Below are 141,358 nucleotides of genomic sequence, written 5' to 3'. Positions count from 1 at the left end.
GACCGGAGGAGACTTGGACCCGGGTTATTAGAGAGAGGGGTGCTGAGGGGCGGAGGGTGCGGCTGGGCCGCCAAGATCAGGAGTCCGCACTTTGAAGTGCGTCCTAAGCCACAGTAACCCTCCCTACTCTAGTCCCTGCTCCTCACCGGTCAGCAGGCCTCAGGGCTGGGATGGCGCCGCTTCGCCCGGTCACAGGCTTCTTAGCTGCCGGGGCCAAGCGATCCCAGGCCCCAATCCCGCAACGCCCAGACGGACCCTGGCCGATGCACTTCCGGCTTCCTCCAACCCCACCCACCCCCGCCTCCTCCTTCTCCGGCCCTCCGCCCTGCCCCCCACCCGTCGCGTCACTGTGTGCGCGCGCCGCCTGTTCTAGCGCAGAGCATCAGGGGACTGGTAGTTCTGGACTGTCCCGCGAGGCTTCCAGTTACGGAGGATGAGGGGAGTGACTACAAGTCCCAGAAGGGCGCGCGGCATCAACAGCGGGCACGTCTATTCCTAGGGCGACATATTTTGCATAATCTGTACATCTGACGGTCGCTGGGTCCTATAGTGGCCAGTGTGTTCTGCGCGTTGCTTCTCTTGGCGTCTTCCTTCCTCATCCTAAAACAGTCGCCATGAAAGATTCGCTGGTACTGCAGAGCCGCGTCCCGGCGCACCCGGATTCCCGCTGCTGGTTCCTGGCCTGGAACCCCACGGGAACCTTGTTGGCCTCATGCGGAGGCGACCGTAAAATTCGCATCTGGGGCACCGAGGGTAAGGCCTGGCTTGGCTTTGTGGCCCTGGTGCGGAGAAAAACGCCACTCTGAAAAGTGTTGGGGGAAGGAGTGTGCGAACGTCGACAGACGGGCTCGGATTGTTGCAGGAACTGGGATATTTGCTGAGGTAGAAAAATGGGGAAAGTAGTCTGAAGAGTATTTTAACAGTTTTAGGGCCCCTTCCAGAGAAAGCAGTCGGTTGCATCGTTGTAATAATGGTGACTGACTTGGTCCCTGCCATAGGATCCCACGTTTAGTCCAGTTATTGAATGGCCTTGATGTTCCAAAGCCTAGTCTATTCTCTGCTTGCAGGTGACAGCTGGATTTGTAAGTCTGTCCTTTCTGAAGGCCATCAGCGCACCGTTAGGAAAGTGGCCTGGTCCCCCTGTGGAAATTACCTGGCATCTGCCAGCTTTGATGCTACTACTTGCATTTGGAAGAAGAATCAGGATGACTTTGAGGTAACCAGGCTGAATGGGAGCAGATTATTTTACCTCTTTGCACCCCAGGGCTTGGTCAACCCGAACCAGTTGGGCTTATTGGGTACAGCATTTACTTAATTTTTACACTATAGAAATGGTAGCTGGGAATGGTAGTTCACAACTGTAATCCAGCATGTAGGACACTGAAGCAAGATTGCCCATAAGTCCACCAAGGTCATCCTGAGCAATAGAATGAGAACCTTTCTCAAACAACAACAAAATTGCTATCTTAGATATTTCACTACGTCCTAGGACTCTTAGCTGCCATTAACTCACAGTCTTTTCCCTTTCCAGTGTGTGACCACTCTTGAGGGTCATGAAAATGAGGTCAAGTCAGTGGCTTGGGCCCCATCTGGCAACCTCTTGGCTACCTGCAGCAGAGATAAGAGCGTGTGGGTCTGGGAAGGTGAGTCCAGGCACCCCTGCATACAGCAGAAAACCAGCTCACGGACTTCCAGGTTTGTCCCTGAGAGGTCACCTTTGGTTCTAATTTGTTTCTCCCACAGTTGATGAAGAAGATGAGTATGAATGCGTCAGTGTCCTCAATTCTCACACACAGGATGTTAAGCATGTGGTTTGGCACCCAAGCCAGGAGGTAAGAGTGAGACAAGGTAGGAAAGAACCTGATTAGAGGTTTGTGCCTAGCCTGCCTCCCTCTTCAAAACCACCCTCGTTCTTACAGGAATCTCTGGGACTGTCCTGCTCTGACAGAGTTTGATATAGGAACCATTGTGTCTTAGTTGGGTTTTAGTGCTGTGAAGAGACACCATGACCAAGGCAACTTTCATAAAGGAAAGTATTTAACTGGGGCTGGCTTACAGATTCAGAGGTCCAGTCCATTATCATCAAGGCAGGAAGCATGGCAACAGGCAGGCAGACATAGAGCTGGAGAGGGAGCTGAGAGATCTACATCTTGATCCGAAGGCAACCAAGAGACTGGTATCCAGGCTGCTAGGAGAGGGTCTCAAAGTCTGCCTGCAAAGTGACTTTCTTGGTTAGTGTTTTATTGCTGTGAACAGACACCATGGCCAATGCAAGTTTTATAAAGGACAACATTTAATTGGGGCTGGCTTACAGGTTCAGAGGTTCAGTTCATTACCATCATGGCAGGAAGCATGGCAGCATGCAGGCAGACATGGTGCTGAAGAAGAGTTCTGAAGGAAGCCAGGAACAGACTGGGCATCCTCAGGCAGCTAGGAGGAGGGTCTCCAAGCCCACCCCACAGAGACACACTTCCTCCAACAAGGCCACACCTTCTAATAGTGCCACTCCCTGAGCTAAGCATATGCAAACCATCACATTTCACTCTCTGGACCCCATAAGCTTGTTCAAACATGAGTCTGTGGGGGCCATACCTAAACATAGCATAATGGAAAATGTGACCCACTTCTTCCAATAAGGCCACACCTCCTAATAGTGCCACTCCCTGAGCCAAGCATATTCAAACCATGGGCACCTCCTGGACCATACAGGCAAATGCTGGATCTCCTTTCTCACTCTTTCAGCTTTTAGCTTCTGCTAGCTATGATGACACAGTGAAGCTATACCAGGAAGAAGGGGATGACTGGGTCTGCTGTGCTACCCTTGAAGGTCACGAGTCTACTGTATGGAGCATAGCCTTTGATCCCAGCGGCCAGCGTCTGGCATCTTGCAGTGATGACCGAACTGTGCGCATCTGGCGCCAGTATCTACCTGGCAATGAACAAGGTGAGGGTCTGGGAGTCTCCTTTCCATAGAGTTTTTTTGTTTGCCAGATATATAATCTAAAAGATACAGTCTGCCACGAATCCCAAATTGGATTCAGTTTGTCACAGGTCCCCAGAGAAGCCCTGAAAGAACTAGGGATAGCTTTGTGGAAAAGAGGCAGGTGGGTGGTCTACATAGTGAGTTCTAGGACAGGGTGGGCTACACAGAGAAACTCTGTCTAAAAAAAAAAAAAAAAACCTGTCCTCGGTGGTGCATGCCTTTAATTTCAGTACTTAGAGACTAAGGCAGCTGAATCTCTGTGAGTTTAAGGCCAACCTGAGCTCCAGAACTGCATAGTGAGACCCTGATTCAAAAAAGAAACACCCAGCAGCATGAGTTGATGAGCTGGCTGATGGTGGAAATATGTAAACTGAATGTGAGGGGTGGGATTTCTGCAGCAAGACAGGATTGGAAGGGAGGAGTACGTTGGTGGGGTTGGGTCGGGTAATGGGTGGCCTTAAAAGGCAGCTTCAATGGTAAGATCTAACCTGTAGTGGAAACAGATGCTTTCTTCTCAGAACCGTGGGCGGCTCCAGTGTGTAAGGCAGATAAGCAGGGTGAGGCACAGTTGGTACAAGGACTCATTGATTGATTGGCAAGGGGATAAGGAAGGGCATGTCAGGGTCTCCTTTGTAATAGTAGAGGAACTCGAGATATAGCATGCCTTGGGTTTAAGAAAAGTCTGTCACACAGGGGTGGCATGCAGTGGCTCCGACCCCAGCTGGAAATGTGTTTGCACTTTGTCGGGCTTCCATACCAGGACCATCTACGACGTTGCTTGGTAAGACTTGATCCCATCCCCACAGCGGGGATTTCAGAGATGGCATGGCCTCTCCTGCTCTGCATTTCTTCATATTAAGCCTCCCATGCTGGCTTGTAACTGTCTGGCCTGGGGCTCTAGCAGGAAGCTGACTATATCAAAGACTGTTGTGGGCTTTGGCAGCACCAGCCCTTAGGATTCACAGACCTTTGGACCATCCTGAGATGATCGTTGAATGTGTGCTTTTGAGACTAGGGAGTTTGTGGTTTGGTAACTGACTCTTACTGAAACTAGAAAAGCTGACCCAAACTCTGGACCTGAGTCTTGGATCTTAGAAATAATTCCAAACCATGAAAAAAAAATCTGTTGCATATTCAAGCTTTATTTATAGCAAATATTTGGGAATGTCTATCTCATGAAGATGGACTCAGCGGGAGGCAGTGGCCGGCTGATCTCTGTGAGTTTGAGGCGAGCCTGGCCTACAGATGGAGTTCCAGGACAGCCAGGGCTACCCAGATAAACTGCCTCAAACAAACAAAAACAACAAAACAAAGAAAATGGATTCAAGTATTTTGACTTCATAGACAATTACTACACATGCACACACACACACACACCTATTAAGTAAAAGTTAAGTTTATGACATTTTCTGTGCTAAAACTGAAATTCACCTTTAGCTAAGGAGGTTGGTTTTGGTTTTCAGTTGGTACTTAACTTATTTGAAGCTGGAGATATAAGCCTTAGCAGGTAATAACACTGGCTGCTCCTCCAGAGGACCTGGGTTCAATTCCCAGCACCCACATGGCACCCAACAGTCATCTGTAACTCCAGTTCCTGGGGATATGACAACCTTTCAGCCTCAGGGCACTACATACACATGGTACACAGACATACATATAGGCAAACACCTATACATACAAAATACAAACGAATCTTGTAACAAAAAAAATTCTTAAAAACAGACTCAAACATTCACTACTAGACAATTGGAATTTTTGCTGCTTTTATAATTTACTAAAATGAATAGGCAGTTGAACATTTCAGTTTTATACAGTGATTGTTAATGGAGGAATCTTAAGTGCTTAAAGTTCTTGACTTTAAAAAGAGAACTGAGTTATGATAAAACGTGTTAATATCAGTGTTAAAGGGAGGTTGGAGAGATGGCTCAGTGGTTAAGAGCACTGGCTGTTCTTCCAGAGATCCTGAGTTCAATTCCCAGCAACCACATGGTGGCTCACAAATCTGTAATGCCCTCTTCTGACATGCAGGTGTACATGCAGATAGATGGAGCACTCAGACATTAAATAAGTCTTTCTAAAAAAAAAAAAAAATGTCACAGCATATGCCCCGCGGGAACTGTGACTCAGTCTCATCTGTAGCTGGAGTAAACAGGTGGGAACACCTGAGGAGTAGGAGGGAAGGCCTTGGATGTGGTGAATCTTAGTTCGGAAAGCTTTTCTGAGACCTGAGGTTTAGGAAGAACCTTGGCCAGGGACTGTTGAACACTAATTTGCCAGGTTGGAGAGGCAGGTCATCTGCTAACCCTGACACATATGCTCTTCTCTCAGGTGTCAGCTGACAGGGGCCCTGGCTACAGCTTGTGGAGATGATGCCATCCGAGTGTTTGAGGAAGATCCAGGCTCAGACCCACAGCAGCCCACCTTCTCTTTGACAGCCCATCTTCGTCAGGCCCATTCCCAGGATGTCAACTGTGTGGCTTGGAACCCCAAGGAGGCAGGGCTCCTGGCCTCTTGTAGTGATGATGGGGAGGTAGCCTTCTGGGAGTATCACCAGCCTGCAGGTCTCTGAGCTGCAGCTTGACTTGGGGATCTTGATTCCCACAGAAAATGTCCTAAGACTTTTCCTAGTCACTAAGAAGACCTGAAGCATCCTTGACTTTCATTTAGCTCAGGACCATTCACTGTTTCCCTTGATGTGAGAAAGCCATTGGACAGAGCCACGGAACAGCAGAATATTGTATTAAAGTTTTGCTTGATTTAGGGCAGGTGTTACATTTCGGGGGTAAATATATTTATAATATATAATCAGTATATATGTATGAATGAATGTTTGACAACTTTTGAAATTGTGAGCTTTATAGAAATAATCCATCTGTGCCTGTTTTATATGTAAGGTCATTTATCATTTCTTATAATTTAACTGTTTGGAATGGGTTCCACCTTCTCGGTTCTAGAGCAGTCCTTGCATCTAAGACATGCAAGCTAGCTGTAGTGTTTTCCTAGCACTCAATCAGCAGAGATTGGGTTATCCTTGGCTACACAGTTAAGTTTGAAGCCAGCCTGGGATATGAGATCCTTTCTCAAAAAACAAAGACATTCAAAACCAGAGGAGTTGTTTTCCCCCAAAATGTAAGTTTGTTCAGAGTAAAACGACACTTCTGCTTTTCCTTAGAAACCCTCACATGCCTCTTGAGACATTATGCTGTGGGGAACCAAGATATGAAAAGAAATGAACCCCTATAAAGAAAGAATTGGTTTTCCGTGAAGGACAGAAAATACTAATAGCTTGAGGTCCTCTAAAAGACAACAGCAGGCCGGTGTGGTGGTGCACGCCTTCTAATCCAGCACTCAGGAGGCAGAGGTCAGCCTGTTCTACAAAGCGAGTTTCAGGACAACTAGGGAGACAGTGACCATAAAAAACAACAAAAGAAGTTAGATAATAGCATGTGTGTGCTGCCAAATCTGAGGTGTTTTTCAGGGCAGAGAGCAAGATGTCTAACTAGCTTTCTAGAACACTGATTAGGCAAACATTGAGAAATGCTTATGGGTTTGGGTGTGAGGTGTCCCCAAAACTGGAGCCTTTACTTACTGTTTACACTGTACAGTTGTGACCTAGGTTTGCAGACAGTGGAGGCTGTACCCAGAGCAGTGGTGACCTCTGATCAATTCCTGGGGATCTTAGGACCCTTTCAGGGTCAACACTGTAACATGATCAAGGAATAGCACAAGCAGCTATCTGTCATCTTGTGCCCACAGTGGGAATGGAGCCAGCTTCACTCAGACAACAAAGATGACTAAACGTTGACCATTGAGAACACTTGTGATACTGACAAATGAGAAAATTCCATCCAGGCCCTATGTAATGAAGGTGGTCTTGAGGAAAAACAGTTGGACAGTTGCTACAAGCCAAGTTAGCTATTAATGGCATGCCTTTTTAATATCAGAACTAGAAAACTAACATCTAGGCTTGGATATTTAGTTGTGTTCCTGAAAAATGAACATTCTGAACCTTTCACTGATAAGTGTTCACTGATGATGGTAAATGTTTAAAAGACAAAATAGAATTTCTGAAAACTTGTGTTGCAACAAACTTTAATGGTAATGAAATTAGCAAATGCATGGATATTTTGAGATATGTGGAATTTTGGGTCATTCTTTTTTTTTTTTTTTTTCGAGCTGGGGACCCCTAACCCAGGGCCTTGCGCTGCTAGGCAAGCCGCCTACCACTGAGCTAAACTAACCCCTTTGTGGGGTCATTCTTAAAATGACCAATATACTAGCATTACAGTATCATTTAGATCGTGACTGTTAAGATGGGGCAGTGGGATTAATAGTACAAGATGCATGGGTACAGCTGTAGAGCCTACATTACCTTTGGGAAACGTCCACATATAGTAAGTACCACAGTATGATCAAACAACAGCCACAGTTACTTGAAAACTCTTCTTTCCCAACCCCGAAGTTGACATGCTCGGCTCAGCCACACAACAGACTGAGCTAAAAGGTCCTAACTGGCTTCTATTAAGCTAGATGTAAAGTGACTGTAACACTGTACCGTGCTACTCTTCCCCCAGAATCTATTTTTCTTAAAATATGTTAGGAAGTTTTTTTTTTTTTTTTTAAACTGCCTTAATTTTTAATGTAACAAGTATCAATGAATATAATCTAGGTAATAAAAGCTTTTGGGGCTGTGCTTTTAGTTTTCTGAAGGGGCATGGGGCTAGCCTATGGGAAAGTAAATCACCTTTCAGCATTGTTCATGCTGTCCCAAAGAACAGAAAGCGGACACTTGAAGTAGCATGTCAGAGACTGTGATAGGCCACTTTAGGGAGACTACAGTCTAATGCCTGGTGTATCTTAACCACCCCAATGCTGCCTCTTTGAAAGAAGGCTACAGAATTTCACAGATCAAGAGGAGCCCTGTTGATCTCTGGCCAAGGTGGACTCAGCTCCTGCCACAACTCTAACTTTGCCACCACTCAGCAACATCTAGCAAGAGGCTGAGGTCATTAGCATGACTGAAGAGTAGCTATTTACCTTGGTTTTGTCCTGCAGTCTAAACCCAAGTAGAGGGCAAGTTTGTTCTTCTTGTACTCCATAGGAAGGTTCAGTGCCAAAAATGGCTTTGATTGAAGAAATTTTAGTTTCATTGTTAAGGACATAGTTTTTTTTTTTTTTTTTCAAATTATTTATTAGAATGTCTGACTCAAGGAACTAAAAAACATGCCTCCAAATATTGTACAGTTCGTGTTTGACGAGACACTTGAAAATACTGGATGCAGACCTTGAACTGTAAGGTCAACGTGGGAGAGCAACTGGATGTGGACTGGGAACAGCAGCAGCCTGATGGCCAGACCTCAGGCTGACAGACCTGGTCTCCAAAACCAGACCCCCCGGGACTGTCCAGATCCATGTTCTCAGGTTTGATGCCTCAGACTCAATCTGAGTCACTGTCTGTCTCAGCTTCTTTCACGTCCACACTGAATTTATACTCCTGGTCACATCCCATGTAAGCGTCACTCATGAAGTACAGGGTATAGTTGTGGCCGCCTGTGGCTGGGGCCACAAAGTCCAGCTTCACCTAGAGAGAACAGGCAGAAATCAAGTTAGTAGGGACCAGGGAAGAGGCAACCCCTATGCAACCCCAGGGACAGATGCGGGTTCAACTGCACACACTCACCTTGGCTTTCTGCTGCAAGGTCAGCCTCTTGATGGAGATGAGGCTGTTGGACTTGGCGTCTCCAATCACAACCCACCAGCCCTCTTCACGTTTCTATAAGGATCAAAAACCAACAACTTGAGCTTGTAAAACCTGATGGCCATAAGCAAGTGTGAGTGATTACGAAATAAGAGTAACAGAACTCAGATTAAAACTCCAAAGTTGCTGAAACAACTTGAAGAGGGTTTTTTTAAATGTAGGAGTGCTCTGTCCGCATGTATACCTACATGCCAGAAGATGACTATGAGCTACCATGAGGGTGCTGGGAACTGAACTCGGAATCCCTGGAAGAACAGCCAGTGTTTCTAAACACTGAACTGTCTCACCAAACCCACCTTAAGAGTTTTTAAGCAGCCTAAAGATGTCCCCAAAGCGCTTAGTCTTCAAATACATAGACTAATTTTCCAGTTCTATCTCATTTCCATAACCGAGGGCACCCTTTCTGTTTAATGCTTGTCGATGAATCTAAGATGCATTATCAGAGATTCAGCCTTGGAGCACATACGCTTCAAGCTCTTAAGAAACTTATCTACAAGGCAACCTGGCTGAAATCTTAACGTGGAGATGAACCTGCAGCCCTGAGAATACAAAGCTAGCCTGTGGGGCCTCTTCTGATGTCTTGTCTCTGGAGAAGCCCTCTTTGATGGCCATGTAGAGCCCATGGGCCCCAGGGCACTTTCCTTAGGAACTTGAATAGCTTGTCTATAGAAGTACATGAAGTTTATCTAGCATTTGCATCCAACTTTCAATTCTCCCGCATAAAGATGAGATTTCTTTATGTTCATTTAAAAAACAAACTGCAATTAGAACCAGAGTGAAATATTGTTGTGAAAAGACCAACTAGACAAGTCTAAGAATCCTGGAGCTATTTGTAGAAAAATGTATCTTAAAAGTCAGAGAGAGGGGTTGGGGATTTAGCTCAGCGGTAGAGCGCTTGCCTAGCAAGCGCAAGGCCCTGGGTTCGGTCCCCAGCTCCAAAAAAAAAGAAAAGAAAAAGTCAGAGAGAGAACGTTGCCTGATGTTAACAACCAGCTATCTAAAGTGTTTCAAAACAACAAAGAAATATAATCCATGGTTCCAAGATTAATACTCAGCCTTGTGAGTTCACTACCCCAGACTACCCTCTCCTGGTATGAAAGGTATCCTGTGCCCAAGACCTAGCCAGTTAGCAGGGCCTCAAATGGACTCATGGCAAAGGCAGTTACCAGGACATACCTGTGGGAAGAGAGGTGCAATAACAGGGCCGGTGACTTCCTCCTCTCGCTCTAGTTGCACTAGCACCACGACTGGCCCGCCACTGAAAACAAAGCAGTATGTGAGCACTGTGGCTGTGGGCAGAGACCCCAGGGCAGGACTCTAGCACTTGCTGCTCACCTGCGGATGCTGTCTTTATCTACCACTTCATAGGACAGTTCGATATTCGGGTAGCGGTTACAGAAGCGGGCCACATCTGCAATCTGGCTGTCAGTCAACTGAAGCAATGCATTCCGTTCTTCATCCTCCATCTCCATGATGTCAAAAACACTCTCCACTCCCTACCGTGGGAATGCAGAGGTTAGGGGAGCAGAGAATACAGGCCACAAGCAAGCAACACTAGCTCCAGAGAACTGCTCATCTCACGCCCCACACTGCCAGTGTTAGCTTCAGAAAGAATGCAGACCACGTCTGGCACCTCCCAGCATTTCGATTCAGATGGAACTCCTTCAAAGGAACCAGTTTCCCCTGCTAACATTTGCTCCCACAATCCACCTGCAGATCAGGACCAATGTTCTCAAGCTCATCACCCAGCACCCCAGGTCTCAGCTCACCTTATCTGTGCAACGTTTGATATGCTCTGAGGTGAAATGTGGCAGCTGCTTCAGGTAAGAGTCCTTAGACCACATGGCTTGGGTGACCATCTGAGCCAGTTCCATGGCTGCCAGAGCAGGGCTAAGCCACCCATTGCTGGAGAGTACATCCACACAGGCCTGAATGAGCCGGATTGCCTGCATGAAGAAGGAATATAAGAGCAGGTGGGCTGTAAACCCAACCTTCCGAGCACCCACTGGCCAGTGGACCTCCAAGCCCCAGCACAGTACCTTACTTAGGATCTCCTCTGTGTCTGACTGTAGTTCAGCACTTAGCTGCATGCGGGACAGGTGAGCCTGCAGCAACAGATTGGTCTTCACATGGGGATCATTGAACTTGGGGTTATTCAGCTTGTGGGGAACCTTCTGAGCCAACTAGAATGTAAAAGAAAAAAGCTTGTGATAAACAGAACCCTACCTGAGATCCATTCAGGCCAAACACACCATGTGCCTGGGCCAGACTGAGGGAGGCTGGAGAATGGTAGGTAAGTGTGCAAAGGATGGACGAGGGTATGGTGACAGGAAGTCACGTGCAAATGAGACAAATGTTCACTCCTGAAAGGTCTACAAGAGCTGATGCCCTCACCTGGCGCAGGAGGTTGTCTTCGTGATGCCTGATGGGAATGTTCTCATACTCTGCTGCATTGGAAATAATCTCTATAAGCCCTCGAACCTTGGTTTTGGCATTCAGAGACATGCTGAAGAGCTCTGAAAGAAAATAAGGGAATGTGAGCAGAGCCACTGTGGGTAGGGCTGTGAGGAGCAGAGTAACAGGAACCAACTGCCTGGGCTGTACTGCTTTGCTGCACTGTTATCTTTGGCAAATGCTGCCTAGCACCTCGCATCCCAAGACTCCAGAAGCCGTGGGCCACCGTCCTCACCGATGGTGGTGTAGTTTATGTAATAGTAGGCAGCAATCATGCCCAGGTTCAGAGGGGCCACATCCATCTCGTCCTCAATACTGATGCACTTGGACTGCTCCAGGTCACTGAGCGTCTGCTCCACCAGCTCTGACAAATGGTCAGACAAATGACGATGAGATATCCCTGTGGAGATGCAAGAGGGAAGTCTCAGGACACTGCCTCGCTAGGGATATGAAAACCTTGAGGGCAGTGTGTGCTCTTCAGTTCACTGACCCTGCAGGTTGTAGTAATTGGGGTTCTGTGTCATTCGGCGATACAGAAAGGTCCAGGTGAGGTAGTCCACGGCATCCTGCTTGTTCTCGATGGTCTTGGTGACGATCTCAGCATTGAAGTGGTCATGCATACAGTGGTCCAGGTGAGACTCTACCGGCAATGGCTCATATAAAAACTTTTTGAAAAAATCCTGTGGGTTGGGAGAAGGGAAGCATTAAAAAGAATAAACCACAACATGGTAATAAAGGGTCAAGGGCAATCCAGCAGGGAATGTGTGATACACAGAACAGCCAAACAGAAGAAACATTTAGAAAACAGTGTCGGGGTTGGGGATTTAGCTCAGTGATAGAGCGCTTGCTAGGCAAGGCCCTGGGTTCGGTCCCCAGCTGCAAAAAAAAAAGAAAAAAAAAAAAAGAAAGAAAGAAAGAAAACAGTGTCATATAATACAAAGCAGGAATGGGCCATGAGAATCTATTCAAGGGCTGGAGAGATGGCTCAGTGGTTAAGAGCACCGACTGCTCTTCCAGAGGTCCTGAGTTCAATTCCCAGCACCCACATGGTGGTTCACAATCATCTGTAATGGGATCTGATGCCCTCTTCTGGTGTGTCTGAAGACAGCTACAGTGTACTCACATAGATAAAACAAATAATCTTTAAAAAAAAAATCTGTTCAAAAGATCGAAGTTTCCTATAACTGACCTTTTTAGAGCCCTGACACATGATGACACAGCGCCCCTCGTCATCCTGCAGGGGGCGGTTGGCATGGCCCACCATCTGAAGCACATCATAGATTGGGTAATCCACATAGCTGGTGGCAGAAGAGAAAAATGAGGAACCAAGTCAGGAGGCCTGCCTGCCTTCAGTCACAGGGACGGAAGATGCAAAGGCAGGGAGACAGGGTCAAACTACAGCAGAACTGGGCAGGACCCGGGTGCTTAGCATTCATGTCACTTGCTTGCCCACACAGTATTTTAGTTTCAGAGTGAGATTCATGAATGTGTAACTCAAAGAATTGGAACCAAAGTCACAAACCCATCTAAGGCCTGAAGCAAAATAACATCGTATTAAAGGACTAAACTTAAAGTCAAACTTAAGGTCTGTGTGCTTCTCAGGTTAAAAAGCAATCTAAAATCTAAAGCAAGAACCAGATTCAGACATTTTAAACTCACAAACTAATTTCAAAATAATCTATATTTTGAGAAAAACAATAAAGCTAAATTATGCAGGCTCTGAGAAACCCTGAACCTTGTACTTGTCATGATGAAGATGAGAACCTGACGACCCACTTTCCTAAGATGGGAGCAGGTTAGCAGCCACCTCCTTTCCTCCCAGCTATAGGTCTCATCTCTCCAAACTGCCGAGACAGAGGGACAATGACTGTAACGCAAACGTAGGAGCAGGTCCTGGGACCTGACTAACTCTGCTCTAGTGGAGCTCTGGCCTACGTGTGGTTCTCTGTACCTGCACCTGTAGATCCAAATTCAGTTTAGGAGGGAGATCATTAATGCCCATAGCAACTATACTCACGCATGTTAATGCCCATAGCAACTATACTCACGCATGGATCTTGCCATTGTAGTATTGAGTATCCATGATGATCACAAGATGAGCAGCAACATTCATGCCCCAGCAGAGACTTCGAGAAGCCACCACTACCTGGATAGCCCCTGAGTAGGGTAAGGGAGAGGAAGACTGAGGGCAGGGTCCCCAGAAAGTATCTGCGTCATCGGCAGGCAGTGGCCAACCTTGTGCTACATTTCAAATATCAGACTGAGGCTGTCTAGGAACAAGGTGTGACCCTGATGAAGCGCTGTGAAAGGCAGCACTGCACTATTGATGCCTTTTGCTCTGAGACTCTCCTAGAAGAAACAAAGCAATTCAAGAGAAAGCCCAGGGAAAGCAAAACCTGCACTGCATGGTGGATTGGCCGTCCGTGGGGAAAGCTAACATCAAACCCAATTCGGCTAGTTCAGGCCATGGCAGCAAAATCAAAACCAGGCCGGTTCAGTCAAGAGTGACAGTGACTCTGGCAGAGTTGGCTACACCAAGGCTTTGCCACAGTGCCAGAATAGTGAAAAATGCATAAAATGCCACAGGTCAACAAAAGGCAGCAGGCAAGACCAACCAGCCAGGAGAGCATCACAAATCCACAGCCATCTCTTGAGTTCTAACCCCATCAGTCTGGTATCCACACAGAACTTTGGTCTACTGGCCAGTGATCCTGACTCCAGAAAACCAGGTTCTGAAATGAGACCAGTTTTTGTGCCTGTTCTAATCGAGCCAGGAGGATTATCTGTCTCAGTGACATCGTAAGTATTTTAGAGGAACCTAATGAACTAAGACATACACTAGTCTGCTGGCATTGTGAAATGAGCTCTACTGCTTAGAGAAATGCCAACTACATGCTCAAGTTTAATGCACCCAACCGTGACAGCTTTGGGTATCATGAGGTTTTCTTACCTGAGCTGAAGAGCTGCTCTACCAGGCGCCTTTCCATGGGACTCAGCCCTTCGTGTAGGTAGCCCACCCCATTTAACAATGTTTCTTTGAGTGTGCTGTCACTCAGCTTCTCCAGGTAAGGGATTAGATCCTTCTCGGTGCAGTGCAGGAACCTGGGCAGAACAAGAACAAGCACAAGTCAGAGGCGTTTCAGTCTGTGGTAGACTCCAGCCTTAGTCCTGCCCTCACCTAAGACATCCAGGATAGAGGGCAGCTTCACGCACCCACTCACCCCAGAAACTAGACCATCCCTACCTCTGCCGCTGGATGTCTGCTGCACAGGTAGTGAGGATGTCTATGGCAGTGAGGCGGGTCTGCTTGCGAGATGGGACAAAAACGATGACAGGCTTCTTGGGTGAGTGTTTGGTGATAGCATGGTACACAGGCTTGGCCATAGAGAGCAGGCGAGTCTGTGTGTGACTGATGTTGAAGCCCTGGAGACAAAGAGAGAAGACACTGAGGTTACTAGACCTGGGTAACTAGGGATCCCTGAGGCCATGGAGGAATGAAGACCATCCTACCTGGATGTGCAGTTCCAAAGGTACAGGCCGCACATTAGGGTGGAAGTTGAAGGTGGAGGTGGCACTACAGCCCAGCCAGTGAGCCACATCCTTGGCATTGGAGAGTGAGGAGCTAAGTGCCACAATGCGAATGGGCCGCTCGATCTGGGAGGAGATGTAGCGCATCCGGGAACAGATCACTTCCAAGACAGGCTGGGAAGAAGAGAAAAAGTCACTTCAGGCCCAGGCTCACCGCCCTCTGCCTGAGCTCCCTTTGTGAACCACCTCTGCCAGTCCCAATTATGGTTCCCCTGACTCAAAAAGACAACCTTCACTAAGCAACATTATATATTAACTCAGGTCACCCTTTTGAAATAAGGCAATAGGCTGAAATCTTTGTGAAGACCCTAGTCCTAGTTTCAGGCCCAACATAAACTAGGTGGGGCCCAGTCTTTCTCTGTGCTATAAAGCCAAGCATACCCCATTCTCGCCCCCAATAAGGTGGACCTCATCCACCACAAAGAGGTTAATGTTCTGGACATTCTTGCGCTGCTTCCACCTCCGAGAGAGGATGTCCCACTTCTCAGGAGTACTGATGATGATGTTGCCTTTGCCCAGGAGCTTCAGGTCTGTGCTGGTCTCCCCCGTCAGCAGCACCACCTTCTTATTGAGCCTGTCCTGAAACTTCTCATACCAGTCCATGTACACCTGACGGGTGGGCAGGGGAGGGAGACATAAGAACAGTAGTAAGCCACATGTTCATCTTGCATTTGCTAGGAGGAAAAGGAGACACCACAGACAACTGCCACTCCGATACCTTATGCTCCATTTTTTTGTTTTGAGATGGGAGCCCAGACTGACCTCAAACTTTTTGTGGGTTCAAGTAAGTCTGTTGCATCAGCATCCTATCTTAATGATATTGTATGATCTACAATAGCTTTTAAATGACAAGGAAGCTTTTCTTCAAGAAATTATAATGTGCTAGGTGGTGGTGGTAGTGCAGGCTTTTAATCCTAGCACTCAGAAGGCAGAGGCAGGAGGATTTCCCGAGTTAGAGGCTTCCTGGTCTACAGAACAAGTTTCAGGACAGCCGGGGCTACACAGAGAAACCCTGACTTGAAAAAAACAAAACAAACAAAAAAGAAATGATAATGCAGTTGAGGAGATGAGAAAACCTTCACCTGGAGTCACCTATGGAGTGGCTTCTGGGAAATTCGCAGCCCCACAGCACATTACACACCTGCTCTGCCAGAGCCTCCATAGGGGTAATGTAGACACAGCGCCCCTCAGAATTCTGCAGCAGCATCCGTAGGATGGCAAACTCTGCACAAATTGTCTTCCCGCTGCCCGTGGGGGCCCCCACAAACACGTTATCATCACTGTTGTACACGGTATTAAACACTGGAAACCAAAAGGTGTAGAGTAAACATTGGTGTAGGGTAGGAGAGTAAAACAGATCATTCGTCAAGATTATGAACACCATGAGCCACAGAGTCAATCAGCTATGCAGTACACAAAGGAGCTGGAAACACTGGTCCAGCTGCAGTGTCTCACGGTGCTTGCTCTGTGAACACAGTCATTATTTATAATGAAGGGCCCAACTCAAAGCCACACTCTGGTTGAACACTGAAGATCAGGAACATGCATTAGCACCTGAGCATAGTAATGACAAGGAAACATGGAAAGGCCTTACTCTTCTGACCCTCCTCAGGGAGATATGAAGAGCAGCAAAGTGCCAGCTGCACAACACACTTAGCATTAGGTAACCTTAAAAAGGCAGGCATGAATGGCGGGGAGGGGTGCAGAAAGGGCACAATTTTACTCCCAGCACTTGGGAGACAGAGGCATGTAGCTCTCTGTTGAGTTGAAGGCCAGCCTGGTCTGTGGAGTGAGTTCCAAGATAGCAGGGTTGTTATATAAAGAAACCCTGTCTCAGGAAGAAAAGAAAAGGCAAGCATGGGACCCAAATATATGAGACTCAGACAGCTACCTTGAGTCTGGATGGGGTTGAAGAAAGGAAATTTATCTTGGTAAAGGCTCTCAAAAGCACTGTTTCTCAGAGCAGACACAGGCAATGGCTGCAGGTCCAACAGTTCAGTTGGAGGTGGGTACTTCTCTGGTAGGATCAGGTGCCGGAAAGAGACAGGCAGCTGGGTCTCACAAGCTGTCAGGAAAGAAATGGAAGGCTAGGAAGCGACCCTCCAGCAACCCCACAACTCACCCAAGCCCAGTGGAGACCTTAGGTTGTGTCTGTATCACTCTCTTAACAGAGACGAGGGTACAACAAAGCAAGCAGCGCCCCCCCCCCCATCTTGGGAAGGCAGGAGAGGCAGAGAGGAGATACTCACAGAGCCAGCGATCAGACACCACTCGAATGAAGTACTGAGGAGGTAGTGGTTCAAAGACCGGAACAAAGAACGTGATGAGGTGCTCATCCTGGGCATATTTGGCCTTCAGGAGGAAATATTCGTGGTGCAGAATCACCTCGCTGTCCACATCCTCTACCAGAATCCAAAATGCCTCTGACGAACCATGGACCTGCCAACCCAAGCATGGATGAAATAACAAGGAGCCAGTGAGGGGGCTCAGTAACTCCACTCCACCCTCTGACCAACAAGCCTTGCCTTTTCATCCCACTGGAAATCCGGTGTGATAGTCAGCTCTACTTTCAGCGTAGAGCGTGTAATAGGCTGCAGGTGCACCGACAACTCCAACTTGGGGAAAAGATGGACATACTTGTGGATGGTCTTCCCCATCTTCGGCATTCGAATAAGCTCACCTGTGAGGAGTAAGAACATTGTCACGGCTGCCCAGCCAGCCTAGCAAATCTGTAAACAGGACCCAAGGGCAACTGTGGGAACAAGCATTCTATGCCAGTAGACAGGTTCCCCGCGTTAGCCTCAGTGCAGTACTAACCTTTCAAAGTCATGAGTGTGAGAGTGAGTTTATACAACAGTAGGATGTAAATACGAGTACCAGTGCCCAGGGCCTATGAACTGGGAAGTAGGAGGCTGAGAAAGAGGCCTGGGCTACAGGCCAGGACAAGACCTTCACACACCTATCTCATTATGATTCAAGTCATACAGCCGCTCAAAGGGGAAGTTCTTCTTCTCAATCTTCTTCACTACTTCCTCAGGAAGTTTTCGGAACTGGCGAAGAGGACACATGGACTGCCACCTATTCAGAAAGGAGACAGAGGTGGCTCACCTTTTCTGTAGCACTGTAAATAAACTGCCTTCCCCACATTTTTCTTCACTGCTTCCAGCAGTTTGGAATAACCATACAGGCCCTACCATTAGAGGAAGATGTCTGAAACTGACAGCTGAAAGATTAAAAGCCAATACCAGATGTTGCTCCCCCAGGCCCACATTCCACAGGGGACTTCCATTTCTCAACTTTCACCTAGGTTCACGCCCACTGAGGCCCAAACTCACAGCAACCAGCCTCTAACCCTTACATGCGTTTGTCAATCATCTTGCAGAGATTCAGGGTCTTATCTGTAAGCTGTGCCCAACCTCGATTCAGGACAATTTCGAAGATTGCACGCATCAACCGGCCAGCCGACTGGGGAAAGACAAGAATTCCTGTTGTGAATCTCCATGTCTTGTCTATCATGATTTGATGAGCTCAAGATCTGATGAGATCACTCATACCAATTCAGAAACAAGAGTTTTTCTGCCTCCTTTTAAAAAAAAATTTATTTATTTATTTATTTAATATATGTGAGTACACTGTAGCTATCTTCAGACACACCAGAAGAGGGCATTGGATCCAATTACAGATAGCTATGAGCCAACATATTGCTGGGAATTGAACTCAGGACCTCTGGAAGAGCAATCAGTGCTCTTAACCACTGAGCCATCTCTCCAGCCTGCCTCCTACCTTTTTAGATTAAGACAGAGAAATTATTAAAATATTTTGTCATATTTTAATGAACACAAAGCTATGGTGCGAAGTCACTTTACTTGAAGAAGGTGACATGCCCTGTGGATCTCTCTCTACAAGGACCTACAGAGCCTCTTAGCACTTTGTAAAGCCTGACCTTCCTGCATGCTCAAGATCAGCACAGCAAAGTGGTGAATTGAAGTGGCAGCAGGCAGCTGGCCCGCCAGCCTGTCAGGCCACCTTTTTTTTTGAGAAACACAGCACAGAGGGCACAGGAATTGTTTGGACTCTGCTCATTACTCCGTGCAATTCCTCACCTGTGTCACGTACACCATGTCAGCCATCAGTGCAAAGCCTTCAAGTTTCAGCTGTGAGATGAAGGCTTGGAGAAGCACATTGATCTGCAAAGAAGCATGGGAGAGCTAGCTAAGGCCAGTCACTGACTACTCAAATTATCTGCATTTCTGCTCTGGGCACATGTTCCAGACAGGATCTTCCATAGTTCCTGACTTACACATTAAACAATTAGTATTCCATGTAAAACATATGTGAGAAAGCAGAGTAGGAAAACTGGGAAGTAGGGGTACAACCAGCAGTACAGCACACAACGGGTCAACCCGACACTCCCAAAGAGTAGAAAGAGTTGCCATGTGTGAATCCAAGTTCACGATTCTTCTGAAAGTGAAGGCGTGCTTACCTTAGCACTGGGTTCTTCAATGCTCTCCTTTACAGGGATGGGCACTCTCTCAAGCAACTTCTGCAGTTCTAGCTTCTCCTCCTGCCTCAAGGAAAGACAGGTCATGGAAAATCCACAAGGCAAGAATGAAGGAAAGAAGAGTCCAGCAGCCTGGCAAGGATCCCAACTGCTGGCCTGCCAGGTTCATAGGCTCACCTCTCTTACTGTGATGTTCTTGAATTCTGAGGACAAGGAGAACACTCGGAAAAGCTCAATCTCACTCAGAGTAGGCTTCAGCAGCTGGTTGTATGTCTGCACAGTATCATTGGTGATATAGTAATGACTTGCTATCCGACCAAGTTCTGTCACCTAGAAAGAAAGAAGACTCAGTTCAAGGCTGACCAGGGATCAGCCCCCCACTTCTAACATCAAACGACTGTCCTATGAGGTCATGTGGATAAACTTGTGCTACAACTGCTGCTCAATTCAAGTGACTCAGCACAATAAGAAAGATGGTCCAACAAGCTGACCTATGGAGAACCGATGCCCATGTAAATCAAATGGCCGAATGACCTAACTCAACTTGAACTCTGAAAACTATCATTTTTAAAACCTAAGGATTGGAGAGATGGTTTAGTGAGAGGGAGCTGCTCATCCAGTTGACCTGTGGTTCAATTCCCAACACCCACATGGTGGCTCACAAGCATCTCCAGTCCCAAGCAGCCACTACCCTCTTCTGGGCTCTGTAGGAACCAGGCATTCTGGCCTCCATGGGGACATGTGTTACATAGACAAACATACAGACAAAACACTCACACACATAAGTAATAAAATTTAAAAGAAAATATTTGAAAGTTAAATTCATAGCTCAAAGGGCACAGTTTAATCCCCAACTAGGCAACAGGTAATTAAACAGGCAATACATAAATCAAGGATAAACTTTTGCTAAAACTTTCTTTAAAATCACATGCTAATCACCTGGAAGTTGCCTGTCTTCTTGTCGTACTTGACTAGATTGTTCTTGTCAAGCATCAAGGCAGCAGTGTGAACAAGATCGAGTCGGCGCTGGTCCAGCAAGGGATCTCCCTTGAGGTCATCGTGAGAGATGCCATAGAGGGTAGGGGACCGGAGCATTCGGATGTATAGGTATGCATAGCCCAGCCAGTTCACTGCATCCTGCAAGACAGCTCATGGTGTTTAGCATGATGACCTGCTCATGTCCAAACAAAAGCAACATAGATAGCTTGGACACTAATTCTTAAGCACATGGACAAACATGTCTTCTTGATGTTTCCAGTATTTCAATTTAAAAAACCCTTTCAGATACCTTAAACATAAAAGGAACTAAGACAAAACTAAGAAGCTTGCCCTGCAGGGGATGTGATCCAAAGCTTGAGACACTGCGTGATGCAGACATCCTCACACGAGTTATGTCACTCCAAGTCTCTTCAGTTCCTGAGGAAAAGTGCAAAGCTCCAAAGACAGAGCCTTCCCTACCTTTGCATTCTGGACGTTCCCCAGCACAATTTCTGCATTGAGCATGTCAGGCAGCTTTGAAACCATCTGGCTCTCAATTGGAAGCTGCTGGTTGAGGAGGGAGAGGTAGTACTGGAGCTCGCCATGAGACGTGATGAGTATACCTTCACCCTTAGTGTCATACTGCGGCCGTCCAGCACGGCCCAGCATCTAAGGCAGAAGCAAGAAGGAAAAGGTTGTAGCAGAGGTTTTGACTCAACACGTCTACACACTTTAGAACCTGGCCTTGATCTGCCACCTCTCCAACATCCCTGCATCCCAGGCACAGGATGCTCAGCCCATTGAGAATCATCTCAGAGGTTCTGTACCTGCAGAATATCCAGTGCTCCCAGCTCTGTCCAACGCCCTTTCTCTGGACTGTATACTTGGGTACCTTTAATGATGACTGTGTGTGCAGGAAGATTTACACCCCAGGCCAGAGTTGCAGTAGAAACTAAAACCTGCAGAGGTAAAGGAAGGTAATAAGGACAACAGATCCCACCAGAGCAGAGTCATATCCTTGGCTTGTCTGGCTCCTGGCTTAACTAGGCAGGAGTGGATACATGTTTCAGCACTCAAATGTGACACTGGAGCAAAAAGGAAAGAGTCTCTTTGGTCTCTTACATATTGGAGAATTAACATACCAAAGTTCCAGAGACATCATAGGTCAGAAGCTTAAACTTGTATTAATCAACTCAGTTATAAAACATTCCCTGGAAGAGGGAAATGTGGTCCTGACCCTGTGAATTATGGGGTAAAGTTTTATGAAGCATCCATCTTCTCTTATGCAGGGTATAAAGTGCCGGGAGAGGGAATATAACTATCACAACCTTCCAGCCTGGGCTAACTGGTCCAGACCACAAATCCTCTAGTGGCTCAGTGGTTGGAGCATGAGGTACTCTTACAGAGGACTGGGCTTCAGGTCCCAGAATCCACATACACTCACAAGATTATGTAACTGCAGTTCCAAGGGTTCTAGTGCCCTCTTCTGGCCTGAGAGCATTTGCATGCATGTAGTGCACATAAACTTAAGCAAGCCACACACATACATATGAAGATACACATAAATAACTCTTTTTTTAAAAAAAGGTTAGAGATCCCACTCAGGGCAGAGCTACTGACATTTCAGATGTTCTAAAGCCTACATCACCTGCTCCTACTAGGTTTGCCCCTTCTCACCTGAATATGTTTGTCAGCAAAAAGATCTTCTACAAGTGTTCGGTCAACTCTAGTCATGCCTGCATGATGAATAGCAAAGCCATAGGGCAAAAGATCCTTCAGTTCCAAGTTCTGTGAATGGAAACAGAGTGAGGCCAGCCTCTCATTGGGACTCCTTCCAGGCCATAACCACACAGTCACTTTTAACAGAAACTTATACTCTTATGTTTGTACATACACCTGTATGCAGCATATATATGGAAGTCAGTTCTCTTCTTCTACTATGTGGGTCCCAGAGACTGAACTCAGGCCATTAGGATTGGTGACAGGCACCTTTATCTGCCGAGTCATCTCAGAGCCCCAAGAAAACTACTTATAACCTGCCTGAAACAGAAGCACTCAGTATGTATGGCCCCAAAGGAATCTCCCCAATAGCAGGGAACCAGTCACCAGAGAAGCAGGTGGCCCCTTCTTACCTTGCACTGTTCTGCTTCTGTACGAAGGACTTCAGTGGAGGCAGAACCCTCCCGAAGAAACAGACCCAAGGTGTCCTTCTCCAGACACATGTCACGGATTGCCCTTGCTGTCTTCCCAGTTTCTTTTCGAGAGTGGACAAACACCAGCACCTAAGGAGAATCAGGCTAAGGCTAAAAGTTGCACCCTCAGCAGCTGCTCTCATAGCACTAGGGCACCAGCTACAAGGAAGCAGAGGCTGCTCCACTATAACCAGAAGCCACAGTTTAGAAAAAGTGTCAATGGCAAAAGTGCATGCTAGTTTGGAAAGAAGTCTAATAGGGCTGATAGTACCCACAGGGAAGCTGGGCATGGTAGCTCCAGCTGAATTCCAGGCTAGTCTGGCTACAGAGTTTAAGTCCAGCCCCGGATACACAGGGGAAGGAATGTAGCAAGGATAGCGGCACAGTCTCACAGATAAGGAACTAAACTAACCCTAGAATTCTACCTTGACCAATAAATCTAAATATACAGTGTATCAAGATTCAGAGACCTCGATTAAGAATAGTTCAGAGCCTTGGCAAGTCTAAGCTAAATAAAGACGTATTTGCAAGATAATACCAAAACTATTACACTATTTATAAAAATATTTAGGAAGTTTGAAACTAGTTCCACATTAAAAGAAGCACAGTCCTCCTAAGATCTAGTATCCTGAAGTCCTACCTTGTCATATATATTCCTGTGCTTTTTATTAGAAAAAGGAAATGCATAGCTTCTTACTTCTTGCCTTATTTAATACTGCTAACCTCTATTCAACTAAAAATTTTTATCAAACATCCAAAATAAAACAAAAAAACAAATGAACAAATGAATGAAAGAAAGAACTTAAGTATTTATCAGGCAGTAATGGCATACACCTTTAACCCCAACACTCGGGATGCAGTCTGCTCTACAGAGCAAGCAGTTCAAGAACAGCCAAGGCTACAGAGATGCCCAGTCAACAACAACAAATAAAATAAAATATGCTATAACACTAGTGTTGAGATAGGGTTTTACTCTGTATACCTGCTGGCCTGGAACTCACTATGCAGAGCATGCTGGCCTTGAACTCACTCAAATAGCTGGGATTAAAGGCGTGCACCATCATGCCCCACAATTTGGGTTTTGTTTAATAATTTATCAAGTTTGTTTGTGTGAGAGTAGTGGTCAACTCTCTCCTTCTGCCAACTATGTTCTGAGATTCAAATTCAAGTCACCAGTCTTGGAGGCAAGCGCTGTTACCTGCAGAGCCCTCTCACTGGCCTGATGTCACTAGGTTCTAATAATTTTCAGCTTATAGTTTTGCTATCTTATAGACAAACTGATTTTTCTAGCCCCACCAACTTGGGGAAGGGGAGTATTAACTACAAAGTTATCATTTACGATCACAGACTATTGAGACTATCTTTCATCTAGGCTACAGTAGTAGTTGTTTCCAGGAAATGATCCAATTCTTCTAGTTACAGGTTTATTTATTGTTAATTTTTATTTTATGAATGTTTTGTATGCATGAATGTCTGTTCAACATATATATGACTGATGTCCACAGAAGCCAAGAGAGGTCAGATCCCCTGGAACTGGAGTTAACAGACTGTTCTGAGCTTCCATGTGGGAACTAAGAATGGAACCTGGGTCCTTTTTGAGTCTCCAGTGGTCTTAACCACTGAGGCATCTCTCCACCCCATAAACGGGCCAGTCTGAGTGACTGTTCACAGTATTCCATCTCCTACTTATGCAGTGATGGAAACAACCCAGGGTTTACACATGCTAGGTGTATGCTCTACCACTGAGTTCCATCCCAGGTCCCCAATCATTTGTTTTGTTTTTGGGGGGTGGGTGGGATATCACTGTAAACCCAAACTCACCTCCACTTGGCTTGAGGTCCTCCTGCCTCAGCACCCTAAGCTATGGTCTTAGAGGCATGTACTGACTCTCCTAGCTCCTGACCATCTTTTAAATCAAGTTTTGTAGTAATAACTCATGTCATTTCTGATCATTAGTGATTCATGCTGTTATCTTGTTAATCTGCTTAAGTCAAAAATGGAAAAGGTTCAAGAACCATCAACAGACCTGGTTTTTTCCAGCATGCTCCATGATTTTCTCATAGACTATTTCATTCATGATCTGGAAACGTTTGATAGCTTTTTTCTCTGTGATGCCCACATATGTTTGTTCCAGAGGCACTGGGCGGAAGCTAGAAGTTCAACAGTTATACAAATGAGATTTCTGCAGAGAACACTGTGGAGAAAGTTACTTTCCATTGAAACAATAATACTTTCTAAAATACACACAAGAACCGTAAAACTCATTAGTGTGCTCCTTAGAGAAGGGTAATGGACAGGAAGACTGCCTTGGTAACAAGTTTCCAGTTTCTTTTTATACCTGTTGTCAAAGTAGAAGAGGCCCTTAGCAGGGTCGACGCGCAGAAAGGTGGCCACATCTTCATAGTTGGGAAGGGTAGCGCTGAGACCAATGAGTCGGACATCTTCTTGGGTCATCTCAATGTTTCGGATGGCCCTGGCCACCAAAGCTTCTAAGACAGGACCTCTGTCATCATGTAGAAGATGGATCTCATCCTAAGGAACAGAAAGATGCAAACTGTACCTCCTCCCCCCCTGAGACTAGTCCACGGTACACGTATACATCTTAAGATGCCTAATGAGGACAAGAGAGGGAGTCTTAAGCCAGAGACCTAAAGAACAAAGCAGCTTTTAGGAGGAATTTACACTGAGTGCAGACTGCTTAGCACTTGTGCATGAATCCTCCACTCTACCACAAATCTCCTTCCAAATACATGACGGCTCTGACTGGTTCTCCCAGGTTCATGACACCAGCTACAGTGCCAAACCGTCCGTCCCTTTGGGCAGGTTTCTTCATCAAGATCAAAAACTACCAGGCTTTACTGACAATAAGTTCACAGTGCCCTCAGCAGTGCCTCTGAGATACAGTAAGCACTGAAGATCTGGAGACACTGTAGAAGTGAAGATGGAATTCAAAGGTATAGGCAGGCCAGGGACTCAGCACCCCTAGGAGCAGCTGTGGGAGAGGCATGAAGTACCATAGAAAGGAGGTTGGCAAACTTTCCTTAAAGTTCTGAACATCTGGTGTTGCACATGCAATACTGTAGGCTCATGAGTCATGTAACTCCTGCCACAAATACTCAATTCTGCCACAGCCACAGCAAGACAAAAATAGCTATAAAAGCACACAAACCAATGTACATAACTGTGTTCAATAAAACAAAACTTAAGGCCACAGTCTTCCCAACTTCCACTTTGAACACAGACCATGAACTCCTTTCTTAGACACCTTAACGCATCAACCCTCAGAGGCCAGTGACGGCTCAAAGGGTAAAGCACTTTTTATTACCAACCCTGATGGCTTGAGCTTGACTCACAGAACATGCATGGTGGAAGGGGAATTGACTTTCACAAGTTTTCCTCTGCCCTCCACATACACACACACTATGCAAATCACAGAAAATAAACAAATGCAATTAATGAAAAACAACAACAACAAAACAGGCTCAACCCTCAGCTCAAAGACCAATCCCTGTGGATACTTCCACATAACCAAATGCAAAGTCCCACTCCCTTACCTGTCCTTTGTGACAATGGATTATTTATAAAGAAACATTTCAATGTTCTTGGAGGACAGAATTATTTTTGTGTTCCCATTTGATTCAAAATATTTCATATTCTATAGAACAAGTTCTAAGATAGCCAGGAAATACATAAGTCTTTCCCAAAAAGCCAAATTAAAAAAAAAAAAAAAAAGCTATAAAGAGGATGAGGCACATGGCAAACACCAGGCATGACTGGGCAGCCTTTGTTATATGCAGATTCAGGTTTTAATGGCAACAGTGAAGCTCACAATGACTCTTGCAAAGAAAGTACATATAGAAGGGCCTTAAGGAAAGCTGGGCATGGGAGCCTCATCTAGTGCTTTAATCCAGCACTTGGGAGGCAGAGGCATGTGGCTCTCTGTGAGTTCGAGGCCAGCCTGGTCTACAAAGACAATTCCAGGACGGCCATGGCCACAGAGAAACCCTGTCTCAAACAAGAAAACTAAAAACCAAAACACCCCCCTACCCCCCACCTCCCTTGTTATAACACAGTCCAAGAATAGTTGTGTGACAGTTCTGAGTGTGCCAGAGTGTTATAATCATTGTTCCTGGAACATGTTTCCATGCTCCTCCCAGGTATAGTGGATAGAAATGAGTTTATATTACTATTATATGCTTCTATGGTAAAACATGGTTTTGCCATGTGTGGCCTTGTCCTTATAACTGAACACCTTACTCATGTGATTCTTCTTAATCCTCACAGTATAAATTGCCCGATGCTCTGGAATACAGCTGGCTACTTTAGTCTGTCTCATGTTTAGGCCCCGCTCCCCCAGGTTCACACCACCAACTAGAGCGACCACCAAGCACTCCTAACCACATTGTCCTCTCCTTCCCACGTCTCTCCCCACTCACCAAGACAATGAGCCGCACCAGCTGGGTGTAGGTGCGCTCCCCGCCCTTGCGTGTGATGATGTCCCACTTCTCAGGGGTGCAGACAATGATCTGTGTGGCACTGATTTCTTCCTTGCATAGCTGATGATCCCCAGTCAGCTCAGCAACAGTAATGCCATATGTGGCGAGGCGCTGGAGAAAGAAAGGATCACCAGCAATAATGAGTGACAGGGCTGGAGGTGTGGCTCAGTAGAGGGAGCTTGCCTAAGGTCTAAGAATGGGGGACGGTGCCTGAAGGGCCTGGTGGCCGTTACTGTGCTGTGGACAAGGAGACGTTACATATCTGGTGAGTCAGAAAAGATGAACAAACGTTACTTAAGTTCCACTGGGCTAGATGAGGCAAAGACTATGAGAGCCCTACATACAGCAGGAAAGTGGACACACATAGGAAAGTGGAACTAGAGCAACAACCTACAAGCTATCAACCACATTCATTTGACAGAAATACCGTAAGATGCAGTGACACCATTTTTGTTTCAGAAATTACTTGGGTCAAATTCTACCTTGGAAATGGCAAAAAATATCTTGACATTCCCTCACAAAAGCAGTGGTAATGCATAGGCCCCTCCCTACCACACGGAAGCTGCAGCAGGATCCTCTGGAGAAGACTCACCTTTCCAAAGCTGCCTACCATCTCCTGTACCAGGGACCGCATAGGAGCTATGTAGATGATCTTGAAGTCATCCACGTTGATAGTGCCATCCATGTTGATGTGTTTTCCTATCTCTCGGAGCATACACATCAGAGCCACATTGGTCTTGCCGGCACCCTAGAGAGGGGTCAGTGACAAAGCCTGTTTCTCTGCTAGGGATATCACCAAAACAGAACTGACCCCAGGACTGCCCATGTAACACTGACCCAGTGGGTTGTTACAGAACAGAGAATCCCAGCATCTGGGAGGCAGAGGCAGGCAGATCTCTTGAGTTTAAGGGTTATTGTGATTTCCAGGACAGCCAAGGCTACATAGAGACTCTGACTCAACCAAAAAGAGTAAGGCCTAGTATAAAGATTAGGATTCAACTTGCCACCAAATCACTGCAGTAAAAAAGGAGACAGGCCAGTACTCACAGTAGGAGCACACAGCAGCAGATTCTCATCTGTCTCCAGGGCAGCACGGTAGAGTTTACTCTGGATCCGGTTCAGCGTTTTGAAGCCCTCAAATCCTGCCTGGGCATACTTTGGCAGCTTCTCCACTGGGAGCAGTTGCTAAGGGAAGAAACATCCCATACTTTATGCGACTGGATTCTTCAGCAGGTTGCCCATCCCTACAAGATTACTATGATTTCACTTTGATTTCCCCATGACTTCATTCCCTGACAATCACCATTCATAATTCTCCATTATAAACCTGTCCAGAGAGATCATTATTGCTTCCTGGTCTTAGAATGGGAAAACTTTGAAACAGTTACCACTACTAGAATAAATTATCTGAGACATGGTGACATTTTAGCTAATGACTAAAAGCCAAACTGAAAGAGAGAAGCAGAGAAAGGAAAAGGTGATTCACTCACTTCTTCTGAGCCAAAGGGTTTGGGCTTCAAAGCAGGCACATGCACCTCTTCATAGCCCTTACGCTGGCGTCGGAAAGACCCGTCGGGAAGCTGGCAGCGCTTATTGGCCATGAAGTGGCTTCCTTGGGTAAAAACAAGGTCCTCCAAATCCAGAACCTGCCTCGGAGCCAGAGCCTGGAAACAGGTAAAACAGAAACAGGCTGAGCAGTTGAGCTTCACAGTCACCACGGCCTGGGAACAGCCCGGCACTCACCTCTCCACCCTGGTCCAAATCCATGGTTTCCAGATCTGTGTCCATTCGGGACTGACGGACTCTCTCTCTCCGGGACCTTTCTTCCTGCAGCAGGGAAAAAGAAAAAGCACAATCATCTATATCAATCTCCTGGGCTCTTGTCCTTTCCAGTCCCTTCTGGGTTGGGCTTCATTCATGGATGCTATATCATGTATTCCCAAACCAAAAGACATCACTTTGTATTTTGAGACCTGCCAGAGATTATAAAAATAAATAAATAAATCAGTCAGAGATAGCAAATACAGTGACGATGCAGTGTTCTAAAGAGGGATGTCAGAAGTAGACAGTCTTTAATTAACTACCAAAGGCAGGGAGAAAAGGTGTTCTACATTAAACAAACACGCCCTTTTCCCTGGTTGTAGTAAACAGATCCCATGGTACTAGATGAAAACAATGCCTCAACCACAGCAACGAGTGTGCTGATTCTAATCTGCACCCTGACAAATTCCAAAGAACACAGAGATATGATTTATTACCTCAAACACTGAAAGAGAAACGAGACAGACAGACTAAACCATGATCAGGTCTTCCTTACCCTGATCAGGTCTTCCTTCTCAGTCTCATGGAGCTGATAGAGGAATTTGGAAAGCTCTGGATCAGCTTCCATCTTTCCCATGATCCTCTCCTTTTCAGCTTCACTCTGAGCACTGGCCAATAAGGTACAGTATAAAACTGCCAAACACAATAGGGAGAGAGAGAAAGTGGCAGAGAGTGAAATAAAACCAACTTTTATTCCTGAGCAAATAGAAGGTAATTAGATACTGAAGCCAGAGAAGCAACGCAATTCAGCAGACATGCTAGCAAACATGCTAGCAGACATGCTCCCACGCACGCACGCACACACGCGCACACACACACACATATGCACACGGAGTGAACCAGTGCATAGTCTACTCACTCATCATCCTGTGCTGCCGCAACACTTTGATGAAGTCAAAAGTGTTGAAGCCAAGGAGCAGAACCAGCTGGTTCTCACACTCTCGGTCATCACTTGCTGTCTGGAGAGAGAAAATAAGGCCACCAGTAAGGATACAGCCACCTGCTACCTCAGACACTGCCCCTGCAGTGGCAGCTCTGCACTAAGCACAGCCGCCTCCCAAACACTGACCTTTTCTGAGACACATGGAACACAAGTACTACTTGGCCATACCTTCAAAATCTCCAACACCTCATCTGCCTTCTTCTGTGACACAATGGCATCATCATAGAAACGACTGAGCTGTCGCTGCAGCCAGAACGCGTCAATATCCCGAGGGTGCAAATCCTTCTTCTTAGAACTCATCAGTTCGCCTGAGGCTACAAGCTAAGAAGGAAATCAGGCATGTGGCTCACTAGGTTTCTTTATCATGCTCCACCCAAGGTACCCGTCAACCCATAGGCTACCTTCTGAGGTCTTTCCAGAAAGCAGCAGCTCTAGTACACTGAACTCAGGAGCACACCAGACTAAGATTTCATTAACACGTGTCTTTGGGAAGAGTAACAACTGACTAACGTCCTAAGAAAATCAAATGCTCACTGTTTAATAAGGCTCGACTGGGCTTGGTGGAACACCTGCAATTCCAGCCCTGAGGAGGCTGAAGCAGCAGATTCCAAATCCGAGGCCAGTCTGAGCTGCCCATCAAGCTACTGGCACAGGTCTGTACATTTACCCACTACTCAGAAGGCAGAGTTGACAGAGCTGCACAACCTGCATGAGCTAGAGGGTAAGTCCAGCCCTGGCAACTCCGTGAGACCCTTTTTCAAAATAAAATTTTTTTTAGTCTCTTTAAATCCTGGTGCTATAACTCAGTGCTAGAGCATTCGTTTTGTACAAGACAGTAAATTCAACCCCAGGACAACAAAAAACAAAATACTCAGCAAGGCAGCGGTGGTGCATGCCTTAATCCCACCACTCGGGAGGCAGAGGCAGGTGGATCTCTGAATTCAAGGCCAGCCTGGTCTACAGAACAAGTTCCAGGTCAGCCAGGGCTACACAGGGAAACCCTACCTTAAAAAACAAATAAACAAACCACTCTAATATTGTCATTACAACGTTATCTATACATCAAATTTTAAAAACAACCCAAATACCCATGGAAAGGAAATCTGGCAGGTACAGTGGTCCACGCTGGTAATTCTAACACTTGAGAAGAAGGATGAGGAAGACGTCAAAGTTTGATGCCTGCCGGGCAACAACAACAAAACTCCAAACAAGCCCAAAGCTGAGAACGACGAGACAAGTGCAATGGTGGAGCACTGGCCCAGCATGCCTGAAGCTGGGTTCAATCTGCAGTGACCCCCACCCAGAAAACCCAACCACAGCTCAGTGAGTGTCTTAGTAGGAGGAAGTGCTTCATTCAGAAGTAAGCTGGCCTACACCAAGAAGGGACTGTACTTACATTAGCGGAGAGGGTACAGCGCACAACGGCTTCATCCCCTTCCATGTCATCATCAGAAGCTTCTTCTCTGACTTCCCCATACACATCTTCATCACCTTCCTATGGAGACAACCCCAACCTCAATACAGATGTGGAACTGGTCCTGTGTCACTCAGACCTTGTCTTTCAATCACTCTAAGTATGCACCATGCTTAGAACAATGGCTTTGGGGTAAAGCCAATAATCAACCATATTCCAGGAACATCAATGGAATGATGTATCTGTCCTCTTTTCTGCTTCTCACCTTAGCTGCCAAATATCAAACACCAGGATCCTTCTGAGACACAGATAATCTCAAACTAAGACCATTGGCTAACAGAGGACCTATGAAGATGCACTCACGGAAAGCAGATTGTGAGCCAGAAATGTAGACACCATGCTTAGTTTGCATAATCTCAGTTGTGGACTGTTCTTAAAGAGCATCATGTTCAATAATTAGCACTTGCTAAATAAATTGCTATGAGCAAGGAAATTTGTGTCAGGTTGTCCTAATTAAAACTACTAATTAACAGCTAGGCTGTGGTGGCACATGCCTTTAATCCCAGCACTCAGGAGGCAGAGGCCAGGTAGAGGTGGATCTCAGTGAGTTTGAGGCCAGCCTCTGGTCTAATGAGTTGGTCCCAGCTATACATACACATACACATACACATACACATACACATACACACACATACACACACATACACACACACATACACACACACACACACACACACCTCTGCTGTCTGGAAGGAAAAAAAGGAGGGAGGGAGGGAGGAGGGGTAGGGAAAGGAGAGGGAGGGGTAGGGAAAGGAGAGGGTGGGAGGGAAGGAGAGGGAGGAGAGGGTGGGAGAGAGAGAGAGAGAGAGAGAGAGAGAGAGAGAGAGAGAGAGAGAAGAGAAAATAAAAACTCTCTACCAGGTTGGGGATTTAGCCCAGTGGTAGAGCACTTGCCTAGCAAGCGCAAGGCCCTGGGTTCGGTCCCCAGCTCCGAAAGAAAAAAAGAAAAAAAAAAACAACTCTCTACCAATTAACTATTCTGTAGGAAGTAGCATTTTGTCTTACTAAAACAGAAACTGAGGCAAAATGGTCTGCCCAAGATACAGGCTAAAACTCAAGACTCCTTGGCTCTCAGTTCAGTGCGCACCCTGACTCCAGTCAGGATACATCTTCTCTTCCTGTCACAGGAAAACATTTCAGGACTGGTACTTTCTTTTTCAGAAAACAAACTCACTCTAAAGTAACTACTTTAAAAAAAAATTATTTAGAAACATTTAGAGAATTTCATTATGTAGCCCAGCTGGCCTTAACCTCCTGATTGTTGGGATTGTGGGCACTGTGTTACCATTCCTGGTTCAACTTTTCTTTTTCAATTGTCCTACTAGTCCTATTTACTTATAATCTAAAAGTGGAGAGCTTTAACCCCAGGAGCTGCTACAACTGCTAGACAGCCAAGTACAACTACATCCATACTCCTAGAATATGCTTTCTTTTGAAACTAGCTATTAGCACACAGTACTAAAACCATGGTAAATTACTATAACATGGTTAAAACACTCACTATAGCAGGACACATCCTCACTAAAGACATGATTTATCTTTTTTCCTTTGATTAAATATGTTCTGACAATTTCATACATGTACACAATGCATACCGTTTTCTTACTGCCACTCTCGTCGTCATCGCCCCCCACCCCCACCCCATGGAGCCTCCTCTTCCCTACACGTCTATTTCTCACATTCCTGCCCACTTGTGTCATTTGTGACCCACTGAATTTAACCATCAGAAACCAGAAGGTTCAGAAGTGGTTACAGGACTGAAGATAATGACTTCCTTTTCATAATCTATCAATAACCAATAGTTAGGCAGCAAGGAGAAGGGACTCCTCCCCAATCCCTGACAGGGTCAGACTTGAACAGGACAACAGTAAGTAACTGTAGCTGCTTGAGTCCATGATTGCAATAACTGTGCCTACAGGATAGCATTTCTCAGTCCTTCTTCCTAGTTTCCCAGGTCTGTCTGGTTTATTATAAACTGTCATTTACACCTACTAGTTTAAATTAGCTTCTAAAAGAACCTAACCAGAACCATAACTTTTTAAGCAGAATAATACCAAATTTGTAAGTCTACCACAAAACACTGTAAACTGTATTTAGCTAGGAATTTCAGTTTATGAGAAGAGCTCCCACTACCTTGGTAATATCACAAAACAAAACAGAAGGGATCCATTTAAAGCCACTCACCTCCTCATCAGACTCAAACTGCACATTCACGCCATAAGTCTCATCAATGTTGTCATCTGAGGTGATGTGGAATTACAAAAAGAGGGCAGTGGTTAGTATGGAGGAGACACTCAAGACCATTTCCTCAGCAGCCTGGCTTGCTTATTGATTCTCAAGCCAGAACACAGACTTAATCAACATGAAAAACAGCACCAAGGCCTCTCGAACCTGCCAACCTGGATTCTACTCTGCTCTGCTTCTTTAGCTCCTAAACCCTCCCTGCTCTCTCTCACTGTCTGTGTAGTAAGTCTCAATTTAAAAATGGCTGCCAGGGCTGGAGAGGTAAGTCAGCTACTAAAGGATAAGGCTCACAACCGAATGTCAAGAGATGACTATCCTCTTTATTGTTCTTAGATGGGTTTTGCTAAGGAACCCTGGCAGCTGGAACTTGCTATGCAGACTAGGCTGACTTGTTGGGATAAGCCTGTCTGAAAGGCCTGCAGATTAGCCATTTTCTTTAAGCAACACAACATAAGTTATGGAAACAATGCTATTCTAAAAGTTTAACAATGACGCTGAGTACTCAACAGAAAGGCCAACAACCACAAAACATGATTAGGACACAAGGAGCTCAGGTACCCATATTCTGGATCTCCTTGTCGCCACCATAGTCTGTGATCTTCTTGCCCAAGTTTACTAACACATGGTATCTCGTATCATCTGTCTGACCCAGCAGCAGGTCAATCTCCCTTCTTCTCTCCTTGTCTCGAAGCTTTTCATTCTTCAGAACAGCCAGAACTTCATCGGCTGCCCCACAAAGAATATCTCGAGGCTGAAGAAAAAACACAGACAACATGTTCAACAATAATATGCAGAAGGACACTGACCGCCTTTGTGACAATAGAAAGTAAAGCAGTATATATCTTCAAAAGTACAGGAGCTGGAGATGTGGCTCAAAAGGGTACTTGCTGCTCTTGCAGAGGACCTGGGTTCAATTCCCAGAACCCACATGATGGCTCGAAGAAAAAAAAAAAAAAATCAAATCACAACTCAACTTCCAGGAGATCTGAAGCCTTCTTCTGATCACCAAGAGACCAGGGATATGTAGTGTACATACATACATGTAGGCAAAACAGTCATACACATAAGAGGCAAGCAAGCGAATCTGCAGCATCCTACGCTTTGGACATTCATGAACAGGACACAGTGGCACATGCCTGTAATCCTAGCACATGGGAAGCAGCAACAAGACCAAAGTTCAAGGTCATTCTTAAATACGCAGAGTGATGTCAGCTTGAGCTATGGGAAACCTTGTCTCACACGAACAAACAAAATAAAACTCCAAGACTAGAGGGAGCTGCTGAGGATTTAACACAGTGTTGCCACATGTGCTTAAAATTCATGAGATCCTGGAGTCAGTCTGAGCACTTGGGGGTGGGGGTGATAGGTAGGTGTATTCAGAGGCAGAATATAACTTTCACAATAGCTTGCCACACATCTCCAGGTGAAAGAGGCACTCAGCAGCCTTCTTATGTCCTGTCACACTTTCACTATTCTTTGTTCACACATTCCCTATTCCTCAGCTCGCTAGAGAACTCATAAAGGCTCTCAGTCTAATCAGAAATATGCAGAGGTTCAGAGCACATTTGGGGTATGGACCACTTGGATTCACATTCTGACAAATACTATCTCCTTGACTGTAGTATCTCACATCTCTCTTTTATTACATTGAAAATGAGTGCTAATGGCACCCATTTATAGTTAACGTGCTGACCTATGTATACTATGCTAAGTGCTAGTTTCTGCAAAATGGTATTGCCCTTCCCATCCTGCTGGGAAAATCCAAAGATTCTTCTGATTGGACTAGCAAGATAGCTCCTCAGGTAAGGGTACTTCCACCAAGCCCAACTGTTTGATTCCTGAGTCCCCCACAAAGACAGGAACAACAATGAAAGTTGTCCTGACTTCCGTATGCACATATGCACGCACACACACACACACACACACACACACACACACACACACACACACACACACGAGTAATAAAGATATGTAACTAATATTCAGTCAAAACTCCTTGGGGTTGGGGATTTAGCTCAGTGGTAGAGCGCTTGCCTAGTAAGCGCAAAAAGCCCTGGTTCGGTCCCCAGCTCGAAAAAAAAAAAAAGAAAAGAAAAAAAAAAAAAAAAAAGCTCCTCTATGCCCTTCCTCTTTCCTCCTTGGTGGCCTCACCTGATCCCCGAGAGCAGCCTGGATGAAACTGAGCAGCACCTCATAGGTCTCCCGGGTCTCCTTTGTCTTGGGCTTATAGATAATGCCCACCATCTCATCAATGCCCTCTGACAGCAGAGTATAGCCTTTCATCTTGTTGATGTCGTGTCGGTCCTCATCACGTTTTCTCCTCCTAAAGGACAGACAACATGAGGCTGAATGGGAGGACTTTCCATTCCCGAGCAAAGCTTACCCTTTCTATACATCTACTCTGTGAAGGCAGGAAAATGAGTGAAAAAAAAATAGCTCCTACCAGACCTTAATTATTTGAAGAAGCACTTCTTTATGTCCCACATTTATGGGATACTTCATATGGGACATTCTTATAGAAAGAAAATATAACATCATCTGATAAGCTGTTACAATGAAACACAGTCTCCATTACCTTTAAATGTACACCTTTTTATAACCACATGAGGAGACTATGTAATATTATTTGCTTTTATAACCACATGAGGAGACTATGTAATATTATTTACTTTTATAACCACATGAGGAGACTATGTAATATTATTTACTTTTATAACCACATGAGGAGACTATGTAATATTATTTACTTTTTTTTAGCCTTAGATACACCCATCACATTTTAGTAGTGAGAGAAACTAGGCTCCAGTGGAATCTACTTCTAATGACACCCAATAAATAACTAGAAAAGATGTCAGGCTCTGGAAACTGAAAGACCAATATTTGAGCTCTTCTAAAACATAACCACTCAAACCAAACAGGGCCAAGAAGAGATGGCTCAAGGGTTAAGAGCACCAACTTCTTTTCCAGAGGTCCTTAGTTCAATTCCTAGCAATATATGGTGGCTTATAACCCTCTGTAATGGAATCTGATGCTCTCTTCTGGTGTGTCTGGAGACAGCTACAGTCTTAAGATAGCTACAGTATACTCATATACATAAAATAAATCTTTAAAAAAAGAGATAGAGAAAAAGAAAGAAAACACATTTTTTTGGAAGGTGGAGGCACATGACTTTAATCCCAGTGCTCGGGAAACAGATGCTGATGGATCTGAGTTTAAGGCCAGCCTGGTCTATAGATGGAGATACCCTGTCTTGAAGGAAGGAAGGAAGGAAGGAAGGAAGGAAGGCAGGCAGGCAGGCAGGCAGGCAGGCAAAACAAAGTAGTATTTAACTTTTGAAATGAATCCACCAACATGAAAAGCTGACAGAAATCATCAGGAAGTGATAGGCAACAAAAGAAGAAAGGTTGGGGAGAAAAGTTTCTAACAATGTGGTGGAGCTGAATTACTGAGAGATTAACTAGAGGCCTGAAATAGTAGGAGCTGAATTACTCAGAGGAGATTAACTAGAGTCCTGAAATAGTCAGATATCCAACTGGAGAGAAGGCTCAAGTAGTCTGACGCCAATACTGCTTTCTAAGAGGACCCAAGTTCAGTTTTCAGACTCATATTGGGTAGCTCAGAACCTCCCGTAATTCAAGTTCCAAGGGATCTCAAACCATCTTCTGGCCTTCACATAGGCATTTGCATGCATGTGCACAACACCCCCACCCCCCACCCCCCCACACACACACTGAAGAAAATTAACATCTATGAATAGGAAATATGTCAGTTTTGTTCCACTTCATTACACCTAAGTTCAAAGAAGTTTTAAACCTTGAAGAGATTTCTGCTATGTTGCACACACATCACTGATCTTCCATACAAACTTCAGCAAAACTACTGCTCTATTGCTAAAGATGGGCTTTACATTAGCTGGGAAGAAAAAAAAAAAGCGTCCCCTTGGTACTTACTTGGCCCGTCTTTCCTCCTGCATCTGTGGTTTGGTCCTTTGAGCCTTATCTCCCATTCGAGTTCCCTCCAATTTCCCAACCAGGGACAGAACCTCTCCTGTCGGTTCATCCCGGCGGGTCCGGTCAATGAGAGAGCGGTCAGCTTGGAGCACAAGATTTGAGTTCTGAAAAGATCACACTTTATCAAAACTTTGACATATGGTTTTGAATCCTGTTATTACAGTGACACCAGAAAATGGAAAAACATTGGAATAAAAGAATAATGCTCTTAAGAAGAAATAGTATAGCATTACACTATGCATGAGCACTGTACTATCTGATAAGGTGAACGACCAGCGTTCCTAACAACATCCACAATAGCCCACATTTGGGAAAAATGTTGGGCAGATCAGGGGTAATGAGAAGGAGACAGTTTAGCGGTGGGGGGGGAGGGCAACTCCTAAATTCTCACGTCCCTCAATCTCCACTAAGGATATTCCGTCGTGTTTTAATACATCCTTCACCAGCTCTCATTTCCCCCTCAGTGTTCGTGACTATCCACGACTTCCCTTGCCCGCAATCCTACTCCGAGACCACACGTACCGCTTTGTACTCGTACTGCAAACTGCGGGCAGTCACATCCGCCATGGCTGCCGATGCTCCGGGAACTCAGGGTTCCACTCTTCCACACGGTGCGAACCGCCTGTGCAAACCGCTCTGGCCCAACAGGTACCACGCAGGACAAACGTACGGGACGCAGAAACGAAACGGACTTCCTTCCGCTTCCGGGACGCACGATAAAAGTGAGACTTTCCGGCTACTACGCAAGACTTCTGGGCGGAGTTTGTGGACGATAGTACATCCGGGTCACGAATTCCATTGACCGACTAGGCAAACGCGCGTGCGAACTATGGTTCCACACATCTATACGTACTACAGAGCCAAGGCCGAACCCCCGAAAAGTATGATGTTAAAAGTCCCTTTCTGTAGTACTTTTGGTTTCTCATACCAGCCGTTCTGTGAGGCAGGCAGCAGGCTTGCAAGGAACGGAAACTAAAGAGCTCCATTTCTGGACAAGGAAGCTGAAGGTTCAAGCAAGTTGGCATGTGTCTAGTAACTAACTGGATTTCTCTTCTGTACTGAGAAATTGGGGTAACGCTCGCTGTCCTATTGAACTCATCTTAGACTCGTTTCCATAAGACTCTCCCCTGTGTCAGCTAACTGACAGTAGAGGAAAAAATATTTGTGCTCAATCATCTGACACAGCCTGTGTCAGGATTTTAGGTGTGCACAATCGTGCAGATTACAGCATATAATTTTGTCCTCAATGTGGCACGAACGTTTTACTAAAGAAATATATGAAAAATAAGTTATGTGTATAGAAATACTATTCAGATTTATTAAGCAATAGTGGTACCTTTTATGTAAAGGTAGTATTTAGTCTTTTAATAATTCTCTACACAACACTGAAAGCAAAACAGCGAGTTCTAGTTTTCTTTTATGTTTAATAAGCACGAGTGAACCTTAAGCCTGTGTCTTTGGTTTTTTTGTTTTTTTTTTTGTTTTGTTTTTTTTTTTGTTTTTTTTTTTTCAGAGCTGGGGACCGAACCCAGGGCCTTGCGCTTGCTAGGCAAGCACTCTACCACTGAGCTAAATCCCCAACCCCTTAAGCCTGTTTCTTAATCCATCGAGCCATTTTGCTGACTTTTTTTTATTATTTGGTTTATCATTTACATTTTATTCTTTGCATCTGGGTGTTTTGGCTACATGTATGTTTGTGTCTCATGTACACGCAGACCTCCAAGATGCCCAGAAGAGGGTGATAGATTCCCTTAGACTGGAGCTACAGATAGGTTATGAGTTGCCATGTGCGTGGTGGGATTGGAACCCAGGTCTTCTCAAAGAGCAGCCAGTGTTCATACCCATTAAGCCATCTCTTTAGCTCTTGTCTGGTTTTTGAGAGAAGATCTCCTGTAGTCCAGGAGGCTTCAAACTTGCTATCCAGAGACTTCTTTTGCCCTCTCGATCCTCCTGCCTCCAACTCATAGACACTATGGCTGCAGCCCTGGGTTGCTGTGACCAGCTGTATCTTATCATATTTAATAGCAGCATTGTAACCCTAGTTTGGACCCATTTACTTTTCTCTTCTTTATTAGTAGAAAGAAGTTTTATCATTTAGGGATCTAAGAATTTGCATTTCAAATATAGTTACCTTCCCAAATGGAATTCCACTGAGAAGATATAAAATAAGTCCTTGTCAATTTAAAAACTGAATGTTATACTGAAAATAAGAGATTTTATAAAAGTATTGACAGTTTTGAATAATTTTTAAAATTATGAGTTTTTTCTACTTTACTTATTTAATGTATGTGATTACACTGCCGCTCTCTTCAGACACACCAGAAAAGGGCATCAGATCACATTACAGATGGTTGTGAGCCACCATGTACTTGCTGGGAATTGAACTCAGGACCTCCGGAAGAACAGGTGGTGCTCTTAACCACTGAGCCATCCCTTTATTCCCTTTGAATAGTACTTTTAAAATATTTACTTGTATTTTCTGTTGTATGGGTGTTTTTCCTGCCATGTATGACACCACCACCCTAGTGTCTGGTGTCCATAGAGGTCACAAAAGGGCACCAGAGTCCCTGTGACTTAAGTTATAGTTGTCAACTGCCATGTGGATGCTGGGAATTGAGCCTAGGTATTCTGCAGGAGCAGCAAATGCTCTTAACAGTAGAGCCATCTCTCCAGTCCATTGTTGTTGTTGCTGTTGTTGTCGTTGTTGTTGTTGTAAAGTTGGTTTAAGGAAAGGATATCTAAATAAGCAAGTAACTATAACAAAAGCATGGTGAGAGACAATATTTTCATATGTAGCTTCACTAAAATACAGATTAGTATTATTTAAATGTAATGGGCATGTAGATGTATGATGTGTGCAAGGCAGAGGATGACATGTGTATTGGGGAACAAATGCCACAGTGTATGTGTAGCAATCAGCAGACAACTCTATGAAGTCAGTTCTCCCAGTTCACTTGTATGTGACCTCTGGTAATTGAACTAAGATTTGTGCAGCAAGCACCTTTAGCCGCTGAGTCAGTCCACCAGCCCTGTATTATTTCTTATCATTTAGGGAACATACCAAGGAAAACTCCAGGTAACTTAGACAATTTTTTGAAATATATAATTCTAAAAGGGTTTGAGAGGTATGAGAGGAGAGAAGTATAAATATTGTGAGGGTGGTTTGAGTTCTGTTTGTGTGGTGCTCAATCACCACTGTGATTGAAGATGAGAATCACTAAGCTCTCCTGGGGTCCATTTGTGTGTGTGTCCTCAGAGGTGGGTACAAGCTTGAACTGGGAAATATGAATCTAAGATGTAGCTCTTGAAGTTTTGCAGAACAAGTGGTTAGAAGTACCTGAAGGTCTCCTTTCCATCCAGGCTGAAGGGACTCTTGGATGTGGTGTCATTTGTAAGTGGATGAGTTCATCAGTGTTCACTCTTGCCCATTAGTCTCTTAGGAAGCCACTGGGGGGAGGGGGGCGGATTCTAAAATGAAGTTTGAATTCTTTTACATATAAGTTTTTTGTCTTTCAAAGTTACATTTTCAGCTGGGTGGTGGTGGCATATGCCTTTAATTCCAGCACTTGAGAGGCAGGGGCAAGTGGATCTCCATAAGTTCGAGGCTAGCATGGTATACAGAACAAGTTCCAGGACAACCAAGGGTACACAGAGAAACCCTGTCTCAAAACCAAACCAAACAAAACAAAACAGTTACATTATTGCAGGGAATTGGTAATGCAAGCCTTTAATCCCAGCTCTAGGGAGGCAGAGGCAGGTGGATTGCTGTGAGTGCCAGGCCAGCCTGGTCTACAGAATGTGCTCCAGAACAGCCAGGGCTATACAGAGAAAACCTGTCTCCAAAAACAAAGTTCCATTTTAATTTTAATTAATGTGTGTGTGTGTGTGTGTGTGTGTGTGTGTGTGTGTGTGTGTGTGTACCCACAGGCCACAGTACCTGTGTAGAGGTCAGAAGAATGTATGTTTCCTCCTTTTGTTTTGTGGGTTGTAGGGATTGAACTCAGGTCATCAGGCTGGGCAGTAAACACCTTACCATCTTGCTGGCCCTAGTTATGAACTTTTAAAACCTCCTTATATAAGAATATAAGGTCTCCTTTTAGCATAATCTGCTGCAGAATACAAAAAAAATCTTCTGAACTTTTTTTTTATGACACTTGGTTATTATTTTACAAGGAGATGTTTCCCAAATAGTTGAGTTCTTACATTTAGAACACACGAAAATGAGATCTCAGAGTTTGTACTGCCTGTCTTCGTAAGTGCCACTGAGCAAAGACAAGGACTGAGTCTTTAAAAGTGGGCTTTATGGGACTGGAGAGACAGCTCGGGGACGAAGAGCATTTTCTGCTCTTCCAAAGGACTCTGGGTTTGATTCCCAGTACCTCGTTGGTGGCTCACAACCATTTGAAACTTCAATCCCCTGGGATCTGATGCCTTTTCTGGCCCCTGGGAGCAGCAGGCATTTGTGAGGGTACACAGACAAACATGCAGGTAAACTGCCCATACAAGTAGAATAACATTTAAATAAAAAATAGGGCTTTATTCAGAGTGCCAGATATCTGGGGAGGCAATGGAATAACATCCCCCAAATTGGCCTTATCTCTCATCTGCAGCCAGCAAACTTTACAGAGGCAGTCAGTCGTTCCAAAGTTTATTCTTATCCCTCTGGCCAGGCAGTCAGCCTTGGCACTGAGATTCATCATGTTGTGTTTCTTTCCTTATGGTCTCCCACTCCTTCCCCTGTTCCTTTATTTATCCATGCAGCATGGACATGGAGCACACGCTCTGAAGGTCCTGGTGACTTGCGTTCCTCCTGGTATGCCATCTGGGATCCTGGTTAACTCAGAACAAACATGGTGTGTAGTGTGTACATAGTGACTTACTTAAATTTGTAAATGCAAGGTTCTTCTCTACAGTATGAAATGTAAAAGTACTTTTATGGGGTTGGGGATTTAGCTTAGCGGTAGAGCGCTTGCCTAGCAAGCACAAGGCCCTGTTCGGTCCCCAGCTCCGAAAAAAAAAAAAAAAAAAAAAATGTACTTTTATAATGTAGACTCTGATAGCACCCTGAACATCACCAATATCACCCATCATTCTCCACAGTAAGTAGTAACTTGTGTGTCTAAGGTCTCTATCATGTGTGGATGGCATCCTGTCAGCACGTGTTGATATAATGATATTTTACCAGATAGAGAATTTTCTGGCATAAAGGTGTAAACTAAGGAAAACCATAAGCAATGCCAAGCAGTTGTGATGATTTAAAATTTTTAAAGGGGCTGGAGAGATGGCCCAATGGTTAAGAGCATTTGTTGCTCTTGCAGACTGAGTTTAATTCCCAGCACCCACATAGTGGCTCAAAACCCTCTGTAATTCTAATTCTGTCAAATCCATGGGCTTCTTGAGCACTGCACAAACATGGTACATGGGCACGCATGCAGTCAAAACACTCATACACATGAAATAAAAATAAATCTAAAAAAAAGGAAGAAAGAAAGAAAAGAAAGAAAGAAAGAAAGAAAGAAAGAAAGAAAGAAAGAAAGAAAGAAAGAAGAATCTACAGTCGGGTGGTGGTGCATGCCCTTAATTCCATGAGTTCAAGGTCAACCTGCTCTACAGAGTGAGTTCCAGGACAGCCAGGACTGATAGATACACAGAGAAACCACAAAACAACATAAAAAAAATCTAAGATAGGTATTTGTATTTCAGCAGAGAATGTTTGAGGCTAAGAAGCGGGCTTGTAATAGACCCATGATGAAAAGGCCAGCAGAATTCTCAGCACCCAAGGGAGCTAACTTCACAGACAGCATCTCGAGCAATAAAGTAGGTAGAGCTAGAAGGATTGTTTCTAAATTAAACTGGAAGGGACTGGAGCATATCAGGCACTAAAGTGGATACTCCATGTCTGTATCCAGAAAGTACAGCTTTAAAAGGTTTTCTCTCCCATGTGTCACCAGAAAGTTGTTTGACCTTAAAAGGATGTGGGACAGCAACCATAGAGGCAAAAGAGTAGCTCAAGAAGTTAATGGATTGTTTTTTATGATGACATTCTGCCATGGGAAAGGACAAAAGCATTTACACTTAAGCATGGTTCATTGCTGTTTTAACATCCTTGTTTGAAACATCTCTATAAGAAAGGACCGCTACGTGGTGGAAGGGAGAGAATAAACTCCCATATTTTGTCCCCTGATCTCTATGCAAGTTCTGTGGCACATGCATGTCCACATACATATACACAATACAAATACAAGTACAACAAAATTGTTTAAAATGAATGTTATGCCTGTAGACAACAATCACGGCAAATGTTCCCAGTTGTACTGAACGGAATTCTTCACTCTCAGCCAGTCGGAGCCTTCAAGACTTCAGGATAAGAGGTTCCTTCCTTTTCCCTCCCACGGTCTGTTAATGGTCTTTCTCTCCTCATGGGATTGGTATAGTAGGGGAATGTCTTCTCCCTCTGGGCTATAAAATAAAATAGACCATAACAATCTTCCTCCCTGGTCTATAGTTTTGTTGTGCTTGGAGGTAAAGAAAGAAGGGAAAGTCACACCAAAGACGCACCAACTGGGGGTGAGACTAATTAGAGGCGTCACAATTTTTTTTCTGATCCAATTGATAAGATATACTTGCCCATACTTAGACATACACAGCCCTGTACACATCCATCCCTTATGAACATTCATAGCAACCTGTAAAGGTGCAGTGTGGAATCTTTACGTCAGCCTCCACGTTCTCTCGGTGACTTCCTCTTGAGGCTTCACAATTTATTTTTACTCCTGATACAACCTCTAAGGCCTTTTTTGGTTAATTTCTTATTTTTAATATCTTTAATTTTTATAGCTTCCAAAAAGTTTGTTATTTAATTAATACTTAATGTTGTTGGGGAGTGCCTAGTGCCAACAAGGGTCAGAGGACAACTTTGGATCCCCTGGAAGTGGAGAGAAAGACAATTGTGAGCCGCCCTGTGGGTGCTGGGGACCCAATCCAGGTGAAGAGGAGATGTGCCCTTAATCACTGAACTACCTCTCCAACCTCAATTTTTATTCGTAAATTAGAAATTTCATCATTTCTACTCTTTAACATTTTAAAATTCAAATTAGGCTCCTAAAATCTTTAGATCTATTCTGGGTACTTCTAGCTTATAACATGCAAAAAATTTAACCAGCTTATTGCACAGGGTCTGCCAGTATGAAGTCGAACAGTCCTCTGAGGGGCGAGTGAGGATGATTACAGAAAAGATGGAAAGAAGACGCAGAGACAAAAGTTAGAATTGGGAGGGCTGCAGGTCAATACCATGTCAGCCTTGAGTTTACTTTTCTTAGCCCTTTTATACTTTATAGTGGCAAAGTCACAAGCTAGCAGAGAAAATGGCTGATGTACACAGAGGATATTTGTTCCTGTCTGGAGACCTCCCTGTTCCTTCCTCCAGAATTAATAAATGTTCAGCCCCTTGCCTTGCGCCTCAAGCATGCGCGCATATATATATCCTCTGTGTAGTCCATACATCAGCAGGCCAGGAAATCTGTCAGCAGACCCTGACCTGCCTTACTCTGCCTGGCAGGCAGGCTTTCACAGAAGCAGGCAAAATGGCTCCCAACAAGGTATGGGTTTGGAGAGATAGATTGGTGATCAAAATCACTTGCTACTCTTGCAGAGGCCCCAGGTTTGCTTCCTAGCACACATTATAAGGAGGCTCACAACTGTTTCTAAACTCCAGCTCAAGGGGACCCAATGTCCTCGTCTAGGCTCCACAGGCACCTGCACACATATGGTGCACATGCATGCACTTGGGCATGCACACATACACATAAAATAGAATAAATAAACCATTAAAGAAACAGTCTGTAAAAGTAACTTTCATTCTCCTAGAAGTAACTGTGTCTCGGAGGCTTACTGCCTCCATATGCTAGCTTAGGCCTGGCCCTAGAATCCAAGCCTCTGAGACTTGCTGCTGAATAAGCTCACCCTTTCTAATCCGTTCTGAACTCAGGCTCTCTCCGGCCCAGCTGTGCTGGCTCAATCCCCTCTCCTAACTGACTGATTCAATTTGGCTTCTCTTTTGGCCTCTGGCTTTTTGCTCTGCTTGGCCTCAAACCAACTCTAGTAATCTGTTCTGATCCTCTAGCTCCTCATTCTCTGGTTCATTCTGTCTTCACCTGTGTCTCTGCACTGCTCTCTCTTAAGTAGCTTTTTTCCCCTCTCTCCTCTTGTGAGAGTAGGGCATATTCTATTCTGTCAAATCTGATTCGTCACTTTGTCTGCCACTCAATTAGACATCACTTTCAAGAATGGGTGCTTCCTTTAACTTTATCTTTATGGTTGGGATTCGAGGTGTGTGCTAAGACTAAGCCACACCACAGCTAAAAACAGCTTTTTTTCCAGTAAATAACAGAGTCTCAGGGTTCACAGTGTGATTAAATATGCTGCAGTGCAAATCAGATACATCAAATGCTCTCCACTGGGAAAACTGTAAAGGCAAGTTACTTCTAGTTACATTTCCCCAAATACTTGAGTTTATTAACCATAATCATCAAACAGCTGGAATATACCAAAAAGGAAGTTTTTCTCCAAACAGTTCCTCCTCCATTTTCCCCATGAAAAAAACTTCCCTATCCTAATAATGGAATCAGATTTCTGGGCTGCTCATGGGGACAGTTCCTCAGCTCGCATCTGGAGGTCACATCCTCCTATCGTGTCCCTGCCTGGTCTTACATTTGCACCTGGGAAGGCTGAGTGATCAACCTTTATTAGTGTCTTCTGAATGGCTGAGTTCATAATGTGTCTTCCAACCAAGACATAGTACATATTTTGGGGTTTCCTATAAGGGTATTACACTTTCTGTAACAGCTCTGTCCTATAAGGTCTTTCATGTCTTTATGATCATTTGCTCATCGAATTCCTAAACTAAAAGTGGCAAGGTTGCAACAATCAAGAGGGTTCATGAAAAACTCAAATTAGATATTGGAGGAGTGGCAGGGAAAAAGAAGCTGAATGTTGATAAATAATTTACTTATTTAGAAAAAAAGCAAACAGACTGAAAACAAATTACCTGAAAACAAGACAGGTTCCAAATAGCAGAATCTGGTTTTAAATAATCCATATAAAATAGGAGATTGTCTGAAAACAAACCAGGCTTTTCAAACAACCAGCTCAGAATAAATCAGTAGACTTCTAGCTAAACTAAGTCCCAAGCCCCAGAAAGAACTCACCAACACCCGAGAGTAGGGCCCCAGGAATGAATGGCCACAGAGCATCCCGTGCTGGTTCCTAGTGCTATCTGGATAACTTATCTGGTAAAAGTGCATCTCCCGTGGGGCCTGATGTTCACCTGGGTGCCCAAACTGTCACAATGCTCTTACCTCAAGAGGAATAAGAGATATTTTTGTTTCTTTAGTTTTTTTTTTTCCCCGAGGCAGGGTTTCTCTGTGTAGCCTTGGATGTCTTGTAATGCTCTCTGTAGTCCATGTTGGTTTTTTTTTTTTTTTTTTTTTTCTTCTTTTTTTTCGGAGCTGGGGACCGAACCCAGGGCCTTGCTCTTGCTAGGCAAGCGCTCTACCACTGAGCTAAATCCCCAACCCCCCATGTTGGTTTCAAACTCAGAGATCCACCTGCCTTTACCTGTTGAGTGCTGGGATTAAAGGTGTGTACCATGGGGCCTGGTTGAGATGTTTAATTTTTTTTTAATTATTTGATTCTGTTTTATATGTGTATGTACATGCAGTGAGAGGCCAAACCTATTCCATCTTGGGACTGGCCTCCATCCTAAAGAGAAAAAAAGCCTGAGAACTTGGCCTGCAGCTGAACCCAAGCTGCACCCAGGTACCAGGCAGGACCCCATAGCTTGTCTTAGCCAGAGTCACTCCCTAGCTACTCCCTAGCAACAGTGAATCAAAGATGAGTCTGATTCTTTCAGATGTACTTTCGGACCCTTTGTGATTGTATACCATCTTGCTTCAGAACACCCACCTTTCGGCTTACAGTAGACGTTCAGTTAGATGCTTGCCATGCTGGGTTCCCCCTGCCCCCCACCACTTACTTCCATTTCCTTTAAAACCTTGTCCCTACAAGAGTTTGGGCTGCTTCACTAAACCACCCTGTGGACCATTGGTGAGTAAGCCCAGACTTGAATTCGTAATGAAGAAACCCTAATGTGATTACATCCGACACTGTGCCTTGGTGGTCTCTCGGGGCTCACCAATGCTTTATGGCACAACAGTGGCTCCTGGGGAAGACGCCCAGGCACCCAGGGGGAAGACAGCAAAAGAGTAACAGAATCCCTGGAAGCTGTTACATATGGTGTGAGCAGCCATATGAGTGCTGGGACCCCAACCTGGGTCCTTTGTAAGAGCGACCAGTGCTCTTAACTGCTGAGCCATCTCTCCAATCCCTGAGCAAAAGTGTTTTGTTTTGTTTTTTAAATTGGGTGAAAAACGAATATGACCTGGGAATATACACTCAAGTTGTCCCCAAAGCCATGTCTACTCTCTAACTGGCTATGTGAGATTTTTATTAGCTACAGAATGAAGAAATTCATGCGTCCTACCAAGGTATTACCTTGATGGGAACCACAGGCAGATGAACTGGGAAAACTGCTACATGTCTCATGCTGTGTGATGAGTCTTCGCTTCTTCCATTGGTAGAAACTCATGGTCTGCTAAGAATACATTTTAAAGGTTTTGATGATCAAAAGGATGTTGGGTCAGATACAGGGGTGGGAAATGAGCATCATTCAAGGGGACTAAAAATAGCCTGAAGTGATTAGGCTCTGGCTCTCTGACATTTAATTCTCCACAATCAGTACGTTCGTTCAATCCAGTCATTTATCCTTTTAGGATCTTCAGCACAGGTGTGGTTTATGTTGTGGGGGATTTCATTCCTATCATCTAAATTGATTGCAGACTTTGATGCTAATGAGATTTTATTTATTTCTTCTTCGAGGAGTGTCTCCACAAGCATAAGTACTGCCAAAGCTGATATCAATCCTCAAGCTCCTGATTTTCATTGAAAATTATTTATATAATTACATTTATTATTTATTTATTTTTTTCCAGGCAAGGTTTCTCTGCATAGCTCTGACTGTTCTGGAACTCACTCTGTAGACCAGGCTGGCCTTCAACTCAGAGATCCACCTGCCTCTGCCTCCTGAACACTGGGATTCAAGGTGTGCACCCCCACTCCCCAGCTCTATAGTGGGGTTTTAATATGTTTTTACTTTGTAGACATTAGTTGAAGGTCAGATGGAATCCTCACGACTGCCAAGCGACATTTAGAATGCAGGGTGGTTCTTCTTGCTGTCCTGATGTCTGAAGCATCCTGCTGGGGCTCAGAAACGCATCTGCTGCAAACTGGCCTTGCTCGTTTACTTTCCACTTTGTGCCCAGTGGGTTCAGCAGCTTCATATTATACACCGGAGTTAGTGTTGAAAATGGCCTCACTGTGGTATAGTTTCACCTACACGCAGTGTTTTGTTTTGTGTTTTATTTTTATGTAAAAAGTACTGAGTCTGGCAAGACATGGTGTTGCATGCCTGAAATTATAGACAGGATAATTTTATGTATTGTATAGATGCATCATCGATGACTTAAAAAAATCTATGGCCTATAGGAGAGGGTAGAATTTCTGGGAGCATGGGGATGGGAGGAAGAACCAGGCTCAACTTCTGCGAATGGCTCTTCCTAACTTAGGGCAATTAGAACCCAAGCTTACAGCCTAAAAAGGCCTTGGGGGAAAGATAGGAAGGCTGACAAGAGACTTGGTCTATTTAAAAAGGAATGAAAGCAGACCAAAGCCCGAGGGCACAAGAGCTGTGACGTCACCCAAGTGTAGCACAGTTAAAAGCGTGCCAGAGATAGTTCAGTTTAAAGCCACAGCCTGAAGCAGCAGCCTGGGTTCAAAAGGTCTGGCCAAGACCAGCATAAGGCAGAACCAGGAGCGCTGAGCTCTCTGAACTGCTGGGTCTGGGCTAGCAACAGTACAAGGTACAAAATAAAAAGCCCTAGCTATCTGCACTGATAAGGAATTAAACTTAAGATTGGAAAATTAAAGTCCTTAGGGAGAAGTTTTGAGATTAAAAAACAAAAATGTCTTCAGTCTTTGGGATGGAGAGAAGCACATTGACCCATAGCTTCTGGATTCCAGAAGATCCTGCTTCAATTATCAATATACAAATGGCCACTTTTTCAATGATTATGGTTTTGTATGTCTTCTTTGGGAGAGATCAGAATCATATAAACTTGGAGAAAGAAGAGACTAAGAAATTACATACTAGATTAGAGATCATAAAACAGAGGATAAAAGAATCTTTAAATCAAAATAGGAAATCCTCAGAGAAATCCAATCTGAACCTTACAATAGCATCAAAAACATAGTTCCAGGTGGGGAAGTCCCACAGGGGCTTGAGAAATTAGGACAGCAGCCTCTAGAGATACGAAACGGTGAGTTAGGAATCCAATTCTGCGGGCTGGTGTTATCTCAAAGCAACGGCACACAGTGGAGTGTGTGTTTTATTTTATAGAGCTTACAGAGTTGAGATATTTACACATGTTGATACATCATATAGTTGATACATGTTTGGAGTTCCAATGACCTTCTGCCTGAATTCTGAGGGGGATGATTCTGAGATTTATTAGACAATGGCTATCTTGAAGATGCCTTTACAGATGAAAACTGATGATGCTCAGACATATAATCCCATTAAAATACAACAGTTGTGCAGACGTTATGTCACGAAGCCTATTCCAGTCCTACGTGTCAAGCAATTACAGAAAGACCTAACAGGACTTTGAAGGAATTGCTCATAGAACAGGAGGATGATGTGGTATCCCCCAAGGATGGCATAAATATGCTTTGTTGACTTTAAATTTTTCTAAAGTCAATGAGACAGATTGCACAACTGCTAAGATACACTGGATTTTAGAAAGGACTGATGAATTAGATCAGCCTATAGAAGTCCCAATTCCAAAATGGAAGAAAGGAAGTATGTTACGTTGGGGAGGAGATTCTGCATTTCTTTCAACAGAAAAGAAAAGGCCATGGGTTCCTTCCAAATTGATAAAAATCAGACATGACAGAGGGAGACCTCCTGAAGATCTTGACTGCAGAAAGAAAGAAGAAAATGTAAAAAAAAAAAAAACCAAAAAACCAAAAAACCAACCAAATGAACTCATAATGTATAATGCTAAACCCTCTATTGAAACAACTCTGGAACTGACTGGGACATATATATGTCTCCAGCCAGAACTTCAGCTTCCAAGACCAATAAATATTGTTGCCTACAGAATTCTCATGACTTATTATTACATTATCATCCTTTCAGACGGCATGAATGGGGACTTATATTACAGTTTGATTTCATAATCAAACTAACTCAGAAAGAAAGATGCCTTCCGCCTGCTCAGGTGGAGATGACAGTCCTCTTCGGCTAAACTGTGCACCTTGCACAGTCCATACATTGTTGGTACAAAAGTGTGGTAAGAAATAATGTTCTTAAAAAATGACAACCAGGGAAGCAGCCATGCCTCAGCCTGCTTCAGCCTGCTTCCTCAGGAAACCTGCTTCCAGAACAGCTTCAGAAATCCACTGACCCCAGTCCAGCCCTTACAGGCTGATCCAGTCAGGACTTCATTTAAGCCTGAATTTTCTCTGCATACAGAGACTAGACAACAAATGATACCAGCTTGCCCAATTTCCTTTGGGCCCCCCAAAAAGAATTCTTCATCCCAATTCAGCAAGAAGCAATTATAAGACGACCATCATCCCAGTCCCTGCAGTTGGGGTGGGTGCTTTGGTCATTTTATGAATTATAGATATGTTGTCATTTTAGGGTATGGTTACAAATAATTATGGTCATGGACAGGGAGGAAATGAAATAAGGAGCTTAGATTCAGGGATTTCTGTCTTCCTTTTCTCTATTCTCTCTTAGATAAAGGGAAGGGGATTGGGAAAAATGGGGGGAATATAGAATTATCATGTAGAAATAATAGAATAAAAGAGTAGCTTATTGAATTTACTCTTCAACTTAGAGTGATTGCTATTCTCAAATAAGGTTATTTTTGTTTACATTGATATGGGTTATAGTATATTGATATAGATTTAAGATTTTCATTGATGGGGTTGGGGATTTAGCTCAGTGGTAGAGCACTTGCCTAGGAAGCACAAGGCCCTGGGTTCGGTCCCCAGCTCCGAAAAAAAGAACCAAAAAAAAAAAAAAGATTTTCATTGATATAAATCTTTGTATAGTGATACAAAATTTTAAGGCTAGTTTTGTTACAACATACTATATATTATGTTTCAACTCTTAGATAGGCATTGTGCCTATACAAATTTTTCAAAAAATACAAGGTTTAGTTCCTTTAGTTCTAGTCCTTTGAATAGCTGCTATTACAAACTGTTTAAGATAATTAATGAAAGTTAATAATCAATCAAACTCATAGATATTAGTCCAAATTATCACAAAAATACATATCCTCAGTTGAACAGATAATAACTAAAACCAAGCAAAGTTTGCTTGCTCAATTATGCTAAAAATAAATGGCCTTCAGAACCTCAGAGACTCACAGAATATGGCGTTTAAACACGTTTTTTATTAATTTAAGATCTCTTTTGATTATGTGACAGATCTGCTCCTGACAGCACTTCAAAGAAGGTGACGAGCATTAGTAGCTTCCATATGGAGTTGCTTCGATCATGGCAAGCTAGCCACTGGCAAAGGAAATGCCCATGCTTCAACTGTAGACAAATCTGTCCAGAAAGGACAAATGGACACAGGGAAGTCGACCGCCAAGTTCTATCAAGACAGGGTAAGGGGTTGGGGATTTAGCTCAGTGGTAGAGCCGCTTGCCTAGGAAGCAAGGCCCTTCTCCCCAGCTCTGAAAAAAAAAAAAAAAAAGAACCAAAAAAAAAAAAAAAAAGACAGGGTAAGCAAGTTCTTCATAATTCCTGTGTCACAAAAAGCCTGTCAGATCTACTGGGCCGGAAACAGAAGATGGATGCTCCAACATTATAGAGATAATTCTGGGAAGCTGTCCAAGCAGCCAACTGTCTGTCGTTTGTATAGTTTTTAGAAATGCGTCCCTGTATTTCCTCCGCTTTTTTTTTTTTTTTCAGAGCTGAGGACCGAACCCAGGGCCTTGAGCTTGCTAGGCAAGCTACCACTGAGCTAAATCCCCAACCCCGTCCCTGTATTTCCTGCATACTCAGTTAATATTTATTCTTTATCAGGTCTCTGATAGGATTGAAGACTAGAAAATCATAGTCTTACTATAAACTCAAGTTGTTTAGGATTTAGGAAGATGTTCTAGGTCTAAGAAGATGTATTTAGGTTGATAATACAAGTTAGGATAGAGATTGGTTTACATACAGAACTTTTAGGATACGTAATAGAATCCTTTCTTCAGACTTGCCAAATACAAACAGACTGGACTTTTGCGTGCAACTCTTACTTTATAGTTTCATAATCGCTATAATTGTATTTAATTCATATTTGAAAGAAAAAGAAAAAGAGCCTTCTATTAAACTAAAAGGAGGGATTATAGAGAGAATATCTTATATGTTGTATGGATGCATCACCTGTCAATTAAAAAATCTAGTCTATAGGAAAGGGTAAAATAGAAGGTGGGGCACATCTGGGAAACAGAAAAAATTCTGGGATAGTGCCAGGCATGGAAGAGTCACCTGGGAAGATATGATGAGATGGACACACAGTACCTGAGCACAGGTAGCCAGGCACATGGCAGAATGAAGTCAAAATAAATGGGTTATTTTAGTTATTATTCTAGTCAGAGAAGAGCCTAACTATATGGTCAAGGTATTTGTAAATATATTTTGAGTCTTATTCTTATTTCTGGGAGCATGGGAATAGGAGAGAAAACCAATGCAAACTTCTACATGAAATCCCAGCCTTTGAGAAGTCGAGGCAGGAGGATGACCTCAAGTTTAAGAGGAGCTTGCTGTATACCAAGACTCAGAGACAGTTAAAGATACACAGTTTCAAACAAAAAAGAAAAAGTATCAAATCTACAAGTGTTTTCCAAAAGTGTTTGCTTATTGAAAATGTTTGGATAGACCATCAACCAGTGCATAAACACAATTGGAAAAAAGACAGTTAAAACAAGAGACATTGAGACATTCATTATCAGAGCCAATAACAAAGGTAACATTCCCTATTAATAAAAGACTAGGTGGGGTAACACAGGATGCTACATTTACCTTAACCCCAGAACTCTTCCATTTGTATCTACAGCAAACATAACATCATATAAAGCAGCTATCAGTTTCTAAATATGTCTCTGAAAATGTCCAGAACCAGCCCTCCAAATGCCCACTGCCATTGTCCAGTATTGGATTGATTTCCAGACCAGTCCATGATTGAGTTGGAATAACCAGTCACATTAAAAGAAAGAGGAGGGCCATTATAATAGCTTCTCCATTTGATTAATTTTTCGAAAGCATGTTTCACAGTCTCTGTGTTCTCTGTCCAACAAGGTCTAAAAGCTCGAGGCAAAGCAGCCTGTCCAGTCTGAGATATAGGCTTTCCCATCTTAATGCTTTGCACTGGAGTCTTAGAGATAGTCTTCCTGAAAGTCTGAGAGTCCACAGAAACACATCCAGGATTGGTACTATTTCTAGTAAAACAAATAGGCAGCCCCTGACTCACAGTAGTGTAATTCACTAATTTGGAATACTTTTCACTTTGACCAAGGAAGTCCTAACAGCTGAGTATTATTAGAGGTCACAAGTACTCCTGGCCTTGACCACACAGATGGATGTAGCAAAGGTGTGTCAGGAACATATGCCCAGTACAGCTTCCCCATTGTCATCGTCAGGGCACTCAGCAAGATCACAGTCAGCATAGTTCGTTCTCCCAGCGTCAGCATGTCTCACCTATTGCTCTGGGAGCCACTGCACCTCTGCAGCATCCTGCGAACAAAACCACAGACACACCCTCTTCCCCATATTAATACCAGATCAGGACCGCGCTGTATGCTTCCATTTCACCTGGGCAAAAGCACGCCGAGGTGTAGGGTGCCATAGACACTCAGCAGCAGAGAATCCCTTGAAATCCAAGGTCAAATTTTTCAAAATAAAATTCTGTGGTGAAGGAGTATACAACTCCCCTTTTTTTATTTTATGTAATTGATTTTTTGAGAGCTCCATGGGCTCTTTCCATAATTCCCTGTCCTTGAGGAAATGCAAAATTATGTATTTTATGTAAATTATACCTTATATTTTATAGATTTAATTCATATTTAATTCACATTTTAATGTATAATTAATATTTAATATATACTTTTCATTTAAAGTGTTTAATGCATATGATTTATATTTATTGTACATAATATATTAACATAAAATATTCAGTGTATATAATTTAGATTTAACTTGTATAGTTTATATTTAATGTATACTTTATATTTAATGTGGATAATTTACATATACACCTGCATTGTGAACATGTATGTGCTTATTATACACATGTTTCAATATATATAATTTCTAACTTGTGTGATATGTTAGTTTATATAAAGTATATTTAGGGTCACCTGTGGATTGGATCAGAACAGGCAGGTGCACTTATCTGAAGCCCATTTGATCTCTAATTCTGCTAGACTATACGTAACATCTAATTTCCCATTAATTATAAAATCTGCATTGGTCTCATGGATGAAAAGCAACAGCTGAAGAGTACCAATCATCTTTTGATTGAGAACTGAGGAAAATGAAATAAATTGCCTTTAAAGCAATCATTCTTGATATTTTCTCAATGTTGAGTCTCTAAGCAACTGTTCTCGCCAAAGGGCAAAAGGTTTTAAAAAGAAAGCAAGGCTGGGGTTGGGGATTTAGCTCAGTGGTAGAGCGCTTGCCTAGGAAGCACAAGGCCCTGGGTTCGGTCCCCAGCTCCGGAAAAAAAAAAAAAAAAAGGAAGAATCAAGGCTATTATGTTGGGAGCTACTTCTTGTCTTTTTCCTTTTTTCTTTTTCTTGTGCGCCATCATGCCTGGCCAGTTTATATCTTTCATTTAGTATGGCGGTGTGCATGTGTATTTGTGTGTGTGTAGGGGCCACTGCAAGGGTGTAGAGGTCAGAGGGCAATCTAGAGTGTTAACAAATGTCACCCTCCACCTTCCTTTGAGACAGGGTCTCTGTTATTTCTAGGCTGTGCTCACCAGGCTAGCTTGCCCCTGAGCACCCAGATATTCCTCTGTCTCTATTTTCCATCTCCCTGAATGAGCAATGAATTATACAGCCCCTCCTAGATGTCTGTCTTTTCAGGAAAGTCCTGGGATTTAAACTTAGGTCATCGTGTTTGCACAACATGAACTTTTACCAACTGTACCATCTTCCCAGACTTCCTTCCTCTTCCCCACCACTTCGTGTGTGTGGGGGCGGGGTGGGGCGGGGAGCAGTCTTTGCAAACTCACCACCAGCAAAGTAAGGGTCCACATGAGGCAAAAAGGAAATCTGGTCCAACACAACTCAGTAGCTGGTGTTAGTTCAAAACTTCTAGGGGTTGGGGATTTGGCTTAGTGGGGTTGGGGATTTGGCTCAGTGGTAGAGCGCTTGCCTAGCAAGCGCAAGGCCCTGGGTTCGGTCCCCAGCTCCGAAAAAAAAGAAAAAAGAAAAAAAAAAAAAACTTCTAGGGTCTGACACAGGGAGTTTATTTCAGAGATATTTACGTACAACACAATTTGGAAAACAAGTTTCCAGTGTAACACAATCCCATGTGCATAAGGAGGCATAATTACATTGAAACTCTTCTCAGAAAACATGTCACTTCTTCCATGAAGATGGGTTCTGGAGATAGGCTGCATGTGTTATCTTAGGGGCCTCGGGGAGGATCTGCTGTGGTCTCAGTCATACAGATAGCACAGAGGTCATCGAGACTATTAGTCACCTCTATTACCGGCCTTCTGGGCAGAGAACAATTGTACATCCATGGAGGTGACAGCCCTGAACGGCAGTTAACACTCCTGGTTCCCCTAATGCTAGTCTGTGAGTGCAGGAACCTCGTGCTCTCAACACCTGTGCAACTTTTGCAGGGACTCGAGTAGCCCAGGCTGGCTTGGAACTTATCCTCTGCCTCTGATCCCCCCAAATTCAGGTTATAGTCCTGTGCTATAATATCTGGTTTACAATAGAAGTTTTTAAAGGCCACAGCTGAGTTTACTTCACAGACGGTCTTCCATACTTCCTTGCTTAACAAGGGTAAACGCCCAATGTTAGAGTTCACTTGTTAAAGTGAGTCGTGTCACAGCTCTCTTTCACTTGTCAACTGTAAAATAATCACCAATTAGCATGAACTACAGAGGGTTTCCTATTTATCCTACTACTAAGTTAACAAAATACCAGCTGGAGCAAGCTAGGAGAATGGCTGTTAATACACCTGCTGCTCTAGCAGAGGACTGAGTTCAGGTCCCAGCACCAGTTTCAGGGGGTCTGGTGCCTCTTCTGATCTTCGTGGGCACTGGGCACCATATGTAGTGCACATACATACATACATACATACATACATACATACATACATACAGGCACACATTCTTACATGTAAAAAGTAAAAACAGAAGTATAGCTTGGAGCTGGGCATGGTGGCACATACCTATAATCCCGGCACTTGTGAGCAGAGGCTGTGGATCTCTGTGTTCTAGGCCAGCCAGGGCTACCGTGTAGTGAGGCCCTGTCTCCAAAATGAAACAAGTTGGGGAAAAAGGCAAGGGGGAGGGGAAACAAAAGATGTTCACTGATGATGTGCTTTTTGTTAATTCAAATGTGATCTTTAAGTGAGATAGTAGCTTGGTGGAATTTCCTTTTTTTATTTTTTTTTTAAGATTGATTCACTTTAAAAAAGTTGTTTACTCGTGTTTTGCCCACATGAGTGTATGGTCATTCTGTACCTAGAGTCCATAGAAACAGAGCAGGGTGTCAGGTTGTCAGATTCTCTAGAACTGGAGCTACAGATAGTTGTGAACCAAATTACAGGTAGGCGCTGGAAACAAAATGAGTGCTCTCCAGAAGGGTAAGTGCCCTTAACATCTGAGCCATCTGTACAGCCCTGGTTGGCATGTATGTATGTATGTATGTATGTGTGTGTGTGTATGTATGTATGTATTTATTTATTTAATGTGTGTTGGTGTGTTTGCCTGCATATATGTATGTTCACCACATGCATGAGTCACAGACAGTTGTGAACCACCATGTAGGTGGCTGGGAATCAAACCTGGGTCCTCTCAGAAGAGTAGTCAGTGCTCTCAACCGTTAGGCCATCTCTCCAGGCCTTTGTTGGTGTTTCTTAACATGTCCTAAGCCTTGTCACGCCTTCATACTTTATGAAGTTCTCTTTGCTATGGATGTAGGATCAGCAGGGCTGCCTGAAGGCTTGGGAGTTTCTGTTTGGTTTGGTTTTGATGACCAGGTTGCTCTGTGGAGCTCTGGGGCTGCCCTGGTACTATCTCTTTAGCCCATGTTGGTCTTGAACTCAGAGAGGTGCCTGCCTCTGCCTCCTGAGTGATGGGATTAAAGGTGTGCACCACTGCCTGACTAGGTTTAGGATTCTTACTTCTATGTGACTAGCGAGTGACAAACAAGGCTCCACGGCAGGTCTTTGAGTGACAGATGTCCTTTTCTAAGAGTCACTTTGATTAGGGAAAGATACCTGATGTTGGGAAGTGATGTCTATAGTGATGTATTCATATATCTGTGTATGTGCGTGTGTGGGTGTATTGCATGTGTACCTGTGTGCAACATCATCCTCGTTATGGATTACTTTGAGACAAGGTCTCTTAATAAAACCTTATAGTAGCCACTTAAGCTCAGTGGATCTGCCTAGGGGTTAGAGGTGTGTGCCCGAGGCCCCAAACTCACATCAACATGCTTGGGCAGCAGACACTATACCCAAATGAGTCATCTTCCTAAAAGCGAGGCTTTTTAGGGGTGCCTAAAAAATCTCATTTCCGTTTTCACATTACATAGAGCCAGAGGGAAGTGAGAATGGCTTTTCCCAGTCAGTTCTTAGTTTCGTCTTTCTCATCTTCCCACCCAATTCTCAGTAAGCATACACTGTCCTGGTAGGAGGAACTTGGTGGGGGTGGCGAAGCAGAGCAGCTGTGAGCTGGTGACCACAGATGCTCTACTGTCCCCTCAAACCCAAGGGAGGACGACTAGAAACAAAAGGTGTGAACCCTTAGGGAGGGCCCCAGCTCTGGAAGAGTCTCTGCCAGGGGCCCGCCTCTTGGCTTTAAGCAAGGGGTGGGGCTTGCCGGGGCGGAACCCCTGAGGCGGGAACCGCTGTGGATCGCTGGAGTCCGGCAGTGAGCAGCACCGCGTGGTAATCGCAGCAGTCCGCTGCTCACAGACTTTGGACCATCGGAGACATGGTCTGTACCCAGAAAGAGCGCGTCGAGACGCCTCCTGTAGTTTGTGCGAAGTATGAACTGGAAGCATCGTGTATGCCCGGAAGAAGGCAAGGGCGGCCCGGTCGCGCTGTCTCTTTAAGAACGCTCTCCTGCTAACTGAGACCGTGAGTAAAGTGGTCCCTAGTCCCAGGAGAAACCCTTAAGTTTGGGTATTTAATTGGGTCAGGAGAGATGGGTGAGAAAACGTGGAGTTTGGGGGAAGTTACTAGGTAGAGGGGGCCTTCACTTTGAAGCAGTGCCTGTGGCCCCAGGTATTTTGAACAGGGCTCATAGAGAGGGCGGTTGGGCTCAATACCAAAGCGAGGAGAGCCCCTCACCTGAACTCGATGGCCATGGTGCACTGCCCTTCATGACTCAAGAAGCCCCATAGCTGATGAATTACTGGGGCGAAGGCCGGAAGCTTCAGGTCTCAGTGGTTAGGCTGTGGGGCCAGGGAATCTCTGCTACTGTCTGTCAGTTGGGTCTTGGCCTCAGAATTCTGCAGGCACTTCCCTGGATTGAGAAGTGCAGGTAGACTGACGGCCATGTGCTAGCCTGCCTCAGAACCTCATCATTGGAGTACCAAGGAGCTGGCAGTGCAGTTGCCTGTCCGGTGCCTGCAGGGCAGAGTGGTGAGGTTAAGTGGTCTAATGACACAAGGTAGGGTTGTGAAGTCACAGAGGAAGTGGGATGCTGCAGCTAAGGGCTGAGGCTGTCTACCCAAGGATGGAGGAGACGTTGCCCAAACAAGATTCTGTGTTTTCTGCCTGTGGAAGGGAGCCTCTGGGACTGGCAGGGCATATCTGGGGCCCGAGGTGGACTGATGAGTCGGGTGAGGCCGCCCCACTGTAAGGGTCCCCCTCCCCATCTTATACTGGAATAAAAACAGTCTCATGTCCACCCTCTGGCAACCTAGACACCACCCACAGTATGTGGAAGGAAGGCGGTTGGCTCAGGGTTCATTCTATGGTGGTCCCCTCTTCCTGTCCCCAAGCCTCGTCCAAGGCAGACCTCTCTGGCTAACTCCGATCCTAGCTCTATGCACTTTCTGTTCCTCTTAAGTAGATGGCATTCAGGATTTGAGGTACCAGGGCTCTGGGGACTATGCGCTGGAGAACAGATGTGCCCCCAAAATCACCACTGATCCCCACCCTCCTACTCCTCCAGATGCAGAGGCCTCCATGGCTGTGATAAGCCTCCTATTCTTGGCAGTGATGTATGTTGTTCACCACCCCCTGATGGTCAGTGACCGGATGGACCTGGACACGCTAGCCAGGAGTCGGCAGCTGGAGAAACGAATGAGCGAGGAGATGCGGCAGTTAGAGATAGAGTTTGAAGAGAGAAGTCGAGCCGCTGAGGAGAAACAGAAAGCTGAGAACTTCTGGAGAGGGGACACATCCAGTGACCAGCTAGTGCTGGGGAAGAAAGACATGAGATGGCCGTTCCAGGCCAGTGGCCAAGATGGGGGCCCTCTGGGCTGGATGCTGGGAAACCTGTGGAATGCAGGCCTCTTTTGCCTTTTTCTCATCTTTGAGCTTCTTCGACAGAACATGCAGCATGAGCCAGCCTTTGAGTCCAGCAGCGAGGAGGAAGAGGAAGAAATCCGTGTTGTGCCCATCTCCTCTTACAGCTGGCTCTCTGGCTTTCCCTCCCAGGAAGCCCTGGAGTCCTTTTACAAACATTATATCCAAAACTCCATTCGTGATCTGCCCTGCACCTGTGAGTTTGTGGAGAGCTTTGTGGATGACCTCATTGAGGCCTGTCGGGTGCTCAGCCGCCGGGAGGCTCACCCACAGTTAGAGGACTGCCTGGGCATTGGAGCTGCTTTTGAGAAGTGGGGGACCCTCCACGAGACACAGAAATTTGATGTCCTCGTGCCCCTTGTCCCCCCGCAGGGCACTATGTTTATCTTGGAGATGAGAGATCCGGCTCTGGGCCGCCGGTGTGGGTGTGTGAAGGTGGACTCTGAATGTGTGTGCAAAAATGAGAAGCTCTTGGGGGACGTGCTGTGTCTGGTGCACCACAGGGACCATTCGGCCATGTTGAGCAAGTGTACTAGCTCCATCAAGGCGGCTCTCTGCACCAGCTCGCACCTGGACGTGTATAAGACTGTGCAGTGGTTCCGAAACATGGTGAGCAATGCCTGGGCACTAGTGGCCCACAAATATGACTTTAAGCTCACTCTCCCACCGTCCACCACCACCTGCAAGCTCAGGTTGGATTACCGCTCAGGGCGCTCTCTGTCAATCAGTTTGGTTCTAGGGGTGCAACGGGAAGATACCTTGGTCTACCTGGTGAGTCAGGCCCCTGAGCGAGAACAGTTCACCAGTGTGGATTGGCCTGAGTCCTTTGCAGCTTGTGAACACTTGTTTCTGAAGCTGGTGGGGCGCTTTGCCCCTGATAACACCTGCCACCTCAAGTGCCTGCAGATCATTTTGAGTCTTCAGGACCACCAGACCTTACCCCCGGGAGCATCCCGCCCCATTCTCACCTCCTACCACTTCAAAACAGCCCTCATGCACTTGTTGTTACGACTGCCTCTGACAGACTGGCAGCACAGCATGCTTTCCCAGCGGCTCCAGGACCTTCTCTGGTTCTTAGGCCGAGGCCTCCAGCAAAGGTCTCTCCACCATTTCCTCATTGGTAACACCCACCTTCCCCTGACCATACCAATTCCTAAGGCATTTCGGAATGCTGAGCCTGTCAATCTTTTCCAGCACCTGGTACTAAACCCAGTGGCACACTCGCAGGCCGTGGAAGAATTCCACAACCTTTTGGCCCAGGTGAAAACTCTGCCTTGCTCCCCACTGGCTGGAGGACTTTAATGGAAAGACCATTAAAAAGTATATAGATATATAGATATATATAGATATTTCTGATTCCTCAGGTTCCAAATGTGACCGACCTTCACCTTGCCAGTGGGACTATGGTAGAGTAAATCACTGTTAGAAGCATGTGAAGAAGGCTGCAGTCAATGGAGTCTGATCTGGAAGGGCCAGGGGTGGCTGAGGGTTTATCTCCTGACGTAATTTTAGTCATGACCTAAAGAAAGTAAAAGTATGTGGAAACAAATGTTATGGGAGGGGCTTGCTGCTTTGGCATTGAGATCCTGTTAAGCTGCGTTTCGGTATCAACACTGGAAGCCAGAGCTCCAGAGATCCCTCTGTTCTAGCTCAGTTCTTTTTGAGACTGGCTCTATGTTCCCTGTGAAACAGCTTGTTGCACTGTTCGCCTAATTCCCACCCAAACTGGTGCATTCCACCTTTCTCCCTTGAAGGGACAGCCACAATTTATGCTTCAAGATGTAAGTTTTCATGACTAGTTTGAAAGTATAACCAAGATGTTTCTTTTCTTTCTTTCCTTTTTTTTTTTTTTTTTTTTGAGATAGGATTTTTCTGTGTAGCTCTGTCTGTCCTAGAACTCACTCCATAGACCAGGCTAGCTTCAAACTTATGGAGAGCCATTTGCCTCTGCCTCCCAAGTGCCGGGAGTATGTAGGCCTGACAAAGACGTATTTGTATTTCTTGTGTATGAGTGTTTTGTCTGCCTTCAAGTCTGTGCATCATCTATGTGTAATACCTGCAGAGGACAGAAGAGGGCAATGTTCCCCTGGATCTGGAGGTAAAGATGATTGTGAGCTGCTGTGTGGGTGCTAGGAATTTAACTCTGGTCCTCTGGAAGAGCAGCCAGTGCTCTTAACCCCGAGCCAACTTTCCAGCCCTGTTCTTTTCTTTTTCTTAATTGGCATACAAATTTATAGCCGTTTTTGTGTGTTTGAGTACCCAAATATTTGTTAGTTTTGATTCATTGTAAGTTAGTGGTGACCCATCCCATATTGAGAACGTGTTTCCCATATTTAATGAAATAAGCAACATCTGATGGCCTTCCTTGTTCCTGGAAGCAGTATTAGAAAGTGCTTCCTGGTGATGATTTTCTGGGAGCTTTAGGATGGACAATTTGTTTCCTAGAAAGTGGCCTATTTATTAACTGGAAAGGCCGAGCTGCCCTGTGTGCGTCCTTCTGGTGATGACTTTCCATTCTCTCTTCAAAGATGACAAAGAGGTTACTTGAACTTCGTGGTTTTGAAATGAGGAGTCATCACAATCCGGGCCCATTGCCAGGGCTGGGCAGGAAGGCCTGTGAAACAAATCAGCTCTAAGAACCCTGATTGTAGTCAGTGATTGTCATGTTTCCCTCTTGTTCCAAAACCTTCTGCATCTTGAGGAGTATTAAAAAGTAGTTATGGGTGTGGTTGTTTTGAAATATCAAGGCTGTTCTGTACCCAACACTGCCAGGAAGTCTGCTGGGAAGGAGACCCTGGCCCTTCGTTTACTTCCCTCTGCAGGGTGAGGAAGGAGGTGTCAAACGCTAGCCTTTGGGGTTTCTGTCAAGGAATCCACACCATAGCAAAAATAAAAGAATTCTAGAAACTGATGTCACTATTTGAAATTCTTGCTACCTAGAGGTACTAATATACTTCCACATTCCCTGCTTTTCAGGTAAGAGGATGAGGTGATTGCTCTATGCTGGTGGGATTTCTGTTTTTAAGGTGTCTGTAGACTTTTTAGAAAACCGTCTGCTTCTATATTAACTCCAATAAAAAAAAAAAAAAAAAGGAGGCTGTTGTCTGTGTGAACTGGAGTCTGTTCACTAACCACACTGGTGCATACCTTTCCCAAGAGGTTCTTGTGGCTCTGACGGCTCTAGCTGGTGTATCCTGATGTTTCTCAATGCACCTTGAACCAGTCTGCCCTGCGGTTTCCAGTGGCATGGCCACTGGCCAGGAAAAAAAAAAAGTCATAAGTTAAGGAACGTCTAAGTTATTAATTTCCACGGTGCCTAAACCCAGATTTCAACTAAATTAAAAGCTCTTAGTAACAGCAAACGCTGCGCTGTAGGAATCTGCTAGGGCAGGACGGAGGTGCCGTGATTGCAGGGTTGTTTCTCCTCTGACAGACAAGAAAGGAAACTCGAAATTATGAGGTGGGGGGAAGGCTACAAAGGGAATAGTCAGCAAAGTTTGGGTGGGGCAGAGGGTGTGTGTGTGGGTGGGGGGTGAGTAATGGAGAGAACAGAACTGTAGTGCACTGGGGATATTCTTAACAAGTAAGTTAAGCTCTCCAGATAAGCTAAACTTGATTCTGATACGGAACCTGGCAAGCCCTCAGGAGGCAGCAGCAGTTCCAGCAATGGGAGTAGAGTTCTCTGAGCAGTGCAGGCACTGCTCTTCTCCGTAGGAGCTGACTGTCCGTCTGTGATAGCCCGTCCCATCACACAGGCTCTGTATTGTGCACATGAGAGACTGAGGTGCAGCCTTCCTGTGGTCGCATACCTTGTAAGTGGCTGCACCTGGAATAAGGTTCCCGCCTAGCAACCTTTCGCTGTGGGCTTTGGAATGAAACAAGATTAACCGGTCCAATAGCTCTGAAAAGCAAGTGTGTTGTATTGATTTAGATCAGGGTGGTATGTTATTGTTTGAAAGTTCTAAAATTGCTAGTCCACAGCCCAGGATTTAGGAGATGGCCGATTTCTACTGCATACAGAAATAAAGAGAAAAGAATATAAAGCAATTTCCTTTTTTCGTTTTCTCTTTTTCTTTTCAGTTTTTCGATACAGGGTTTCTCTGTGCAGTTCTGGCTGTCCTGGAACTCACACTGTACACCAGGTTGGGCTTGAACCCAAAGATCCACCTGCCTCTGCCTCAGGAATGCTGGGATTATCTATATCTATATATCTATATTTAAAGGGATTTATTTATTTTTATTTTATGTGCATTGGCATTTTGATTCCTCACACGGGTGAGGAGCGCTTGAACTAAAGGCATGCACCACCACAGGGCCAGGAAATTGAAAAGTCACTTTAACAGCAATTCCTTTTGGTGTCAGTAACTTGATTTAAATCAGAGGCTGTTATGGCAAAAGCTGGGAAATCTATAGTCAACGGTTGCTTGTTTGGCCAATTGGTAACTGTTGTTCCTCACCCAAACTAAGGTTGTTCTCTTGGATTTTAGGGAAGTAGAATCTGGTGTACTGTCGTCTGGCAGCCTATAAGTGGGGGAGGGGCCGGGTACTTCACTTCTGTACCAACAGAGGAACTGAGTTTCACATGCCTCTGATGCTAGTGATAAATCACTTAATCTTTTGGCATCCTTCGAAGCCATAACTCCAAAACAAAGGAGGCATTCAGAGTAGGAAGTGAAAGGCCTGCCTGGGCACGATCGGCCTATAGACACTGGGCATGGAGCTGGCCCAGAGCCAAGCAGTCAGCTTAGGAGGCTCATTATTGTCCCAGCATAGCCTCCAGCTTCAGCCCGTGGGTCACTTAGCATCTTTCCTTGGTCAGAGGTTCCAACCCAGTTCTTCAGGGCCTCTTATTCAGAGCCACCCACAACTCCTCCAATGCTGGTTGCTCTGAGTTTGAGCATCAAAATCTCCAATAAGAAGCCTTCAGTCATTCCAGGAATGCTTTCCTGGGGAACTGGTAGGAGCCAAAGCCTGACTGGAGCTAACTGGAGGAAGATAAAGATGGAGAGATTTCTAAGTGTAAGCGGGCGTGCATACAGAAAACTGTGCTAGGAGCAGGCAGGACGAAGACAAGTCTGAAGAGAGGCGCGATGGGTGGAGGAAGGAGGTGACAAGCTCAAAACAAGGCTGAAGAGCCCCCCCGCTCCCCTCTGTGTGTGTGTGTGTGTGGGTGTGTGTGTGTGTGAGAGAGAGAGAGAGGGAGGGAGGAGGAGGGAGGGAGGAGAGAGAGAGAGAGACAGAGAGAGAGAGAGAGAGAGAGAGACAGAGAGAGAGAGAGAGAGAGAGAGAGAGAGAGAGAGAGAGAGAGAGAGAGAGAGAATGAGAAAGTCACTGTAGGTCCCTTTGGAAGTTCCCAGAACAATGGAATCTTTGAAGGGGTTTTAGACTTCTGGATGTGGTAAGCAGACAAGTGGGAGTGAGGTCAGATTTACACTTGGCAAATGCCACTCTGGGCTCACTGGGAAGGGGATCATAGTCTAGCAGGTAATGTGGATGAAAAAGGTGAGGGACCAGCAGAGATTTTTTTTCCCAGAGGCAAAAAGCTCAGTAAGGGATAAGTCCAGTCCTTGGTGGCTGACAGGAGCATTCAGGAAGGTGAGGAACACCAATCTTTTCTCCCATAATCCACTGCTGTGGGGTGTCCGCCAGAGAGGGCTGCTTGGAGGTGGGTCTTTGTTAGCTGGCTGATGCCCTATACTGTGCGTTCAGGATCCAGTGTAGCCCTGAGCCTTTCTCATGGTGAACTTTTAAGAACAAAACCATGTTCTGGGTTGACACACTTCAATTAACGAGAACTGTTAGCCAGAAGTGGAACTACAGAGGCTAAAAAGCAAGGTTAGAACATTTAGCGACTTTGATAGATTCTGTCTTTGTTTCCCTTTGGCAGGTGCTCCTCCTACCTCCACGATGAGTTTAACAGTCCAAATTGTCATGGAGTCAGTGCTGCTAAGGTCTGGGGCCTGGTATACCAGGCTGCCTCATTCCAAAGTAGTTTTGCAAATCCATGCAAAAAACTAAATAGCTTTCAAGAGAAGCTTTTGGGAGTTAGAGAAGTAGCTTGTTGGTCCAGAGTACTTGTTGCTCTTGCAGGAGACCTGGGTTTCATTCCCAGCACCCACGTGGTGGCTCACAAACATCTGTCACTCCAATCCCAGGGGATCTGACAGCCTTTTCCGGTCTTCTTGGGTACCAGCCATGCATGTAGTAAATGCACACATACACAGGTAAAACACTCATTCACATCAAATGAAATTTTTTTTTTTAATTAGCTTTCAACAAAGGGCAGAGCTTTGGTTTCCCAAATGAGGGGCACCGATGACAGTAAGCAGGCAGGCAAATGGTGTAAAGGATGTTAAACAGCTACACCCCAGGCCTCCGTTTAAAAAAGGGTGGTAGGCAGCTGGCCTCCAAAAAGCCTTTTACAAGAATCTGGACAAAAGCTTCGTTTTCAAATGTATGTACATGCATGTGTGTAGATGTATGCTTTGGTGCAGATACACATGCTCACACAATGCTCTGATATGTGTGTGTATGGACGTGTACACATACATGCAGATAGAAAGCTCTCTGGAAGTGTATATACGTATATGAACTGTACTGGGTGCGCACACATGTCAACACAAGGCTCTGGGGTGTGTGTACACACATGCACACACAATGCTCTTGGTGATGTATACATACACAATACTCTGGGTGGAGTGTACACATGCATACACAATGCTTTACGTTCCTTCTTGCTTGCCTGGAACTTCAAAAAGGATACCGTTTTCTACCCACAAAGAACATGTCTTTTAAGACAATGAACCTCCATCCCTCAGAAACCTGCCTCCCCATTACAATCCAGATTCTAGGAAAGTACAGCCTTTGCCTGCCCAGATCTACACATCCTACTCCGCGCCCAGCGCTCGGCCGCCTGCGTTTCCGAACGTCATCAGCTAGGTCACGGCTGCACCAAGCTCACTTGCTTAGACTTCAATGAAGGACTTCCCGCCGGCACAGTTTAATTTAATCAGCCGCCTAGGCGGTCTGCGCAGGCGCACCAAAGGCCACTCCCCCAGGGGCGTCACGCGGCAGTTACCGCGCTTGGCGCTCACGATTTAAAACTTAACTACGGAGACCTGGAGAGCAAGATGAAAATTCCACGCTCAGGTGAGCTCGAGTGGGTCGAGGCGCGGCTGTCAGGATCAGGACCGAAGGGTGCTCGCGTGGGCAGGTCCAGAAGGGACGAATGTGTTCGGCGGGGTTCAGCCGGGGGCTGTGGAGGGGGAAGGGAAGACAAGCCGAGGGAAAGCGGGGCGCTGGGCCAATCAGGGTGCAGCTGCCAGCGGCGGCCGGGCTCTAATGCTCCCCGCGCCCCGGTTCCAACGGAGGAAAAGGTGGGGGGTGTGGTTCTGGACTGGACGTTGTGTGGGGAGCTGTGGAAGCATAGGGTCGACCGCTCTGTGTTGAGCACTCGTGCCTGTGTTTTGGAACTGATTCAAAAGTCTTGAGGGCTCCCTTTGGGACAGACCTTGGTCAGATGCAGAAATTCGCAACCGAAGGAGCCTGGGCACTTGAGTTGGAGACTGGAGGATCAGAAATTCAAGGTTATCCTCAGCTATAGTGACTTTGAGCTAGCTCGGAGCATCGTGTCCAAGGGACGAGCCAGGAAGGAATCTGAACTGGTCTAGGAATTACTACACTGTATGTTCTCAACCTTTGGGTGACAGTCCCCATGGGGAGGTGTTAAATGACCTTTCTACAGGGTTCACCTAAGATCATCAGAAAACAGATGTTTACATTAAGATTCATAACAGTAGCAAATTTACAATTATGAAGTAGCAATGAAAATAATTTTATGGTGGGGGGGTCACCACAATATGAGGAACTGTGTCAAAGGGTCACAACATTAGGAAGGTTGAGAACCACTGAGATAGATCATTATAACTAAACTTAGTGAGACTGACAACAGGCAGGACCTGGTAGGCCTAAGTTAGAGTTTTCTAATAATAGTTTAATTTTGAATTTGTTGCTTGTGACTTCCTGGAGAGGTGAGGTGCTCAGGTGAGAGGGTTTCTACTGGATGAGTTTGACAGAGGTCCATAGGCTGAGAGGTAGATTTGTTTTTCTCTATCTGGGGGATCATAAAGCCATGGGTCCAGGTGGGAACACCAGACAGACATTGTATTGAGTACATTCAGGACCAGCAATAGGTGGCCGGGTGGGAGGAGGGCACTGGGAAAAACCCAAGTTACAGGTATCACAGGAGCCCAGAGCAGCTCAAGAAGAAAAGAGACAAGTCCTGAAGTGCCCGCTTGAGGCTGAGAACTGAAGCAGAGCAGAGGGGCTGAGTGAGTGGGAGGAAAAAGTCAGGCACAGGAAGTGCTCTTGACTTCAGTAACAATCTATTGAGTTAGATGTATACCGCCCCCTGCAGAGAACAGTGGGGTGGTGGTGGATTTAAAGAGCTATCCCTCAGTGCTTCCAGTTTCTCAATTCCTTTCCTTATCCACATTTACAGTCACAAATGTCTTGATTTTTGCCCACAAAACATCACATCTGCTCTCTTGACCTTTTTGTTTTGTCTTGGTGTTGGATGAGAGCTGTGTAAACCCTTGTAAAGTTCTTGGACTGCCTTTGCCTTCCGCTGTCTGTGGACAAGCATTTGTTTGTTGGGTCTCTTTGCTTACTTTTGTGGTATAAGTCTTGTGCCATGGCGTGTGCATGCCAGGCAAGAATTCTATATGGCTCTATATTCCCAGTCTCCTTTTATTTTTTCTGTGTGCCTATAAAATGTTATTGTGCATATTGAAATCGCATTGTATCGCCTGTTGGGAAACAGCAAAGTCAGTTCACTCTCTGGGCATTCTCTCCTTCCCTCCTCCCATTTTTCTCCCTCTCTCCTTTTCTCCCCTTTTCCTTCCCTCCCTCCCTTTCCTTTTCTCTCAGCACGTGCCCACCCAAGGAGAAGAGCTAGGCAAGGATTCTTCCACCAGCCATAGCCAGAGTCAGGTGACGTTCCTCCATTTGGGGCGGTGTTGAAGCAGATACAGCATAGAGACAGATAGCTTGTTTGCTTGCCTAAAGTCTTCTTCTTTTTTTTTTTTTTTTTTTTTTTTTTTTTTTGGAGCTGGGGACCCAACCCAGGGCCTTGTGCTTGCTAGGCAAGCGCTCTACCACTGAGCTAAATCCCCAACCCTAAAGTCTTCTTAATATGCTGGTGACCACGTTTAAAACAACACTCTTTGTTTGTTAAATCGGGGTAGGGATTAGGATGAGTTAGGGTTCCTTTAACTCCTCCCAGGAATCTTGTGTCTTACTCTAAAACAGTAGGGCCAACCATGCCTCAGTCACACCTTGAACATGTCAGTCACACCTTAACATGTCATAACCTGGCATAACCTGTCATCCATGTGTTTGCATCCCCCGTGTGTCCAGCTCATTGTCTCTTATTCACATCCTGAGGTCAGCTTTTGTTTCTGCCGACATATTCTACGACTGCTTGTCACCTATGGCCACCTTGTGTCCCTTTCCTTCCTTATTTATATTACCTTCCTGGTCAGTCAGTATGCTCACGTGTCTCCCTGTGTCCTCTTCCTTTCTTACAGGTTCTTGGCAAGATCCACAACCCCGGTTAATTTAAACACCCCTGTTCTGCACACTTGACAGTGGCCAGAGAGAAATACTTAGGGCTGCTGGGTGGTTGGTTTGGGGCCTTCAAAGCTGCTGTCAACTATGCCACACCCCCACGTCATTCATTTCCTAATTCTAGGTGGCTGGCCATGTCCTCCTTTCCTTAGCTTTCCAGTGCCTTCTCCTGCACTGTCCCTTAGCTGCTGAGTTCACCTGCATTCCAGTCATAAAGACAGTAAAAACCACAGAGAACATGCGGCTTAGTTGGTAGAACCATGTTGGCTTCCCCTAGCCCTTTTCCTGTTGCGTAGTTTTGTAAGTGTGCTGGGACCCATCTCAGCCGTCAGCTCCTCTCCACTCACTTATTTTGTGAGCTCATCCGGTGCTAAATGGATACCAGTCGGTGACTCCCAAACTCACCTCGATGGAAATTGCCCCCCAAAATCTACCATGACACCTCCACTCTGTCGCAGTTGGATGGCTAGGAAATGTGCCAAGCGTAAAGCTGCGGCCTTGCCTCCTGCCCTGCAGCATCCTTCAGTAGCTTCCTCAGGCCCGGGTAGCCCAGTCAGCTGTTGATGATAACTGGGAGTAAGCCTTCAGCCTTCACAATCTACATTAAACCATCAGGAAGTCATGCTGACATCACGGAGACCTATGAAGTGTCTATACACCTCTCCTTCAGTCCTGCCCCTTTTCTTGTCATCTTCCTGTTAAGATGGTTGGTTACTGTTAAATCCCTTCTAATCGGTTCTTCCTTGGTTCTCACTATGACAACCAGAGGGGTTCTCTGTCGTCCAGAAGAAGCTCAGGTTAACTCATTTTGTCCTCCCTCTCATCCTTACCCGATCATGTCGTTTCTCACTGCGTTTAAGATGCAGAGGTAGGCCGGGGGTGTCACTCAGTTAGTAGAGTGCTTGTCTAGCGTTGAGTGAACCCTGGGTTAGATCCCAGCACCACATAAACCAGGAGTGGTGGCAAATGCCTGTAATGCCAGAGAGAAGAGGAAGAGGCAAGAAGACAAGAAGTTGAAGGTCATCCTCTCAGCTATTGTGAGTTTGAGGCTAGCTTAGGCTACATGAGACCCTGTCTAAATATTTTTGGGGGTGGGAGGTGGGATGTAAAGTCAGTACAGTGGTTGTGCGCTCTTGCTAGTCCACCTCCCATTGCTCTGACTAGCGCTTTTCCTCCTTGCCCTGGAGAGCCCGAGGCTTTGTTCGTCCCTGGAGAGGCCTTGCTGTGTCTATGGACTACTGTATTCAGCCACAGTAGGCCCTGACATGTGCTAGCATGCTCCCACTTTTGGCCTGTGCCCCCTGTTTCCACTTGGTTTTTCCAGACGACCTTCATGGCTTTGGTACTTTCTGGTATAACCTTTTTGGAAAAGCCTGCCCGGTCCACTGTATTTAAAGTGACCTCACTCAGAGCTCCTGTCTTCCTTATTCCTTTCCCGTCTTTTACCCCCTCCGCAAAACACGTATACCCATCACACACACCATGATTCCCAACTTTTAATTGAAGTGCCAAGACAGGAAATGCGCTCCACCCCACGACCCGAGTCCTACAATTGCTCACTCACCTTTTCCTGTGAACGCAGGTTACACTCTTCAGATCACTCCACACCTAAGCTGTTCCTCACACATCTCCGAAAAGCAGTGACCTTCTACATCAAATGTCACCGAAGATGATAAAAATCAATTTTCTAGACTAAGGTCTAGACTTTATTCTAGATTTCCAAAATCACCCCCAAATGTTGCTCTTAGCTACCTTTTTGAGCAGGGATCTGCTGGAAACTAGTTCACACCTGTAATCCCAGCGTCTAGGAGGCTGAGGCAGGAGAACTGCAGATAGTTCAAGCCCAGCCTGGCCTGCATAACGAGCTGGGTCTCAGTGAAAATTTAGTTTAAAGATAGGAACTGTGGCAGAAGCAAGACCTTCCTGATTAACCCGTGCCTAAACCCACCTGTCAAGGCTGGCAAGCCTGAGACTTCACGTGACCGGGTTGGTTTCTATTCATCCAAAAGAGCTCCCCTGGCTTAGCTTGTTACTTTTTACTTGTTTTGAGACTGAAACACTGTGTACCACCCTCCACCCCCATCCCTGCCGGTCTAGAACTTGGTACACAGACTAGGCTGGCTTCAAACTTGCCGTGTCCCACTAAGCCCAGCGTTATAAGTATGGAGCACTCAGCCCAGCCTTCTTTCCTGTGCTCCCTGGCACTGGCTTGTGCCTCAGCACTGCTTATCTGAATCAGCACCCCTAAAGGAGCTGAGCTTTCTTTTCTCTAAATAGCCAGTCCTTGGGCACAAGCAGAGGAGGCTGTGATGTAATGAGGTGCCCCACGAGCCTTGAAGTCAGAAGCCTGGTATTTCAGTCAGTATTTCTCCTGCCTTAGCCTCCTAGATGCTGGGATTACAGGTGTGAACTAGTTTTCATATACAATATCCCCATTCTTGCGTTAAGTAAATCGTATTTGTATCCTTTGCCTCATCCCTATGTTCTTCTATTTCTTACAGGGCGGCAGTAAAATCTAAAATGTTAGTAACATTTAGATTAAATATTTCTGGCAAAACCATTTCCTAGGTGATTCCAAGAATTTCCTGCAGTTGGAGCTGGAGAGATAGCCCAGTGGGTAACAGCACTGGCTGCTTTTCCAGAAGACCCAGGTTTAATTCCCAACATGCACACGCGCACACACGCACACGCACATGCACACATGGCAGCTCACAACTGCCTGTAACTCCAGCTCCAGGGAATCTAGCACCTTCACACAGACATTTATGCAGGCAAAACACCAGTACGCCTAAAATTAAAATAAATTATAAATTTGGTGTTGAGTCGATTCATATCAGAGGTGAGTAAACCTCAGTTTCTCATTTTTGTCTGCTTGGTTAATGTGGTTACTGTTGAAGGCTTTTGCCTTTGCATGCTGTGGGCAGTTCTTAGGAATGGGGTGTGTGTGTGTGTGTGTGTTTGTGTGTGTGTGTTTTACATATTTCCAATGTTTTTCCCCCATCTTCCTGCCAAGACATGGCACCAGGATTAGAGCCCAGCCTGTGTGACTCTAGACCAGGTTCATCGTTGCTTAACAACCGTGTCTCCCCGGTCTGGGATTATGAGTGACAGATGTCTGTTCTGCAGTGTTTGTGAGTTTATCAAGGGCAACGGCTTTGTCTTATCCATCTCTCTGTCCTTGGACATATTAGGGATGGGCTATCCCTGAGCAAGCTAGGCAAATGCTCCACCAATCAACTTGACCCCCAGTCCTGCCTTGTCAGTCATATGTCCTGTGGTTTGCTTGAGTATACATACAGTAGCCGTGAAGTGGATATATGTCCTATCATCCTTCTCTTTACCCCTCAACCCCAACTCTACCAAGAAACCCAAATTGCAGTGTCTAGCATCATGCATTGCAGGACTTCAAAGAGAACGCAGGGAGCCTCATATGGCTGGGTCCCCTTTCCATATAGGAAATTATTCTGTTGAAGCTTTCTTGAGCAAGTATTTTGTTCTGTCACCAGAAAAAATGAATAACTCTTCTCTGAAGACCCGTGGACAACAGGACATTGTTTCCTCACCTTTGGAACGGGTGCTTTCAGTGTCCCGGCCTGCGAAGGCCCCTCTCGGCACTCCTAAAACCCCAGTCCTTGAAGACTTTCCTCAGAATGACGATGAAAAGGAGCGTATGCAGCGGAGACGCTCCAGGGTCATTGACCTGCAGTTCAGCACAGACTCGATTCACCTGGCCTCCCCTAACAGGTGCGTGCAATTCTGCATTGGTTTTGTCGGGGTGGCACGGGTTGTAAGGGTCCTGGTGCCTCCAGAGGACTTTGAGTATAGGCATTTGTTTCTCGTTTTAGTGTGTGTGTGTGTGTGTGTGTGTGTGTGTGTGTGTGTGTGTGTGTGTGTGCGCGCGCGCGCCTGCCTGCGCTTGCACCTGCCTTCTTGATTTATGTTTTGAAGTAAGTGTATTGTAGATCTTGCTAGAATTTTTGTCTTTTGTTTAGGAATATTGATGTTTCAGCTCCCATACCTAAGTTTACAAACACACAGATTACAGAACATTACTCCACCTGTATCAAGCTTTCTACTGAAAACGTGAGTATTTGTTGGCTTCGGGTTTTTTTGTTTGTTTGTTTGTTTGTTTTTTGGGTGGTGGTGTTGTTGTCTTGGGGTTTGTTTTTTTTTTTTTGTTTATTTGCTTTTTGGTTTTTCTTGTTAACTTTTTTGGGTTTTTTTGAGACAGGATTTTTCTGTGTTGCCCTACTGACCTGGAACTCACTTTGTAGACCAGGCTGACCCTGAACTCTTAGAGATCCATCTGCCTCTGCCTCCCAAGCCCTGGGATCAAAGGTGTGCTCCACCGTGCCCAGCTTTTTTTTTTTTTTTTTTTTGGTTCTTTTTTTTCGGAGCTGGGGACCGAACCCAGGGCCTTGCGCTTCCTAGGCAAGCGCTCTACCACTGAGCTAAATCCCCAACCCCCCAGCTTTTTTTTTTATTATATTTATTTAGGCAGGATCTTGCTATATAGCTCAGGCTGGCCTTAAACTTGTAAGCCTCTTGCCTCACTTCCAGAGATTTCAGGAGTACACCGACATGTGCAATTATGATCTTGGGCTTTCTTGATTTAGGTAGGAGATGTGATGACTTGTTTATTCTCTAGTGTGGCTGTACTGTTTCTGTCAGAACTTTAATGTTCTTAGAAGAGCCTTCTACTCACAGTACATCTCACACAACAACATGGCTTACAGGCAAATGGTGTGAGTGTGGAAGCTAATAGTGAGTTGTCAGAACCCTCTCTTTTCCACGTATAAACCGGGTGACTGTGACAAATCACTGACCTCCCTGCTCCAGCTCCATCCTGTAAAGGGGAGTGAGGGTGGTTAGTTCCTGCCTCATAGTTCCCAACTTGACTGAGTCCTCTGTGCAGAGTTCTTAGAGCAAAGCTTAGAGCTCTCAGGAGGAGGGATCCGTATAAGCTTGGCTCTGTTGTTATAGGAACTGAGATCAGTGAGGGTATTTGTCTGTAAACTTTAGTGGGCTTGTTTACATGATACAGGTTTTGTATGTAAACTTTATTTACACGCACTTAAAAGCCAAGCCTATGAGTAATAAATCTTTAACTTTTTCTCCCCTAGAAAATCACTACTAAGAATGCTTTCGGCCTGCATTTGATTGATTTCATGTCAGAGATTCTGAAGCAGAAAGACACAGAACCAACAAACTTTAAAGTAAGGAGAATGCATACTTCCCGTACAGCTTGCCCAGTGCTTGTCTCCGGTGCTGATTGTAACACACATGGATTCTGCACACCCGAAGCCACGCCCGCCCCCTGTGATACAGTACCATTCCCACACTTGGATTCTGCACACACAGGAGCCCCTTGAGACAGCACCATTCCCACACTTGGATTCTGCACACACAGGCGCCCCCCTTGAGACAGTACCAGACTCCTATATATCCTTTCCTCAAAGGGTGAAATGCAGAGAAAAAAGGCATGTTTTTATTTTCCATCGATCGTTGAGCACCTTTCTGTCCTTTTTCTTTTTAAGTATTTTATAAATCTAGCTGGGTTTCACTTGTTCAAAGTGCTGTCCTGAGCCTCTTCATGAATGTAGCTGTGCTTTTGAACTAGGTGGCTGCTGGCACCTTGGATGCCAGCACTAAGATCTATGCCGTCCGTGTGGATGCGGTCCATGCTGATGTATACAGAGTCCTTGGGGGGCTGGGCAAAGACACACCACCTCAAGAAGGAGAAGAGAGCCACAGTGGAGGTACACAGGCTGGGATCGATTTAAGGGGCTGCTTCTGGTATGTGCTGGACAATATTTGAGACATATCAGGGTGAAAACACAAAAATCTGGAAGGCTTTTGTTTTTTTCTTTTGAAGGCATGTCTGTTTCCAGAATGTGGTTTTCCATGAGAAAATACAGGAAAATCTAGTGTACTTGCTTCTGTAGAGATTCATGATGGATGGTTAATTATTTTATATATCTACTTGTCTCTTGGGACATTGAACTGAGCCTCATCTGACTGACAGCCCTTACACTTGTGTTTTGTGCTAGGGTTTCTCAGGGTGGTTTTACTGGTTGTTAAAGGCCTTTTATTCCCCTTGTAGGAGCTTGCTTTTGGCAACACTAGTTCCAAGCACTGTATAAAAGCCTTTAGGAATTACTTAGACAAAATTGAGTAAACACTAACTAGGGCGCTTCTGCATGGTTTTTATTAGAAGTAAAATAAATGATTGTCTAGTAATCCAGTTGGGCTGGAACAGCAGATTAGGTCAGCCTGCTGACTCGAGGGGACTTCCTGTTTAAGCTATGACTGCTGGAGAGGGTTTTAAGACCTGGTGTTACCCCTTCAGATGGAAGTGCTGTGGAAACAGAGAGGACTAAGAAGGCTGCAAAGCCAAAGAAGAAGCAGTCCTGCAAAACCATCGAGCAGAATCTGAGCAGCATCAACGTCTCTGAAGCAGACGGAAAGTGTGCGGTGAGGACGTGTGCGTGCGCTTTGTGAGGTCCCTGGCAAACTGAGCAGGACAGTCGGCAGGGCCGGTGCTTATGGCTTGGCCGAGCTTTGAAGGAAGGCTGGATAGATCTGGGTCATTAACTGCAGACTCAGCACCCGTAGGTCTGGGCTGCACACAGGAGCACTGGTTACCATTTGAGAAAGGAACCAGCAGCGACCACACTGGTTCTGGGGAGGTGCGTGCATGAGTGGCCCTGGGGAGGAAGGGTGAGCAGCTCATGGCGGGCACTGTGGAGCTGCCTGGATGGGAACAGCTGAGAGGCTGGGGGTATAGAGCGTGTCCCTTTCTGGGACCCAGGATGCTGCCCTGGGGCTGTGAGGACAGCAAGATCACACCCTCCCAGGAGGGCCAGGGAGCCACTTCTGTCTTATCAGATCCAAGTCATGCTTCTCCTTGGAAGCCACTTCTTAAAGCACCTGTTCCTGGAGATCCCAGGTGGTGTCTTTTTTCTTTTCTTTTTTTTTTTTGCCTCACATGCATTTTGTCTTGCCCTGTCCTCATGCATGGGATGTGATTTACCTTTGGGTTGGTATCATGTGACTGTGTCCCTCTTCTCCCTGACCCAACCTCAGAGCCTCCTTGCAATCTTTGCCAGCCATGCTCTGCCATTAGCCCTTCTGATTCTGCCTGTCCTTCACCTAGCCATTCTGGTTGGGTTCTCCCAAATCTTAAAAATATTGTTTAGAGGAACAGTAGTGAGACAGTTGTGGTTTCCCACACCTGTAACCCAGCACTCAGGAGGCTGGAGCAGAGGGCTTCTGAGTGAGATGCCAGTCTGGGGGTAGAGTAAGACCCCACCTTAAATAGAAGTCCCCAGAACAAATAGGGGGGCTGGAACCTCTGATTGGCTCCATCTCACTGGTCTGTTAAGTAAGGCAACAGAATTTGTTGTGATGTCATTTACTGTGCTGGGACTGTTAGATGGAACCATTTAGGACCTGCCTCTAGCAGGGTGTCTGTCCTTGTGTGTTGTACACCGTCCATCTGAATCGAGTCTTGTGGACGGAGCTGGGTGAGCTTGTGTTTCCTGCGCTACCTGCTGTCATTCTATGGTTCCTTCTCCTCCCATGCAGGTGGATCCTATGTTTCAGAAGACGGCAGCCTCCTTCGATGAGTGCAGCACGGCCGGGGTATTTCTCTCCACCCTCCACTGCCAGGACTATAGAAGTGAGCTGCTTTTTCCTTCCAACATGCAGGCTCTCTCCTCGGGAGAACCTCTCGAGTTGCCAGATTTGGGTTTCGTAGACATGACAGACTTAAAAGGTGAGTAAGGTCATCCTTCATCAGGGCATCTTAGCCACTTCAAGTGGCTTCTGATTATACGGGTGGCTCTTCTAGAAAGCCACATTGGGTGTTCTTTGACAGTGCCTAGCAGTCCACTCTCTTCTTCCTTCTTCTGTGGTAAGGAGTCTAAACAGTAAGCCACCATTGTGTCCATGTGCCGTGGACCTCATCTGCTCATCGTTTACCACACCCAACTCTGGCACTCACAGGCTCACCCTGGAGGGTCGGTGTCAGCTGTTATTTGCTCCCAGTTCACAGGTCATTTTAGGACCTGTGGGGGGTTGTGACTTATTCTTGTGGCAGTTAAGAACTGACCTATTCTGTTAGTAGTGTCCTGATAGGCAGGGTTTCAACATCTTCCCTTACCCCCAGTTCTCCCTCTTTCCTCCTGGCCCAGGAATGTCAGGGGACAGTGTGAAGGACATGTGCTGGAGTGTAGTGACTGCATGCTTGCGATCCCTTCTGTGAGCCGAGTGACAGCGGTCTTCTCCCTCGGATCCCATTACAGATGGTTGTGAGCCACCATGTGGTTGCTGGGAATTGAACTCAGGACCTCTGGAAGAGCAGTCAGTGCTCTCAGCATCAGAGCCATATTCTTTCTATTGCAGACGTTTTGCCCAGATAACTGCCTAGCAATTTGTTTTCTGTGTCTATGGCCTTGGCTAGGGCTCTGATTCCCTGAGATATATCATCTGTAGTTACTTCGGTTTCAGACCAAAAGGAGTACCATTATGTGATTTCTAAGGAACTTTAAGCTTTAAAAGTTTTAAAAACTTTTGCTTTTAAGGAAAGGCTTATGCATTTTCAAGCTACACTTCAGAATGAAATGTCTGTGCTTCTGGTTTCTCCTATACATTTAAATCTGGAATAGCATGTAGCCTGACTCCACTGTGAGTGCACTTGTGTCTGGGTCAGGAGGTGGGCAGCCAGCCAACATTGAGGTGAGTGAGGTGACTGCCTCTCTCTCTTTCTCTGTGTTATTCTAAAGGGGAGGCCTTGGCCCGCCTGTAATTTCTCCCGCCATCTTGCTGTCCCCACAGCTCCTTTGCAGCAGTGTGCAGAAGACCAGCAGCTCTGCCCTTCCCTGGCCGGGTTCCAGTTTACTAAATGGGACAGTGAAACGCATAATGAGGTGTGGTCAGCTCTGGGGTTTGTAAGGGCCCAGGGCGTTTCCCAGTGGCTGGTGGTTTCAGTCAGCCCAAGATCAGTTCTGCCCAGTGGGAACCAAAGCTGAGACGCGGATGTTATGTATTCGAGAGCACAGAGAGTATTTCCCTTGGCACTTGGTCGGATTCTCAGCCGGGCTGGGAGGGTGAGGCTGTGAACCCCCGCTGGACCATCATGCAGCTGTGGGTTCTGGGGTCAGTTCCCTGTCCTTCATTTGCTTCCCTAGGGTCAGATTTGCTCTTGAGTGTGCTTGCTACAGTAGCCTTTGGTTGCCGGCTACAGTCAGGCTAGAGGCATTTCCTTCTTTTGGGGGTTAAGTCCCTTGGCACACTGTTTCCTGAGAAACTGTCATGTTTAAAGCCTTCCTTTGTTTATTTTTAGCTGGGCCCCCTTTAGCCTACTTACTCCAACATAAGTGGTCTCCATGGAAAGCTCTGTTCTCCACATGCTGTTAATGAATGCAGAGTCCTGCTTAATGTTTGCAAAGTATGCCTGACACAATGCAGCTTCAACCTGCGCTGCACACTGTAAACTTCCTCCTGAGGGCGCTGCTTCTAGCACGTGGGGTGTGGGGGCAGGGCAGGAAGAGGAGAGGCTGAAAATTAGGGTGGCTGCTTTCCAGGGATGAGCTGGGGTGATCCCAAGAACAGGACAGCTGGAGAGCCGTGTCTTCTCCTTGTAGTCTGTGTCGGCCCTGGTGGACAAGTTTAAGAAGAATGATCAAGTCTTTGACATCAACGCTGAGGTCGAAGACGATGACGAGGATGTCCCCGATGGGCCCCTGGTGGAAGATTTTGTTGACAACGATGAACCAGACCCTTGTGCAGCTGGGGATCAGGAAGAGTTCCGGAGCTGGAAAGAGATCTGTCAGGTCCCAGACAGCCAGTAAGGCCTTTAGGGTCGCAGACGGTTTCTAAATAGACCTCTAGCTCCAGGTAGCTGGGCCGGTCCTGTACACCATGCTTTGCGTGTTGGTGATCCACTTCATTATAGAACTGACATTGCGCAGGCATTGTGCTCACTGCAGTATTCTGCTGGCTGGCAGGAGTCATTAGCTCAGTGGCATTAGGACAGCTGACTGAAGGGGCGGGGCCCTGCGATGTCAGGAAGATGTGACAGAGACAGCCCCTAAGGAGTGAGGTTGGAGAGGAGCAGCCTCACAGTGCAGCTGTAATATAGCTTCTGTTAGTTACGTGGAGTTGGGCAAGGGTATGGGTCACCCAGAGTGTGCTGAAGGATATTTTGGGTGATTGGGGAGTTCTGTAAGTCTGCATGGCATCAGGCCAGGCTGTCGGGAATGGAGTCTCCTCACACCTTTCCCTGTCTAAGTGCTTAACTACTAAGAGCTGACCACAGAGGGCAGGACATGGGGACCCAGGAGGGAGGCTCTGAAGCAGTCTATCTGTGGTTCTCGTGGAGCTTCGGACATTAGTCCATGACATGGTCTAGATCCTCGACAGCATTCATCCAACAGGCTGGAAATGGGGGCCTTTAAAGATTTGTTTATTTTATGGATATAAGTACACTGTAGCTGTCTTCAACTGTAGCTGTCTTCAGACACACCAGAAGAGGGCATCAGATCTCATTACAGATGGTTGTGAGCCACCATGTGGTTGCTGGGAATTGAACTCAGGACCTCTGGAAAGAGCAGTCAGTGCTCTTAACCACTGAGCCATCTCTCCAGCCCTTGTGTTTTAATTTTAAAAACTGAATTTGAAATAGTAGTCTCTTGGGCTCTCGGTTTGTTTGTTTGGTTTGGTTTGGTTTGTTTGCTTACCCTGTAGAGTGAGCTGTAAGGATTCATTCTCAGCTCAATACCAGGACAGAGGCACTCAGACAAGACTAAGATTTCACGCATCACCTCTATCCTCTCAGACCAGCAGAGGTGCCTAAGGAGAGGGTTTCCCCACACCAAAGCTGCCAAGCTGAATAGGGCCCTGTGTATTGCAGATACCAAATGAAGTTGGATGACGTAACAGATTTTTTTTTTAAAGGGTCCCAAAATGTTTGGAGATCTAAATATGTAAAGTGGAGCATCCTTTTCACTTTTAGGAGGAACTAAGGCAGTCTAGGAGTCGTAATCAGTGAGCATATGGAAACAAAGATTGTCATGTTGTGTAAGAAAATCCACACGTGTGAGAAGGCCCGGATCTGGGATTCAGGCAGTTGCCTTCCACTCTCAGCTCAGGTGTCCTCTGCTTGTTTTCTGAGATTAAATATTGTGTAGCTTAGGCTGACCTCAAACTCACGATCCTCTCGCCTTATCCTCCCCATGTGTGCCACCACATCCAGCCCAGCACTGCTGTTTCCCTGGACTGTGTTTCAGGCACTCCAGAGCTATTTAGGGACCTGCCTTTTCTTTTTAAATCCCTGATTTTTCTTTTTCTACCTGTTTTCTTGTCCATCGGATGGGTACAGTTGTAACCGCTCAAAAAGTAGAAACTTGGTGGATTCCTTCCTTCCTTCCTTCCTTCCTTCCTTCCTTCCTTCCTTCCTTCGTCTAGACAGGTTCTCACTGTGTAGCCCTGGCTGTTCACTCTATAGAATCATCTGACCTCAAACTCACAGAGATCTGCCTGCCTCAGCGTCCCGAGTGCTGGGATCAAAGGTGTGTGCCCACCACTCAGCTAACTCTCTGGTTTCTTAATGAAGCGTTTGCTTGGACTTATTCTTAGAAAGGCTGCTTCTGGGACTGTCAGACACAATCACCTGTAAGTCCATCCAATTCCATGCCTTTTTCTGACCTCAAGAGGTACCAGGCATGTAATGTAATTCATATAGGCAAACCCCCATACATATAAAATAAAATATTTTTAAAAAATGAAAAAGAAAGAAGTGCTCCTTTGTGGTAGAAGAGGTGGCTGGCGTCTCTGGCGACATCAGCTTCTTTACGTAAGTGTCTGGTTTATATTCTATGCAGTATACACAAACAAACGATTTTATATATGTTACAGGGAAGAAATTGTTTCCCTTGGGGACAGAGACATCCAAACCATGTGCTCCTTTTTATCCACGAAACCTGGGGAATACTCCTATTTCAGTCCTCGGACCATGAAGATGTGGGCTGGCCCAGATCACTGGCGCTTTAGGCCTCGACCCAAGCGTAAGTCCTTGTGGGTGGGACTTGAACAGAGTGCAGCACATGCTGCCTGCGGTCTGCAGCGAGCAGAGAAAAGCGATGCTCTCCTGAGGAGGGGCCGAAGCAGCGGAGCTGAGCCGGCCTCTGGCTGGTACCCTGGAGAGTCGGTCAGCATGAAGGGCAAGAGGAAGATTGAGAGAACAGGGCTCATGGCCTTGCTCTGCTTCCACATACCAGCACAACTTACACTGTAGGAGTGACACTAGGGAAGTCCCCTCCAGCCCCAGGCTCTGTAATGAAGCCTGTCCCATACTTGATGTGTGTGGCCACAACACAAACATTGTTTAGGTGGCTGAGGGGCGTGTGACTGTACCACCCTAGTGATGTGTAGCTACTACAAGTGCTGCCTTAAGCTTGACAAGGCCCTTGATAGCCATTGGAGATGAAAATAATGTTGGCACCAAGGTGAAAAGTATCATAAACTGTGTTTATTTCTGCAGAAAATACTACCTCCTGCACAGAGAACAAAAAGAAGAATACAAAGAAAGACTTTGAAATTAATTTTGATGATGATATTGATTTTGATGCTTATTTTCAGAAAACTAAGGTTTGTACCAGATCTTCCTGCCCTTAGATGACTGCATTCCTCCTGCCCTTTCCGTCAGAAATCACGGTACAAGCCAGGCGGTTAGGGCGCACACCTTTTTCCCAGCGCTCAGGAGGCAGTAAAGACTGGCCTTAAATTTCTGATCCTCCTGACTGGAATCCCCAAATGTGTCACCATGCCTAGCTATAACTTTAATTGGTAAACAAGTAGTCTGTCCTCTCCCTTAGTCCTGAGGGACCATTAAGAAACAAAGTCAGTGGCTGGGTCAGGAAAGTTTAGAATTTTAGACCGGATATCACCATGTAGCCCAGTCTCCTGCCCTCTACAACCCAGGCTGCCTTTGAACTTGTGGCCTGACTCAGCCCTCTGAATACTTAGATTAAATGCCTGTACTCTTATGCCCGGTACAGTTACTTCACTCCATCATACAGACCCCCGAGAGTTGCTAGTAGTAGAGCAATGCCCAAACCCTTCCTAACTGCCTTAAAGTGATATTTATCATTGTTATTAAGAATTTTTTTAAACAAATAGGTTGCTACCATTCTGACCAAGTCCACTTTGGAGAACCAAAACTGGAAAGCCACCACTCTTCCTGCAGATTTCCTCTATGAAACTGATAATCTGGTCCAGCTTCACCTGAAACCGGACATAAGGGTAAGATAGTGCCTCCCTTCTTTAAGCTGTGTGGTTGCCAGGCTTGTGGATGGTCTGTGGATCTGGTGGCCTGCCCTGTGGCTGCTGGGCAGTACCTCGGAGGAAAGGAGGGATCACAGGAGAGCAGGTGGTGAGGCAGACTGAGGACGGAGATGCAGAGCCCTCACTCGGGGAGCTGCTCCTGGTTACAGCCCATCGCAGGGAGCGCTCAGCTCTCGTGGTTCCACACTGGACTGGTTTGTAGTTTCTTCCTTATTTTGTCTGTTCCTCTACACGAGCTTGAGTTCTTTTCCTCTCTTTGTGGTACTAGGGATTGAACTTTACTAAGGAGCATGTTCTAGCTTTTGTTTTCTTTTGTAGCTCAGGCCAGCCTTGAGCTCAGTGCGTATTCCCCACTTGCCCCAGTCCTGGGCTCTTCCTGCTTCAGCACATTGAAGGACCAGGATTCCAGTTGTGCACCACTATGTTTAGTCACCATGCAGTTTTAATGATATGCATGTATTTTCCTGAATTCACTGATACGTACATTAATAGACTACTTAAACATTCTACTTAAGCAGACTGGCATGTTTTCTTTCTGATCAGTGTTGTTCACTTAACAGAAATGCTGTGGTAAGCACAAAGTGCACAGCACTGGGAGTTGCAACTGTGGCCCGGGAGGGATGGACAGTCTGATGCAGGATGGCAGAGCAAGGCGAGGTCCAGCCGCACAGACAGCCTCCTGGATGGCTACCCTCCCTGTAGCTGTGATTATGAACCTTTTATTAGGATAGCCAAGATAGCACTTTGCATATTTAGAGGTGAAGGTGATGGACAATTGTAGGGCCTGGCTTTTATTGTTTGATTTCCTTAACCCCAGCCAGTAGCAGATTTTCTACAAATTGCTTTTGTTTCTTGCTCCTGACCCCTGCCCCACCTAGGATCTTACCCTGTAGCTCATGCTAGCCTGAAACTCACTGTGTAGCCCAGCTTCCTGTCTCCACCTCCCAAACGCTAGGATGAGCCACCACGCCTTGCTTGTTATTGTTTCTGTGGAGGAAAGAGCTTGAGGTCATTGTTGTACTCAGAACCACGTGAGAGGCAGTCAGGCCGCAGGAGCTGGAGGTCCTTTGTTCTTCCTTGGAGCCACACTAGAAGCTTGGCTAGGGGTGAGCTTGAACATACACAGAGAAGGATTTTCAATGGAGAAGAGCTTCATGTGTCAAACAGTGGAAGGGCTCTTTGTTGTTCTCTTCCCTGTTCTTGCCCTCTTCCCTGACCCTTCTTTCCCCCTCCCCCGACTCCCTTCCCTCCATGTACCCATGGCTGGCCTCCCTTACTTATCCCCCCCTTCTACTCTTTTCTCATTAAACCTCTCCACGTGGGAGAAAAAAATAAACAGTGGAAGGAAGTTGGGTGTTTCTTTTTCCTTTTTTGTTTTTGAGACAGTGTTTCTCTGCACAGTAGCCCTGGCTGTCCTAGAATTGGCTCTGTAAGCCAGGCTGGCAGTCACAGAGGTCTGCCTGCCTCTGCCTTACGAGTGCTGAGATAGAAGGCATGAGCCACCACTGCCTGGCTAGTGGGCCATTTCTTAGCTCACTAAATGTTTGATATTATCTTTGAATTTGTATTATAAAAATATTGTTCTAAGGGGTTGATTTTAGAGTTAGAATAGTCAAGATAATGTTTCAAGCTAACTCCATCTCCAGCCACATTCTCCTCAACTCAAAGACATATTCCAAGAATAACTGACAGGGAGGGAAGAGCTACAGGTGTTTGAGGGCTGTGGTCACTGAGTGCTCCCAGAGGGAGGGAGGGAGGCCTGGCTCTGTTAGCTGAGGGAGGCCGAGGGAGGCTGAGGGAGGGAGGACACAGGGAGAAGCAGGGAAGAGCTAGATGCTTCTTTCTTTGCTGGGTAGTGAGCAGCGCTGCCCCAGCAAGGGGCGGCTGCCTTTATTTATTCTTTTTTATTTGTGTGTGCGTGCTGCATGCATTCATGCATGTGTACATGCTGGGACAGATATAGGTGTTGGGTGTCTTCCTTGTGTGTCCCGTGTGGGAACTTGGAGGAGTCAGTTTTCTTCTACCATATTGAACCTGGGGATTGACCTTAAGTTGTCAGGCTTATTGGCAAGCAGCTAAACCCACTGAGCCATCCTCCTAGCTCCTTTCTGAGACCGTCTCTCCCTTCACCCTGTAATTACCAATAAGCTAAACTGATTGGCCAGCAGAGTTCTAGGGATCCATCTGTCAGCTCTCCTCGCCTAGGGTTAGATGGGGACAACCACACCTGCTTTTTTACATGGCTGTTGGAGATCCTGATGTGAGCCTCGTGCTTGCAAGGCCGGCACTGTACAGAGTCCTCTCGGCAGCCCCAGTAGACTGCCTTTAAGAGAAGGAGTTCTTAGCAGGCTGTTCAAGTATGAGTAGGGTTTCCTTCAGAAAGCTGTAGACGGTAGCCAGCCTTTGTTTCTAAATAAACTGCAGAAGATGCAGTTGCAGGTCAGAGGAGGAAGGGTTTTGGTTTGGGGGGTGAATGGAAGCTCTGTGTCCTGTACCCTGTGTTGTTCTGTGCAGTAGAGACTTGGTTAGACTATGTAGCCCTTTAGACCCCCCGCCCCCACTCTAGGGTCATGTCATTCTGAAATGAGACTGAAATGGGAAACAGCTTGATATTCCCAGCTTGTCCAGTAGCTGCTTTTTTAGAATTTCTTTTTGCACACCCCCTCCTTTATTCTAGTCGCTTAAGATGAGCCAGAACCAGAAGGCCAAGACCGAGCACTATGAGGAGATTGAAGACTATGATTACAACAACCCGAACGACACCTCCAACTACTGCCCTGGACTTCAGGTAAGGGGCGAAGAGCTCTTGCCTCTTCCAAATGGAGGGTGGTCTCTTCCCTGGTTTCTGTTGCCAGTGAACAGTGCTGAGGAAAGAGCTCAGTGTGGCTGCTTTACTTATACTCCGGGGGCAGGAAGCAGTGGGCAGCCTCTGAATGGTGGTTTGTTTATGCTTGGCCCAGGGAGTGACACTATTAGGCCTTGTTGGAGTGGGTGTGGCCCTGTTAGAATAGGTGTGTCACTGTGGGTGTGGGCTTTAAGACCCTCCTCCTAGCTGCTTGGAAACCAGTGTTCTCCTAGCAGCCTTCAGATGAAGATGTAGAACTCTCAGCTTCTCCTGCACCATGCCTGCCTGGATGCTGCCATGTTCCCACTTTGATGATAATGGACTGAACCTCTGAACCTGTAAGCCAGCCCCAATGGAATGTTGTCCTTATAAGAATTGCCTTGGTCATGGTGTCTGTTCACAGCAGTAAAACCCTAACTAAGACTCTGCTAGTGACTAGGTAAGTGGATCGTCTCTGGCCTGCGTGACACGGCACTAATCTTGGCTCCTGTGGGTTTTCAAAGGACCAGAACCACACTTCCTGTTCACAGGCAGGAGCTAATATTTTGGCTATGAGATAAAACACAGAGGCATGTGAAAGTGGTGTGGTCTAGTAGGGCCAAGAAGTGTCTAGAGGTGCCTACCTATCAGGAGGACTTGTACAAGCCATTCCTCATCTTCAGACCTTGGTGGGTGCTGGTAATTTGATTTTCATTGTGAGTCTCCTGAAGAAACAGCAAATGGAAGCAAAGGGGAGGAGACAGAGCCTCTGTGACCCTGCGTGCAGGGAGGACAGAAGCGGGCAGTCAGTTTTTCTGTTTCTTTCCTTACTGTGGGGAGAGACAGACTGTTGTTTTTATGAAAATCTAGTCTGACTTTTTGGCTGATGTTTCTCCAACTTCAGAGCCTAAGGACCAGCCAGGGGACCTGTTCAGAGTTCTGTCCTATCTCACAGCTCTGATCTGTTTACGCTGGGCTTGGTTCTGAGAATGACTTTCTGTGGACTGAGACTGTAGACCAGCATGAGTGAACCCAGGTGTTCGTTCCCAGCACTTTATAACCAGCTGTCTTAGGGTTTTATTGCTGCGAAGACCATGGCAGCTCTTATAAAGGCAAACATTTAATTTTGGCCTGCTTACAGTTCAGAGGTTTAGTCCATTATTAACATCACGGAAAAGCATGGTGACCACAGGCAGATGTGATGCTAGAAAGGTGACTGTGAGTTCTGTGTCTAGATGGCAGGTAGCAGGGAGAGAGAGTCGGGGAGGGGGAGACCTACACTGGGCCTGGCTTAAGCTTCTGAAAACTTGAAAGCCCACCCCCAGGGACTCATTCCTCCAGGCCACACCTCCTAATAGTGCCACTTTCCATGAGGCTGTGTGGGGCGTTTTTAGTCTAATGGGCACACTGGGTGTGGTGGGCCCCTCCCAGTCAGGAGTAGAGGAAGGAGGATCAGCTCTGGCCATCCTTAGCGACAAGGCAAGCTTAAGGTCGTCTTGGGGTTCATGGATCTGTGTCCAAAGCATGTAAGGGCTCCTGCTACCCAATTAGATAGTACCTGGGATTTCCGGTCCTGTTTTAGGGTGGTAAGGATGGAACCTAGTACTTCACGTGTGTGTGTGTGTGTGTGTGTGTGTGTGTGTGTGTGTGTGTGTGTGTGTGTGTGTGTGGTGTGTGTGTGTGTGTGTGTGTGTGTGTGTGTGTGTGTGTGTGTGTGTGTGCTCTCTGCTGAGAAGCTACATGCCCAGCCCCTGCTCTGTGCTCTTGTTGGGCGAGGTATGCAGGCTGTGCTTCCGTGTTTTGGGAATGCTTTCTGTACGATGAAATATTCATCTAGCTACTAAGCAAAGGGGACACTGGTCTCTGTGGTCACTACGCTCTTTAAACTCATGCTTCAGAGGTCTCAGCCGATGAGAGACCCCTCTCTCTGTAGTAGAGTTTATGTGAAGCAGGAAGAAGGGAAGCGAGCAGGCCAGGTTGGTGGGACTCTGCTTTGTGTCCATGGAGTCACTCTGGTGGTCTCTGAGCTCCATTGACAGCATCTGCCAAACTTGAAGAGTTATTTCCTTGCCCAGGATGCTGACAGTGATTACGAAGAGTCAGACGGTTTATTTGCGGGACCAGTTGGGACCCTTGACCTTGAATCTGATCCAAAGACAGCACAAGAGAATGGTCACATTTCCCCTGAAAGCCAAGGAGTAGATATCACAACTTATGGAGAGTCGAACTTGGTGGCTGAACCTCAGAAGGTAGGGAAGAGACAGCAAGAAATGGTGTGGCTTCCTGGCCGTTTAATGTCTCAGGTGTGACTCCCATCAGCCTGCGCTCCACCTGTTTTCCGTTTACCTCCTAATCTGTTGTCTGAGTTTTCACACACGTTTGCACTGTCTAAGCTGCTCACTGGTTAGTTACTTGGCACCGACTACGTAGGTTATATGGAAGTGACCTCTTTCCAAAGACCTTATTTTATCTTAACTTTTAATTACTTTTGCAGTGTTGAGAATCAAACCCAAGCCATAAGTGGGAATGGATTGGTCATACCGATAAAGTGCATGAATGAAGGCTGCAGCAAAGAGCATTGCTGTGGGCTTCTGAGGCACCTTGGCCAGATTCAGCTCATGTCATATGTTAAACGCCTGATCCCCTATCCCAAGAGCCAGGCTGGGTGCTACCCATTTCCTCTGTTTTTCTCTTACTGCAATTCTTGGTCTTGATCTAAATTTCCTCCAATTTAAAGAAGTTAGGCTTTCTGGTGGAGGAGTCTGGAGATGACGTTCAGAAATGGCACCTCGCAAGGGGAAGGAAAAGAAGGAGGAACAGGTCATCAGCCTCGGACCTCAGGTGGCTGAAGGAGAGAATGTATTTGGTGTCTGCCACATCTTTGCATCCTTCAGTGATACCTGTGTCCATGTTACCGATCTTTCTGGCAAGGAAACCATCTGCCAAGTAACTGGTGGAATGAAGGTGAAGGCTGACCGAGAGGAGTCCTCTCCATATGCAGCCATGTTGGCTGCCCAGGATGTGGCCCAGAGGTGCAAGGAGCTGGGCATCACTGCCCTGCATATCAAACTCTGGGCCACAGGAGGAAACAGGACCAAGACCCCTGGACCTGGAGCCCAGTCAGCCCTCAGAGCTCTTGCTCGCTCTGGGATGAAGATTGGGTGGATTGAGGATGTCACCCCCATCCCCTCTGACAGCACTCGAAGGAAGGGTGGTCGTCATGGCCGCCGTCTGTGAACAGGACTTTTCAAGTTATTTTCTGTTAAAAAATTGCTTTGTAAGCTTTAAAAAAAAAAAAAGAAGTTAGGGTCTGGGAATACAGCTTTGTTGGTGGAGTGTTTACCCCTGCACTGGCTCCTTAAATTCTGGCTCATTAAAACTGAGCATGGTGGGGTTGGGGATTTAGCTCAGTGGTAGAGCGCTTGCCTAGCAAACGCAAGGCCCTGGGTTCGGTCCCCAGCCCCGAAGAAAAAAAAAAACTGAGCATGGTGGTACATACTTATAATGCCAGCTCTACCGCTCGAAGGCAAGAGGTTGACAAGTTTAGGATCTAACTAGTAAGATCCAGTGTAGCCAGGCCACACTTGGCTACATGTCTTAAAAAGCAAAACAACAAAATCCAAACGGTAAAAACAGAAAGAAATAAGATCTTTTTTCAGGAATTCCTAGTGTTCCCAAAGGGACCTCTGTGTATGAGATTGAGACTGGCTTGCTTTCTTGCTTTTGTTTCTGTTTTTGTAGCCCTGGCTGTCCTGGAACTCGCTCTGTAGGCCAGGCTGACAGATTCAGTGCCTCTGCTTCGCTAGCACCAAAGGTGTGCGCCACTGTGCCCGGCCGGGATTCCTCTTTGATTTCCAACTTTTTCCTCTCAGACTTCTGGTGAATGTTTTTCTTCTGCCTAATTTTGCTTTGCTACACCTATTTCAGGTGAATAAAATAGAAATTCATTATGCCAAGACTGCCAAAAAGATGGACATGAAGAAGCTGAAGCAGACTATGTGGAGTCTGTTGACAGAGTTTTCTAGAAAGGAGACTGACATAGAGGTAACAGCACGCACGCTCCTTAGGTCCCCAGTGTGTGGGAGGGGAAAGCTGATATCTCAGTTCACGATCCCTCGGTGTGGTCCTGCCCCAAAGCAGAGAGATGCGGTCAAAGTTTAAAACAGACTCCTGTCCCAGCAGAGGAGCAGGCCATGGAAGCTGGTCACAGGCGAGCTGGCGCCTTGGCCACTACCTATCACCTTACTTCTTCATGCCACCTTAGCAACGGAACGCTTTACAGTCCTGATGAGCATCTGGAGTGACTGACTGCCTTACAAGTGTCAGAAAGTGCTTGTGCTTTGGGTCATCACTTCTCAGCGGGAGCACTGGAGAACTAATCACACAGCCAGATTGCTTCTCCTGAGAGTAAAGCCAGCCCTAAGTGTTCAGACCTAGAACCCTGATGAGCTGTTCAGATCTACAGGGCTCTACAGACTCCATTCTTGCTTACACATTTTGCTGGCTGTGCAATGAAATTCATGACTGTTGAGGACCCTAAGCTGTGTGGTCTCGGATTTATCAGAGAAAGCCTCAGTCACAGTGTTAGTGTGCACTGTAACGAAGAGTGGAGACCCTCAGCTCAAAGAAAAGGCTGAGTCCGAGAGGTTTCAGTCTGCAGGGGACTGCCACCATTGCTTTGGTCTAGTAGTCTTCCTTTACAGAAGCACCAAGTAGGGTCTAATCACGCGTATCATGGCTAGAATATGAAAGATGAACAAGGACTTACGGTCCACTATCCACAGTCACACCACGGTGAATTCAGCCAGGCGTGCTGGCTCATGCCAGAGGCAGGTGGATGGACTTCTGTAAGTTCAAGGCCAGCCTGGTCCACATAGTGAGTTTCAGGACTGCTAGGAGGACAGAAACTCAAAAGCACAAACAAAACAAAAATTCTAGCACCTCTTAAGAGTGCTAGTGTGGGGAAGAAGCTAAGACCCTCCTTAAGGTCTTCAGAGACACCCAAGACTTTGTCTTTGTGTCATTCAGTACACTTTTCTTTATGCTTCTTTGGCTAGGCAAACCACACTGACAATGGGAAGGAAGAGGCCCCTGAGGAAGTGGCTGATGAGAAGAAACTCAGTGGGCTCACAAAGGACCTGCAGACAAGGTGGGTGCTGACAGACACAGGGCTGTCCCCTCTGAGCCCTGGCCAACTTCTTGGTGGACTTTTATCATGACGGGCCCATTGCCAACTCTTAACTTGAGATAAACACTTGAAGGAGCTGCGCTCTGCCCTGTGCATGGATAAGCTGTAAACAGCCCTTCCCTGTTGGAGTGGCTGCAGCAGTCTAGGAAACATTTTATTTCCAAATACAGACTGGGACAACCTGCTTAACCTGCTTAGGAATGCATCTGCTTCCAAAGCCTTGGGGATCCACTGTTCCTCAGACGTTTTTAGTAGTTTTATGTGTGTGATTTGTACTTGAGGGAGGAGCTCTGTTCTCTGGGATGCATGACCTACTCAGTGCTTGCCCCTTTTTTTCCAGGCTGCCCCCACTCATGGCTCAGAACCTCTCCATACCCCTTGCATTTGCCTGTCTCCTGCATTTAGCAAATGAAAAGGTAGGTCATCCAAGGAAGTATAGGGGTGTTTGAATCTGCCCTCTGCCAGTTCACTAGAGCTTTTATAGCAGATCTTCCAAGGGTTGCCACACTAGTGGGTGAGAGCACAGACTCCTTTTCAGCTCCTAGCACCCATATTGGGCAACACACAACTCTTATAATGCCAGTTCAGGGAGATCTGACACCCTCTTTTGGCCTTACACACACACACACACACACACACACACACACACACACACACACACATACACACACACACGCACGCATGGAGAAACATAGACACACACATGAATAAAATAAAATAATTTCTTTTCCTAGACAAGTTTTCTCTGTGTAGCCCTGGCTGTCTGGGAATTTGCTCTGTAGACCAGTGTCTTAGTTAGGGTTTCTATTCCTGCACAAACATCATGACCAAGAAGCAAGTTGGGGAAGAAAGGGTTTATTCAGCTTATTTCCATGTTGCTGTTCCATCACCAAAGGAAGTCAGGACTGGAAGCAGGAGCTGATGCAGTGGCCATGGAGGGATGTTACTTACTGGCTTGCTTCCCCTGCCTTGCTCAGCCTGCTTTCTTATAGAACCCAAGACCACCAGCCCAGGGACAGCACCACCCACAGTGGGCTGGGTCCTCCCTCCTTGATCACTAATTGAGAAAATGCCTTACAGCTGAGTCTCATGGAGACATTTCCTCAAGGGAGGCTCCTTTCTCTGTGATAACTCCAGCTTGTGTCAAGTTGACACACAAAACCAGCCAGTACAACCAGGCTGGCCTCATATTCAGAGATCCGCCTGCCTCTGCCTCCTGAGTGCTGGGATTAAGGTGTGTGCCACCACCATCACCCAGATCAGTTATTAAAAAACAAAAAAACCCCATGGGGGCTAGAGTGTCAGGCACACAGCACCCGTCTGTGGTTACGACAGTAGAAGTCTCTGTGGTTCCTAATAGAAGCTCTGAGGTGTCTGACATGCCAGCAACCTGAAGAAAGGCTAAGAAAAGCCCAGTAACTGACGAGGGTTCTGTTACCACCTTGACAAGAAAGAGCGTACATAGTGGCCATCGAGACCCTTTTGGAGTAGGAGTGTGGCTCGCTGAGGTCCCTGCTCTGCAGCTCTGCCCCATTCCCTAGTGATGGTGAAGGTTTTAGCAGCTTGACTCCCTCTTGCTACAATCAGGTCTCCCCTGTAGAGGCCTGGATATCTGAAGAATGCAAGATGGCCACAGCCTGTGTGCTGTCAGGCTGATACAGGATTGGACTTGGAGCATTTTGACATTTCCTAAGCCCCCCACCCCAGGAGAACATCCCCGAACACTTCGCCCCAGACCTTGATCTGTTCTTTTCTCCTTCAGTCACTCCCATGTCTTCCATCGCTGTGGTGGGGCTTAGGGTTGGGCTGTGCTTCTCTTCCCTCTGCGCCCGTAGCCAGCAGCCTACAACTGACCGTCCAAACTGGAACCGCCGCTTCCTCACCACGACCCGTGCGCTAGACAAACTTAGGCCTTACGTGTTACAAGTGCTCAACTGCTGAGCCCAGCCTCCGTCCTCTCAACAGCTTCCAGAACTTGAGCTGCATCATACCAGCAAGACACGTTAGGGAAGAGGGTGGGGTGGATGCTGAGTGCCAACGGGTCTCACCGCTGCAGCCTCTGAGGGAAAAAGATAATCTCTTGGCAGTCAGCTAGCCCGAGGGGAAACGCTGCCTGAAGTTAAGATGAGAGAGAGTTGTGAGATGGGTGCTGAGCAGAGGGCAGCTGTCGGGTGTGACAGCTCGGGGATGGGGTTATGGCGCTGTGGGCCTACGTGGACAGGCTAATCTTTCTGGAGTTCTGTCAACTGAAGCAGAGGCAGAGAAGGATCCTTGTGTTTCTCCTGCACCTCACAAGGCCTGAAAGGCAGCTTTGTGCACACTGTACTTGCCATGAGGTGATTTTCCTTAAGATGATGAAACAACCCATTCTCTGTAGTCACCTTGTCTCTGCCACTAAAATTTGTCTCAGGATTCAGGTCAAAGCCTGTGTTTCTTTTTTCTCTTCCCTCAGAATCTGAAGCTGGAAGGCACAGAGGATCTCTCTGAGGTTCGGGTAATGCAAGGGGACTGAGTCCACTTTAAGACATCTGCAGCGGGAGGCCCATTGCTTCCTGGTGGCAGTGGCGAGGTACTGGACCTGTCGTGTGGCTATAGGCGACCACCCTAATGCTGGTTTCCGGCCCCTCTTGCCACTTCAGTCTGGATGCCACGCTCTGAAGCACCATGATGTTGGAAGGTCTCACATATCACCTAGGAAGAGGGGAGCCTTTTAGTCTGGAGTGTAAAGACAGTCTGATCTTTATATCCATGTGCTTCTGGTCACTTTCTGTGACCTTTCTACTTTCCATTCTGAGAATAGTTTAGAATAGTCGAGAATAGTTTCTCTGTAGCCTCTTACTGTCTGATCTTTGTACATAAAATTTATCATTTTTAAACTTGTAAGTATATATAATACCCTAAAATAAAACTATTCTGGCACAGCATCTGAGTGCCCAGTAAACACTCACCCCTGGTTATTCCCCTCAGCTTTTCAGGAGGCCATGCGCATCAAGGCCAGGGTACATAAGGGTAAGAAGAAACAGAATGCCTGTTTGGAGATGAGATCTGTATATAGGCACCTATGGATTCTGTGGGAGGGGTGGCAGCAGCAAAAATGATAGAAGTGTTCTCTTGCCCTCCTATGACTTAACTTAGCCTCAGCCCCACTGTGAGGAGTACACCAAATTAACGGGGAACACAGAAGGGACATGTTTCAGAGACAGGCCTTGAGCTGATGCATCCCGAATCTCTTGCAGCTACCTTGCTGCTGTATTGCGGTAGTCACAGGCTGGACAGTGACTCCCCAGCATCCCTCCTTACACACACTTTGATCTCTCCATTTCCAGTCACCAGCAAGTTCAGAATACTATTGCCTGCCCTGGAAGACTGCAGAAGCCCTCCTGTCTTCTAGATCCACACTGCAGGGCTGGGACCACTCATCCGGCTCCACAGAATTCACACTCCCAGATAGCTCGTCTTCTCATACCGTGGGGAAATGAGCATAAGGGTTGCAAGTTGCTCTGGATGAACAAACAGTTCATCCAGATTAGGCACCAGTGCTAGGCCAAAGAAATAATGTCCAGCTTGACGAAGCAGTGAAAATCAGCCTATGGGAGCATGAGTGACAAACCTCATGAGCCTGCCCAAGCATGAGTGACCGCCTACAGGCTGCATCCCTGGTGCCCCTGCTCCCCTGCAGGCAGCTGTCCTCGTGTGGCAGGGCCTTAAGAGTCAAGCAATGGCACCATGAGCCTCCCTTCTCTCACTACAAGGGAATGATTCAACATGGAGGAAAGAGCCTCACATCCCAAACATGCTTTCTAAATCGTGTTCAGAATAGTGCGTGCTTTGCTCTATCTGCAGGTTTCAGAGACTATGAATATGACTTGGTGGGAGCAGTCTGGCCCTGCGCTGTGGGCAAAAGTGTTTTCCACACCAGGAGGAACCAGTCTCTCACTGGGACTGGCCAAGCCTTCTTCACAGCCATCATTTCTCTATAGCAGAACATCTTTTATGTTTCTTCCATTTATGGTACCTTTTCACCCAAGACATTTTTACACATTTTTATAATTGGGTATATGGGATAATACTCAAGTCAAACATTTACTTACAATACATTTAAAACAACTCAATAAGACAAGGACGCTGTTTAAATCTAAGTGTGCAGGTATGAATGAATGAATGAATGAATGAATATGAAATGTCTATGTTGGGAGGATCCCAGCCACTCCTGTATCCCTCGCTCGGGGAGCTGCCTTGGGATGGTTCTAGCATTCACTTGGGACCTAAATTACTTCCCAGCATCACTCCTGAATACTACACTTGTCACTGTCCACACACTTTGATCTCTCCATTCATACAGTCACCACCAAGTTCACACTTGTCACCTGTGTGTCTTCTGATGACAGCAGATTATCCTTCCTGACTTGTGTATTTACACTCCAGTCACAGTCACCATCTTAAAACACGTCTGTTGGAAGTATCTGTGTCCTCAGTTTGAAGAAGAAAAGCCTACACTATCTGGGTTGAGAAGGTCCTATGAGACTATGTGTCCCCATGTGTCCAACCCCAGCTTCTTGTGGTTGCAGAACAAGTCCCAGCCACAGAGATAGGCTCCTGTCTCTGGGTTATAACACCTTGGAACCTCTGCACTGTCTGTCAGGATGCCCTCCCAGCACCAGTTCTGCATGGTCACTGTCTTAGTTACTATTCTATTGCTGTGAAGACACTATGACCAAGGCATGTTGTGGTTTTTGGGTCTCTACCCTGGCTGTTTTAGAGTTCTCTATGTAGATCAGGCTGGCCTTGAACTCTTAGAGATGAACTTGCTTCTGCCATCCTAGCACTGGGTCTAAAGGTATGCATCACTATGCCTGGTTTAAACTGAGAACTTATATCTTCCATCTTGATCTGTGCACTGGGAGACTGAGACTGGATCTGGGCGGATCCATTCCTTGTCCCCAATGCTTGCAGCCATATCATAATGCAAAACGCATTCAGTCTAACTTTAACAGTCTCCATAGTCTATCAAACCTCAAAACCCACACCTGGTGACAATGTGGGGATGTGGCAGCCAGCCCTAACCTGATGGCACTGTGTTACTGCTTACCTAAAAATAAAGTGCTCTGTCCCAGACATTAGCATGCTCAGACCTGGGTAATAATTTACAGAGGTCCCCTGTGGTGGCTTAAGAAATTTAATACGAAGCCAGGAATCCTTTAAGGGCTATTGACCTTTCATTCTGGAAGGGCTGGGAGATCCTAGTGGCCCTTATCTTAAATAGGGTAATGGGCTGAGAGGTACTAAGAGCTGCCTTCACATCTGTAAAACTTGCTTATCATCACTGTGGGAAGAGTGAAATAGTTTTTTTATTACTAATATTGGAAAAGAAAGCAACACCTGAGGAAGCTGAGCGATTTTCCTGTCCGGCTGTGGATTCTATGGATAGTTGTAATACACACCTTTCTGATGTTCCATCAGAACCTTTTAAAACCCATCCTAACCCTTTTCTGCTGTTTGGGTCTGAGACTGCTGCCCTACAGGCTGGAGAGACGGCTCAATGGTTAAGAGCACTGATTGCCCTTCCAGAGGTCCTGAGTTCAAATCCCAGCAACTACATGGTGGCTCAAAACCATCTATAATGGGATCTGATGTGTCTGAAGACAGCTACAGTGTACTCATATAAATAAAATAAATAAATCTTTAAAAAAAAAAAAAAGGACTGCTGTCCTGCTCCTAGCAGCAAGAATAGATTCATTACTCTACATTTGAATTGAGTATAAGTTTTTGGTCTTTCTCAGTGGATTTGAATGCCACAATAAAACGTTTTGGGATTTAGCTCAGTGGTAGGCCAACCATGGTCCAAGTCCAAGTTCAAGACACATGGGCCTCTAGGGGATCACTTTTTTTTTCTTTTTTTTTTTTTTTGGAGCTGGGGACCGAACCAGGGCCTTGCGCTTGCTAGGCAAACGCTCTACCACTGAGCTAAATCCCCAACCCCAGTCATTTTCATTTAAACCATCACATTCCATTCCTTGGGCCCCATGGGCTGGAGCCATATAATGCAAAATAGATTCAGTCCAACTTCAAAAGTCCCCATAGTCTATCACAGGTCTCGACATTGTTTAAAAATCTGAAAGTCTTTTCTGAGACTCAAGGTAATCTCTTAATTGTAACCCCCTGTAAAATTAAAAAGCAAATCACACACTTCCGACGTACAATGGCACAGAGCACACATCACCATTCCAAACGGTAGGGAAGGGGAGAGAGTGGGGAAACACTGGACCAGAGCGAGACAGACCAGCAGGACAAACTCCAAATTCTGCTTCTCCACATCTGATGGCGAGATGCCCTCCAGTGCTTCCGCCCCACACTTCTCTACTGCTCTGCTTCCACTTGGGCTGAAGCATCCCTTGGCAGGTACTGTGAGATACAAAGTTACGTTTTAATTACTGTGCCCAAAAGGATTCTTAAACAAAAATGCCTCGAACCTGGAAGTCCCTTGCGCAGGGACAGGTGCTGTCCATATGATAAGCCATACATTTTCACTTCCCTAACAGGTTGGGTTGACCCAACCGCACTGGATATACTTGATCACACTTAGGCTGGACGTTCATCAGGATGTACGCTTGACCCCTACCAGATGAAGCCAGTGGGGGATGTACATAGCCTTAGAGGTTGCCTTTATAAACACGTGGCCAGCATAACTAACCAGAGTCCATCAGCCAGTATTAAAGCTTACTTCAAATTTGCCTCAAAGTTGTAGTGGTCTTATTCTCGCCCAGCAGAAATAACAGTATCCCATGGCTCTGGCATCTCTGAGATCTTGGGGTCTCCAACTCAATCCAGGCTTCAGTTTCAGTTTCATGTGATGGCCTCTCCAGTCCTCCATGCAGGAACTCCCTGGTCACGGTTTGGCTTCACCAGCTTTCCTTTACCATGAGGAAGACTCCACAAGCCCTTTGCTCACCCCTGCATCCTTGGCTGAAGGTGACCCATGTTACTGAAGCTGCCAAGGCTTGCTTCCTGCTTGAGATGGAGCCTGCCAGTGTCCTTACATTTGTGTAAGCTCTGATTCCTTGATGTGTTTGATTCCTTTGTTGAATAAACTTCCCTTTGCTTTACTTTTTTCTTTTCTTTTTTTTTTTTTTTTTTTTTCCGGAGCTGGGGACCCAACCCAGGGCCTTTGCCTTTCTGGCAAGCGCTCTACCCCTGAGCTAAATCCCCAACCCCTTCCCTTTGCTTTTAGGAGGTCCCTCAGGCCTTTTTACTGATTGCAAGTTTACTGGGGTAGGGTCTCCACAGAGGACACCACTCTCTATTCCATTTCTCATCAGGCCTTTCTTTAAACTTGTCATCTCTCTGAGAATGTCAACTCCAACATTCTATTTCCTGGTGTTCTTTATTTCTTCAAATTGTACATTTTGCTTCATATACATATATGGCATGAAGGTAAGAGGACCAGCTTGGGGACAGAAGAGGGCTAATAGGAAAGGGTAGAGCAGTGGGTCCCAACCTTCCTAATCTGCGATCCTTTATACAGTTCTTCCTGTTGTGGTGGCCCCAACCTTAAGTTATTTCATTGCTACTTCATAATTTTGCTACTATTGTGAATCATAATACAAATATCTGATATGCAATCTCCAAGAGGGTCAAGACCTGCAGGTTGAAAACCACTTGGGTAGTGGCCAATGACAGATTATTTTGGTAAATAATTATTTTGATTAAGATAAGCAGAGTCTATGATCCACATGTATGAAAGCGTTATGATGAAACCTGTTCATTTTAAAAAGCAGGCGGCAGCTGGGAAGATGACTCAGTGGTTAAGAATACTAGCCGCTCTCTTAGAGCTCCTGAGTTCAATTCCCAGCAACCAAGTCATACTTCTCTCTCCAGGACTCTCTCCTGTAGGCCGAGCACCATTACTGCCAGGGCTTGTTCTAGGCTACTTCATTGTCTGTCTCTTTACCCCAGACTTACTTGCCACAAACTCACATGGATTTCTACCAGCGGTGCACAGGGGCAGCCATCTTCTTCACATTCTTGTCATTAGTTATTGTTAGCGGCCTTCCACTAAAACTCCTTACCATGACTAACATACATGTTACCCACTGGTTAGTAAGACAGGGTTGCCAGCAACTAGTAGTGACTATGAGGGACAGACACATTTCCCACAGGATGGATTGCAGCTCAGGGTAAGTGGTTTGGAACATGGATGACTTCAAGCTGTTCCACAGGAGTGAATAGAGCTTGGCTATACCCTCCTCACAGGGCTGCTACTAGCAAGACAAAATGAAACTAAGCTATGACCTGTGACCTCGGAAGGTTCTTTCCTTATTCCCACAGGATGGTCCAGACACAAATATCACCCCAACACAGTCATTAACACTATTCTCATTGTGTTTATCCGACATGTTTAATTGTAAGAGCTAAAGGTGAGTGGTTGATAGGACCAAACCCTGGCCCCCTTCAGAAGTCTCTGAAGCTTCCTCCTCACTTCTTCTGGTGGCAAAGCTTCTGGATGTCGCTGGCCAGCCCCAGGCAATGCATGATGCGCTTCTTCTCAGCGGCCAGGTCCTCTGCAGAGACCTGGCCTAAGAGCTTCTGAACAAATATATCCTGATCTTTCAGGAAAATGTTCTTATTGACTCCTACACTTGGCACTTCCTCCAGGGACCCAGAAGTAAACTGGAAGTTTACATATCTGTTTCTTTTTAAGCCGGGCCCTTTCTCTTCAATCCATGACAGCAGACTGCAAAGAAAAAAAAAATTCCTCATGTTAAGAATCACATTGGTGGGCTGGAAGATGGCTCAGTGGTTAAGAACATTGACTGCTCTTCCAGTGGTCCTGAGTGGTGGCTCATGACCATCTGTAACGGGATGTGATGCCCTCTTCTGGTGCGTCTGAAGACAGTGACAGTGTACTCATATATAAAATAAATCTTAAAAAGAAGGAAAGGTCACACTGCGCGGAGCTGGAGAGATGTAGGGATGCAGGCCCATGCTTGCTGTACAAGCGTGAGGGCCAGAGTTGAGCTCCCACACGAAGCTGTACCTGCCTGGTGGCCCCCTTGTGATCCAGAGTTCAAAAGGCAGAGACAGGACTCCAGGGAAGCTGGCTGTCCAGACGCATGGGATTTGCAAGGTCTGGATTCAGGGAAAGACCCTGTCTCAGTTAATAGAGTAGAATGGTCAAGGAAGAAGATAACAGCCTCAACCTCCAGCTTCCACATGTATGTTCACACATGTAGGTACACCTGATTTCATGTGACTTCACCTTCCCTGACAGGCTGCCTCTCTGTGGTGGCTCAGCACCACCAGAGCACCTAAAGGCTACAGTGACTTTTCCAGTCTTACTACAGCCGAGCATTTATTTCCTCGTGTCACCTGTTCGCCATTTGGATAGCAATGCCCTCCTGTTGACAGCAAGGCACCTCTGTATCTACTTCAGTTCCCTGACACGACTCACAACTGTCTCCAAGATACTCCTTTACCTATGTTTCCTCTTCCTATCACCTATCTATCTATCTATCTATCTATCTATCTATCTATCTATCTATCTATCAGAGCTATGATATCTGGCCATAGAAAATACAAAACTCTGCCTAGTTGATTGTGACTTCAAGCAAACATGTCGCTGAATATTGGAAGGTAACAAAAAGCTGATCAAACTTTATCCATAAAGTAGCCCCCATGCATATTTTGCAAAGTTCAAGCTGGGGTACGGGCAAGGCTCGCTGGAGTGTGAGATTCTTGACTGTGAGGTGTGCTACATCGTCTACAGTAAATTAAAGGCTAGCCTGGGCTACATATTCACTATTTCTACTTTAATTCTAGATAAAATAAATTCGATTTATTCCAGTTTTATCTACTTAAGACAACTTCATATATCCTTCCAAATAGCAGGGTGTTGCAGTTTGAGGCCACACAGAATACCAATGTGTTTCTCATGTCTCAGTTTCCTCATAACTGAAAATATCCAATGGTGGTAAAGGCAGAAGCTTCTGTGTGCTACTACTTAAGGGGCTGAGACAGAGGGACTGCCTGAGCCTAGAGTTTGGGATTAGCCTGGACAACACAGTCACATCCTATCTCTATGATAGATGAAAAGATAAGTAAACTAAAGCTTAAATTAATAACTTACATAGCTTAATTACTTGCAACTTGCTTTATTTCTTTTTTTTTTTTTCTTTTTTTCGGAGCTAGGCAAGTGCTCTACCGCTGAGCTAAATCCCCAACCCCTTGCTTTATTTCTATAAGCCATTATCTATGCAATGGCAGCTGGACTTACTTGTTCCTTCGCACCTCAGAGGGTACACAGGGTGAAAGACAACATGAACAGCGTTCTCTCCCCACAGAGCAGGCACCCGTCTGCGGTCGGAATGCACGGCAATGGTCTTTCAGGCCCTCTTCAGAGCAGCCCTCACCAATGCCTGAGGATGTTAAGAAATCTCTCTCTCGGGGTTGGGGATTTAGCTCAGTGGTAGGCTTGCCTAAAGGAAGCTGCAAGGCCCTGGATCCCCAGCTTCCGAAAAAAAAAAAAAAAAAAAAAAAAAAAAGACTCAGTAAAGAAATCTCTCTCTCACTGCTCCTCACGACTCACCCCTTGTTCTGGGTCTCCAGCTGCACGGTCATTTTCATATACTGATCCTCTTTTCGCTCTTCCAAGGTGGCAGAAATAAGAGAAAGCTCCCCGAAGAGGGAGACCAGCCAGGTCAGGCGAGAAATGCCGCTGAACGCAGGGAAGCCAAATCTCTCTTCTTCCAGTGGGCTAGCTGGAAGAAACCACAAACGCTGAGAGAGTCGGGGAAGGAACTGTCTCACAAACATCATACCAGGGAAGCTGCGGAAGGGGCCCAGCTGAGAGATACAAGGAAAGGAGGACCTCCTGCTTCATGGCGCATGTGTGTACGGGGGTCGATGAAAGGATGGAAAGCAAGGTGAGTAAATGGAAGATGTTTCTTTTGTTTAAAAAAAAGTATTTTAATTAAATTTTTGAAAATTTTCTTTTTTTAAATTCAATATTGTTAGTAAAGTAAGGCAAACAAACAACAGGCGTCAATGTAGCCAGAGAATTGTTCTGTTTTAGAAAGGGAGAGGGAGGGAGGGAAGAGAGGTGGGGACACACACACACACACACACACACACACACACACACATGGGTAGGTAGATATGGTGGGAGGAGCTGAGAGAAGTTAGGGGAAGCGCAAATTTTTTCTAAGAAAAAAAAGTTTAATGTAGGAGTGCTCTCTGCATGTACATCTGAAGGCCAGAAGAGGGCGCCAGATCTCTTTATAGATGGTCATAAGCCGCCTCGTGGTTGCTGAGAATCAACTCAGGCCTTCTGAAGAGCAGCCAGTGTTCTTAACCACTGAGCATCCCTCCAGCTCAGAAAAAGAAATGTTTTAAAAATATTTTGGGGGGTTGGGGATTTAGCTCAGTGGTAGAGCGCTTGCCTAGGAAGCGCAAGGCCCTGGGTTCGGTCCCCAGCTCCGAAAAAAAAGAACCAAAAAAAAAAAAAAATTTTTTTAGATTTCTCTTTTAATATACTGAATCCAATATCCATACATGTGAAAATAAATATTGATATATATATAAATAATTATATTTTCAATAAATGATTTAAAGACATTTGATAAATGGAAGAACTAAGACGTTTTAGCCTTTGGGACTCTGATTCTTGTTAATTAGTCTTGCCTGTGCAGATGGCAGGAGGAGGATGTTGCCATGACAACCAGAAGTATAAAGAAAACATTTAGTCTAATTCCATACCAAGAATGTTGGTCTCGGGAAATGTTTTTATAGAAAGCACACTCCACATGGGAATCTGCACGACAATCCTGTGTGGTTATCACAGCGCTTACCTCTTACCCTCCCAATCTTGAACATACCCTAAGTTTGAGGGACTTCTACCTGTGACATTGTAACCAAATCTACTCTCTGCCTTTGGCGTCACACTGAAAATGCTGAGCATGTTCTAAAGCAGCAGCAGGTGAGGAGTAAAAGCAAACAGTTCAGTAGACGGGAACTAAGTGTCCCAGGCTCCTTCTGCGTTCGCCTTTATCTGCTGCAGCCGCCAAAAGCCTGAGCCACACAGTGAAATCCCAGCCGGCTCTGTCCCACCTGGGCCACCTTTGTCTTACTACTTGCCTTTCTGGGGTGGTGTTTTACCCATATCACAAGGACAGTGGTAATGATAACAGTGTCAAAGGCATGTTCTCACGTTTCTTGCCCAAGTTAATAGTTATACCATTATATAAAACTCTCACGAGATTTTCAAGCCAGAAGACATTCTTACCACTTAGTAATGCCCTTCCACACAGAAGGATCTCCTGTAATAAAAGCCCTGGGGTAAGGAAGTACGCTTGAGTGGGGACCAGAGAGAAGTCAATTGAACGTGACTCCCCTAAGATCTAGATAACTACCTACAGTTAATACTTAACGAGTGACCGACATAAAAACCCGGATTACTCAAGAGGAATCACTGGTATAGCCAATGTCCTTGTAATTTGGTGAAGGGAGAGACAGTAAATGCTCCCTTTGTTCTGTATGGAAATGGTCCCCTCTCCAAACAGCCACTTCTAGTCCTTTCTGGAAAGTTTTCACCTACAGCATTCTACAGGAAAATAATCTCCGGCTAAGTTGCTTCATCTCATTTCTGCAATGGTGAGGACTGAGCCCAGAGCCTGTCTCTCTCTACCCTAAACCCCTTTCCAGCCCTGGTTCAAATATCACCAAGAAAAACTGCCTGAAAGATCAGGACAGAATCATCCTTGAGATTTATGACTCACCCTTTTTTTATTTTAGCTTGGATTTTTTTTAATTAGAATTTTTATTTATTTACATTCCAAATGGTACCCCCATTCCTGGTCCCCCTCTCTGAGTCCTTCACCCCCACCTCCTCCTCTCTGCTCCTGAAAGGGTCACCTTTTAAGTCAGGTTGTAATTGAATCTCATTAAGGAAAGATAAAAACAGAGTGATGGGTAATCAATCTCCCCGGTCAGCCTGGTTAGAGGTGGAATTACCTAGAGTCACACTTTTGGGTGTGTCTTTAAGGGAGTTAAGAGCTTTAACCTGAGGAAGAACCATCAGGAAAGTGGCTGAGCCAACAATGGGCTGAAGTCCTGGGCTGAATAAAAAGTGGAAAAGAGAAATCGGAGCTAAGAACCAGCACTCTGCTCACTCTGCTTCTTGACCAATCAAACATCCCGCCACAGGGCTTCTCCATCAATGGTGGACTGTACTATCCCCTCCACAGCACTAAATGAACACTTCCTCAAGCTGCTGTGACAGGCGTTTTGTCCTAACTAGAAAAGTTACAAATATAGATGTTTTTATTGTCCTTGCATGAAATTCTCTAAAGATAATTTAAAAATACTTATTAAAATGGTCAGTGAACCAAGCCTTAGGTCTAATCCCTTCTTGAAAATTTCCCTTCTTTTTTTATGCACATGGGTATTGTGCCTGTAGGTATGTCTGTGCACCACATAAAGACCCTGTCAGATGACCTGGGACTGGAGCTCTACACAGTTGTAATCCGATGCTGGGAATCACACCTGAGCAGACCCTTTAATCTCGTCTCTTTGTGGACAGACTGTGTGTACAGCTATGCTGAGGCACTGCGGTCTATATGGTTCCTGGTCTGCACAAGGCTCTCTTCAGCGGCTTCTTGTTTTTCCCCTTCAATAGCTTACTGACTTTCCCAGTTTGATGACGTGAAAGGATACTACAGAAGCAGTGTGAGGAAGACTGCCCAGGTAACAACTCTAATCTGGATGGTTTCTGTGCCAGCGATCTTAGTACAGAAGATGCCCGGTCCTGGGGCCTCCCCTGTGGCCACCGTGCCTCACTGACCTGTGAAGCGAAGAGACCCTTTCAGCAGCTCTTTCCCCAACACTTCTCTTCTCAGGAATGCGAATTCCTCCATCAAGAGTTCCACGTGCTCCTCATGCAGGACTCTCCCTATTGGGACAAGCAGAATAAAAGGTGGCCATTACCTGGTATAGAGCCAACTCTGTGCTTGGAGGCTATGCCATTCTCCCTCCAGAACAAGATACAGGATGCCACAAACAGTACCCGGAGCACGTGCGCGGTCCATGCCACTCTACCCTCACACACCACGCCCGACAGTAATGTGCACAGCTTCCGAACATCTCCAAATCCATGAGAAAACTCATCTTTCTGGTTAATACTAGCTATCTGTGGGACACATGGAGGTTCTTGTGCTCACAGATAAGGGGAACCAGGAATGTTATCTGCCCAGGATGCTGGGAACAGACATGGACATGCCTGGTGACCTCGTGCCCAGACCCTTATCATGAGTTTGTCAATCTACAGCACCTATCTTTGTGGAAAGTGTCACATGTAGTCAATCTTTAGAGCCTATCTTTGTGGTTTGGTATAGTCCCATTTTAAGCTTTATTGTACACATGGGATTTTGAGTTAATTATCACTAGGAATTTTTTCACCAAATTGTACAGTGTTTAAATGTGCCAAAAATAAACTACTCGCTCAGGGTCAGCCTCTGAAGTCTGAACCAAACCATCTGCTCAGTTACGCTGGGCTGAGCTACCTTTTCACCTTCCGTGAATGACTGCGCTGCTGGCCCTGGTGGTCACGGAGACCCCTGCAGTGTCACAGTGACTGTGGGATCTTTGGAGTTTTTATTAGCATTTCTTTAGGGACTGGCGACGTTTTATTTGTTTGCCACTTTGGAAAATGAGAATTTCCACAGAGTGCCCTTTTTCAGTCAAGTCGTCTGGTTTGTTCTTCAGTGGTGAAATCCTGTAGATCCGAATGTCAGACTTCTCAGTGATGTCATTTGCAGCCTTCCTTCACAAAGGCTGCCCCTTTGAACATTACTCAGTCCTTCCTCTGACGCATCAAAGTCCTTCACACTTGTCAGTTCTTTTACTTTCCCTGTGCTTTTAGTATCACGTGAAGAACTGCTGCCATTGAAATTAAGGGGTCGCCTCTTCACTAACTGATGCTGTGACAGTGGATGACCACATGCGAAATACCGTGCTACCTACTGATCAAATCCCACTCACAGTGAATCAGCAAACACTCACTACCCGCTCGGAAACTAGGACACAGTACATGGAAACATGGTAAATGCTTGCGAACACTGGTTCTCTCGCTGTGAAAAACCACAAATGATAACTGAGCGAGAGTTAGGATTCCATCCCAGCAGCAGGCGTGGCAGCAAAGCAGGAAGTGAGCAAGCACATTTTTAATCAAAAACATGAAGTGGAAAGAAGGGTCGGGGAGAACGGGAAAAGGATTAGGAGAAGGCTATACAATCACCAACTTCCAGACTTCTCTCTTAAATCTCTCCAGAAACAGCCACTATCTGGAAACCAAGTACTCATTGGAGCCTATTTCTTATTCAAATCGCTGTAACTGAACTAGGCGAGATTCCTTAGGTAAGACACAAAAGTACAGACGACAAAAGCCAAACAACACACCGGACATGACAGCAAAGTAACATGTATAACGACTGACAGAATAAAACACCGCATACAAAAGGAATTAAAATTATAAAATACAGATTCAGTATGGGGTACTATCATATGTATATACCCCTACACACACATCCCTACACACACGCATGCACACACATACACACATACACCAGGAAAAGTGGTAATAGTAATAAAAATTTAAAATTAGGCAATATGCATAGAAATGTCTCCAAAGAAGCCATGCAAGCAGCCAGGAACTACAGGGAAAAATGTTCAGCATTTATCATTAAAGAAATGGAAAATATAACCACAAATGAAACATCACCGCATTCCATTTGGGATGGCTATTACAAATATAAGGCCAAAGCGATGCTGGCGAGGACGGGAGCTGAAGGAATGGGGACCCCTACAGTAGCACGGCTAGCATGGCTCCTAACTTACTGTCCTTACGGAAAATACCGTGGAAGTTCCTCACAGGGTTCAAAATAGACCTGGCATGACCTGCGAATTCTGTTACTACTTGTGTAGTCCACAGAAAATGGATTGTCAAAGAGACATCTGCCCGCCCTTGCTCATCTCAGCACTATTTCAAAGCGTCAAAATACAGACTCAGGACAAATCAACTGTGGTGCTTGCCCACAGTTCTTCCGCAGTGAGGCTGAGGTCCTGCAATTCCCACCAGTGGGAGTGAGCCTGGCAAGTATTATGTTAAACAAAACTGAAATGAGCTGGTACAGACGAGAAAATGGTGATGCCATCCACCATGTGGAATGTGAGAAGCCAGTCTTACAGGAGGTGGGGAAGGAAGAAAGGAGAAGCCCGTCACTGAATACGATTTTAAAAGAAGGGACATCCAGTGCACTAGTCCAATCTGATGAGTCCCTTGAACTGAGCCATTCCCAGCCTTAGGCTGCGTCCCACGTCCTGTCACCAATCCAGTCTGGTTAGTCCAATAGACTCTTTCCTATCCATGCCATATCCAGCCTGGTCTAGTCTAGGTCGCATAGCCCATGCCCTGGACCCTAGCCTGCCGGTCTGCTCTCTCCCTAACCCCAGTTCTAAACCAGGTCACACACAACTGTGCACAACTCAGCCTAGTGCGTCCTGGAACCCAACCTGCAGGCCTCGCTTTGGTGGCACAGACGATCTGCCAGTCTGGATACCCTGTTTAGGGACCAAGATCCCATCCACGCCATCCTCACTCCCAGGCATAGCTTGGGAGCACATCTTGCCTACCAGGCCAAACAGATCCAGCCAATATATTCCATTTGACTGCTTTCTTATCACTTGCTTTTTTACCAATGCTGTCTTGCTTACCACTGAATTGGAATTATCCCATTCCTCCCGTTCAAAACCAACCCTGAATCTGAAGTATTAACCAAATCCTCATACTTGATATAAAATCACCTGAACTTTGACACTAACAAAAAAACAAAAACAGTTTCATTCAACAGAGGCAGCCTTGAATCTCATACTAGACACACAGTCAAGGGAAGTCCACATGCCCAGGTCTCACTGGAAAAAAAAGAATATGAAAGGCTAAGACAGGGGTTGGGGATTTAGCTCAGCGGTAGAGCACTTGCCTAGCAAGCGCAAGGCACTGGGTTCGGTCCCCAGCTCCGAAAAAAAGAAAAAAGAAAAAAAAAAAGAAAAGAAAAGAAAAGAAAGGCTAAGACAGTATGTCCTCCCTGAAAAGCCGGCAGCTCTACAGAAGTTTTCTCTGGTGACAATTACTTAAATGGATCCCAGGGGTTAACATTTTTTTACCTTTATTTTTATTTTCTGGGGACTGGAGCTTTGAGCGCATGTATGTTGTGTGTGTACCGCATGTGTGGAGTTCAGAAGAGGATATCAAAAGCCCTGCAACTGGATGGTTATGAGCTGCCACACGGGCTGGGAGCAAACCTAAGTCCTACGGAAGGGCAACCATTTCTCTTGACAGCTGAGCCTCTCTCCAATCACAGGACACAGATGAAAAAGAACAATCAAATGTATACCAGTGATAGAGTTTAAGGAAGACACAAGCAGGGGTTGGAGAGATGGCTCAGTGGTTCAGAGTACTGGCTGCTCTTCCAGAGGATCTGGGTTCAATTCCCACCCACATGGCAGCTTGCAACTGTCTAGACATAATTTTAATTCTGGGGAATCTGACATCCTCACACAGACATACAGGCAGGAAAACACCAATGCAAATAAAGTAAAAATAAATAAAAAAGCAGCTATCGGCAAACAGTTCAATGAACTTGAAGAGCCTAGCAACAAACACCCGAGTGACAGACAAGGACACAGACGTAAGTCCGAACAAAAGGACAAGAATTGGGGACTTGAAAATGGGATTCAGTAGAGAATCAGAAATACTGAAGAGAACTCAGTCTAAAATAAAGATAGAATTGAAAAACTTAAAAACCCAATTAGAAAACTCAGGAGAGGGGTTGGGGATTTAGCTCAGTGGTAGAGCAATTGCCTAGGAAGCGCAAGGCCCTGGGTTCGGTCCCCAGCTCCGAAAAAAAAACCAAAAAAAAAAAAAAAAAAAAAAAAAAAAAGGAGAAAGCCTTACAGTAGGATGGGTAAATAGAAGATAGACCATCAGGACCTTGGATCTCGCTAATCTGCTACACAGAGAACAAGAAAGTCTCAGATAACAAATGGATATAGCTGCTCGACTTTGGACTTCCACCAGTCTGAGGACGTAAATCCCCCCCACCTTTTTTTTTCATAAATCACCAACCTCAGCAAACAAAGATCTCTAATCTCCAAACTTTATGAGAACTAAACACAACAGTGTGTTTAAGAGTTTCCTAGCATTTAGTGAATCTTTAATAAATACTTACTAAATTAGTGTAACAAGGAAACTATATAGTATATCTACCTATAAGACAACCAAATACTCTGATGTGGGAACTTTTCCATTAGTAAGCTGTTGCAGGATGTTTGATCACACTGTGAACCCTGAGATTGTTTTACTTACTGGAAAAACCTATTTCTAGTTGTGGTGTGGCTCAGCCTTAACACATACCTAATCTAAGAGCATTCTGCTCGAATATTGTCAACAGGATTAAAAAAAGTCAACCTTGGTCAAGAGGAGGAACAAGCCTGTACAGTTGACAGGAAGTGAACATAGGGTTATTATAGAAAAACCATAGAGAGTAAGAGGAAGTCAGGAGGATGGATAGAGAGACACACAGGAAGTAGAAGGGAGGGACATTCAGTTTGTAGGAGATTTTTAGAGAGGATTCATTCTAGGATATCAGCTGAAGAGAATGTCATCTAGGTGCTTTCTCTATGTCTCTGAGCTAGTAGGCTTTTAACCTAATACCTGGCTTCCAAGTCTTCATTGGTAAAATCCAATGATTGAGATTTTGTTAAAAAACAAACAAACAAACAAACAAAAACAACAGTAAGTATGTGAGGTACAACTAAAATATCAACATCATGCCACTATGACATGTGGAAACCAGTCCACTGTTTTCATTAGAACAAAGTCAAGAGTCCACAAAGTCCTCTGCACTCTTCTCATCCTCACACCTCCCTGTGCATCCACAGCCTGGGGCCGGGGGAAGCTGGGGAACTCAGGACCAAGCAGATGCACATAGGGCGGCTTACTGGAAAAGCCTAGAAACTCAGGAGGCAGAGGTGTGGCAAGGCCACACCAGAGTCAGAGAACACTCACCTTTCTGTGCGGCCAGCTCCCACAGCTCCTGGGCCGCCTCAAATGACAGTGTCATGGGGTATTCCACGAGGACATGCTTGCCAGCCTGCAGAAACTGCCTTTGAAAACAAAAGCCCGGGGAAAGGACACTTCAGATAAACACGCAGATGCCCTGTAGAGACACGAGTCTGCAAATGCACAAGAGCCCGTGGCAGAGTGTAGCAAACAGCCGAGAGCCTTGCAAAACAAATCCACACCAAGCTTGTCCAGTTATAAGATCATTTCACTATTCATCAATATTTAAACTCTGGGTTTCTTTCTATCACTGGCATAAACGTTATGATCAAAAGCAACTTTGGGATAAAAGGGTTTATTTCACAGGGTCTCACTATATACACCATGCTGTCCTGGAACTCACAGCTCTGCTTGCCTCTGCCTTCTGAGTGCTGGGATTAAAGGCATGCATTACCACATCCAGCCCCTGACAGAATTTTTTTTGTTAGTACACTGCAGTTGTCTTCAGACACACCACAAGAGGGCACCGGATCCCATTACAGATGGTTGTGAGCCACCATGTGGTTGCTGGGAATAGAACTCAGGACCTCTGGAGAAGAAGTCAGTGCTCTTAACAGCTAAGCCATCTCTCAGGAAACCTACCGTATATAGTCTTCGTGGCTGGAACTCTCACTGCAAACATAGGCGACATCAATCTCTTGGCTGCGGAGAGCATCTTCCAAAGAAATCTGCCGCACTTCATCAAGGCTCCCAAGCTCTCGTCTGTTTCAGAATAACAAGCAGTCTTAAAAGTAGACAGATCTTATATTAAATGAACTGTACTCTTCTCCTCCCCTCCCAACAATGCCCAAGGATGAGCTTTTAGAAAGTAAGAAATTAGTTTTCTCCTTTCTATTTCCTGGGTATTTTCCATTGTAGAGGAAGGAAAGCAAGAGGCATTAGGGTTGAATTCAGGAGACCTGGAATAGAAGCCAACATGGCCACTAATACTCTGTAGAAACCAGAACTCTCCCAAGTTACTTCTCTAAAATAAAAAGAACCAGATCCTCGTACTTCACACAAAAGGGTTTTTGCGGTCATTTCCTACTAAGCTCCTGATGAAATACTGTGACCACCACATGAGGCCAACCTCACACTCACGCCACCCTGGTATAAACTACCATATACTCAAGGCTTGGCGACCATCAGGAGAAAAACAAGCATCCCTCCTCTATTACAGCCAGCCCAGAGAGGCCACAATTGCCACAGCTGAGCAGTGGGACTATCTCTATGACAGAGAACAGGGTAGTGAAAAAGCGAGAGCCAGGCCATCCTGTACCAAGCCCCAGTGCAAAAGCTCTGAGGAGTGAGTGGTCCTGGAAGGATGCTACCACAGAGCAACACGGGACCAACAACAGCAACTTCAGCCAAGCCGGAATCTGCAAGCTACCCACTGCACACTGCTAGATTTGACCAACACTTCTTGTTTGCCTACTGTGTGCTGCACTGTGGGAGGAAACACGAACGAAGGATGAGCTCACATTCTGACAGAGAATGGAGACACATACATAGGCAGCAGCACATACCAACAAAAAGACTAAGTGGGAGAGAATGGATACAGAAAATGTGGTACATCTACACAATGGAATACTACTCAGCTATCAAAACAATGACTTTTCTGAAATTCATAGGCAAATGGATGGAACTGGAAAATATCATCCTGAGTAAGGTAACCCAATCACAGAAAAACACACATGGTATGCACTCATTGATAAGTGGATATTAGCCCAAATGCTCGAATTACCCTAGATGCATAGAATACATGAAACTCAAGAAGGATGACCAAAATGTGAATGTTTCACTCCTTCTTTAAAAGGGGAACAAGAAGGGCTGGAGAGATGGCTCGGCGGTTAAGAGCACCCGACTGCTCTTCCAGAGGTCATGAGTTCAATTCCCAGCAACCACATGGTGGCTCATAGCCATCTGTAAAGAGATCTGGTGCCCTCTTCTGGTGTATCTGAAGACAGCTACAGTGTACTTATATATAATAAATGAATAAATCTAAAACAATAAAAAAAAAAGGGGGGGAGACAAGAATACCCTTGGGAGGGAATAGGGAAGCAAAGTTTAAAACAGAAGGAACACCCATTTAAAACAGAGATAAGATGGATGAAGAAAGAAGTGCACCCATTCAGAGCCTTCTGAGAGACACAGCATGTGGCCCATACATAGGCTGAATGCCAGCAGCAAACCAAACTGAGAAGGGAGATAAGATGGATGAAACAATGCAAGCAACCAGAAGGGACTAAGCCACTACCTAAAGCTTATACAGGGAGTGACCCTGGACTCTGACCTAATAGGTAGGAATAAATATCCTAGTAAGAGCACCAGGGGATGTCCTGCCAGACTGAACCCCCACTCTTCTGAGAGACACATGGCCAGAATACAGTTAGGGGGATGTTGGCAAATAACAATTGAAATGTAAATAAGAAATACCAATTTAATAAAGATGGAGAAAAAAAAGACAAGTTAGGAATTTATGCAAACATGGATGGCAGACTGAACTGAGGTTTCAAGATAGACTTTCTAGGGACCCCTAGCAGGATGCAGTAAAGGAATCTTCCGATCTAAAGTCCTCAAAGAACTAGAAAAAAAGATACCCCTTCAGAAGGCAGACCTGACCATTCCTACCCTGAATCTGACAAGAAAAGAGTCTAAATGCCAGGAAACTGGGAGAGGCCTCCTGATTACTTTGAACCATTGAGGGAGGAAGAGGCAGGTTCTCTGTGAGTTCAAGGCCACACTGGCCTACATAGTGAGTTCCAGGAAAATCCAGGACTTATAGAGAAACACTGTCTCAAAAAAAAAAAAAAAAATTATCACAGAAAAATAGAGATGCCATAAAAGCCCAAAGGGATTTACCATGAAGCAAGGGATGCAGGTTAGATGGAAAAAAATCCACACAGAAAAGTTAAAAAGGGATTTAGAGCAAGGGATGCAGGAGATGGAAAGTTAAAGGGGGGGGCAAAAAACAAATTTTGCTTAAAAAATCATAGTGAGACCTAATAATTTGCATATTACCTTCATTTAATTTTTAAATAAAAAAAAGAAAAAAAAAATACTTGTCTTTACATGTAATTTTGGGTTTTCCGTTGTTAAGATTGCTGAATCTTTCTATGTCTCTGAGGTTTTCTCATCTGGAACTGGGGTTGGCATAGTGCTGAGAATGGTATAAGGAATATAAGGTATGACGCCCGATGACTGTTCTGAATGACAGAATGACTGAATGACGCGCCTAGACTTCCTTCAGGCCAGACATACCACCCACTCACTGTGCACATTCTGTAGTAACCACCACGCTCATTCATGCTCCGTGTGCGGTCTGCACTGGGCATCACTCCCTGGGCGTGCAGCAACAAGGCCCCTGACTTTAGCTCCCAGTCCTCTCCAGACTGGAGGTTCCCAGGGCCCACTCTGCGTGGTTCTCTGGAGACACTGGCATGCCCTGTGGGGCTACCACTGTGATTCCCACAAATCACAGAGCACAAGCCAAGTGGCCTTACCTGGACACAAATCCAATCAGGTTCAGGAATGCTGCAGAGCGTGGATCCTTCAAGTCCCTCAGCCTCACTGAGCCAGCTCTGCCAACACCAACCACTACCACTCCAAATTTCCTCTTTGGCTGAAATATCAAAGACCAGTGTGGGGTTTGAAAACGGTCCAGCTATGCGATAGAGTGCATCAAAACAGGGGGCCAGGCTGGGCTCTGAAGCAAGGGAAGCTGGCAATCCCAGACACACGAGAAACCCCAGAAACCAGGTCTCAGACTCCAGAGAACCAGACCCAAAGCAAACTGGGAAAGGGCTCTGCCCATCAGTCTGTGTTGAAAGCCTTCTGCCCATTTGGCTCTATCTGTAACCACTTTTCCATAGACTTCTGCTATACGTCACACCCAACCCAATAGGGTGCCTCCACCCTATCTGACCCCAGGCTCTAGAGACAAGGGCACTAATCAGCTGGGAGTCCTAAGAGGCTGACAGACCAGGACATGCAGGAACACGTCTCTTTATTCAGACTCAAGACCCGTGTTGTTTTAAGTCTTTACCATGGCTCCTCTGGTACCTTAAGCAGTACTTTTAAATATACTACTAGAGGACAGATGTAAATAAATTATAGTGAAAAAAAGTCCATTTTAAAAGTTATATAACCACAACACATACTCCAAATACAGAAGCTACTGCCACGTCCGTTAAACCCAGCTCCATTTATGTGCATGCATATATACATATATAAAACAATTATAATTATGAAAGAGAGACTATGAATTTGAGAGGCAGGGATGGAGCGAGGGATGTAAGCCACTGCATGGTCTGCAGTGGAGAAGAAAGACCTGCTCAGACAGAGCTACCTGATCACCACAGCTCTGGGGGCAGCTGAGCTTCTGGTTGGTGGCTAGAGTGGGTGGCCCAGGAAGTCACAGGAAAACATCCACGAAGTGACCAGGGCAGAATGCCATATCATGAAGAAACTTCCAGAAGAACATGCCCCATAGTAATTTAGCTTTTTGTGATTATAGCATACATTTGAAGTAACCAACATATCTGAACCCTGCCCGCTCCAGTCCACACCCTGCTGCATGGACTAACTTAAGGGAGGTGGACCTGGATAAGAGCCCAGGAGGTCCTAATGCCTCCTCTATCTCCCAGAGCCATGTGCATATCAGTAACCTAGGGAGGAAAAGTTTGCTTGGGCTAATGTTTCTAAACTCTTCGGGGTGTGTAGGAAGCGGGCGGAGGCTATCTTAAGTGGTGAAATCACTGATTATTAGTCGGCCTTGTTGCATGGGCCTGGAGGGCAAACCCACCATGCCAGGAGCACACAGCAGGGGAAGACCCCTTACTTCATGGCTAGGAACTGAAAGGGAGAGGGAGGGGCAGCGTAGCAGGCGCAGATAAGACTCAAGGGAGATAATGTTTCCTCCATCACCCACAGCCATGAGCAAGTAGGCAAGGTAGCTTAGGGGAAATGTTTTTGAAAAATCTTGAGAGGGAAATGGCGGCAGAGGTGTCCCTTAAAGCCCCTGCAGGCAACTCACCTCGGCATCCATCTTGGTCTCTTCAGTCAGTGTCCGTGAAGACAGACAGAGGTTCAGGACCTTGGGGCACTGGCACAAACTCTCTATGGATATGGCTTTCACTTAGCTTTCAATGTCAACAGCGCAAGAGGGAACTAGGAAGAGGGAACTGTCGTGTGATAGGCAGATAAGTGTGATGCACAGACATCTACACACCCCAAAAGGGAGCCCTGGACACACAAAGTACAACTGTACCAAAGTCCACTTCGGTGACCCAGCAAATATTTAATTGGGTCGCTTAAAATTCACAAGCAGGAGTATGGGTGAGGAGTTAATTAATTAGAAGGAGCAGAGGTAATCAATAACATAGGTGCAGCCTCCACACACACAGCTTGCAGTGGACCATTGAGTCCAGTTTTTTTTTTTTTTTTTTTTTGCACTGTGGCTGATCACAAACTATTTTCTTTCTTTTTTTTTTTTTTTCCACAGCTTGGTAGGGCCCTCAAGAATATTTCAAAGTTCCTGTTTTCTCCCACGTTAACATTTTGTTTGCCTTGTGACCCTTTTCTTCCCTCTTGTAGGAAATGTTGCAATTTGGAGAACATGCCTTAGAATAGGAACATCAGCTGAGGCCCCTAGATCAGATTTGCCTTGGCCATGTTGTAGGCCATTTTCTTCGTTGCTAATTGCTACTGGCAGTCCACACTGGTCAGTGCCAACCCTGTGTAGGTAGGCACAGGCTGTCTAAGAAAGGTAACTACTAGGCCTTGTGGTGCAGGACGTTAATCCCAGCATTTGGAAGGCAGAGGCAGGTGATCTAGGAGTTCTAGGCCAGCCTGGTCTACAGAGAAGCCAGGGCTACACAGAGAAACCCTGTTTTGAAAAAGCAAAACAAAAGAGAAAGAATGTGGGGGAGGTGGGGAAAGGAAAGCAACTGAGTAAGTCAGAGGAAGAGGAAGCAAACCAGAGGAAGCAAACCAGGAAACTGCCTTCCCCAGCCTCTGCTGCAGTTCCTGGCTCCAGGCTTCTTCCGCCTCTGCGTTCCTGACCTTACTTCCTTTGATAGACTATGAAGAGGCTCTAGCCAGCCCATGCATAGCAAACCTCTGACAAACGGTGCCCTTCTACCCAATTCCCTCTGCCTTGCTACATTCCTGAAGCTAGCCCACACAGTCTGTTTCCTAAATGGCCACTTCCTCCTCCTGAGACTGACTCCCAAGGTCCAGCAATCAAAGTATCAAAGTCAAACAATCAAAAGCCTCCTTTGGCTCACCTAATTAACATGCCCAATTAAAATAAGACACCTCCATCTGGTGGTGCTTAATCCAGTGCTGGAGAGGCAGAGGCAGGCAGATATCTGTGAGTTTGAGTCCAGCCTGGTCTACAGAGTTCCAGGACAACCAAAGAAACCCTGACTCAAAAAAACAAAAACAAAAATCGAAACAATCAAACAAAAACAAAACAAAACAACAAAAATTAGACACCTCATCCTAACACAGGGTTTCCCCCTTTACCTTTGTTTTCCTGAGTCATATCTGTCTCTCTCCAGAGGCAACTCTTGGTTCCCCTCCAGAACAAAAACCCCTGTCCCCTTCTCCCTACACTTCCCCTTCTCCCTTGTCCTCTTTCTCTTGTCTTTCTCTCTTATTCCCGGCTCTCTCTGTTCCTCTGGGGCAAATAACACTGCTTTGTGCTGAGAACTTGGTCTTTGAGGTCCTGAGCTGTTACAGACTATAACATGTAAGGCAAATAAACCCTTTCCTTCTCCAAGCTGCTCCTGGCTAGTTTTATTACAACTGAAAATCGTACTAGGACAGCTATCCTATGTGACCCTAATTTTCTCTACCCCTTTTATCATCAGTCCCTGTCCCCCAAAGGCCACCACCACTGTTGCCTCCAGGAATGGCACACAGGCTGGGATTTTCTCTACACCTGCTGGTGAGCATCTTCCTTGGGATTCCATCCTGCCTGTGTATCTTAGAGATGAGCATTTCTAAATATTCATGGTCCATTACTGTCCTGGATAAGCAGCTAAAGACATGTCTCTACAGAAATGATGCAGTTCCACAACTTCTAGCTCAGAGATTATGGGTTTTATGTAGATTTCTGTTATAGAGATAAGCAAAGCATAGCATTCCTCCCTCATAGCTGACTTCCCACAGGACCTGAATTTTCTTTCTTCCTAATTTTTAAAAATATTTTTAAAAATTTATTTATTCTTTTATGTTATGAGTACGCTATTGCTGTCCTCAGACACACCAGAAGAGGGGCATCAGATCCCATTACAAATTGTTGTGAGCCACCATGTGGTTGCTGCGAATTGAACTCAGGACCTTTGGAGGAGAAGTCAATGCTCTTACTGGCCTAAATGTAAAGCCCAGGCTCGAGTTCCTCCTGCCTCTGCCTCCTTCAGCAAATCCTACCAGCATGCGCCATCATAACTGGCCTGAATTTTCTATATAAAGGAATTGTTAGGCAGTCTTTTCTGATATTCTAGATTAAAGCAAAAGGAAAAACCAGATAAGCAGAGGGTAGGAAAAGTAAGAGAAATGGAAACAGAAAAAGAAATTTATATAACAGCAGCATCAAACTTCAACAGACTTTGGCTGGCCTGCTAAGTGTGTATCCTGGGTTCCAGGTGCTGACACAGAACTCCTAGAGCAGAGGGGAGCGATGGAATGATGTCTCCCACCAGGCATCTTAGATTGAGCACCTGGGATCGGGAGCCAGCCTTGGGGAAACATGAGGATTGTGAGGGGAATCCTGCAAAGATGAGCTGGTTTTGTTCACTATTTAGACCCCAGAGATACATTTACTTTACCAGGACAGGTAGGTAACCATAGGTGACAAGAACGAGCATAACGGGTTTTGTTGTGTAGCCCTGCTGACCTGGAACTCTGTATACCAGGCTGGCCTCAACTCAGAGGCCTGCCTGCCTCTGCTTCCTAAATGCTGGAATTAAAGTTGTACCCCACCACCACTGGGCTCTTAATTTTTTTTTTTTTTTTTTAAGTAGGAGCAAAACTCAGACTTATTTCTGATTTCTTCAGATAGCATGCAACTTAGAATTCAACCTTCACACGGTCTTGCAACACCTTTTTTCTTTCAGTTTTCAAAGAATAAAGTACAGTTAGGAGAGGTTATAAAAGACACTCCAGATGCAAACCCTCAACTGTCAGAGTTCAAAGTTCTCATTCTGGATTGGACACTGTCAAATCGGGGGCTCAGTCCCGCCCGCACCCCCCCCCAATCAGTGCATGATACACCTTTCAGTCTCATCTACAAGGCCCGAAACCATCGGCACTTTTATTTATTTTTTTCTTTTTTTCGGAGCTGGGGACCGAACCCACGGCCTTGCGCTTGCTAGGCAAGCACTCTACCACTGAGCTAAATCCCCAACCCCCCCATCGGCACTTTTAAAGAGGTGGAGATTTCATTTCTTTACAGTCTTTACTCAGGAAAGCCTGCTTCCTAAGGGGAGCCTCCGGCCCTCTGCTGTCCGGCCTGCAGAGAGAAGCTGGCTGCCAGGGCGCTCCTGAAAGGGTGGCACGGGGCTCCCGGTCAGCCTCGGCCTCCCGCCTCAGTACGTCCAGACCGAACGCCCAACCCCGTTCCCTTCCGGGTCAGAGCTCACCTCACGAGCGGTCCACCATCGCCTGCTCCAGCTGTCCCACAGTGCAGTATACTCTCCACTACGTGTAGCGGCCCGAGCGCTGCTGGGATCCGATTGGCTGCCCAACTGATGGGCGGGGCTTTAGCCAAGCAATTCTGCGTCTAGCTGCCAACGCAGCCAGGGGATTGGGGAGGATTAATAGCTGCAGTGGGGCCAGTGGAAGTTGCGGTGTTTTTGTTTTTTGCAATGTTTGATGTGGTGTCGCTACATCGTCAGCTCCCTCTGCGCCATATTGTAACTCTGCGCCATATTGTAACTGTTTTTTTTTTTTTTTTTTTTTTTTTTTTTAGTTTTATGGTTTTATGGTTCAAACATAATGGATCTGACACAAAAGCTTGTTTCTCTAAGGAGCGGAGCTTCCAGAAAACCAGTGTTTGACTCCCTGCCTTCAGGGCTAGGAAACAGCATTTCCCCAGGAACAGCCTGGTCTCTCCCTGGGAATGGGAAAGAAGCCCTGGGAGGAGAATCAAGAGTGCTCTGCGGGGGAGAAAGTGTATCACTTAATTAAAGGGTAAAGGAGAAAAGTAAAGGAGGATTGAAGGACACTTTGATCTTTAGGGCTTGAGTCTGTTCTAAGATGACTAACATTTCCCCCTTGTTTTACCCCATGACAAGACTGATGAAGGGGTTGGTGGTGACGAAAAATCCTCTTTGTTTCTCATGAGATAAATGTCTTCACTCCAGACAGGGCATGGAGCACAATTACAAGCATAGCTGGGAGCCTGACCACTTCTTACCTGGTTTCCATCATCTGCCACCTGAGAAGTCAGAATTGACCCCTCTTGGGTCACCCTGTAATCTTCCACCCATATAGCAGCCAGAGTGACCTTAAACATAATAGTAACCATGGGTATGGTAGTACAGACCTGTACTCCCAGCAGTTGGGAGCCAAAGAAGATCAAGACCTGCCTGTGCTGCCTAAAACCTTGTCTCAAAATAAAGGGTAGGAATGAGGAAGGAAGGGTGAGTAGATCCCCGTGGGCTAGACAGCTCCAGTCAGTGAGTCCTAGGTTCCGTGGGTGATGAGGGGCTGGAGAGCGAGCTCAGTGGTTAAGAGCTCCTGCTGCATCTGCAGAGCACATGGTTCAATGGCCTGCACTCACATGGCAGCTCACACCGTTTGTTCTTTCACTCCAGTCCTGGGGAACCGACGCCTCTTCTGACCTCTGCTAGCATCGAGCACATATGTACCAATAAGCCATATTTTTAAGAGCGAAAAACTAACAAGATAGTGAGGAAGAAACCTGTTGTTGATCTCTGGCCTCTGAAACATGAACATTTACATGATTATACATACACAGCCACACAAACATGTACATAGAACACACATGCAAAAACATACATACAAGTAACACACAGACTGAGCGAGTTGTACTTATATATTTAGAAACATATCTATATATGGATTAAATAATTTTCATCTACTTAAATTATAAAGAACATATATACCCAAAAAAGCACAGATGTTTTTATTATACATTCAATTAAAAAATTTTCAATTTACACAGTTCAATGCCAAAACAAAGAAAAATTGCATCATTTATTAAGTTGCTATTCACTTGCATTGTTCTCTCCTAAAATTCTGACATAGGAAAACAGCTTAAAGACACATGAATAGCTTCAGTGCACTTCTCATAGTTTACCATGGGACAAAGATCATGTTTATCCATAGAAAATAAAGAACCTATGGTAAAGTGAAAATAAAATACTGTACTTTTATACAATCAGTTTGGACGAGCTTAGACACGTGTTAGCTAATGCTCACCTGCAGAGCATTTGCTGTGCTGGGCAGACTTGGCACAGGAGCCCCAGAAACCGCTCAGCCCCTCCGACAGATCCTTCAGTAGGACCAAGACAGTCTCCTCACACCCTGAGCACAGCTCTTCTGCTGACCTCCTGGGGAGGCTCTTGGGGAGCCTGGCCACCTCTTCTTCCCACTGCTCTCATGCTCTTTCTGTCTTCCTTTATTTGTGCCCAGCCTTGCTCTGCTGTCATTCATCCTTGGTAAAGGTGCTTGGCACAGAGCACGCAGTCACTCTTCCCTGACGCGTCAGCCCCATTGGTTGATGATAAAATAAAGACTAGACCTAAAATTCTCCCTATTTTGTGGTCAAAAAGATTGATGATGCCTGATTCAGAATTCAGTGAGTTTAGATAGACTATGTACTGGTCCAAAGTTTTAAATATCTACTCTTTTCTATTATTATTAGTTTATTAAAATCATAAACATTGTAAACATTCTAATAATCATTTTTGCAGAAACCCTGTTACTCTACATTTTATTTAGTGAGTTCAGAAAGAACAAAAGTGACACTATGCTCTCTTTGGCAGATCTAAAGTCACGTCTCAACCCCAAACCTACCGTTTACACATGCACTGCTAGAGAGGCCAATTCATCCCACGACAATACTGCTGCTCTCATGAACATCCCTTGTGACAGAGCAGCAGCAAAGCAAACAACCATAATCCTTGGGACAGCCGTCACTGTGATCTTACAGACCTTACTCCCCCTGCTCCACAACCGACCAACCCAGTGACCTCAGAAACACCTGGAAGAATGCACACAGAAAGGAGCCCCTCTACATTACATGCTGCACTGCTTGTTAAGGGCAAGGAGCAGGGAAGGCTGCGAATGCAACAATAAAGAGGAAGCTAATGAAGCGGCTGCTTCAGGACCCCTCTATCATGACAGAGCAGAGGCTGATAATGCATCAGTCTTCTACTGAGGGGAGAAACTGACTACAGGAAATTCCGGCCTTCTGCTCTTTTAACCAGGCTTAACTGCTTGTATTCAAGAGAGAAGTTAATGAAATGCTACATTTACAAATGAATAACCCAAGAGTTAACTTATAAAATACTACTTTTTGTCTTGTTCTAACTATGGATGACAGTTCAGTAGACTCTTCTTAGCATCTTTTCCCCCCTCTTTTAATTTTTCAACACAGGGTTTCTCTGTGTAGCCCTGGCTGTCCGGAAAAGTTGCTCTATAGACCAGGCTGGCCTCAAACTCAAGAGATCCGCCTGCCTCTGCCTAGTGCTGGGATTAAAGGTATGCACCACCACCACCACCACCACCACCACCACCACCATCACCACCACCACCTCCTCCTCCTCCCCCTCCTCCCCCTCTTCCTCCCCCTCTTCCTCCTCTCTTCCACCTTAGCATCTTTACAGCAAGTATTGGTGAGATAATGTAAAACCAGAGTGCCTGGCCCGGGTGATAACCAGTCCTGGGAACTAGAATGATTAACATAATAACTTAAGTTGTATTACCTGAATAGTTTCAATGATGAAGTACCAAAAAGGGTAAAATAAATATTTCCCACAGCACCATTATTAGTCTTTATAAAATACTATTTCAGTTAATATACAATTTCAAGATTTTGGCCCATCACACATACAAGGCATAATCTCTTCTTTTACTAACAGAGGGCCTATAAGCATAAATATAACATGAAAAATGATATATTTTGCTGAAGTATTTGTAGGATATATTTACAAAGTCACTACTCAGTAACAACCACTTAATATTAGTAGATATAAGGACCAGAAAAAAAATCAATTGGCCATTTATTCTATGGTCAAAAATTTTAACTACAAAAAGGATCTAATAGGAAACAGATATACTTTATGATCAAATTACTTAAAATTAAGTATAACAAGTTAAAAAGTAAAAAAAACACAGATTGTGTTTGCCCCATACCCAGCATGCTCATGGTCTTGTACAATGGTTAGTACATGTTAGGCGACCTCAGTTTAACCCTGACCTGAGGAAAACAGAACTGGGAGCACAGACTATCCTTACAGCAAGTTCTGTACTCCAAAGCCAAGTGTGATTCAGGTGATGATCAGTCTCTGTGTCCTCTGCATCAAAGCAGAGAACCAAGATTCAGCCTTATTAGAAATCAGTGAATGCTAGAATAAACCTGCTATAAAACACTTATAACAAAATAAATATTTTCAGTTCCTCCACATTAAGTGACATAAAATAATTAGCATTTTATAACATTAGTTTAGGTCATTTTGGGGGAGGGGGACCCAAACACACTGTACAATCCTGAGTAAAAAAATTAATGACATAGTTTCTTGGGGATCATTCTTAGCAGGAATCAAGAAGAAAACACATAACCCAAACCTGACAAATCCCCATTCCCATCAGAAGTACCACGAGTGCTTTTTACTTTGGTAAGGTTGTAAATGTAAACAATTTATGTGAAAAAAGTAAAACTTAACAGAACTTTGCTAGGATGTCTGCATCACTTTCTGACAGTGACTAGATAAATAGTCTGAAAGAACAGAGCTAGAGGATCGGAACCACAGGGCTACCACGTCAGCGTGTACTCGGCAGTGCAGGACACAGGGGGTGGACGGAAGCAGCTTACAGGCCAGCAGACCTTCATTGCCTGCAACAGAACAGAAAGGGAAATTAAATTTTAAATGGCCTCCAACAGACCATCCTCCACGGATATCTACAAATGTGCCATTCTCACGTGAAAAGGTGTTTGTCACCAATCACCAGAGAAGTGCCACTTTAGAGAGAGCATGTCACACTTGTTTGGAAGACTATTTTATATATTAAAAAAAAACAAAAAACCTGAAAAGGTGCTGGAGTGGGGGCGAATGCCTTGAATCTCAGATGAGAGTAAGAATGGCGACAGGTATTTTAACACACACGTACACGGCAGCACTGTTCGTATCATCAAAAAATAGAAGTGCCTCAAGTGCTTAGTTGCAAGCTAACAGTATACTACAGTAATAATATGTTATATGATAATAATGTATGTGCAGGGTAACACTCAGTAATAGCATGATAACTGGTTAGAAGTGATATAAGGGTCACTTTATATCCACTAAGGGAACAACCCATCAAGGGCACATCACAATTCTATTTATATGAGTACACTGCAGCTGTCTTCAGACACACCAGAAGGGGGCATCAGATCCCATTGCAGATGGTTGTGAGCCACCATGTGGTTGCTGGGAATTGAACTCAGGACGTCTGGAAGAGCAGTCAGTGCTCTTAACCGCTGAGCCATCTCTCCAGCCCCCACATCACAATTCTAAACGATATTCACCAACACAGGTGCATCCGATTTCCTAAAAGAACTACTAAATCTAAAACCATAGATTAACCCCAACAATGTGACACCAGCACCCCACTCTAACCAACAGCATGCCATATAGACAGACACCTCAATACAGTAGAGTGGAGGACCCAGAAAGAAGCCCATTTTCCTACAGTTCTCTGATAAAGAAGCCAAAAATACACACTGGAAAAAATACAGCATGTTTAAAAGGTGGCGCTGGTCAAAACGGACAGCTGCGAGTAAAAGAATAAACCTGGATCCTCACCACAAACCTAGCACAACTCTCAATTCTAAATGCATCAAGGATTTCAGCACAAGACGTGGTACTCTAAATCTGACAGAGAAGAAAATATGAAATACACTTGAACAAATAAACTTGAATTTAATACAAATTATTTACTATGTAAATTAAACTACTTTAATATGCAAATTAAACTACTTTGAGATTTTATTCTATCCCAGTCAAAATGGCCAAAGTCAACCAAAATTCAGGTTACAGAAAAAAAAAACCATATAGAAATCTACTGCTTTATAAGCAAACTAAAAGATATGATTAATTTTCTTAAAAATCTAAAACAGAGGTACCTTGCAAAGATAAAGAATGCTGTTCTCAGGTATAAAATATCAGTACATGCAACAGAGATGTGGCTATTTTGAGAGTAATCAACTACTTTCTGACTGGATTTGAAGCCTACTCCACACAAATGGAGAAAGGTTTAAAGCATTAGAAGAAAAGCAAAGGCTAACTGATAGTTAGTAATATATGTTACTGTGAACTGTTCAATCAAATACTCCTTAATGCAGTCTGAAAACACACTCATTTCAAGACACTCGTGACAAGAAGCTCTAAGAAGTATGACACTCAGAAGAAAATCCACATTCACAGGGGTTGCCTTTTCATAAGTCTACACACCTATGACGTCAACCACGCAAAGTCTGAGTTTCTGCTGCAGCTCTGTCAGGACAGAAGCCAGTGCAACTCGAGGCTCTGATATTTTTATATTTTGCTTCACATCATTTGCAAAAGACAACCAGAGTTTGCCAAAGTCTTCAGTTGAGATCTTTAATGGCCTGAAAAAATTTTAACAATTAGTCTATGTCGTTAAGAGTACAATGATGCTGAGCAAACACATGACTCACATGAATATAGATTACATGTATAATACATATACATTGTAGATTGTAAACCTGGGTCCCAAGGGATTTGTGCTTTTCAACCAGACATGATTAGAACGGTGAATGTTATCTTCCAACGTGATGATGTTACTGACAACAAAAGATTTAAACTGGACCTCTCCTTTTAATAACCCATCCAATTTTGTCTTTTTCAAAAAAAGATATTAATTACTCCAACAGGAACTTAACAGATAACTGCATAAATTCTCAAATATAAACTATTCTATCATGTATACTCTGTATTTGGGAAATAATGAAATTTCTGTTAAAGCCATGCACAAGAGAATGAATATAAAGAACTTTCAATAAATTCACCAAAGGGTCTAAGACTCTGTGTGTGCGCGCGTGCGCGCGCGCACACACACACACACACACACACACACACACACACACACACACACACACACACACTGAAATAATTATATGTTGTATAATGTCAGAAATACCTAGGGGTGGATTATAGGCAACTTTTATATTCTAGTTATATTTTCACAACATTTGAATTTCTGATAAGTAAGCATTGATTGCATAGTTTAAAAAAAACCTACATTTAAAGATCCAGAAGAACTGATTACTATGCACAAAACTATGTTGCATATACATTGTGCATCCTCAAATTATAAAATAAGAGTGGGAAAGAGTTGAGACTTACTTTGTAGCCAAGGCTGACCTACAACTCACTTTGTAGTCTAGAAATGTTTGAACAGATGGCAATCCTCCTGCCTCAGCCTCATGTCTACTGGGATTATAAGCATGAACTACCATGCCTGGCTTGTAAGAATACAAGGTGTTAAAATGACTGATTCATGTATACGTAGTGGGTGTCTATGTGTGACTATGTGCCCCACAGAGGCCACAGTGGTGCTGGGTCCTCTAGAGCTGGAGTTATGAGCAGTTGTGAGCCACCAGATCTGGTGGTAGGAACCAAACTCCAGTCCTCTGAAAGCCTTCTTAGCCAACAAGGTCATCTCTCCAGCCCAAGACTGTTTAATATGTAATTCTTATACTCCCTAATAGCTAGCATGTGTCTCTACAAGAAAAAAAAAGGGAGGGGGAATAATGGATGAATAACAAACAAAATATTTTCTAATAAAAATTAGAGAATATTTACCTAATAAAATCTAGTAGTGATAAGTTCATGGAAAATTCCAGTTGAACAGGATGTGTATCCATCATTTGATACTTTATAAAACCAGAGAGAGTCCCCTCTACACAAGGGCTTTCCATCTGCACACCATATTGGAAGGATTTGGTGCTTTCTGTTTCCATCACAGGTGAAGAACATCCAGGCTGCTCAATGATCTATAAATGAAAGTAAGAAAACTATTGAAGAACGCATCAACAGACTGTTATGTGGATAATAGCCTTCTACTTAAGAGATAAAGCATTAAAGCGCATGAATGTGGGAAGTTAACAGACCTCATTATGAAAACCACTAACGAAAATTTACTAAGACATAAATAATACTGTATAGGTCAAAATTATATAACAGATTAGTATTACAGCTAAAACTGTAAAAAAAAAATCTTTAGTTAAGATTACTAAACTCTAATCTGGCACGGGAACTCCTTTACTCACAGTGCTGGGGAACTGAAGCCGGTGTCTGTGTGTACTAGGTAAGCATCCTTCCTAGCTCCTAGCACCTGACTCTTTTTTTTTTTAATGATTTATTTATTTTATGTATGTAAGTCCACTAATCACTGTCTTGAGACACACCAGAAGAGGGCATCAGATCCCATTACAGATGATTGTGAGCCACCATGTAGTTGCTGGGAATTGAACTCAGGACCTCTGGAAGAGCAGTCAGTGCTCTTAACCGCTGAGCCATGTCTCCAGCCCCCGGCACCTGACTCTTATGCTAGAGGATTTAAAACCATCATACAGCTGCCTCCATTCTCACTCTCTGGCCCTACTCAACTCTACAGGTACAATGTCGACAGACTTCTTGTTTGTTTTTTAAAGTTTTGCAAATAAATCTGCTACACGTATGTATTGAAGAATTGAAGAATTCATGCCCTGGTCAATAATCTCATTCATCGCACTGTAGCTCACAGAAGAAAAGGACACTGTAGACAAATGAACTTTCAGAAGTTGCCGTCACCCTCCCAGAGCTGAGGAAGAGGATGATGCAGAGTACTCAGTACAGAATACAGAATCAGGGAGAGAAAGAAGGGAAATTGTGTGTTTATCCTTAACATTCTTTTTCAATGCTCTATTGGTTCTGTCAAATAACCTGAAACGTCCTCAGTGAAGATGACAAGAGTGAATACAGCACTTGGAGAGTGCATGGAGAGAGAGACAGAGAGAGAGAGAGAGAGAGAGAGAGAGAGAGAGAGAGAGAGAGAGAGAGAGAGAGAGAGAGAGAGAATATCACAGAATAAAACCTGAAAACACCAAGAGCACAGGGTGTGGATTTAATGCTACAAGCATCCTGCAGGATCAACCAGTTAACTCCTTTCAGGAGCACAGTACTAATACCCTTGTTTTCAACAGTAGGGCACAGAAGTGAGATTCAATGTATGTATTCAATGTCAATGCACTATGTATCCTAGGCTAGCCTGGACCTACAGAGGTTTTCCTGCCTCTTCTCCTGAGTAAGGGTTTAAAGGACTGCCCATGTGCCACCTACAACCTGTATTATGCAGTACAGACACTCACTTTATATAATATCTATGGCCTTTGCAAATACAATATTATTGGGCTTCCTTTGTTTCTTTAGAGCAATGTATCCTGAGTCCTGTTTTTAAGGAAGAAAGGAGGATTTAGAACAAACTCATAAGGCACTGGAGCCGAACGCAGAAGCACTAAGTAATCATTATTTACTTAAGGCAGAAACAATATCTTATGATTGTCTTACCTTGAAATTTTCCAAAGGAAAAATTTCTAATTGAGCATCTGTGAACTCTGAATCAGTCTTACTAGTGACTGACCACACCACCAATAAACACTCATCCTTCCAGACTTTGTAAGAAGACACAGACACAGTTTCATTACTACAGATTTCCATGAGACCTGAACGCCTGCATTCAGGAGTTTCTTCCAACAAAGAAGCCAAACTGATTTTCTTGACAGCTGAAGTTGCAGAGGACGAAGGGGGATGAAAGACTTCCATGTTGTTATCCGCAAACAAAGAAGACGCAGGCAAGCTGACGCTTGAGAGGTTTTCAACTGAGGGCAGCTCCAAGAGAGACTCAGAACCCAACAGCTCTGAACCGAGCTCCCCGTCTCCTCTATCCGCAGCGCTCAGACTGTCCTCATCCCCCCCAGTCACATCTGACACAGGGCTAAGGGTGGACGAGGGAGCGGCATGAGCGCTGGGCGTCTTGTCACTTTGGGCTACCTTGGGTTTTGACTTCCTCCTGAACTTGTAAGACACAACATCTGCTTTTCCCAACTGCAAAGACAAAATATAATAATAATTTTAAATGAACAGTATATTAACACCGAGAGCTGCAAAGCAATGATTAGTAAAACTCAGACAAAAAGGTGTAAACCCCACAATTCTGACAACCATGTAACCTAAAACTATCAGCTAAATCTTACTTTTGATTTAAAAACATAAACTTAGAAAAAGAAGTAAGGTCAAAACTCAGTTGTAATAGTTCTAAAAAATGTTTAGTTTCTAAATAGTACATCACAGGATTAGACAATCCAGCTGCTTTTGTTTCCAGAGCTGTATTTTATAGAATCCCGAGTTACCCTTGACTTCAAAGAGGTTTTAATAATCTAGTAATTGTGTTTTCGTGGTCCATGCTAGTAAGCAGAAAAGAAAAACTGATTTAACTTCAAAATCTAAATGTCAGAGGCTAACCAGGAAACAAGATGGGAAGAATTCCTCAGCTGGTGATGCTTGCCAAATTTGCCACCACTAATCTCACTGAAGAACGGTCTGGGAGGACAACACACACAGATAAGCCACTATTACTGACAATCTCCAACCCTGTGCCCTCACAGAACTCTCCCATCTACTTTGGTCATTCTTGTTGGTTTATGTGGGTCCTGGGCCTTCCTCTAGCCGACTGGACTTTCGAGAAACACTTACTCAAGGGGACTGGGCATGTCCCCTCATGGTATGCTACTATGTTAGTGGTAGCCCTAGGGCTGGAAGATGATGCTGTGAGAGCTATGGAAGGCATTTCCCACCATGCATCAGTGAAATCCAGTTCTTGGTACCAGCAGAGGGCACAGGGATTCTTTTTTTTTTTTTTTTGCGTTTTTTATTTTTTTATTAATTTTATTTCTATAAGTACATGTAGCTATCTTCAGACACACCAGAAGAGGGCACCAGATCTCATTACAGATGGTTGTGAGCCACCATGTGGTTGCTGGGAATGGGCACAGGGATTCTTACAGGAATGCAACAGACAACTTACCAAATTGATCGTATTTTCTGGTCCTAGCCCAACAAACAGCGATGATGCCAACAGCTGCTTTTCTTTCTCCTCTGTAGAAGGGGTGTGGCCTTGAGTTTGGTCCTTCCTGGTCATGGCTTGGTCTACATTCTCCATCGTTGCACTCTCTGCAGGAGCATGTGCGGCTTCCGGTTTATCAGCAGCTCCACTCTCCTTCTTGGGGAGATAACCTTCTTTACCCCATAATTTCTTTATGCCCTCCATCTTCAGGCTACCTGCCCTAGGGAGATTGAGAGAGCAAGCCAGTTTAAATGAGGCTGAGTGCTTAGAGCCTTGATGCTTTTCTTTTCTTTAAAACACATTACACAAAACACAGCTTTCACGCTGGGCTGTAGTAGTGCACACTTTTGATTCCAGCGCTCCGAGTTCAAGGCCAGTCTGGTCCACACAGTGAGTTCTAGGACAGCCAGGGTACACAGAGAAACCCTGTCTCAAAAAACAAAACCAACCAAACAAAAAGACCAGCTTTCATGTTCAGTCAACAGGCCAGAGGGAAACCTAGACTTTTAAATTTATGTTTACCAATGTTATGGTGCATTGGTAAAACAATGCACCAGCTCTCCAGATTTTCAGATCATTTCATTTCATTGAATTACTTGAGTAAGTTACAAAAGACAAAAATGGCTCTAGGCTGAAACCTCTCCTCTACTTTCAAAGATACCTTGGCCTTTATTTATTTCTGATGACCCAAGATAAAAGATCTTAGTCACACAATGAGATCAAACCTTGATTCATAAATAGTAATTCATAGGCACAAATTCATTTTAAATCCACTAAAAGCAAAACATTCAAATATGCAGTAATACATAAATTTGTTAACATTTATTTATTTATTCTATATAAGTACACTGTAGCTGTCTTCAGACACACCAGAAGAGGGCATCAGAACCCATTACAGATGGTTGTGAGCCACCATGTGGTTGCTGGGAATTGAACTCAGGACCTCCGGAAGAGCAGTCAGTGCTCTTAACCACTGAGCCACCTCTCCAGCCCTGAAAATGTTTTATCAATGAGACCACTAATTACATGTTTGATGTTTATAAAAATGATATAAAAATTGGTCTGGAAAAGAGGCCTAGAAACTCTTCTTTGTAATTTTCTTATTCATATTTATTTGTTTGTTGTGTGTTTTATTTAAGTGCCACAACCCATATTTGGAGGCCAGAGGAGAGCCTGTAGGAGCCAGTTCTTTCCTTATACCAGATGGCCTAGACACAGGTACCTTTACCTGCTAAGCCATCTCAATGCCCCAGAATTTTCTCTTTAATTACATTTACTTATATATTTTGTATATGTGCTTGGACATGCACACAAGGCAGGTATCAATCACATGGGTAAACTCAGGTCATCAGGCATGGTACCAAGTGTCTTAAGCCACTGAGCCATGTCATCTGCCCCAAAACCTTTTTAGTAGCTGAGTACTTACAGCCAACCATTGGACTGAGGTGGGACCCCTAAGGGAGAGTTAGGGGAAGGACTGAAGGAACTGAAGGGGATTGCAACACCTGAGGAAGAATAACAATATTAGCTAACTCGGAGCTCCCAGAGACTAAGCCACCAACCAAAGAGCATACATGGGCTGGTCTGTTGCCCTGCTACACATGTAACAGAGGACCACCTTGTCTGGCCTCAGTGGGAAAAGATGCGCTTAATCCTGTAGAAATTTGATGCCCCAGGGAAGGTGGATGCTAGGAGGGTGAGGTGGGTGTAGGTGGGTGGATGGAGGAACACCCTCTCAGAAGCAAAGGGGAGAGAGGGTAGGGTGAAGAACTCATGGAGGGGGGACCAGGAAGGAGGGAACATTTGGAATGTAAATAATTAATTAATAATAATAATAAAAATACTAGTTAGAAGGCAGATGCCTAGCCCAAAAAACTTTAGAGAAGACATCCAGGCAAAACAAGCAAACAAACAAACAAAATAAAGACAAAACATTACCGAGGGTTAAATTAAGATTATGAACTCAGGGGCTAGCATGGTAGCTTCGTCGGTAAGACCACTGGCTACTGTTCCAGGACATCCAGATTTGTCTGAAGCAGTAATTTGTTAATCTGCTCTGATTCTCGCTGCTGCCCCAATGTTCTGGATCCCCAAAAGGAAGACACATACACAGCCTTGCATTTTAAATACCTTAAACAGCCCAATGGCTGAGCCATTCTCTTAACTCCACACAGCTAGCGCACACTCCCTTCCAATATTAATACTTACTAAACCTGTATTTCACCTCTGCTGCCCTGGACCCTGCTGGGCAGCCCTCCTGGGCCCCTCTCCCGCTATAGCTACATCGGCTGTCTCTCCCTCCTTCACCTTTCCAGTGTGGTCCTTCTCCCATGCCCTCATCATGGATGAATACCCTCATCCTCCTTCCTCTGACCTTTGATTCTTAGCACCCAAGTGGTAGGTTACAACCATCTGTTAACTCCAGTTCCAGAGGATCCAATATCTTCTCTGGCCTCTGCAGGCACCAGGCATGTACACAGTATAAGGACATACATGCAGAAAAATCATTCATACACAAAAGCTTTAAAAATTTAAATAGAATATGGATTTACGTAACGTCACCAAAGTTACAGCTATGAGTCCACAGTTCACAGTAACTAATGCAGGATCAGTACTGACTGAAACAGCCAAAAATCATCTCTCTTGCTCTTATGTAAAAACCTATACATCTGTTAATTAACTCAAATGTAACTGTTTCACAATGCACATGTTTATCATCCCACTGAATACCTTACATGCCTCCATTGCCAGACATGTTTTAGTAAACCTGATGTTTGTGAAGAACTACCAACAACTGAAAAGTAAACATTTTTAAGACTATGTGTCTTTACCCATTTTAAACATCTTAGCTTACTGAATTGTCATAGTTCAAAATAACACTTAGTTTTAGGCTATAAAATAAAGACTCAAAAATATTTACAGACTTACATTTTTTTAAAAAAATTACATGTATTTATTTACTGTGCGTGTATACATATGCCACAGCATGTGTGGAGGTCAGGACTCTGTTTCCACCCTGTGGTTTTCAGGATTGACTTCAGTTCATTTGACACCTTTACCTGCTGACCCACCCTGCCAGCCTTAGACAGATCTGCTGTGATCACGGCCATCTGGTTTTATAGGTGATTTTACTTCATACTTAGTAAAGAGGTAATGCTATTAAGCAGTGAACGGCTGAATGAAAAATGACTCTAATAAAGAGAATGAGGATTGTTTTCTTTCCTCATGGTTTTAGGGAGAAGTTAGAAATATCTTCATCCCTTTCAGGTACTGTTCCAATTGCATTTCTATTGCTATGAGAAAACATTCTGAGCAAAAGCAGCTTATAAAAGGCAAGACTTTACTTGGCATACAATTCCAAGTTACTGTCCATCACTGCAGAGGCAGGGACTCGAGACGGCTGATTAACCACAGTCAGAGTCCACAGGGAAACAAATTCCCCTTTGCTGACTGCTCCCTTCTGCTCTCACCCACGTTCTCAGACCAAGAAATGGTGCTGCATTCAACAGGCTGGACTCTCCTATGTTAATCAACAGTCAAGAAAATCTCCACAGATATATGCCCACAGGCCAACCTGATCTAAACAATTCCTCCACTGAAACTCTTCACAGGCTCACTGATATTTAAATATAGCCACTGCAGGTTATCAAACTGTTTTTCTAAGCAGTTTTAACAGACAAGTCTAGTTATCCAATGTGCCGCCTCTCAGAAGAAACCAAGTCATCTTGACACAGGTAGATTTATGAATGGTCACAAGAACCACTGGGACGATCCTGAGGATCCCTGGGGTGCTCGGAAGCACTGCGATGATCTCTAGGAGATGCATGAACAACCGAAGTGGCTACACCACCTACTCACACCAAAAGATTTCTCTCATATACAAGTGTGCTCAAATTTAGGATTCAGTTTTAGTTTAGGGTGTTTTTTCTTTAACGAAAGCATGTACTAGGCTGCTCCATTTAGACCAAGTTATTGGCAGCCTCAGTCAGGCAAAGCTCGTCTCAGAACTCACCAGAGATCAAGCTCCTCTCAGTGCAGCCCATTCAGTGCTGACCAGAAGGGTAAAGCCTGGGCTGGAGAGGGGCTCAGTGGGTGGTGTTTGTCATGCAAACATGAGGACCCCCAGCGCCCACCCATAGTAGGTGCTGTGATACCAGCACTAGGGAAAGCAGAGACAGAGAAACCCTGGATAGAGAAGCCTACGGAAAGCGGCCAACTGAACTTTGGGTATGTAAACACAGAAAAAGGCAATCGAGAAAGTTACTCAAAGTCAGGCTCAGGCCTCCACAGCGCACCCATGAATATGTGCCCCGTAGACATGCACAAATACACTCACACGTACCATACTCGTGTGCACACACAGTGTAAGGTCCTGGCCACTCCTTTTAGCTCAGTTTGGTAACTCTCAAGGTCATTCTAACAGAGAAGAAGCCATCACTGACATGACTTTATCTCTTCTTTGTTTCCCCAAACTTGTTCCTTGCTACTTCTTTCCACAGATACGGTCGCAAAGGGCACTCCTAGAAATTCTGCATACTCTGTGCCACTGTAGCATGGATTTCACAGGCAAATGGGAGAAGGGGCCACAAAAGTCTACAAACATATTCTCACTTATTTCATTTCATTACATACCTACTGTAAGTTTGTCATGTTTCAGTCAACAGCCTAAATGTGGCAAAGCACACAAGAGCAACACGGCCATTTCATACACATGGAAAAAGTCGGCACAACTTGCTTTCTATATAAGTAAGTCATCTTTGCCTAGATTTGGCAGGCATTATATAATCCATAGTTTTCTAAATTGTGCTTTTGTATTATTGTTAATCAGGCCATGAAGACACACATGTTTCTAGGCAAGAAATCTTCAAGAGATCAATGGTGTACTGGTAGAATAATGTTTGATAATCAGCTTGTAAGTAAGAAACCCTAAGTTGGGCTTGACTACTTGTCAGCTCACCGTGAACTGTGGAAGAGGAACAACAGTTTATCTGGAAAGCTACTCACTGCAAAAATTACTATGGTCCGTTTGCAGCATAGTGTGCACTTGGCACTGAGTTCTAAGTCAGCAGGAGGGCTAACACTCTCTCTCCTCTAGCTACAGTCCCAAGCTGCAAACAAGTCATTAGATTAGGCTTAGTGCCCTAAAACAATGAGATGGAGAATTTCAGAAGGGGGTAAATTCCAGCCTATTCCAGAAATTAAGGGATTTCTCTCAATTGGGACTTTTCCTTTAAATTAAAAAGTATTTATTTTATGTATATCAATGTTTTGTTTGCATGTATATCTGCACACCAGCAGAGGGCAGTGGATCCCATAGATGCTTGTGAGCTGCCATGTGGATGCTGGGAATTGAACAGGATCTCTGGAAGAGCAGCCAGTGCTCTTAACTGCTGCTCTAGGCCCTCTCTATCAGGATTTTAAAAACCACTGTCTTGTATCAAATTAATGCCCCAGCCACTTTGCCCTTTTCCTATGCTGGCCCCTTTCTGCAGAACTATGTACTTAAAAGTGCAACACTTGGGGTTGGGGATTTAGCTCAGTGGTAGAGCGCTTGCCTAGGAAGCAAAAGGCCCTGGGTTCGGTCCCCAGCTCCGAAAAAAAAAACCAAAAAAAAAAAAAAAAAAAAAAAAAAGTGCAACACTTTCACTAGTCTCTCTAACTTGTTATTATCTTATTTTCAACATCCTCCTCGCCAGTTACTACACAGGTTCTTACTCTGAGATAATGGGTGAACTGTGATCTCTGGAAACTTCAATCCATCCTTCATGTTCTGTTTCCTATATGTTCATGTATGTAAAGCACATACAAAGGACATAAAACCATTCAGAGTTTATAAGGTCAGCCCCTCACATGACCCTGAACCCTGTTCACTTCACAGACTTTCTCCCTGGGTCTGGGGAGTCTTTGTCTCTACTTGACTTGGTTCTGTGTGAGGACCTTAGTAGCCATCACTTCTACCACCACAGACCCACAAACCACACCTAGGAGAAATTACGGATGATAGACCAGGTAGGGAAATGGATTTAAAAAGCAGAATTAGAACTCCTGCCATTTTATACATTATACCAATCTCCATTCACCATATCTCTATCATTCCTCCTCATTGAAAGAGTAACAAATTATAAGGGTAAAAATAAAATAAGGTGACTGACTTAGTACAAGAACTCAAAATTCCAATGTCCCTTAAGGCTGTCATCCTTGACATTTATACTTAGAACATTTTGAACTCTTTAAAAAAAAAAAAGGCAACATTGTTTTTCAGCTGGGCAGTGGTGGCATACACCATTAAATCTGGTACTCAGGAGGCAAAGGCAGGTGGATCTCTGAGTTGAAGGCCAGGCAGGTCTACAGAGTGAGTTCTAGGACAGCCAGAGCTACACAGGGCCATGCTTGTGCCTCAAGTTGACAAAGGGCCAGTTGTCCTGGCTGGTGTTGTGTGTCACCTTGACATAAGCTAGTCTCAGCAGAGAGGAAGGAGCTCAGTTGAGGACGTGCCTCTATGAGATCCAGCTGTGAGGCACTTTTTCAATTAGTGGTCAATAGGGGAGGGCCTAACTCATGGTGGGTGGTGCTATCCCTAGGCTGGTGGTCCCTGGGTTCTTTAAGAAAGCAGACTGAGCAAGCCAGTAAGCAGCACCCCTCCATGACCTCTGCATCAGCTCCTGCCTCCACGTTTCAGCCCTGCTTGAGGTCCTGTCTTGATCTCCTTTGCTGATGAACAGCAGTGAGGAGGTGTGAGCCAACTTGCTTTTGGTCACGGTCTTTCATCTAAGCAATAAAAACTCTAATTAGGACAGCTGGCTAACCAGTGAGCTCCCAGAATCTGTACCTCCCAATACTGGGGTTACAGGCATGCACAGCCCTTCAGTGTCTCATATGGGTGCTGCAATTTGAACCCAGGGTCTCACACTTGCATAGCAAGTGCTCAGCTCTCTCCCCAGAGACTCTGAAAGTGTTCTGAGCAAAGAACAGGCCTTCCTTAGACAATGTCAGTCATCTTATTTCGTGTTCATCTCTGTATCTGGCACAGCTCTGCTAAGATGACAGAAGTATTTGCCAGAAGAATGACACAGATAATAAAGAATGACAAATGTGCTTAATACTTCCCACTGTGCCTCTTAAAATTTTATCATATGTGGCAATAACATGCATTATGTGCAAATCTACTTATTAAATTACTTTTTACATTAATGTGTATGTGTGTCTATGTGTATGAGCACATGCATGTGGATGCCTATAGAGGCCAGAAGAGGGCATCTGATGTCCCGGAGCTCCAGTTACAGGCAGTCGAGAGATGCCTGATGTGGGTGCTGGGAACTTATCTTCTGCAAGACCATGGCTCTTACTGCTGGCCACCTCTCCAGATCTCAGGTGCAAATCTTATCCATGGCTTATTTTGTCTTGGAGGGCAGATAACGTCTTGAAGTTTAAGGACATATTATATATAGTATCAGAAACTTGAAACCAATAGGAGCAAGTGAAAAAAATCTCATATAGAATACAGCTCTCAGGAGCCTTTCAATGATATTAAGCACATAGTCACAAATATGGCTTTCCTTTTGCATTATGTGAAAATGTAAACTTCTTGGAGGACGTCCTAAAATGAGCAAATAATAATCCCGAGGACATGCACAGAGGCAGAAAGCAGGGAGGATGCTGGAGGGAGGTAAACACGTCAAGTTCTCAACTTTACAAAGAAACTTACTCTTTCAGCCCTGTTTCAGCACTGTTTCCAGATATATCTGAGCCCAGAGAGACGCCAGCAGGAGACTGTCGTCCAGTGAAGCCAGATGAAGAAAATGATAGTCCATATGGTTCGAAGTTGAGAACTATGATTCAAAACAGTAACAGAGGTTCACATTAGACAAAGCGTGAGAATAAAGTTTGTGAGATTCCATTCACTGTTGCAATAACTAAAGGCTGACCGTTTTCCAGAATAGAGCTTTCGTATAATCTAACCAGTCATGTACAGTTGAGTAAAGCCACTGCCACTGACTTAAGTCTGCATATGTTAGGGAATCAGAGACAAACTATCCTTCACTTTTATCCTTTTATCACCCCTAGAAATCTGAAAAGAAATCAGTTAGAAAAGGCAAGCTATAAAAGTAAGCCGCAGGCAGAGGAGTTGCTGCTACCGTAAGAATAGAAGAGGGGATGGGCTAAATTGAAGTGAGGGCCATGCTCTGCTTAGTGAAGAAAGACCCCTGGGTGTATCTTCACCTCAAAAGGGTGAGTGGTGCTCTCAATGGGGCTCTTCCTTACTCACAAAAACTGTTTACTCATTCACATGCTAATTCTTTTGAATATGTATATAACCTAAGTCAGTTCAATCAGAGCCAGGAAATGTTAGTATTGCGGCAGAGTAGATGCCAACATCCATTCTCCTCTCTTTCAGTAGCAGAATCCTCCAGTCTTAGGTAGGTTATATAGGCAGCCAGAGGAGACATTTCCACATTCTGTGGCCACATGGCTTATATGTCCTGGTCTATTATTCACACATTCTGCGTGCAACATCTGGGAGAAGCACTTGCAAGAAATTCTTTTCTCCCGTTCCCTTTTGCCTACTCGTTATACTGCAAGCTAGCTGCTCAAGTGCAAGCAGTCATCTTGAATCATGATGTGAAACAGCAAGGATGTCAGAACATCAAGAGAGACAGAATCTGGACTTCTCATAACTACACAGCCAACACCAAACTACTTGATTGTCTAGAGGGAAAGAACAATACCATATGGTTTGCATAAAATCTCATTTTAAAAAACCAATTAGCTAAACCTAACTGTAAGTGGCAAATATATCTTTTCAGACACAGGGCAATGCATCAAATGTCACTCAGAGTATGCGAAGCTGTGCCTATCAGCAAACTAAAGCAAGTAACAGAGTGAGAGAGGTGGAAGGGTTAAAATAGAAGGTTCATCATCTAAACAGATGTGTGAGAAGGGGCTGGAGAGTGGGCTCAGGGGTTAAGAGCATTTGTTGCAGCTGGGAGGTGGTGCTGCACGCCTTTAATTCCAGTACGATGGAGGCAGGGACACAGAGGCAGAGGCAGGTAGAGCTCTGAGCCAGCTAGAGGCAGGTAGAGCCTTCCTTGAAAATGGAAGGAAGGAAGGAAGGAAGGGAGGGAGGGAGGGAGAGAGAAAGAGAAAAGAAAAAAATAGATAAAAAGGAAAAAAAAGAGGCATTTGTTGCTCTTGGGAAGACCTGGGTTCAATTTCCAGCCTGGTGGCTCACAACTGTCTGTAACTCCAATTCCAGGGAATCCAGTGCTCTTTTGGCCTCTAAAGGTACTAAGCATATACAATTCACATACATACACACATAAAAATAAAATCTTTATAAAATTAAAAAAAATTAAGATGGCTATATTACCAAAAGCAAATAAACAAAAGCCTAAGCAAATAAAAAGCTAGAGAGACAATCGGCCTGAAAGTCCATCAACAGGCCAACTGATAATGAAAATGTAGTAGCACACGCAACGGAGTTTCACCCGCTATAAAACAGGTGAAATTAGGATATTTGCAGGAAAATGGGTAGACTTTTAAAGTACATAAAGTGACCCAGACTCAGAGAGACAAATATTGCATGCTCCTCACACACTGTCTTCAGTGTTACGGATACACACATGTGAATGTCTGAGTCTAGGCTTTGCAACGAGACAGGGGAGCATGAGAGGGAAAAGTGCTGAGGAAGGAGGCCCACAGCAGAACACACAACCAGAAAGGAAGCCACTGGGGTAAAAGGGTGTGTGGGGATGGTGCTGGTAGGAGAGACACAAATTTGTTTTAAAATGCCATAATAAAGCTTAATACTTCATATACTACTTTAATTCACTGAAAATTACTTTAAATAAATTTAATTAAAATTGTAATCAAAAGCTCTGTAAAGGAAAACAATATGCTAGCAACTCTTTGATTTGATCCGACTACAGTAACAAAATGGCGGGCACACAGCATAGGAAATGTGCACTCAACAACAACAAACTCCCGAGATCTTTCGGCCTGGAACTGTCAGCAGTGTCAGCGTCCTGAAGTCACAAGCGACAGTCCACACTTCTCCCCATTTCACAGGAGCAACCTCCAGCCACCGCGCAAATGACCCAGGGCTCTCCTGTCCACCGAGGTCACTGTAGACGCCCTCACAGGCGTGCTTTTCAAAGAGTAAAGCTCTTGCCCTTGTGAGTTCCTTGTGATGTAATAACTGATATTTTGTTAGCGAATCTCAAGACTGTTCACAGTGAAGATGAGTCACTAGCCCACAGGGACCAGGGTTGCTTCTGGAACCTTTCCAGACATGCTCACATGCTCACACTGTTCAGTGCCAGCCCTCCCCAGCTATGGTGACACTGAACTCTGCAGGCAGAGACAGGCGGATTCTTTATCTCAAATTCTCAACCAGCCTGCACCACACATGAGTACACCTTGTCACAGTAACAACAAAAGCTAAAACCAAGACAAAACAAAGCAAACCATTTTATTGTAAAGAGATGGAAACATGCCTTTTTCCTGAGAGAGCTGCTCCTCTTGGCGCTGGTGATGGGGCTTATAAGGTGCTGCTCCCTGACTGAGTCCTTCAGCCACAAAACCATCCAGAAAAGATAAAGAAGCATCTGCCTGCGTTGAAGTTAGCAAGAGTCAGGAATTGACAAACAAACAAACAAACAAACAAACAAACATGTATTTGGAAGACAGATTACACCTTCATATAACTTTGGCACAATGATCTTTTAAACTTTTTAAAGAGACCCTCTCCAGGGTCTAGTGTGGTAAGTCAGCCTGATTATACCCTCCATAACCCCCCAGATCTAGTGTAAATCCCACACCCAGTGCCTGGCCTAGTCTGGCAAACCCTCCCTGTACCACTAGTAAGCTCTACACATCTGCCAAGACCTGCCCTACCTGTTTCACAACCTCCAGCCCCCCAGTTCCATTGCCACATCCAAATTCTCCACCTGCCATATCCTGCACGTCCTATTCCAGTGTCCAGCCAGGTGCTCCACCTGGTCTTCCCATCAAAACACCCACCCTGGTCCCAGATCTACCCACAAAGTTCAGGCTTGGACCAGACTCACATCCTGCACACCAACCCAGCACCCTGTGGCTACCTGACCTCATCTCATCTAAGCCATATTCAAGTTCTAGGCATAGCTGGACTGCCACATCTTATGTTCTGCCCCAACCTGCTCTGTATCAGGCAGAACTAAAAGAAGTCTGTGTGTACATATACATATACATATACATATACATATACATATACATATACATATACATATACAGTTTAAATGAAATTTTCTCATCTGGGCCGACACTGTTACCTAAAGAGCCAAAGACTACCTGACCAAACAGTTAACCCTAAACATGAGGAGCCTCTTCTGAGTTGTGGTCAGGCTGTCCAAGATATTCCTAGAACATACAAGCTACTGTCCTGTCCTTGGTGCGTCTTGAGGTGATGGTAAATAGAAGGCACCACGTGTTTTGGGCATAGGATCCAGAGAACCCAAGTTGTATCTGACCTTGTGTTG

General features: G+C 45.1%; 8 protein-coding genes across 10 annotated transcripts in view; 4 read left to right on the top strand and 4 right to left on the bottom strand.

Annotated features, from left to right (window-relative positions):
- The window catches only part of Tmem127 (transmembrane protein 127), a 13,100-nt gene extending 12,800 nt beyond the window's left edge, over positions 1-300 (bottom strand). The window contains exon 1 of one of the 2 annotated variants that reach the window (XM_032904156.1): positions 147-300. The gene's annotated coding sequence lies outside the window, so the exon portion shown is untranslated. The remainder of the gene's footprint in view (positions 1-146) is intronic. The other variant, XM_032904155.1, reaches the window with a different exon arrangement.
- Positions 301-462: 162 nt separating this feature from the next.
- Ciao1 (cytosolic iron-sulfur assembly component 1) lies at positions 463-5,862 on the top strand. The gene is made up of 7 exons (XM_032904153.1): positions 463-753; positions 1,068-1,216; positions 1,532-1,643; positions 1,744-1,832; positions 2,743-2,944; positions 3,677-3,764; positions 5,312-5,862. Exons 1-7 carry the CDS (start codon positions 615-617, stop codon positions 5,550-5,552), a joined length of 1,020 nt encoding a protein of 339 aa, XP_032760044.1. The 5' UTR covers positions 463-614; the 3' UTR covers positions 5,553-5,862.
- Positions 5,863-8,160: 2,298 nt separating this feature from the next.
- Positions 8,161-38,143, bottom strand: Snrnp200 (small nuclear ribonucleoprotein U5 subunit 200). The gene is made up of 45 exons (XM_032904152.1): positions 37,965-38,143; positions 37,383-37,546; positions 35,584-35,755; positions 33,991-34,183; positions 33,373-33,428; positions 31,111-31,209; positions 29,883-30,035; positions 29,631-29,730; positions 29,268-29,404; positions 28,694-28,777; positions 28,441-28,614; positions 27,998-28,135; positions 27,543-27,698; positions 26,891-27,061; positions 24,793-24,986; positions 24,481-24,604; positions 22,395-22,544; positions 21,940-22,050; positions 21,090-21,221; positions 20,743-20,931; positions 20,224-20,421; positions 19,462-19,614; positions 19,267-19,347; positions 18,887-18,970; positions 18,142-18,248; positions 17,743-17,861; positions 17,309-17,463; positions 17,033-17,222; positions 16,675-16,848; positions 15,925-16,085; positions 15,165-15,392; positions 14,706-14,897; positions 14,440-14,618; positions 14,146-14,297; positions 13,244-13,352; positions 12,385-12,493; positions 11,686-11,875; positions 11,431-11,595; positions 11,136-11,257; positions 10,781-10,924; positions 10,511-10,687; positions 10,077-10,237; positions 9,918-9,999; positions 8,664-8,756; positions 8,161-8,564 (listed from the first exon to the last, which is right to left on the bottom strand). Exons 1-45 carry the CDS (start codon positions 38,007-38,009, stop codon positions 8,421-8,423), a joined length of 6,411 nt encoding a protein of 2,136 aa, XP_032760043.1. The 5' UTR covers positions 38,010-38,143; the 3' UTR covers positions 8,161-8,420.
- Positions 38,144-58,728: 20,585 nt separating this feature from the next.
- Positions 58,729-61,680, top strand: Itpripl1 (ITPRIP like 1). The gene is made up of 2 exons (XM_032904151.1): positions 58,729-58,949; positions 59,992-61,680. The coding sequence occupies exon 2, from the start codon at positions 60,006-60,008 to the stop codon at positions 61,647-61,649; it is 1,644 nt and encodes a 547-aa protein (XP_032760042.1). The 5' UTR covers positions 58,729-58,949; positions 59,992-60,005; the 3' UTR covers positions 61,650-61,680.
- An 11,803-nt stretch (positions 61,681-73,483) lies between these two features.
- Positions 73,484-94,274, top strand: Ncaph (non-SMC condensin I complex subunit H). Its single transcript, XM_032904150.1, has 17 exons — positions 73,484-73,718; positions 73,967-74,057; positions 75,098-75,190; positions 75,595-75,733; positions 76,324-76,448; positions 77,562-77,751; positions 78,813-78,904; positions 79,622-79,824; positions 81,894-82,042; positions 82,519-82,625; positions 83,157-83,279; positions 85,999-86,109; positions 88,221-88,394; positions 90,073-90,189; positions 91,203-91,294; positions 91,674-91,749; positions 93,786-94,274. The coding sequence occupies exons 1-17, from the start codon at positions 73,486-73,488 to the stop codon at positions 93,843-93,845; spliced, it is 2,175 nt and encodes a 724-aa protein (XP_032760041.1). The 5' UTR covers positions 73,484-73,485; the 3' UTR covers positions 93,846-94,274.
- LOC116901926 (40S ribosomal protein S14-like) lies at positions 88,406-89,532 on the top strand. The gene has a single exon (XM_032904149.1). The coding sequence runs from the start codon at positions 88,927-88,929 to the stop codon at positions 89,380-89,382; it is 456 nt and encodes a 151-aa protein (XP_032760040.1). The 5' UTR covers positions 88,406-88,926; the 3' UTR covers positions 89,383-89,532.
- Positions 94,275-99,706: 5,432 nt separating the features above from the next.
- Blvra (biliverdin reductase A) lies at positions 99,707-119,230 on the bottom strand. Of its 2 annotated transcripts, none has more exons than XM_032904147.1 (8): positions 119,129-119,230; positions 115,516-115,663; positions 113,984-114,102; positions 111,084-111,203; positions 110,448-110,545; positions 105,168-105,275; positions 101,916-102,087; positions 99,707-100,064 (listed from the first exon to the last, which is right to left on the bottom strand). In XM_032904147.1, the coding sequence occupies exons 2-8, from the start codon at positions 115,525-115,527 to the stop codon at positions 99,806-99,808; spliced, it is 888 nt and encodes a 295-aa protein (XP_032760038.1). In that variant the 5' UTR covers positions 115,528-115,663; positions 119,129-119,230; the 3' UTR covers positions 99,707-99,805. The 2 variants fall into 2 exon arrangements, with proteins under 2 accessions (XP_032760038.1, XP_032760039.1); XM_032904148.1 differs by having other exon boundaries at positions 115,516-115,649; positions 119,129-119,228.
- Positions 119,231-122,724: 3,494 nt separating this feature from the next.
- Ap4e1 (adaptor related protein complex 4 subunit epsilon 1) overlaps positions 122,725-141,358 on the bottom strand; it is a 62,897-nt gene continuing 44,263 nt past the window's right edge. Inside the window, exons 15-21 of the mRNA XM_032904146.1 lie at positions 140,336-140,450; positions 137,548-137,671; positions 129,804-130,062; positions 128,288-128,824; positions 126,542-126,732; positions 125,168-125,325; positions 122,725-123,570 (exon numbers count right to left, since the gene is read on the bottom strand). Coding sequence (XP_032760037.1) covers positions 123,410-123,570; positions 125,168-125,325; positions 126,542-126,732; positions 128,288-128,824; positions 129,804-130,062; positions 137,548-137,671; positions 140,336-140,450 — 1,545 coding nt within the window. The 3' untranslated portion in view covers positions 122,725-123,409. The remainder of the gene's footprint in view (positions 123,571-125,167; positions 125,326-126,541; positions 126,733-128,287; positions 128,825-129,803; positions 130,063-137,547; positions 137,672-140,335; positions 140,451-141,358) is intronic.

Source organism: Rattus rattus, chromosome 5 (assembly GCF_011064425.1).
Source record: "Rattus rattus isolate New Zealand chromosome 5, Rrattus_CSIRO_v1, whole genome shotgun sequence".
NCBI classification, from domain to species: Eukaryota; Metazoa; Chordata; class Mammalia; order Rodentia; family Muridae; genus Rattus; species Rattus rattus.
Note: the sequence above shows the minus strand (reverse complement) of the source record. Positions and strands in the feature narration are given on the sequence as shown.

What these genes read in the sequence shown, in the direction of transcription:
- Ciao1 (XM_032904153.1), top strand. Translation starts at nt 615, where the DNA reads ATGAAAGATTCGCTGGTACTGCAGAGCCGCGTCCCGGCGCACCCGGAT. An exon ending in TCGCATCTGGGGCACCGAGG is followed by an intron (nt 754 to 1,067) that starts GTAAGGCCTGGC and finishes CTCTGCTTGCAG; the next exon opens with GTGACAGCTGGATTTGTAAG. An exon ending in ACCATCTACGACGTTGCTTG is followed by an intron (nt 3,765 to 5,311) that starts GTAAGACTTGAT and finishes CTCTTCTCTCAG; the next exon opens with GTGTCAGCTGACAGGGGCCC.
- Snrnp200 (XM_032904152.1), bottom strand. Translation starts at nt 38,009, where the DNA reads ATGGCGGATGTGACTGCCCGCAGTTTGCAGTACGAGTACAAAGCG. An exon ending in CAGGAGGAAAGACGGGCCAA is followed by an intron (nt 35,756 to 37,382) that starts GTAAGTACCAAG and finishes TCTGTCCTTTAG; the next exon opens with GAGGAGAAAACGTGATGAGG. An exon ending in GGAACGTCCAGAATGCAAAG is followed by an intron (nt 20,422 to 20,742) that starts GTAGGGAAGGCT and finishes GCTGTCTTGCAG; the next exon opens with GATGCAGTGAACTGGCTGGG.
- Itpripl1 (XM_032904151.1), top strand. Translation starts at nt 60,006, where the DNA reads ATGGCTGTGATAAGCCTCCTATTCTTGGCAGTGATGTATGTTGTTCAC.
- Ncaph (XM_032904150.1), top strand. Translation starts at nt 73,486, where the DNA reads ATGAATAACTCTTCTCTGAAGACCCGTGGACAACAGGACATTGTTTCC. An exon ending in CACCTGGCCTCCCCTAACAG is followed by an intron (nt 73,719 to 73,966) that starts GTGCGTGCAATT and finishes TCTTTTGTTTAG; the next exon opens with GAATATTGATGTTTCAGCTC. An exon ending in ACAAAGGACCTGCAGACAAG is followed by an intron (nt 91,295 to 91,673) that starts GTGGGTGCTGAC and finishes CTTTTTTTCCAG; the next exon opens with GCTGCCCCCACTCATGGCTC.
- LOC116901926 (XM_032904149.1), top strand. Translation starts at nt 88,927, where the DNA reads ATGGCACCTCGCAAGGGGAAGGAAAAGAAGGAGGAACAGGTCATCAGC.
- Blvra (XM_032904147.1), bottom strand. An exon ending in CTGATTGGATTTGTGTCCAG is followed by an intron (nt 111,204 to 113,983) that starts GTAAGGCCACTT and finishes ATTCTGAAACAG; the next exon opens with ACGAGAGCTTGGGAGCCTTG. An exon ending in CTGGAGACCCAGAACAAGGG is followed by an intron (nt 100,065 to 101,915) that starts GTGAGTCGTGAG and finishes TTTTCTTTGCAG; the next exon opens with TCTGCTGTCATGGATTGAAG.